Genomic DNA, 142,003 nt, shown 5'->3' with positions numbered 1-142,003 from the left:
TTATCCACCATAGCTTCTTTTGAGAGACTTTTTTTGAGGAAACGTGCAAGCAAGAACGGAGAGAGATATAGGGAATTACACTCACATGGCACTGCTCCTTCAAGAGACTTCTTCTCAATATGACTGCATATTCATTGTTTTTCAGGGTTTGTGACTCTCCAAACTTAGACAAGGTGTTTTAAACCGCTTCTGCCAAGTGTTTTGCAACACGGACCTTAAGGCTCGTTCGAAAGGTAAGTCCAGTTTCTCTGATTTCCAAAATGTTTACTGCGCGCGATAAAATTGAGTATTCAATGTGGGTCGAATTCAGTGGTTGTGTTTGTGAAATTGTTTCGATCTTCAAACTAAATTCACTTTTAGCCACTAAATATGACAGCAAAAAACACTGAAAATATTAATTTTTATCTGTATTATGTCAATTATCGTCAGCTATCTCGTCTGATTTTCTCTTCTTTTTGCTTCTCCGAAATATTGAACACTGAATAGCCTGCTTGATCGAGAAGCTAGTGTTTCTTAAAATCCACATGAAAGCTGTCGATTTTATTAAGTTTAGAAAAAGAAATAAGTTGAATGATAGGCGACGGAGTCTAATTTAGTCACCGTCTTTGAGATATGTTTCCAAACGTTGTCGAAATTATTTTTTCTTGGTGAACTTCAATCATCAGACACTAGCTACAAATCTTCTTTTGCTCATCAGCTTCAATCAAAACATGTAAACCAGGTCATACTGTTTACTCCGACCACTCGGTGATCAGTCGTGAACAGCAAAAACATCGGCGAGTGTGATTCAATTAGCATTACCAAAGAATAAACAATTTAACAGTTCTATTGTTAGAAAGCCCTGATTAAATATTCCAACACGAAAAGGCGACGAGTTGTGCTCAGTAGTCATGTCCGCGTTTACGTTTTTTCGCTAGCTTGTTAAAGCTTTCACAAAATAAACTTTACTACATTATAAACTAAAATTTAAATTTTGAAAATGTCAGCAGCGGGAGCAAGTCGCCTAATACCGCTTTTTGGTTTAGCGCAGAAAAATTTTCAGTTTTGCCTGGGGCGTTTCTAAGTTACGCATATTAAAACCCTGTCAGTTATTTTGAGTCTAATGGAAAAGTTGCGATTTGTAACAACAATCATGCCTAACTACCTTTTTCTATTTATTTTTTTTTATTGTTTCTCAAATATTTTGTTTTCTTTCAGGGCGACAAGCGTTAAACAGTAACGAACTTATTTAAAAGTTTTTTTTATTATGTTTATAGATTTCGACAAAAGCGGACATGAAGTGATAATGTCTCAAAATATTAACAGAGGTATTGTTTTATTCTTGTTATTTAAAATCACTTTTAAGTTGTCAGGAATTACGTTCTGGTGGACCCCGAAAAAAGGACTTATTATGCTATTAGGTAGAAAAATAATGTTTTATAGTTTTAACACAGTACTTTTTTATACCGCTCACATTAAAACTCGGCAGTTTATTGTGTTAATTATTATTATTAGTTTCCGTTATAAGTTTCGATGATCGTCTTTTGGGAAATTACACTTTCTAGCTATCTATATTATTGAACGTTCTTATTATTATTTCAGTAGCGGCGTCAAAGTTCAAATTGCTGTTGTGTTAAATATTTTCAAAAATTATTCTATTTTGTCTGTTCAACTCTCGGGAGGTATATGCCATAGGCACTTGTTTATAGCGTTTATTAACAGTAGCAGATCGACCGGACTGGAAAATTTACAATAGTGTTTTCGCGATATCATGTCAAATTATCCAAACTCACTTGTAAGTTGGTGATAGGAAATTATATTGTACTTGAAATATTTTTCGATGAATTTCCATTTAGAGAACTCGACGAAATGGGTTGTCAAGGTATATTTTGTTCTAAACAATAAAGCAGTCGTCGTTGAAATATTTTCTAACTCTCAAAAGTCATACTTGAGACTAGTTGTTTTAAAGATTTTTTAACAAAGTTTCAAAAGCGCTGAAGTTGAACAAAAGATCGCTGAATTTTTTTTGTCAAAAAACTGAGAGGATCATTATGTACTCTTGATAAAATGTAAAGCTCCCAAACGCATCCTGCATTAAAGCGAATCAAAACGATTCAGAAATAACTGATATATCAGCATGCAGGTGAACACACTCGACATTCAAAGTAATTTTTGAACCAATTTCTGTCAGAAACTGCCTGTTTTAAGTATTAATATTCCCGGCCCAATAAACCGATGAACAAGCAAATTCAAAATACAGTCATTAGTTGGACATTTAACTAAAAGTAAAGATTGAAACTAAACTTAACTCTGTTTCTTTTAGTAATTTCAATACCAAAGTCATACAATATAACACGATCTGTAACCATCCTTTTGAATGAGCATTTTGCGCGTTTCGTTTTAAGCATTTTGAAATGAGGACATGCGGTAGTTAGACCGTACGCGTCATGTAACTTGTGTCCAAACTGTTTCGGTTCAGATCTTTGGAAGTTTTTTAGATACACTGTAATCATCAGATGATACTTCTAGTTAGCATACTAAGGCCAAAATATGACGTGTTAGAATTAGAAATAATTTCCACGTAGACAGATTTAGGCTGAAAATAAAGATTTCGTAGAATATTTGAAAATGCCGAAAATGGATGAGGTGAAAAGCTCAACTGAATACCGTGAACTGAGGATGTTTGAGCCTACCGGGCAAAAGCAGTTAGTCCAAAGATTGGCTAAGGGCATGGCCTACTATTCAAAGTTTCTAAGGTCCTCTTAACAAAGAGACTGGGTAACGCTAGAAGCAAAGTTTCACAGATAGAGTCACCCTACTGGCCGGGACAAAAATGTAAGTTTATCAGTTCCGATTAAATAAAATCGCTACTGAAAATCGCCTGCGCTATTCTTGTTAAGTTTTGAACGCAGTTTGACAAAGACTTTGGGCGAGGTTTAAACACTTTTATTAACTTTAGCAACACATTTTTGGAGGAAAAGTAAAACTGTTTGGATCAAATTGTATATCGATGCTAAATCGTTTGTTACACGTAGGCAAAAGAGCAATAAGATTTTTACATAAAGAGAAGTTTTTTCTTGTTGGTGGCATTGTTCTTTACAAAGCTGTCATCATTTTTGAAGCTGTCAAAAGATCGTCCAATAATAGATGCGTCCGAAAACATGAAAATTGCCTTGCACCGAATTCAGTGACGCAAACACCTTGTTGTAATAAAGATGAGTCACATCCGCTTTTTCACCAGTCCGTGATACAGTTAACTACGGTTAAGTTGATCAAATTCTCACAATGAATTGTGTTTCCTCAGGTTTTCGTTGCAGTTTGCTGTTCTTGGCGTTGTTTATGACGAGTCAAACTTTAGCTAAGCCAGGAAATAGCGCTAATAGCACCCCAGTCAGTTCTACAGCCACAAAGCAGTGCAACAACGTGTACAACAGCTTCTATGCAGGGCCAAACAAGAAGATTGAAACTATCCTTCACGAAATGAAGGAACAACTGAATCACGTTGAAGATGAAATCGTCAAAGGAAACAAGACTTTGATGAAAGGTAACTACAGATGTGTTAAACGTATCTGTGCTAAAAATTCGCTCTTTTGTATGGAATAAAATGTAGAGCTGGATTAACATTTGCAAGCTTCCCAGACCTACTACTACTTCTATTATAATAATTAACAAATCAAAAAGTAACTCACGACAGTTCCATGCAATCCGCCTTCGTTACATGTAAATTTTATCATTTTCAGAGCCAAAAAAGACTGACATAGAAACAATCCTACGAGAGATGAAGAAACAACTCACTCAAGTACAAGATGACGTCAACATTCTAGCTAACAAGACATCTGTGAAAGGTGAGTACGAATCTTTTTATGTGTGTTTATAATTTAATCACGCCCCTATATGTGGGCGGGTGAAATCTTGATACTGAGATTTAAAAATACTGAGATTACTATTTATTGAAGTCCCTACGAAAATTTTATATGCAGTCCCCTCGGATAAGTTTAATTTTACTTTACGCAGAGCCAAACAAGAAGATTGAAACTATCCTTCAAGAGATCAAGGAACAACTCACTGAAATGCAAGGTGACATCAACATCCTCAAAGGAAACAATACCTTGGCCAAAGGTAAGAAATAATCTGTTTTAAATAAATGGATTTTTTTATTCAGTAGCTCTGTTGCATAGTATTGACTGGAAACTTGCAAATAAATCACAGTTCTTTTCCATGTAGTCCACTGTAAAATCACTCACTAAAAACCTGCTTTCGTGTTTTCGATTACAACAAAACACTTCGATCTCGCTTTGAAGGTAATTAGGTTTGATTCGTTTTACGATGACAAAACTTGTCTAATATTATCTTCAACAGCTAAGAACTGTGCTGAGCTGTACAAATCCGGTCAAAGAATCAGCGGTGTTTATACAATCGACCCTGATGGTTCAGGTGCCTTTGATGTGTTCTGTGACCAAAAAACAGCCGGTGGGGGGTGGACAGTGTTCCAGAAGAGACTGGACGGCTCCGTTGATTTCTACCGTGGCTGGACCGACTACAAACGTGGCTTCGGTAACCTGAATGGAGAGTTTTGGCTGGGACTGGACAAGATACACCGCCTGACGAAAACAAAGAACAGGCTTCGAGTAGATCTGGAAGACACTGCAGGCAAAACTGCTTATGCCGAGTACGACATGTTTGCAGTTACGAGTGAGAGGACTAAGTACAAGCTGAGCCTTGGAGCTTACTCAGGTAAATTTTATCAATTCTTAAACAGTTTTATTTATTGTCAAATTTATTTATTTGTTACTATTCCAGGTGATTTAAATGTAATGTTTTGCTTTCAATAAAAATCTGAATCTGCTATCTAAACATTGTCAAACCTCGAGTGAAAAATCAAAACGAGAAACTGGAAATTCGCGAAAGAATTTGAACTTGTGTATTGTTTATTATTTTAACTATAAGGTAGTAAACCTGAACACCCGAAGACGATCATAAGCGAAATCTAAGTAGGCTTTTTTGGGTTTTTGTGTTGTGCCCTTTTTAAAAAAATAAACGTTAAACAATATTACGAACTATTTGTAGCCTTCCGAATTGTATGACTGCGTGTTCTGCATCGTTTATAATCAAATTCTTGTGTTATGTTTTCAGGAACTGCTGGTGATTCTCTTTCCCATCATCGTGGTTACCCCTTTACAACCAAAGATCAGGATAATGACAGCTGGAGCAAGAACTGTGCTGTGTCCTATAAAGGAGCCTGGTGGTACACTAGCTGTCATCACTCCAACCTGAACGGACTGTATCATCATGGCCCACACTCATCAGGTGCTGATGGTGTCAACTGGGCTCACTGGAAAGGTCATCACTACTCCGCCAAGAGAGCTGAGATGAAAATCAGACCAGTGAACTTTTAAGAACTTTCTGTCTTGGCTTGTTTGCTGACCAGTGCAAATAAGAGATTGGAAAAGAAATGTCACAATAACTGTGTGATTAAAATAACTGAAAAATAAAACAAGTTTTGTCTTTATTTACTATTTCAAAATTGCTCATGCTTAACTTTCCTCTTCTTCCTTTGATCCCCTCTGCCCAGGGAAATAATCTGTGTATTTCGTAATATATATTTTAAAAAACTTTACCTCCTAAACTCTGGCACAAGAATTTAAACTGAGACATTCATGCTAAATATTCTACTTCTTTTCGTGACTGATGACGTAATCAATGTGTAAAGCAACATAATGCGTCTGGTCCGATCTCGTCCCGAGTGGCCGCGATTCTTTAGGTCGGCACCAATAATCGAGACTTCTGGGCTAGACTGAAAGCCCGCCAAAAACACAACCAAATCTGATTGGCTGTTAAAAACATATTCATTTCTTCTACAATCTTTGGCGCACCCATACAATCAACCCGGAACGGGGAATTTCTGGTTCCTGTTTTTAAATTGCCATCAGCTTAGAGCCGTTAGGCTTTCGCTCAACGCTGACCGAATACGTGCTGGCTCAGGGAACGGAATTAAAGCGCGTTTGGGAATCAAACGCGGGAGTTAGTTCGAAAAGGCCTTCTGAAAATCGTTGCTTAATCAATAAATGTAGTTTCTGCAGAATTGGCTCGGGCAATAAAATTATTGATATTCCTATAAGATATGATGCTAGTACTTTAAAGTTAACACATAGCGTTTCACTGGTTTCACCAACACTTTAACCAGTATTACTTGTGAAACTAATCAAAGTTATACAAGACGATTGAATTATCATAAAATGTTGTTCAATCGCGAACTGGAATACCGGTGGGGGGTGGACAGTGTTCCAGAAGAGACTGGACGGCTCCGTTAATTTCTACCGCAACTGGGCCGACTACAAACGTGGCTTCGGTAACCTGAGCGGAGAGTTTTGGTTGGGACTGGATAAGATAAACCGCCTGACGAAAACAAAGAACAGGCTTCGAGTAGATCTGGAAGACACTGCAGGCAAAACTGCTTACGCCGAGTACGACATGTTTGCAGTTACGAGCGAGAGGACTAAGTACAAGCTCAGCCTTGGATCGTATTCAGGTTAGTAAATAATATTTATAGAGTTTTTCCGAACTTTGTTGGAAGGAAGGAGGACATTTAAAAGGGAATTAAATTTGAGATTTTTTAAAAAAATATAATTACTGTGGAAAGCTCGTTAAACTCGTCAAATGATACGTACTATTCTTATTCTCTCTAATTATTTAAGGTTAAAATTGCCTTGTTTTTTGTTTTGTTTCAGGAACTGCTGGTGATTCTCTTTCTTATCATCGTGGGCACCCTTTCTCGACCAAAGATCAGGATAATGACGGCTTGAGCAAGAACTGTGCTGTGGACCGTAAAGGAGCCTGGTGGTACTATAGTTGCAACGACTCCAACCTGAACGGTTTCTATCATAACGGAAAACACTCAGGCTTTGACGGTGTAAACTGGGGAGCCTGGAGAGGATATAGCTACTCTATTAAGAGAGCTGAGATGAAAATCAGACCAGTGCACTATTAGAACGTTCTGTATTTTCTTGTTTGCTTGTTAACAAGTACAAATAAGAAATCTGGAAAAAGACATCTGAAGGCAACTGGTTGATTAAATTTATTAAAACTATAAGTTTTGCCATTATGTGATTATGTATTCTGACAAAAGAGGATGCAGGATATGGGGCGTTTTGAAAACCAGCGAAACCACTCCTCTATCACCTTTATCGTTGCGCTTAATGAAATGAGCAGTACTCGCTAAATTTTAACCAATTACTTGACAAAATTCCATATTTGATTATGGTTCCCTTTCTTTCCTTTCCCTTTCTATTCTGTTTCCCTTTCAAGCAAGGAAAGTTTTAATAAGGAAAACTAGGTCTAAATTTTTAAAGGTTATAGCTGCATAACTGAGCTAGCGTTTCCAAAACTGGGAAACTGGCTTGCGGATTCTTGGATGTGTACTAGGCATAAATAGATTCGGCTCGGCAACTTTTTTAGCAACTTTTAGCGTTTTGAGCAACTTTTTGTAGTACCAGCAACCTAGGGCAACTTTTGCCTTCCTTGGCAACTTTTGAGCAACAAATTGATATAAAACCGATCCAAACCATTAAAGGTCGTTTCATTTCGAAGGATTTTATTAATCCTGGTTTTATCAAAACCGATTTTTTTTTCTATTTTTTTAAATTTCTTTTAATTTTTTTTTATCAAAATACTTGTGAGCAGCACACAGCATAACAATGGCTTTTTTGCCTCTTTTAATGATTGTAAGAATATTTAATGAAAATGTTTAAATGGCAACAAACAAACAAACACGTTTTGCGTATTTATCTAAAACAAAACGACTCTAGAAAGCAAGAAACTTTTCTAAATTTTGGTGGCAACTTTTTGATATTTGAGCACCTTTGGAGCAACTTTTGGGTATATTGTGAAGCAACTTTTCCTGAATTGACTAGCACAATCTATTCATGCCTAATGTGTACCCCCCCTCCCCCCCCCCCCAAAAAAAAATGCACCCTAAAACTCGAGAGTCAAACGTTAATCTTGTTCCACGAGTCAGTTTTTTTTTATCGGTCAGCACCCTCAACGCGCACACTGCCTAAGTCCGTTAAGAAACTGCGATTTATGGACTTCGATAGTTTATGCTCAAAACTGATTGGACGACATTTGCAAATGAGCACTCTTTTGCAAGCTCGGAAAAACCGTAAAGGCACTAGACTACGAGCAGTTCCTATTTTTTCGCAGAGTCCGTCGAGTTTGAATTTTGGCTTCGATTTCAAATCTAATTTGCCGTGTCCAATAATATTTCCGCATTTTGACGTATTGTCAATTGCCCGGGTCAATTGACACCGCTGCACTTAGTTGGGTTTGTCACGTATGCATCTAACTCAAAGCTTTTTTGATGAATCGTCTGCAGAGTTTAATCTCTGGTGATTTATACAGTTCCAGCAATGTTTATTTTTCAACACTGATTCAGCTCTATGGGTTCTTTAATGCAAAGGCAGCTTGATGTAAGTGTTTAAAGCGCTTCTGTTTGTTTAAATGTGTTTATTCCCGGCTTGTACACAGGCGGCCCAAGCTCTCTATCAGATTACCTTTTGACGTGACGCTTGCTTATGAGCGGTGTTGTGTTACAAAGATTCGATTTATAAGGGTTTGTATGGGAAACAACGGTTTTGCTTTAAAAGTAAAAAAAAATGTATATTTTGTGAATAAAGTTGACTTACCCTGATTCTTTGTTCCATTCTTTGTTGTTTGCCAGCTTCTAGGGTCGATCCAACGCGTTTTCGGCGAGTTATCGTTATTTAGGTGTCCACTGCTAAAATAAAGACAAGGCTGTACACTGATTTCCGGAGTGCTCGCCGCTCGAAGCGAATAAATCATCTGAAATTAGTCCTGTCGACCCAATTCCTCCGCAGAATCAAAGAAGAGATGTTGAAGTTCCATGTCAGTTTACTTGATACGCAATTCTGCGCTCAAACGCCTTCGACCTGAGAAGCTGGCAAACAACAAAGAATGAAACAACGAATCAGGGTAAGTCTTTATTCACAAAATATATATTTTTTTTACTTTTAAAGCAAAACCGTTGTTTCCCATACAAACCCTTATAAATCGAATCTTTGTAAAACAACACCGCTCATAAGAGCTCATAAGCAAGAGTCACGTCCAAAGGTAATCTGATAGAGAGCTTGGGCTGCCTGTGGTAATTTACGAAGCTCCCGCAAAACAGCCGTTGTCATGTTTATGAGCCTTGAATTTCGGTGGAATAAAGCTACTTTTGGTTGAATTCTCCTCTATTATTTTCGCTGCGTACTTTGGCAGACTTGCTACACATACACTGAATTAAAAATGTTATTCTGAGATGCAATATTATAGCGACAAAGTAAGTCTCAAGAAGCGATTTCAAGTGAATTCTAGAGCTCAAAAGCTTCCGATCCCATCGCTTCGCAATTCAAGTGTTGACAACGTATTGACATCTTGCTGTCAACGCTGCAAGAATTTTTGCGTTGTGAGAGCAACGCATAATTCAAACACTGTTGCTTTGCGGGTAGTCCCTATTTTTTTCGCTTCTCGCCTCGCCCCGCCTCCTCCCCCCGCGCGTAATTTTTTTTCGCTTCAAGCTCAACGAACTCTTCGAAAAAAATTTCGCTTCAAACTCGACGGACTCTGCGAAAAAATAGGGACTGCTCGTAGTCTATAAAGGCACACATTTCCTCCAGTTTCCTTAACAATTTTCCACCTGTGCTTGAATTTTCCAATTCAATTACCAATTTAAAAGAAACTCCGACATTTTTTGGTTCTTTTCTTCATAGCTCAACATTTCCATTTTTTACGTTCAAACTATCCTGCCAAACATTTCGTTAAGTTTTTTTTATTGCAACACACAATAAGATGTTTACATTCTTAACTTAGTACTGGCGATACTAACAATACTTATCTTACAGGACGTTTTATTGCAACACTCAAAAACATGTTTACTTACTTAAATTACTGACGATACTTTATACAATACTTATATTACAGGACGATTTTAACAACATTTACAGTATAATTGCTTTCGCTACTTACAATACTGAGACAGCTACTTTACGTTACATTACAATACAGTAAAAACCGTTTCTTCCAGACCCGTAACCAGGATTTTTCATGAGGGGTGCGCATGTGCGCCGCAGGCGTGAGAACGTAGGGGGGTCTGGGGGTATCCATTCCCCCTGGAAATTTAAAAAAAAGGTTAGCTGATACGGCATTTCGTGCGTTTTGAAGACAGTTTGTTAGGAAGCAAGGCAGCTGAAAGCGAAGGAAGCAACGACAATAATTCTGGTATATTAGGGGTCATGAATGGTCCCTCAAAATGTCGCAGTGCTCGCAATGCTCGCAAATGCTCGCAAAATTTTAGTGGGTGCTCGTTTGCTCGTGCTCGCACAATTTTACAAGTGCTCGCATGCTCGGTTTTTAGTGAAGGTAGGTTTTTGAAAAGTGCTCGTTGCTCGCAAGGCTAATTTTTGTCAATGCTCGTGCTCGCAAAGAAAAACGCTGTGCTCGCATGCTCGCAAATGCTCGCAAAGACCATTTGATACCCCTTATATTGTTTTAAGGTCTTTTTAGAAAAACATTCTTCAGCCCTCGGATGTTTTTCGCTCACAGAAAATCACTTTCTTCCGTGCGTTGCATTTTACGGACAAAATTGTCCATGGATTTACATGTTCTGGCTACCGCCTTTCTCTTTTCTCGTTTTCTTCTCTTCGACCCATTCTATTAGACCTATTACGGATTCGTCAAGGAACAATACTGAGGCCGTGTTCGAGCCCATGCCAGCAAGTACCCAGTAGTCTCCTCTCTTTTTGGTAACGCCTGTGAGTAAAACCGTCGAGAACGGAACGAAATTACATAACTATTTCTCTTCACGCCTCTGCAAATTTCATTCAGTCATCAGTTGGAAAAAATTTTTGAATAAAGAAAAGAAACGGAACGAATGTGGTTATTTAGTCCGGTTTAGTGACGTGATGAAACCGTCGAAAGCGAAAATCGCTTAAATGGCCTAAATCCCACCCAAGGAACACAGAGAAGGCAAAATAATGCAAGAAATACAAGTTCCTTTACAGATGTAGTATTTAGAGCAATCTTCGAAGCTTTCTCATACATTGTCTCAAACGGCTGAACCAGACTTACGCAATCGGCCAAATTATAATCACATTGATCACACATGCACATACCACCGCGGCCTGGGCCGCCTGTGGACAGATCACGTCAATTGCATAATTTGGCATCAGTTAAAGACTTAACGAAATAAGACAGCAAGGAAAAATGGCATATTAATCATTTTTGCTTTCAACTGGTTGAACCCTTTAGTTGTACGGCACAAACGCGGTCTGCTGTTGTGGAATAGTGACAGACATAACCATGTAGTCACTTCACAGCTGACTTGTCTCAAAACAGCTCATAGATGACGTGTCGATTGAATATGAAGTTCCTGTTTTGCATCCGGATTTGACGGGCGCAAAAAGTGAAATCGCCTTTACAAAATGAAAGAAAAAACACTAAAAACCTTCACTTTTAAAAAGCTAAATAAATTACATAACTATTTCTCTTCACGCCTCTGTAAATTTCATTCAGTCATCAGTTGGAAGGAGTTTTTGAATAAAGAAAAGAAACGGAACGAATGTGGTTATTTAGTCCGGTTTAGTGACGTGATGACAAATGTTAAACTAATCTTCATCAAATATCAGTTTTTTAATCATCAAATCAAATGCAGTAAAAATAATATTTAAAAAAACGCTATCTCAGCTCCAAAGTAATCAAAACACTTTTTGTGGCCTTTTGTTTGTGCTCAGACAAAGAAAGAAAGTTGAATGATAATGTGACACATCTATGGGCTACCTTCCCGTTATCCACGGAAGCTTCTTATGAGAGACGTTTCTTGCGGAAAGGCGCAAGGAAGAACGGAGAGAGATACCGTATTTACTCGAATAAGCGCCGCCCCGAATAAGCGCCGCCCTCGAAAAAGCACCGTATTTGGGACAAGAAAGTTAATAAACGGCGCCCCCGAATAAGGGCCGCAGTCCCGATGCGGCGCGAAAATTAAATAAGCGCCGCTGCGCTTATTAGAGTAAATACGGTATAGGAAATTACACTCACCATGCTCATATGGCACTACTCCATCAAGAGACTTCTTCTCAATATGATTGCATATTCATTGTTTTTCAGGGTTTGTGACTCTCTAAACTTAGACAAAATGTTTTAAAACGCTTTTGGCGAATGTTTTGCAACACGGACCTGAAGGCTCGTGCGAAAGGTAAGTCCAGTTTCACTGATTTTCAAGATGTTTACTGCGCGAGATAAAATTGAGTATTCAATGTTGGTCGAATTCAGTGGTTGTGTTTGTGAACTTCACTGAGGTAAATTGTTTCGATCTTCAAACTAAATTCACTTTTAGCCACTAATATTTCATTTCAATTATTTTCAGCTATCTCGTCTGAGTTACTTTTCTTTTTGTTTCTTCGAAATACTTAAATAACCTGCTCGATCGAGAAGCTAGGTTTTCTTAAATCCACAAGAAAGCTGTCGATTTTATTAAGTCTGGAAAAAGAAATATGTTGAATGATAAGCCACGGAGTCTTATTTAGTCACCGTCTTTGAGATATGTTTCCAAACGTTGTCGAAATTATTTTTTTCTTGGTGAACTTCAATCATCAGACACTAGCTACAAATCTTCAGTTTGGCTGATCAGCTTCAATCAAAACGCGTAAACCAGGTTAGACTGTTTACTCCTGACACTCGGTGATCAGTCGTGAACAGAAGAAACATCGATGAGTGTGATTCAATTTGCATTGTCAAAGGAAAAACAATTTAACAGTTCTATTGTTTTAAAACTGTGATTAAATATTCCAAACATGAAAAGGCAACGAGTTGTGCTCAGTAGTCATGTCCGCGTTTAAGTTTTTCGCTAGCTTGCCTTATAGCTTTCACAAAATAAGCTTAAACACTGTAAACTTTTGAAAATGTCAGCAACGGGAGCAAGTCGCCTAGAAATAATACTGTTTTTTTTGGTTTTAGCGCAGAAAATTTTTCAGTTTTGCCTGGGGCGTTTCTCAGCTACGCATATTAAAACTCTGTCAGTTATTTTGAGTCTAATGGAAAAGTTGCGATTTCTAACAACAATCATGCCTAACTACCTTTTTCTATTTATTTTTTGAATTGTTTCTCAAATATTTTGTTTTCTTTCAAGGTGACAAACGTTAAATAGTAACCGAACTTATATATTATGTTTTTACTATTATGTTTATAGATTTTGACAAAAGCGGACCTGAAGTGATAATGTCTCAAAATATTGAAGTATTGTTTTGTTTAATTCTTATTATTCAAAATCACTTTTAAGCTGTTAAGAATCACGTTCTGGTGGACCCCGAAAAAAGGACTTTTCAAGCTATGTAATGGTCTCGGTGTTGTTAACAATAGCAGTCATTCCAAAGATTACGTCGAAACTACGAAAAAGCCCAGTAATCTGGCAAGATTTTCAGACATTTCTCCAGATTAATCTGCAGGGAATCCACATCAATCAACGTATTGCTTGTTAGTGAAAATCTATCTTTCGTTCGAAAATTGCCATGTATTTGATATTTTATTAGTGAGTTCGACATTTTTTTCAGCCCAAAAATGTCGCGCATACTACTCTTTCACCTGGTAGGCGGGCGATACAAAGACGCGTGCATTCAAAGATCGATCAAACGCCGTCCTTCATCTGCAACAGCTGACTCGTCCCCAGTCGTCTATTGTGCGAAAATTGCAACACGCGAAGGATGATGGGAAGGAGGAAAGAAGAGAGACGACTGGCAGATCCTGTTTCCAAGATGGCGGACGGATTAATGGCGGTGTTGAGATAAAAATAGGCACTATTAATTAGAACGCTTTCGGGCGCTTTAAAACGCCACAAACTACCCTTCCACGATATATCTAACAATCGGAGATTTTGTTTTCCATATCACACGACTAGTATTCGCCCATCATACAACTCGACGCGTACGATTGCCCAACTACAGATCACTACAGTGTAATTAATCTTTCCCGCCGAGGTAATATAGAGACCTCAATTTAACTAAAACGCTTTCAGTCTAATTGAAATACCGGTAAGCGTCGGTTTTAACAATTTTATTAACTTTAGTAACACATTTTCCGAGGAAAAGAGAAAATTTTTCCATCGAATTAGGCAAACTAGCAATAGGATTTCTACGTAAAGACTAATGAGGCCCTGTTAGGGTAAATTCCGACTGGCGACGCGGCTCTGAAACGGCGACATGAAGGAGCTGAAATGACGACGAACGACAAGATGCTCCCGGGAAATAACGACAGCAACAAAGAAAAGAGCAAAAACTTCAGTTTTTCAAAATATTCTGGGGGAGCATGCACCCAGAACCCCCCTAGGAAGGTGTCTCCTTCGTCTGTGCCAACAGATTTAATTGACAAATCCAAGAATAGGGAATATTATGGCGACAGAATTACGAGAACGCATTATTTTAGGTTATGCACTCCGGACTCGACCATTTACGAATTCGAAATCCCGACAGCGACATGCAAACCTTTTAAAATTGCGACATGAAAAGGTTTGAAATTCAGACGGGGGACATGAAGACCCTCCCTTACAGGGCCTCACTAATTAGAAGCCGGAATGTTTTTACTTGTTTTTGCTGTCATCAATTTTGAAGCTGTCAAAAGATTGTCCAATGACAGATGCATCCGAAAACATGAAAATTGCCTTGCACCGAATTCAGTGACGCAAACACCTTGCTGTACTAAAGGTGAGTCAAATCCGCTTTTTTCACCAGTCCGTGACACAGTTAACTACGGTTAAGTTGGGCTTTGATCAAATTCGTACAATGACTTGTGTTTCCTCAAGTTTCCGTTGCAGTTTGCTGTTCTTGGCGTCGTTTCTAACGAGTCAAGCCTCAGCTACGCCAGGAAATAGCGCCAATAGCACCCCAGTCAGTTCTACAGCCACAAAGCATTGTAACAACGTGTACAACAGCTTCTATGCAGGGCCGAACAAGAAAATTGAAACTATCCTTCACGAAAAGAAGGAACAACTGAATTACGTTGAAGGTGAAATCATCAAAGGGAACAAGACTTCGGTAAAAGGTAACTACAGATAAGATCAGTTTAACTTTTCTGTGCTAAGAATTCATTTGTTTGAAGGGATTAAAATGTAGAATTTGGTTAACCCAAGCTTCCCAGTCATATTACATGGAATCTCATATTACTGTAATTTTAAGCTTTTTATTACCAATTTTATAGTGAATTGCAATCCACTCTGAAAAGTTTAATTTTGCATTATGCAGAGCCGAACAAGAAGATTGAAGTTATCATTCAAGAAATAAAGAAACAACTCACTCAAGTGCAAGATGACATCAACATCCTCAAAGGGAACAAGACAGCTGTGAAAGGTTAAAACAGATCTGTTTGTGTGTTGAGAGTTATATTCCGATTATTCAAAAAAACTTCTGGGAGGTCGCTGTTGAGCAACTCTGCTGTAATATCAGATCCCAACTAATGATTTTTTTGCTCGACAGCTATGAAGAACTGTGCTGAGCTGTACAAATCTGGTGAAAAAATAAGCGGTGTTTATATAATCGACCCTGATGGTTCAGGTGCCTTTGATGTGTTCTGTGACCAAACAACAGCCGGTGGGGGGTGGACAGTGTTCCAGAAGAGACTGGACGGCTCCGTTGATTTCTACCGCGACTGGGCCTACTACAAACGTGGCTTCGGTAACCTGAATGGCGAGTTTTGGCTGGGACTGGACAAGATAAACCGCCTGACGAAAACAAAGAACAGGCTTCGAGTAGATCTGGAAGACACTGCAGGCAAAACTGCTTACGCTGAGTACGACATGTTTGCAGTTACGAGCGAGAAAACTAAGTACCAGCTGAGCCTTGGATCATACTCACTCACAGGTAAATTTACAGATACATTTCTTAGCCTTTAAGAGCGGAATTCTCTATCTTTTTAGAATTTTCGGACAAAAAGGTTACAATCGAATTTTTTTTTATTACGCCAAAAAGACCCTTTGGGTGAACTATTTTTGAAAATAATATGTAAAACTTCCAGCGAGTTTTATTTTTTGAGAAAACGAGGAAAGTTTGTAATTCGAGCTCATGATGTCTGAACGCCGAGGAAAACTAATTAATTGACAGCAATTTCGTGGCATTTTCGATGCGCTCGTTCTCAACTTCAGAAACTTGCCTTGAGTTCATTTTTACATGAGTATTTAATCATCCCTAGGTCTTGCTTTTAAACCGAAAATCTAACTGAAATATGTAATTGTTGACACATTTTTACCGCGTTAAAAATTCTATCGATCGCAATTTAATTTACATACCGAATTTGACCTAACTTCAGAGGGCTGGAACACCAAGGGTATACGCTTTTATCGGTAAAACATGGGTTCTTTGGAAAGCCCTATTCTTCCTTCTTATCATATCCAAAGCGTTAGTTTGGCCCGTAAAAAGTGAGTGCGCTAGCACGAAAAATAGACAGGCATTTTTGACATGTTTCCGCCATAATTTCCATTCTGCAGTCAACCGGGTAATGTCAAACTAAATTGTTAAAACAAATTAAATTTGGTCTTATGCTTCGCCGTTATCAGTTTTAATGAGTTTAATTTTTTGCTACAAAACTACAATATCTCAATTTTTAACAGAAAGGAACAGTTTTAATAAAAAAATAAATAAAGCAACAAACAAGACATGCTCACCTTCATCGTGCCGCCGTTAATTTATGCGAGGGAAGAGAGTTGTCGCTGTATGTTGTTTTCATTTCCACTGAAGTTTCCTTCCACTTCTCAGTTTTTAAATATAAGAATACCCTTTTTACGTATATACATCTCAATTTAGACGACATTCCTGACATTTAGCAAGAATCTTATCCACCAAAACGGCAAATTCGTGCTATGTGCTGTTTGACTATACTCGTCACGCAAGAGAATTTATTGATATCATATTTCAAACACAAGTTGACGTGACGTAAAGACGGACCATTGAAATTACCGGTGGGGTGTTGACTTTTCCCCAAAAAAAACTGTTTCAAGAAAAAAGGAAAGTGACATAGTGCATAGTTAAAAAAATAAGGTAAAGAAAGAACCAAAACGAGAAGTAGTTGTCATCTTTTAAAGGAGGAGTTTTATTTTTTAATTATTATTTTTTTTGGGGGGGGGGAGGGGGGAGGGTGGAGGGGTCGTATTAAACATTTGGATTATGTGGGGGAACAGGGGAAGACGTTCTGATAAAGAAAGGGACAATATATTTAACAGGCATAATCAAATCCCTCCCCTTTTACCCCATTGGCGAACTAAACGGTCCCAGTAGCCCCCAAATGTCGCTGCAATGCTTGTGCCCTAGAATAAAATCCTCCAGACAAGTAGGCCAAAAATGTTTGCCCCCACCCTCCTCCAGCAAAGTACGGAACTTGATACAGTGTACGGGTTATTGGGCAATTTATTTGCGTCGGCTCTTCGAGCTGGTGTCATTTAGATTTGCTACACCACATTGAGTCCCAATAAGAAGAGAAAGATGTATGCGGTTGCAATCTTCTGTATCGGTTAAAGTCGAGGCGGTGTCTCGCCAAGTCAACCTTTCACGAAATATACGATCAGCCTTGCTTTCAGTTGCCTATATTTATTGTACGTCCATTAGATAAATCTGTTGTTTTTCCGACTCAGGTTTTCTGCTGAATTTAGAATGAAAATATTCTTATGAACATTCTAATACTCGTTTATATCGTTTAACATTTCCGTTTAGTACGCAATGGGTATCTATTGATCATGTCAGTGCCGTCGCAAGGGTAAAATAAGGGAGGAGGGGCACGTGAGCGCCGGAGGCGCGAGCTGCTTGCGGTTCTGGGGGCATACTCCCCCCCCCCCCCTCCTCCGCAGAATATTTTGAAATCTAGAGGCTTGGAAATGCTATTTCCAGCGTTTTCCAAGAGCTATTTGTGATTTACGCATATTTCGAATTCGTTACTTTCTACACTGTCTTAGCAAACCAATGCACATTGAAGAGAGTATAACACTATTAACGTCAATTACAAAAAAAAAACGGACTGTCTCTGTATCATGAAACCAGCAAATGTTTCACCTTTTAGAGTCATCATGGTAAGTTTGTAGTTATTTAAAAACTGTCTGAGTTGCCTTAGAACTTTTAATTAGCACGTATGTACGTTAAAAAATGTGAAGAAGTACAAATGTTATTGTTTCAAACCTTTCGGGAGATAAAATTTTATTTTTCAACATTTTATACAGGTCTGTTTTTACTTTTCGGGAAAAAAACTGGGGGGCACGGGCCCTCCCGGCCCCTCCCCTTGCTACGGCACTGCATGTACTGTTCATCGAACTATCGTGGGCATCGAACATTTTGGCTAGTGCAAATTTTTATCGTGTTATTGGATAGTAAAAGGTTTTGCCGTTTAGAGACGGTCCGTTCTATTCTATATACAAAGTTTCAACACAAAGTTATATTTTTTTCAAAATCTCAGCCTTATTCTTAAAAATTCGCAAATTTCAGCCTTGATATTCTTATTAACTAGATTCTTATAAAATAAAAACAGTGTATTTTTAGACGTCAACTATCTTTCTTACAGATCTGAAGAAATTTTGTCCGAATATTATGGAAAGATCCAGTATCCGTACACATTAAAAACATTAATTTAGGGTGGTTACACCTCGTATTTGGATGTCAGATCATGATGTTCCCTTTTTTTGTATTACCGTATTTTCTCAATTAAGCACCCCCGGTGATTATTTCGAACTTGGATTGGTGGCCCCGGCGTTTAATCGAAGCTGGGGTTTAATCCGGGCCGAGCGTTTATTAAGGGAAGGCAAATTTCTGTCAAATTTTCAGATTGATTTGTTTTTGTCGATCTCCGAGACCAAGGGGCAGTTTTACAAAGCAAGGCGATTTTGCTCTTCGTTTTGCCCCGAAAAACTTTCCCTGGGCATCTAAGTTTTACAGTTTCCCAAAGGTACATTATTGCGGATTGAACACGTTTATGTTGCAACCATGATTTATGACAAAAGGAACATAAACGGTATTTTAACTACACAAAAGAGCATGAAGTAAAGGTTATGGATAGAAAATACGGTAATTTAAACCATACGGCTGACCAAGAACCCTGGTGAACACTTTGGGAGTAGCACGAAAAAATGCGATTAACGAGAATAAAGGCGAGCGGAAAAAGTTGCGAGGGTCTTCTGCAGGCGAAGTAGCGAAACAATTTATTCATTCTCCCTGTCTATCAGAACAACCCAAAACACTTTCTATTATTGATATATTTATTTATTTATTTATTTTTTGCGCTGCTCCAAAACTAATACCTGGACTATAAACCGACTGCCTGAAGCAATATCAGGCCCGCGAGATCAGGCTACGGCTTGTTTGGCGGACAAAATTTCACAAGGTCTGTAAGAAGAACAGTGGACGTCTATATCTATCACATATAGCAAATAGATTAACTTAATAATTTTCCGCTAAGAAAAATAGCCCCCAGTGTACATTGTGGTCACGCGGACGCAGAGTTTTACCTGTTTGTGACCTATTAGTGACCATTAGCTGGAAGGGGGTTAGTGGGCCTACGTGTCTGCAGGATTATATTCCAGGGCACAAGCATTGCACGACGTTCAGTTTTTGCCTAAAGATACAGGCCTTTTTCGTAACGCATGTAAGATTTTATACGACAATTATTATAAATATTATAACTGAAATTCATTATCTCCCCTCTTTATCAGAACGTTTTCCCCTGTTCACCACACAAAATCCAAAATTTCTTATACGAAACCTTCTCCCACCCCCCACTCCTCCGCTAAAATATCACAACTACTGCTCGTTTTGTTCTTTCTTTGCATTATTTGTTTTTTAAACAATGCACTATGTCACTTTCCTTTTTTCTTGAAACAGTTTTTTTTTGGAAGAAGTTAACACCCCACCGGTAATTTCAATGGTCCGTCTCTACGTCACGTCAACTTGTGTTTGAAATATGATATCAATAAATTCTCTTGCGTGACGAGTAAAGTCAAACAGCACATAGCACGAATTTGCCGTTTTGGTGGATAAGATTCTTGCTAAATGTCAGGAATGTCGTCTAAATTGAGATGTATATACGTAAAAAGGGTATTCTTATATTTAAAAACTGAGAAGTGGAAGGAAACGCTTCAGTGGAAATGAAAACAACATACAGCGACAACTCTCTTCCCTCGCATAAATTAACGGCGGCACGATGGAGGTGAGCATGTCTTGTTTGTTGCTTTATTTATTTTTTTATTAAAACTGTTCCTTTCTGTTAAAAATTGAGATATTGTAGTTTTGAAGCAAAAAATTAAACTCATTAAAACTGATAACGGCGAAGCATAAGACCAAATTTAATTTGTTTTAACAATTTAGTTCGACATTACCCGGTTGACTGCAGAATGGAAATTATGGCGGAAACATGTCAAAAATGCCTGTCTATTTTTCGTGCTAGCGCACTCACTTTTTACGGGCCAAACTAACGCTTTGGATATGATAAGAAGGAAGAATAGGGCTTTCCAAAGAACCCATGTTTTACCGATAAAAGCGTATACCCTTGGTGTTCTAGCCCTCTGAAGTTAGGTCAAATTCGGTATGTAAATTAAATTGCGATCGATAGAATTTTTAACGCGGTAAAAATGTGTCAACAATTACATATTTCAGTTAGATTTTCGGTTTAAAAGCAAGACCTAGGGATGATTAAATACTCATGTAAAAATGAACTCAAGGCAAGTTTCTGAAGTTGAGAACGAGCGCATCGAAAATGCCACGAAATTGCTGTCAATTAATTAGTTTTCCTCGGCGTTCAGACATCATGAGCTCGAATTACAAACTTTCCTCGTTTTCTCAAAAAATAAAACTCGCTGGAAGTTTTACATATTATTTTCAAAAATAGTTCACCCAAAGGGTCTTTTTGGCGTAATAAAAAAAAATTCGATTGTAACCTTTTTGTCCCAAAATTCTAAAAAGATAGAGAATTCCGCTCTTAATTGTCAAATTTTTCACATTTCAGCGTACTTATGAAGTAAGAAAAAAACAACACATATAATAGAGGAAATGTAAGGTTTTTTGACTGCTGGAGTGTTTAGTCGATCAGTTTAAAAAAGTGAAATTATTCTGTAATGGGTAATTCTGTAGTTTACTACTTTGAAAGACATTAAACCATTTTTTCAGTGTTTATAAAAAGTCGAATGACCTGTTCCCCCTCCCTACCCATCTTCCTGCAGCGCTCTGTGCATCCCTTCTCTATTGGGGTCACATTTCTGTTTGTTTTTAAGGTACCGCTGGTGATTCTCTTTCCCGTCATCTTGGTCAGCCGTTTTCAACTAAAGATCAAGATAATGACATCTCCTCTGGTGACTGTGCCAAGGAAGCGAAAGGAGCCTGGTGGTATGTTGACTGTCGTTCCTCTAACCTGAACGGTTTGTATCATCACGGAAAACACGATTCATTCGGTGATGGTGTGAACTGGTATACCTGGAAAGGACCTAACTACTCCGCCAAGAAAACTGAGATAAAAAATCAGACCAGTGCACTTTTAGAACTTTCTGTCTTTACTTGTTTGCTGACAAGTACAAATAAGAGATTGGAAAAGAAATGTCACAGTGACTGGGTCATTAAAATAACTGAAAAACAAATTAGTTTTGTCTTATTTTTATTATTACTCTTATTTTTTCATGCTTATTAATTTTCTTTTTTTTTCTTTCCTTGCCTTTCCTGGTCTTGTTTTAGTCATCCCTTGAGAAGGAACAGAAAAATCATACCCAGAGGAATAATCTAAATAGGTCATATAGTTTCGCAACATACATTTCAATAATTTTAGCTCCACGACTCTGGTATAACAGCCAAAACTGGGACGCGCTACAAAAATTTCTCCATTGCGTATCCGTTGTTATGTGACCGATGTGTAAAGCAACATAATGCGCCTGCGCCTAACTAAGAGCACGCTTTGAAATCAAACGCCGGCTCTTGCTTGAAAAGGCCTTCAATAAAGCTTAGCAAAATCGGCAAATCTCGTTTCTGCAGATTTAGCTCGGCCAATACATTTACAGTATTGATATTCCTATAGGAAAGGATGCTAGTCCATCACAGTTAACACAGCGCTTCTCCGGTTTCACCAAAACACCAATGTCCAACACTGATTCATGACCAGTTAAAACAGGCGTCACTTGCAGGGATGTTTGCAAGACATCACCCATGCAAGCCGGTGAGAATCATTGCGCATGCCCTGATCGAAGGTTACCCAGGCATTATACATGGAAGTCACCATCAATGGCTAAGAACTCACAGTTATTTCCGGAAATCATGCATTCCCAGCATGCATTTCCTAATTCCAAGGCCGATTATACAATAATCTGCTAACGGATAGTGACTACACGATAATGGAGAGGTGGAACTTGTCATTTTTGTGTCATTTCCCTCGGTTTTTACACAGGAAAAAAAGTACGATTGGGATAACCTACTTCCCAGGCTTTTTTTCTACCAGCCGGTCTGCTTTAGTTGGGAGCCTGGACCCCTCCTTAGCTGGTGATGTCATATTCTCGTTACCATAGCACTTTCGTTTCTCTTAGCCGGCTTGGCAAGAGACAACAGAGGTCTCTGGGGACAAAGGATTTTTAAATAAATTCTAATTTTTTTGATTGGCTGTTTGAAACAAAGAATTCTTAAACGGAAGTCGAAAACGTAACGACTCTCTCATACATTCTTTTGAAACGTCATGACTGCATACATGAAGACCGGAATTCCTAGAATCTAGGACTGCCGAACAACACGTTTCCTGGAAACAACACGTCTTCTCGTGCCAAGGCTCAGCCGGCTAAGAGAAACGAAAGGGCTATGGGGACGAGAATGGCGATGTCATTGAACAGCACTCCTCTCAGGTCTCCTGATAACAAATGTTGTAAAGAAATGAGCAGGGAACACCTGGAGACTGGGGTGAAGTGACAACTGAGTACCTGGCAGTTATTTTTCTCCGACTAAGTCGTTTTTGTTTAGTGATCTGAACCCTCAGTTTAAACTTTCATTATTAAGCTTGGGTCGCTATATACCACGGTAAGTATCGAAACACATCGAAATAGATAGGTATTGGACTAATAAAGTCACTTAACTGACTTTTCATCGGTAAAAGCTGCTAATATTTCAATGGTATTCACTTCTCTTTAGTTAGCTGATAAGCCGAGAAGGTGTCAATTTTATTGAAATAAACTGGTTATTCAGTGAATGATAAGGAATATGCAAGGAAAATGGATGGAAATATACCGTTTTTTTGGAAAAATGTCACCACCGGCTTCACTAATCAAACACGCTTTTGTTTGCTTTAAGCTCAGGTTTCAGCCTAATGCTGAGTGAGATACAAAATCGTTTTTAGCCTTCGCAATCGAGTACTGTTCTTACAAGGGCCTACTTGTCATAAATTGTTGCTATCCGAATCGACGCAAAATGCGTTTGGAATACACACGTGCTGAATACTGAATGATCTAACTTCTGGGAAAAGGTAAGTCGGTCTTTTAAATAAATTGCGAAAATCATTTTACAATCGATCGAATTGGACATGGTCGGTGATCTTCGTGCGATACAAGTGATTATTCATAAATTCCGCAAGAGAAGACTATCCTGTATAAGAAATATCGGACGAAAACTCCGCACAGAGCTTATCCATGGTTTTCTGAATAGCCTATTATTGTATCTAGCATCTAAGGAAACCGAAAATAATTATCAGGAGCTCAAGAAATTGAATAATCGAGAATTCTAGATTCCAGAGTGTACTGCTCTGAAACTCAGACCAGGAAGCTGAACCTTTCAAATATGAGATGTGCTTGAGTTCTCAGGGTGTTAAATGCCGCGAAAAAGGCGAGACTATGTCCCGCTTTTATTTCTTTTGGACTGAATACAAAACTTGTTCAAACGACGGATGGTTTAGATTGTACTATTGCGACAAGTTTCAGATATGATGCATATTATTTTAAACTTAGGCATTTGAATTTTTAGTTTACTGAGATATTGTTCGCCAGGGGGAATACTATTTATTATAAATACTCATATAAAGCATCAGATATGAAAACGTAGAGTCTAAATTTCCGGCGCCAAAAAGAAATCGAATTTTTTCAGTGTCTGTAATTAAATATTCTAAACAAGAAAAGGCGACGGGTTCACTGACCTGTAATTGTTTACTTTCTTGCATTTAATTGTTACATTTCTCTCCTTTTACCGCACAATAAACTCAGCTAAGCCATGACATTCGCAAAATTGAGTTTATAAAATATGGAAAGTCATCAAGGTCATAACACCGTTTATGGTTTTAACATTGAAATAATGATTTGTAATTTTCTCTTAGATGTTTACAAATGACAAAGAAACTTGAATCTTCAGTGCATTTTTGAATAAAAATCTCAAACAAATTTTTTTGTTAATAATTCAGTTTTCAGAAATTGTTTGACATTTAATAGTTTAAGCGGCGTGCTATAGTAGAACGACTAAAAAGCTTTTCTTTTTTACGATTTGTCAAGACGCTGTTTTGCTTGAATTTTTCCTTTGAATAAGTTTATCATTTTGTAATAGTAAATAAAAGAAACTCTTGTTTATAAATCTTGACAGTCGAGGACCAAAGGTGAAAACTGAGAAGAATCATTTTGACTTCGTCAGTCGCATTATTCGAACCACTAAACTAAAATCTCTTTAATTGCTAGTGATTAGATAGTAGTCTTGAGTTTTCACGATGTTACAGAACTGAGGTTAGTCAAATTGTATTTATTTAGCTGGAAATATTTGTACTCAAAGAAAGACACGATATATAATTTTTTTACAATGTTTCACGTTGATGAAATATGTAATAGATGTATCGCCGCGAATTTTTTTGCATTGCACTGCCTGGCGGAGAAATCAACCTATCCTAACAATTACTACCCTGGAAAGTGCAAAAAAAAAGCGACACACAAAATAGCGATAAATTAGGTTCTTACTCCCTGGTTTTTCCTGTATTCCAAATGCAATATGTTAACCATTCTGATGAAATACAAATTCTTTTCAACAAGTTTCGCTGCTCTTTTAATTTTTTTCAAAAGTTGCAACGACAAACTTTCGGGGCTTTAAGGTAGCAAAACAAAAACCTTCTCTATCAATTTTCATATTTCTACTTTTTTTTACCATAAGGTATGTTTAACTGATGATCACATTTTTTCTGGTAGAGATGTTATTGTGCAAATACAGACTGTAATTTCTGGCGTGAATTCAGTGTGCTTTTCCGACATGAACCTTTTGCTCATCAGCTTCGATCAAGGTACATTACATGTAAACCATGTTAGACTATTTACTCCGGATACTGGCTGATCGCAAACATCAAAAAACTTCGGCGGGTTTGATTCAATTTGCATTGAAAAAGGATAAACATTTTTTTTGTAGTATTGTTTAAAAGCTGTGATTAAATACTCTAAACACGAACAGGCCACGAGTTGACGGAATCACTTTATTGTACTCAGTAGTCATGTACGCGTTTAAATTTTCTCGCTAGCTTGGTATAACCTTCCCAAAATAAACTTTTCCACACTATAAATTAAAATTTAACTTTAAAAATGCAGGCAACTGCAGCAAGTCGTCTAGGAGTAATATCGTTCCTTGGTTTTAGCACAGAAATATTTTCGTTTCTTAGCCACGCATATAAAAACCTTGCCATTAATTTTGAACGTACCGTCCGTTATGGGAAACTTGCGATTTTCTAGCAACAATGATGCCAAAGTATCTTTGTATATTTAAATGATCTTTCGATTTGCTCAGTATAAATTGTTGTCAAATGTTTTGTTTTCTGTTAGGACGATCAATCCAAATAACGAAATGGCCCACTAATCAGGGAAGGTTTTCAGACGTTATTATCTCTTGATCATGCATAGAATCCACATTAATCGACATATTGCTTTTTAGTGAAAATATGTGTCTTTCCTTGAAAAATTGCCGTGTAAAGCCGCGACGAGTTTAGACAACACCTCATATGTTATTCGCTTTTTACTTTTTTCACTAGGATGTAAATATAATAGTTTATTACCATTTTAGCTTCTTCGAACGCTTTCAAACTTCTACAAGTTAACTAGGGGCTATGAATCGCAGGGTTTAAATATATATCAAAATGTTTTTTTTTTTCGGGAAACATTTCGTAGGTTTACCGCGCGGCTAAACATCCTTGGTTTATTGGTTATTGCCAACAGGAAATTTAATCCCTAAAATGCGAGAGTATAGAAACAAACTACTTTCTTATTTTGTTATCATCAAACTAAAAATGACAATGCTTGTCTTACAGATTGAGAGGATCATTACAGCACGCATCCTGCTTCAAAGTGAATCAAAACGAATCAGAAATAACTGATATATCAGCATGCAGGCTACCACACCCGGCATTCAAAGTAATTTTTGAGTGAATTACTCTCAGAAACTGCCTGTTTCAAGTATTTAAATACCCCCCCCCCCCCCCGGCTCATTTAACTCATGAACAGCCAAATTCAAAATACAGTCATTAGTTGAACATTTAACAAAAGATAAAGAAGAAATCGAAACTTATTTCTGTTTCTCTTAGTAACTTGAGTTTCAAAGTCATTAGGAGTAAACGCGATCTGTTATCACCTTTTTGACGGAACGTTTTGCGAATTTTGTTTTGAGCAATTCTGAGCATTTTGTGAATTTATCCGGCTAAACTTTCTTTGCAATGTAAGATCAACAACAAATAATTCTGAATCAACCATTAAGTAGGATGAAGGAAAGACGGAATGCATGCAGCTCATCTGAGCTTTTAGCCACTAATGATTGTAGGCAATGTCCTCAGCCGCCAAACTTTGAACTAAATGCTTTTGCCCGGTAGGCTCAAACATGCTCTGTCCACCAGCAGTCATTTTCAGCATTTTCAAAAATTCTATGTAAATCTTCATTTTCAGCATGAACTGGTCTACATGTTCAGTATTTCAAACACCTCCGTCATATTTTGGCCTTAGTATACTAACCAGAAGTATCATCTGGAAATTACAATTTCTCATAAAAAAACTTTTAAGGACCAAAACCGAATCATTTTGGACACAGGTTACAATGAAGTGCACGGCAACTTACGCGCGTCCTTATTTCAAAAGGAAATTAAGCGCATGCTCAGAGTTTGGCCTTCTTACCTTTTATTCGGCTTTGGAAAACCTCCATAAACTCAAGCGCGTTCAATATTTCGTATGCTCATCTATAGTAAAAAATGAAGTGAGAAAAATTTTTTTGCGGTAACTCCAAGGAGTAAAGTGATGCTTATATAACACGTTGTACTTATCAGTAAAGGATGTTATACTATTCAAAGCTTTCTAAGAGACAGGGTAAACCAAGAGGCAAAGTTCCACATATAGGTTTACCCTACCGGCCGGGATAAAAATACTAGTAAATCAGTTCCTATTAAATCCTATAATCACTTACTAATCACTACTAAAAATCGGAGACGCTGTTCTTGTTAAGTTTTGAACGCAGTTTGACAAAGACTACGGGCGAGGTTTGAGCACTTTTATTAACTTTAGCAACACATTTTCGAAGGAAAAGTAAAACTTTTTCGATCAATTTTTAGATCGATGCTAAATCGTTTGTTACACGTAGGCAAATTAGCAATAGGATTTTTGCATAAAGAGAAGTTTTTTCTTGTTGGTGGCTTGTTCTTTACAAAGCTGTCATCATTTTTGAAGCTGTCAAAACATCGTCCAATAAAAAATGCATCCGAAAACATGAAAATTGCCTTGCACCGAACTCAGTGACGCAAACACCTTGCTGTAATAAAGATGAGTCACATCCACGTTTTCACCAGTCCGTGACACAGTTAACTACGGTTAAGTTGGGCTTTGATCAAATTCGCACAATGACTTGTGTTTCCTCAGGTTCTCGTTGCAGTTTGCTGTTCTTGGCGTTGTTTGTGACGAGTCAAACCTTAGCTAAGCCAGGGAATAGCGCTAATAGCATCCCAGTCAGTTCTACAGCCACAAAGCGTTGTAACAACGTGTACAACAGCTTCTATGCAGGGCCAAACAAGAAAATTGAAACTATCCTTCAAGAAATGAAGAAACAACTCACTCAAGTGCAAGATGACATCAACACCCTGAAAGGGAGCAAGCCGCCCGTGAAAGGTAAAGACAAGTCTGTTTGTTTCCTAAAACTTTATTTGTCCTATTCGGCCGCGAAATGTAAGAAACTGCAATAATGTTTTTGTAAATCTTGATCTTTTAGTTACGATATATAGTACACTTTCCAAACGTAACGATGATAAAACTTTTTTTTGATCGACAGCTAAGAAGAACTGTGCTGAGCTGTACAAATCCGGTCAAAGAATCAGCGGTGTTTATACAATCGACCCTGATGGTTCAGGTGCCTTTGATGTGTTCTGTGACCAAACAACAGCCGGTGGGGGGTGGACAGTGTTCCAAAAGAGACTGGACGGCTCCGTTGATTTCTTCCGCGACTGGACCCATTACAAACGTGGCTTCGGTAACCTGAATGGCGAGTTTTGGCTGGGACTGGACAAGATACACCGCCTGACGAAAACAAAGAACAGGCTTCGAGTAGATCTGGAAGACACTGCAGGCAAAACTGCTTACGCTGAGTACGACATGTTTGCAGTTACGAGCGAGAAAACTAAGTACCAGCTGAGCCTTGGATCATACTCACTCACAGGTAAATTTTATAATATCTCTTTATCTGGTTTTATGTAATGTTTAATAAATGAGCAGCAGTGTTTTTTCAAGTTTAAAACACGAGGCGCAGCCGAGTGTTTTAGACTTGATAAAACACGAACTGCGAATTTATTGAACGGCTTAAAAATCTTCTGATGTAGATCAACTAATTCTTGCACTAATATTTAGATTTGAGGTTATTTTGGCCTGGAAAATTGGACGTAAAGTTTAGCCGTGTCTTTATCAGATATAAAGACACTCATTAAACATTAATTTCTTTTGTATTTTCTTCATGAATTACTAATGAGTTTCTTTAAGAATACTTTAGGTACGCTTATTACACAGTTTCTTAATTGTCGAGTTAATATAATCTAGTCATATCGTACTTTTTCTTGATTTAAAAATGCGTGAGGTGATTAACTTATACTTCTTGCTTTTAAGGAACTGCTGGTGATTCTCTTTCTCGCCATCGTGGTGCTCCCTTTTCAACCAAAGATCAGGATAATGACACCCATACGAGTGTTAATTGTGCTGTGGCCCGTAAAGGAGCCTGGTGGTACGAGGCCTGCAATGACTCCAACCTGAACGGTCTGTATCATTTTGGAAAACACTCGTCAGACAATGATGGTGTGAACTGGGATCACTGGAAAGGATCTAAATACTCCGCCAAGAGAGCTGAGATGAAAATCAGACCAGTGCACTTTTAGAACTTTCTGTCTATTGTTTGCTGATAGAACAAATACGAGTCTGGAAAAGAAATGTCCAAGTGACTCGATGAATAAAAATGATGCAAAAAAACTTTTGTCGATAGCTATTTGTTGCCACTGACCAGTTTTCTACTTACGTTCCCCCTTGACATAACAATCCCCCTAGCATTCCTTTGTTTAGATTTTGTGTCTGGGTTCTTGAGTTCTTGTTCTAAAAAACACTTAGCTCTATAGAGAAAAATTGATATTACATGATGCTTTCTGCTCTTGATAATCTCTATACCTCTGAATCTTTATCTCTCTGTCACTCTCGCTCTTAATCTCTCTCTGTCTCTGGGTCTCATTTTCTCTATGTCTCTGGGTCTAAATTTCTCTATGTCTCTGAGTCTTAATATCTCTGTCTTTGGGTCTTAATCTCTCTATGTCTTTGGGTCTTAATTTCTCCTATGTTTTTTGGTCTTAATTTCTTTATGTCTTTGGGTCCTTTAGGTCTTAATTTCTCTCTGTCTTTGGGTCTTAATTTCTCATTGTCTCTGGGTGTTAATTTTCTTTGTTTCTGGGTCTCAATTTCTCTATGTCTCTGGGTCTTAATGAATACATTTTTCATTAGTAAAGACGATATTGTTTAAAACCTTGTATTAAAATTCTCTGATTTTTGACTCAATTGTAACGCAAATTGGAAGGGAGTAGACTTTTCCCAATTTAAAATTTTGTCCGGGTACTTTGCTGATAACTGTTGTTTAGCTGCTGGTGGGGCTTGTTTTTTTGTAGAGAAAGTTTCATTGATCAGTTTTGCAGCGGCATCACTGGTAGGGGTAAAGCTACTTTTTAATTTTAAAAACGGTGTATTTTTTACATATTTAGAGCTTTTATTGTAGTTGTTACTGAAATTCCGTTTTACTGGAGTGACAAATAAAGTATTTTTATTTATTTATTTATTTACTTATTTATTTTTTAGATTATTTGTTATTTTCCCATCAGTGGTTACTATTTTGCGAAGACTACTTTTTGTCTTGTTTTATCTCAGTCTCTAAATTTGGGAAGAATTTGTTGTTTTTACCGAGTTCTTATACGAGAGCAAATTATTGCGCCTTGTGTCAGTAGTGTGACAGTCTTTTTAATCCAGAAAACTTTGAGGACTTTATAGATATTAAGGTCGGGTGATCAGAAGCCCAGGGGGGTACTCGGGATTTTAAGTGACGGGGATGATCGAAGGATTTTTTTGGGTTCGAAATTTTCGATTCCGGGATTTTTTTGGGTAGGAAAATTTGGCAAGTATTTTTTGATTTAAGTAGGGATGTTTTTGGATATTTAAAGCAATCTGAACATTCGTGGTAGTGCTTTGGCTGCGTTGTTCTGTGAATAAAGCACAGACAAACATGTTTTGAGGGGTTAATTTTTGATCTAGGAATTTTTTTGGGTTATGTTGGAAGCCCTTGGGATTTTTTTGGGTCTTGAATTTTGCCCCCATTCGATCATCCCCGTCATTTGAAATCCCGAGTACCCCCGTGGGATCAGAAGAAAATGAAAATGAAATAAAGAGAAAGGGTATAATTAAAGTTTGATTACGCATGTCACTAAAACTCCAAGACGGGTATTTTGAAGGTTGGTAACATGTTATTTTATGGCAGAATTCGAACTTTGCCGTTTCCCTCGTCTTCCAAAGCTTGGGTTTAATTTTTTCTATTGTCATTAGATAAAAAAGCCTTGAACACAAAATAATGCTTTTGTTTTCTTTATTATTCTACCTCACATGTTTTAAATTTGCTTTCCTTCACAAAAGCATCACTAATCTAACATGACAGAGAGATTATCTTAAGTACATGATCCCCTCTCTTTCGTGTCCCCGAATTAGTATGGGTTTTCCCGAGCTAAGTGCTTCTTAGACACGTTAATAAAGTTTCTATCCTATTCAATTCCACTTATTGCGTAGATCCAGTATACATAGCGAAACACTTTGGTATAGACGCCAGGTTTTCTAGGCCTAGCGCACCCGTGACCCCAGCTTGTAACTCCTGTGAGGTACCACTTGCCACTAAACTCGCACACCAAGGGACCCCCACCATCACCTACACAGGCATCCACTCCTCCATGAGGCATAATACCAGCGCAAAGCATGTTGTTGTAAATCTGACCTGGGTAATAAGATTGACATACAGAATTTGATATGCGTTGTACTGACGCTTCTTGAAGGTAGTCTGGTTGTTGCGCGCCTTCCATTAACGCTCCCCAGCCTGTAATATAGCATGTCTTGGTTGCCAACGAGTTGCCATTGCCGAGACACACGAGCCCGACACTTGTGCCAAGTGTCACTTTAGTCTTCAGTTTTAGGAGCGCGATGTCGTATCCGTGCGAATGAATGTGGAAGCTCTCATGCATTATAATCCTTTCAACCTGCAGTTCTTGCGCAATGTCGGTTATCCTGTAGGCTCCCATCCTACATGTGTATCAAAATTAACACAATTAGATAAAAAAAACCCGCCGGTCCTAAAGTTTGCGATGTCCAGTGAGTTTACGCTGTGTAACATGATCATAATTTTATTTCATCCAAGTCGCCATTCCACTTGTTATTTATCCACATTTACCCACAGGGAGCCCATACAAGCGGTGTGACTGTTTGTATGTTCAAAATATCAAGAAAGGTACAAGAACAACGAAAGGTACTTATTGACTAAAAAATATTGCGAGTAATGCCTACATTTAAGCTCAAAATCTACCCCATTTGTTTATTTCGTCGCGACGTCTCTGCGTCTCAAAATACTGTTACTAATAGGTAGAGTAACAATCAGCGCAAAACTCTTCAAATCGCCCAAATTCGCCACTATGAGCCTTCTTTTTTACTGGTTTGGTTTATACTTAAACAATTTTTCCCCTCAGTGTCCGTGAAAATCTTCCAATTCGGTTAATAATTGTTAAATATCATTAGAAAAAATAAAAGCGTCTAAACAAAGGTAAAGCGCTGAATTTTACTCTTAAACTCCGTAAAAGCAGTAGTACGGATAGAATCAAACAGTACTTTTTACTTCTTAGCTGAGAAATATTATTTAAATCATAATCATCAGCCTAATACGAATATTATAGTTTGCTTTAAGTGAGCAGCATATTTTCTCTACGATAGCGGTATGATTAAGTCTTCAATAGGAAATATTTACAATTTTTGCCTCTCGCGTATAACGTTTCCGTGTTTGTACCGATAGGAAGGCTAGCCAGATGGTTTATCAGTTTAGGCACTAGCTATAGAGAGGTTTTGCTTCTCCCCTTCCTTTTTTGGGATAATAGTCAGGTAAACTGTGCTGTCTAAGAACACTATAAATAAGAAAGTTAGGATTCAAACTCGTTCCTATAAAATCCATGGAGTTTGATTTCAGCGTAGGTAGACTGATTTGATAACTTTACTCCACTAATAAAAAATTATTTTTCTTTATTAAACTAACTTTTCGATGTAGATTATCTCCGTACTTGGTCGGCAGTCAGGGAATGTCCTTGTCGCAGGAATTAGTTTTTCGGACCCACGACATTTTATCTGCGACACGCGACACGCGCCGATAAGACATATTTTTTCTTTATAAATAGGTATTTTCTTTGTAAATAGGTATATTTGAGCTTTTAATTCGGAAAGCGCCTCGCATTGATACTCACGTCCCGTTCGCGCTCTCCCCTTTGGGAAATACCCTTGGCTTTTTTTTTTAACTTTGTATTTTTTAAATTATTTATGTCATTTTCTCAATAAATTTATTAAAAATAATGAGAAAATTAAAAAATTGTTGAAAAGAATTGCATGACCTAATAAAAGGTTTTGCTTGATTTTTCACTCGCAGCGCTTCTGTTTTTATAGCTGAAAACATTCCTGCGACTCCTGCCAAAACTATCCTTTCACTAGTCTACCTTTACAACCGAGTAAAGAACAATCACCAACCTTACAACGATCTGGCTTGGAGAAAAACCATTAACACAGTGAGCAGCAGTCACCACCCATTGTTCACCAATCAGTGATCCACCACAGAACTGCGATCCTCCAGCATAGGCCAGCATAGCCATCCACGGCCAGCTGCCATTTTGAGCCTGGGTACCACCCACGATACGAGCACCAACGGGCCTGGAACCACAGCTGGCAGCTTATAACAGTAAAGAAAATAAAATTGTCATGACGACATTAAGGTCATTACCCTGTATTGCATTGCGCATCCTTACTGCGCAGAATTTTAAGCGTCATTAACAAGGGCACATAAACAAAATGGCGACTTTTTTCTATGCGGCTTAGTCCGCGAGAGAGAAAATAAATCGTCTTTTCTTGTTAACGAGTATTGTGACCTATCAATTTTTTCTCACATTTTGGGTGTAGCGATCAACTTCTTTCTGTAAAACGAAAACAGATCAATTCTTATGTTTGAAAAATAAATTATTACTGGAAATGTGTACTTTGCCGGTTGGCTCGCTAGGGCTTTCCACAAGTTGTTCGAGATTTCCCAAAAAGCTGCCCATAATTTCTCAAAACGTTGCTCAAAAGTTGCTCCAAAACTCCAAAAAAGTTGCTTTTGATTAATAAAAGGTGCTCGAAAGTTGCCCTGAAAAATCCAAAACGCTTCTTTTTATCAAGAAAATTCTCTAAATATATGCTGTTCCTTTTGTGGGTAAGTTTTCTAAGCAGTTTTATGCAATTTTACAGCAAAATAAGTATTAACATATTAAGGGGAAAATGTGTTAAATAAAGGATTTCTTTAACTGAAAAATCGTGAAGATATTGGTGGCGTCATGTTTGCTTACGAGTTTTGTTACGGCTTAATGAAGAATTAGCCGTTCAGTTCTATTTCGGGGCAACGACCTTAAAAAAAGATCGCTTGCTAACGAAACATTTTAATCACTGTTACTAATTCTAATGCTACAAGAGCATTTCTCAAAACCTTGCCTGTCTGGCCCGATTATATAACTGAAGAGGCAAACAGCTGCAGTCGATGGATCCTTAGATAAGTTATCTTTTTCTTAGAATGATAAATTGCTTTTCACTCATAAATTTGTTTAAGTATCAGTTTACCTGAAGTAGTTGGCGGCGGAGGAGCGGCGGTTGTCACTACTGGAGGAGCAGTTGTTGTTGGCTGATTATCTAAAAAAGAAATGTCAATGTCGCACGATCACGCAAGACGAACTAAGAATCGGTAAACAGTTTATATGTTTTAAACATCAACTGGTACCACTATGACTGTCTAGATTCTATAAATATAACTTTCAAATAACTGAGCTACAATATAAATAATAATTGTCTTGCATGAGCAGTTTGGAGTGGAGGGTATGAAGTGTTGGCCCTTTTGTCAGTTGCCGTTAAATATCCTTACCCAGAGCCACCTTATAATGGACCAAAAATAACAAATTAAAGCTCTAATCAAAACTATAACAAAATTCTCGAACGTGATTGGTTATCAGCAGCCCGATTTGAGCACTAATAGGACAGTGTACGCGTCATGCCTGTAATTGGACAGTGTAATAGTACAGTGTACGCGTCATGTTTCTAATTGGACAGTGTAATAGGACAGTTAACGCGTCATGCCTGTGTAATTGGACAGTACGCATCATTTTGCGGGCGCTGTTGTTGTCTATTTTGTTAAGTAAACTGCTATGTTTTCAGTATTCACAAAGACTTTTAATCATTTCACCGGTAAAATTTGTTTGTTTCTCGAACTTTGTCATAGTTTTGATTAATTGGTAACAGGACTTCGTGTCGTCCAATTCGGCCTGTAATCATACTTGTGATTAAACAAATCGGACGACCGCGTAGCGGGAGTCCGATTTTGTTAATCACTTGTATGATTACAGACCGAATTGGACTCCACTCAGTCCTATTACCATTATTAGTACTACATCCTTAGGGAACTATCATGAGTCTTAAAAAAGTAGAGTACAGCGGAGAAAAGGGTGAGGCGGTTTATAGCGTAATATGTAGTTTACATGCATTGAAGCGTTGTAAAAGTTGTGTAATGGCAAAATGAAAAAGATGCCAAAAAAATGACTCACTTAAGTTTAAAAAAACAGAATTCTTTTTAAAATCGATCTATATAAGCTTTTTAAAAGAAAATTTGTTATTGAATAGCAAATAGTAACTAACCACAAAACCAATTTACGAATAAAAACGATCCAAAGAGTGATTGTTTTTATCGCTGCTAGAAAATATCAACCTTACAATTGTATCAGCGAAAAATGAGATATGACTTTACAAAAAGATAATTATTATCTTTAAAAAAAGCTTTAAGAGCATATTAAACAAACGCAACGAATAAGCGAGTTCATGTCCTCACAGAAACATATATGTGTTCAGGAACTTTAAAAAAAGATCGAAGCATATCTTTTAAAGAAGATTCTGTGCTTTTTTTTGATGCGCTTAGGTTTGGTTTGGAATGGGTGCGGATTTCTGTTGCGGATTGGAGTAGTAAATGGAATGGGTGTTTATGGTAATGAGGTAGAGTTCACTTAAGAAAGTCTGAGTTGAGAGTGAGTCGGTTGGCTATTCCATACCTTAATGCTAATGGAGTAAACAGGAGGGATAATTTAATATTCAACTGGTTGTATTCCATGAAAATGTCCTGGCATTTATCACGGGCTCTAAGTTTTCCTGCCGATAGCCTTGCTAGCAGCAAACGCCCTTCTTTTTAGCTCATAGAAAGTTTTTAAAGTGATAAATGAAGAATCAAACTACTTTCTAAAAATCCACATTTTTATGATTTTAGAGACCAAAAACTTTCTGCATGAAGGAATTGGCCAAACAGTGAGTAAAACCCCAAGATTTCTCAATGGCTTACCATCGCCTGAAAAAGGCCAGGGCAACTTATTTATATTGTATTCTGCTGGCTGTCCGAATCGCTTTCTTTAATAGTTAAATCTTTAAACCGTTGCTTGCTTGCCTCATAACATTATACCTAGAAACAGATCGTTTAAAACCCCCAGGGAGTACTCAGGATTTCAAGTGACGGGGATGATCGAATGGGGGCAAAAATCAACACCGAAAAAAACCCATGCTGAATTTCTGTCCCTGAAATTTAAAGAAAGGGAAAATGATATAACACAAAGAAGAACATTAGACATTGTACACTCGTGTTTGTTTATTCATCATATTATCTGAATTTAACACTACCTCCTCCTTAAATCAAGCCATCCAAGAAATATTTGCCAAATTTTCCTACCCAAAAAACTTCTGGAATCGAAAATTTCAAACCCCCAAAAATCCTTCGATCATCCCCGTCACTTAAAATCGCGAGTTGCGGTTTGATAGATTGTTTCATAAGTTGCACGACCACGCTACATGAACATCACTAAATAAATTTGATCGAGTTACAGTTTACCTGAAGTAGTTGGAGGAGCGGTGGTTGTCCCTACTGGAGAAGTAGTTGTAGTAGTTGTATCTATAAATGAAAAAAACAAATGTTGCACAATCAGAAAGAACATTTGAAAAGAATTATTTATTGTTCTCCTTAACAAGACGTTTCACTAATAAATTTGATCGAGTTTCAGTTTACCTGAAGTAGTTGGAGGAGCGGTGGTTGTCCCTACTGGAGAAGTAGCTGTAGTAGTTGTATCTATAAATGAAAAAAACAAATGTTGCACAATCAGAAAGAACATTTGAAAAGAATTATTTATTGTTCTCCTTAACAAGACGTTTCACTAATAAATTTGATCGAGTTTCAGTTTACCTGAAGTAGTTGCAGGAGCGGTGGTTGTCCCTACTGGAGGAGTAGTTGTATCTAAAAATGAAGATAATGTTGCACTATCAGAAAGAACATGAACAATGAATTATTTATCGTTCTCCTTAACAATAAATTTGATCGAGTATCAGTTTACCTGAAGTAGTTGGAGGAGCGGTGGTTGCCCCTACTGGAGAAGTAGTTGTAGTAGTTGTATCTAAAAATGAAGATAATGTTGCACTATCAGAAAGAACATGAACAATGAATTATTTATCGTTCTCCTTAACAATAAAATTGATCGAGTTTCAGTTTACCTGAAGTAGTTGGAGGAGCGGTGGTTGTCCCTACTGGAGGAGTTGTTGTTGGCTGATTATCTAAAAACCAAATGATAATTTCGCACGATCACACTAGACGAACTTCGAATTGATAAAGAGTTAATATGTTTTAATATCGTCTATTATTCATCTTCCGAATTAATAGATTACAATATATAAGTTTGAAGTGGAGGAGTTCGAGTGGAATGGAGTGGACTATATATACCTGGACAATGTCCCCACAGTCCTTCATAAATAGGGGTCAAACTGCACCACGGTCGAACCCAATTATCGCTCGTGCATTCGCAGTATGTTTCACCTTTGTACTCGAACGGGAAATGACAACAGTCTCCTTCTTTAGTCTCGACGGTGTTACAGCCTATAAATTAGTATAAGACAACGTTTAAACTGAGTCATAAGATAAAGTAAACACTTCACCGTTATCAAAGAAAAAAACGGTATTTTTGTCAATATTTCGCCATTTTTTATGAAAGAAAAATAAACAAAGATAGAAACGTTTTGCTTGATGATGTTATGACGAAATCAAGAATTGGAGGTGATGAAAGCATCGTTAATTTAGGTCGGTAGGTCAAGCTACCGTAGAGCTTTTTTGCATTTCATTCCTAATTCCGACAATTAATCCTTACTTTCTCCTCCCGAAATTTGTATTGATTTGTTACTCTCCTAAGATATTTTACTCTGATCACAATTTAAGCTGTTTTTGTCTTTGAAAACTTGTTAAGAATTTTCTAGTTGCTTCTCAGTTACGCTTACAAAACGAACTTTATTCAGCTGAAGATTCCTGGATGAGTTAAAAAATCCGCTGTTTAATGTAAAAGTAACATTTTTACAATTAGTATTTTCGGTTTCCTTGCCCGGTGATGATCATTAGAGTACTTAGAAAGTGCTAGCGAGCTAAAACAGATCGTTTAAATGAGTGCAACCAGTTTCGAATGCTAAATCACAACATACAACCTTGTCTGTCCGATTATAAGAAGCAAGCAGCCGTTTAGATCCTTCGGCGTTTTGGAAAGATGAATTTCTTTATGATACATATATTGTTTTCATTTACAACACGCTACACTCATAAATTTGCAATTGTTTGAATGTCAGTTTACCTGAAGAAGTTGGAGGAGCAGTTGTTGCCTGATCATCTAAAAAGAAATCATAATTTCGGACAATCAGACAAGAAGAACAACGAATCAGTTAGCAGTTTATGTGTTTTAACCCCTCAACTGTTATCAAAATGACTGTGCACATTACCATGTATATTGGCATAAATTCTCCAAATAACTGAGCAACTGTATTATTAATCATTTAGCTAGCATGAACAATTTGGAGAGGAGGAGATAGAGTGGGGCCTTTTGCTAGTTGATGTCTAATACTCTTACCCAGACCCTCTTTATAATGAACCAAAAGTAACAAAGTTATTAAAGCTCTAGAGCTTCATCTTCAGGGAAATTCGAAACTAAGAAAAAAAGTAGAGAAAAGGGAAAGAAAGGAGAGGAATTTTTACGCGTATTATACAGTTTAAACTGGAGCGTTGTTGATTGATAGCTGTGTAATGGAAAAGAATATTTTTAATAAAAATAGTAACAAACTACAAAGCTAATATACAAAGGTTGCTGATCCGAAGTCAAGACTGATTGTTACTTTACTGTTGCCTTATGTATATCTTGAAAAGAAACGACTTTATGATTTCAGTTTTTAAAGAAACAATTGTACTAAATTTCAAACAAAGAAATTTAAATTCTTTAAACGAGATGGGTCTGCATATTAATTATATGCTCACTTTTTACTAAATTTCTCACGCCCGCGTGAGATATCCAAAACAACCGTGTTTGCGATCAATTCTTATACCTTGAGAACGTACCATCTCCTTGAAAATATTTTTGGTACAAAAGCGCATCATAAACCAGAGCTTCGCGATGAATCAGAATGTCCCATTTTTATATCTACCTCTGGAAATTATACTAAAAAATAGATATACCTGGACAATGTCCCCACTTTCCCGCATAAAAAGGGGTCAAACTGCACCATGGTCGAAACCAATTATTGCTGGTGCACCTGCAGTAGTTTTCACCATTGTACTCGAACGGGAAAACACAACAGGCTCCTGCTTCTGTCAGGACGGTGTCACAACCTAAAAAAGTATTAAAAAGTGCTACCATTAACTTTTTAAAGAAATTTTAACAAAATGAAATAAAACAAAATAACATGTTCTGAATAGTTAGAATGTAGGGATAATTGATGGTGTTTTGAAGGGCGAGAGGTAATGATGAAGGCATTTTTAAGATTTAAGGTCCATAGCTGAATCGTAGGTGTTTTAAGCTACTCTTTTTCCTTAATGAAATTTGTCACTTTCTAAGCGCATTTTGCTCTGACTTTAAGTCAAGCTGCTTTTGTATAGACAAACGTTTAAAATATTTGATAGTCGCTTCTAAGACAACCTTAAGAAAATGAGCTTCAATCATATAAAGTTTCCTGGATGAGATAATCTGCTCTTTTGATAAATGAAGAAGGAAGGGTTTAAGCATTTTTGGTAAAAAATTTTTTTAAGTCTTTACTTGCTCGTATCATAAGATTACTTACTAGCGACCTAAGAACAGATCGTTTAAAATGAGGTTACTGAATTCAGTTAGTTAGCTGATTGAAATACAATACAAACCATTTGAAACAGCGTATGTCAAGGCAGATAGCAACAAGCTTGCCACGATATTCATCTTCGTTGTTCTGGATTCATCCACAACTGAAAATGCGTAGAAACAGGAACGATGTTAGTTTTTTTTATAGTAAACGTACTCGATTTGTATTAATGAAGTCTATTTAGTCGTATTTGTATATACTTCAGAACCATTTAGTTTGTTTAATATCGTAAGTGGGGGGAACAGTTGCCGCTTTTCAGAAATAATGCTCTTATTGTTCACAAAAGAAAGATGTTTAAACAAGTTTGTTTATAAGTGTGGACCATTAAGAAGAAGCCTTGAGGGAAAAGTAAGAGCACAAAAGAAAAACGTTTAAACAAGTTTGTTATAAGTGTGGACCATTAAGAAGAAGCCTTGAGGGAAAAGTAACACCTTAGTTTATATTTAGATTATAAACAAAACACCAAAGTTTAGGGCGGTCTCGTTTCAATGTTTGGAACTAATCATTTACCCATGCTTGGAAGCTTATTAACCCTCCTCGTGCCTTCCACGGTTTTCTTAATTCGTCGACTGAAGCATATGAACTCGGCTAAACTGGAACTTTTTACTGCCGACTTTGTGGCGAACCTATGACAATAAAAGAGTACATAAAAGAAATTCACTTGCACTTGAAAAACATAGAGCATCTGAAGAAACATTTACAGGAGCAAAATATTAAAATATGGGAAATCATTTTCTTTTCTGAAGCAGCTATTCAAATAATAGTCCATTTAGCATGGCCATTAACCTGTGTACTTTAAATTATTTTTAGCTGGTGTTCCTTTAGCTATTAGTGAAATTTCAATTTCGCTCAACATACAGAACTTACACCGGCCACTTACTGCGAGAGACCTGTTTAACATTTAGATGAGAGTCAATATAGCAAACTTTGTTTTTATTTATATTGATGTTTCCCGCCCCCGTGCTACAAAATTTGTTCCCTTTCTCTAGGTTTTCGTAAGCACGGCAAAGGCATTTCGGTCACGTGGTTATGTTAGGCCCTGGCAAGTCTTTCTTCAAAGTACTTTCTTTAGTTTTCAACAGTTTATTATCAAGAGGTCAAAAATATTCTTAAGAGAATATTGCAACAAGATCACGGGACATGTGGGGAAGGGAAGAGAACGCTCTTATTATTCACAAAAGAAAAATGTTTAAACAAGTGTGTTTAAAAGTGTGGACTATTAAGAAGAAGCCTTGAGGGAAAAGTATCACCTTAGTTTATATTTAGATTATATACAAAACACCAAAGTTTATAAGGTATAAGGCAACAGGATTTAGGGCGGTCTCGTTTCATTGTTTGGAACTAATCATTTACCCATGCTTGGAAGCTTATTATAAACCCTCCTCGTGCCTTCCACAGTTTTCTAAAGTTCGTCGACTGAAGCATATGAACTCGGCTAAACTGGAACTTTTCACTGGCGACTTTGTGGCGAACCTATGACAATAAAAGAGTACATAAAAGAAATTCACTTGCACTTGAAAAACATAGAGCATCTGAAAAAACATTTACAGGAGCAAAATATTAAAATAGAGAAATCACTTTCTCTACCGAGGCAGCTATTCAAATAATAGTCCATTTAGCGGGGCCATTTACCTGTTTACTCCATATTATTTTTAGCTGGTGTTCCTTTAGCTATTAGTGAAATTTCAATTTCGCTCAACATACAGAACTTACACCGGCCACTTACTGCGAGAGACCTGTTTAACATTTAGATGAGAGTCAATATAGCAAACTTTGCTTTTATTTATATTGATGTTTCCCGCCCCCGTGCTACAAAATTTGTTCCCTTTCTCTAGGTTTTCGTAAGCACGGCAAAGGCATTTCGGTCACGTGGTTATGTTAGGCCCTGGCAAGTCTTTCTTCAAAGTGCTTTCTTTAGTTTTCAACAGTTTATTATCAAGAGGTCAAAAATATTCTTAAGAGAGTATATTGGGACAAGATCACGGGACATGTGGGGAAGGGAAGAGAACGCTCTTATTATTCACAAAAGAAAAATGTTTAAACAAGTTTGTTTGAAAGTGTGGACCATTACGAATTTGCCTCGAGGGAAAAGTAAAACCTTAGTCTTTTTTTATTATTTTATGTAAAAAATCTTAGTTTATAAGGTATAAGACAACAGGATTTAGGGCGGTCTTGTTTCAATGTTTGGAACCAATCTGTTTACCCATGCTTGGTGGTTAAAGGTTCGTCAACTGAAGCACATGAACTCGGCTAAACTAAAACGTTTTACTGCCGACTTTATGGCGAGACTATATCAATAAAAATGCGCATAAAAGTAAATGCACTTCCACTAGAAAAACATAGAGCATCTGAAGAAACATTCACAGTAGCAAAATATTAAAATAAGGGAAATCATTTTCTTTAAGCAGCTATTCAAATAAGACAAATAATGGTCCATTTAGCATGGCATCTACCTGTGTATTAAATATTATTTTTAGCTGGTGTTCCTACAGCTATTAGCGAAATTTCAACTTCGCTCAACAAACAGAACTTACGCCACTTGTACTGCAAGAGGCCTGTTTAACATTCACTGAGATAAAAGTCAATATAGCACACTTTCTTCCCGTGCTTCAAACTTGTTCCCTTCCTCAAGGTTTTTGGCTTGTGAAATATCTGCGTAAGCACGGCAAAGGCATTTCGGCCACGTGTTTATGTTAGGTCCTTGCAAGTCTTTCTTCAAAGTGCTTTGTTTTTTTCAACAGTTTTTCATCAAGAGGTCAAAAGTGTTCTTAAGAGAGTATTGCGACAAGATCACGGGACATGTGGGGAAGGAAAGAGAACGCTCTTATTATTCACAAAAGAAAAATGTTTAAACAAGTTTGTTTGAAAGTGTGGACCATTGCGAATTTGCCTCGAGGGAAAAGTAACACCTCATTTTTTTATTTTTATATAAAAAAATCTTAGCTTATAAAGTATAAGACAACAGGATTTAGGGCGGTCTTTTTTCAATGTTTGGAACTAATATATTTACCCATGCTTGGTGGTTTATGAACCCTCCCCATGCTCTCCGATCCACAGTTTTCTAAAGGTTCATCAACTGAAGCACGTGAACTTGGCTAAACTAGAACGTTTTATTGCCGACTTTATGGCGAGACTATATCAATAAAAATACGAATAAAAATAAACGCACTTGAACTAGAAAAACATAGAGCATCTGAAGAAACATTCACAGTAGCAAAATATTATAATAAGGGAAATCATTTTCTTTAAGCAGCTATTCAAATAATGGTCCATTTAGCATGGCCATCTTCCTGTGTATTATATAATTTTTTTAGCTGGTGTTCCTACAGCTATTAGCGAAATTTCAACTTCGCTCAACAAACAGAACTTACGCCACTTATACTGCAAGAGGCCTGTTTAACATTTAGATAAAAGTCGAAATAGCAAATTTTCTTCCCGTGCTACAAAATTTATTCCCTTCCTCAAGGTTTTAACGGTTTTTCACCAAGAGGTCAAAAGAGTACTTAAGAGATTATTGCGACAAGATCATGGGACACGAGAGGTGGGAAAGAAAAACCCGTTGATCAAGCATCCAAGATATTCCAGGAGTCCTTACAATGCTGAGCAATCACTTTCCTTGCCAAAGAATATTCATGAGAGACGGAAATAAATATCACACTAATATTTTCAAAACAGTGCTGTTCTAAATTTTAGGGTGATACTCTGATATTAAAATGGCACACTTAAGAAAAATTACTCGCACTTAAAGATAAAACATCTGAAAAAACATTTCAAGTAACAAAAAAGGATAGAATGGAAAATATTTCTTGAAGCAGCTATTCAAATATTAATCTTGGTCCATTTAGCATTTAATTTTTCCTGCGTACTTTATACAATTTTTTGCTGGTGTTTTCATAGCTATTAGCGAAATTTTAATTTTGATCAACGGACAAAACTGACGCAACTTGTAGCAAAAAAATATTGCAGAGACCTGTTCAGCATTTTTGATACAAGACGATAAACAAGACTTATAATGATCTAAAAAAATTAATAGAGCCCCCTCCTATTTTTATTGTCATTGCCTGCTATCGTTTAATAGTATTTTCTTTGTTCTCTCGAGTTCTCTTTCCCAAGAGTTCAAGCTTGTAATCGTTGTCTTAATTGCCATAAACTGCAGAGGCTCCTCAGCCTTTTTTTGGGATAATATTAGATCCAGTCTCGTCTTTTGCGAAGTGATTTGTGTTGCTTTTAAAAGTTTTCCGCCAGTGTCAAGTGAAAATCTCGATAAAAAATTGCGATAAGATCACGGGACATGGGCAGGGAAGAGAAACTAACGGTAATGATCAAGTATCCAAGGTACTCTAAGGGTCCTAACTATGTGAATGTTCACTATGCCTGCTAAAATCGTCAAAATCCAAATCTTTGAATCAATCAGTTTTAAAAGTCGACATCATTTTCCATGGTCTACACTAGCTATCTTACAGACCACAGAAATGACGTAATAAAATGTACTCGAGTTGGACTTCGAGCCGTTAGGCGGGTGATTTCACTGCAAAGTTTTGAACGTCTTCTAACGTCATTTTTACGGCCCTCAAGAAGTTAGAGTTGCTCTCGGCTACGCCTCGAGCAACTCTTACGCTGCTTTTGTGCTCTCCAAACTTCCCGCGTGCATCCATACTCGTTATACGCACGCTAAGCATGAACCAATTCTTAAATAAACCGCGGAGCATCAAGAATATCATAGTACAGATTTTCGTTTTCAGTAAAATGTTGTTAACTTCAAGGCGATGATTTGAAATGGCACATCAAAGTATAATATCACAGTTGTATTTTGTTTTGTTATATATGCGCCGTAGAAACTCCTTAATATAAAATGGAATTTTAAAATACCTTTGAAATAAGAGATGCCCTAGAACTTTCAAAAATTTATGGTCTACTCCTAATACATATATAAACACAGCTAAAAAAGACGAACCTCGTGCTTCATGGAATTTCTCCAAACCTCTGTATAAACAATCATAAATAAAAAATAAAAAGCTAAGAATTGAAAAATAAAAAAGACGTTTTTGTCCTAGTTTGTTAAAGGTTTGTCGCTGACTGTGTTTTTGATGTTATTTGCCAAGACGTTTCGGCTATTGCTAACTACTCTTTTTGGAAGCCTGGTTGTCCATTAAGGATCCGCACTCTGGGAACGACCATGCTGTTATCCCAGAGCTTTACAAGTCCTTGTCACGCGCATGAGATGCGCGCCACGTTCTTTTGTTCAAAACTTTTACACGTTATTTTTAAAGCGCGCGCTAACGTGTTGCCTTTTTTAAATCGCGTGTGAAAGCTTTGAATTTTTAACTGATGAAGGCTTAAGCAACAGCCGAAACGTCTTAAAGCAAACTATGTCATCCCCTGACTACAATTACACTATTTTCAAACGTTTTCGTCCATTAGCAGAAGCAGCTAATCAAGTATTCAACACATTTTCTAAAACGATGAAGTTGCAAATCAGATGTTGAGAGAAAGTACATTTTTTTCGCACAGTGTTTTATATTCAGTTTCTGTGACGGCAAGTTCAAGACTGTCAGAGTTACTTCCGACGAAAATTCTGTGTTGCCGACTTTTTTAACACGTTTAATTCAACATAACACCGCAGTAACAACCACGCTACATTTTGCTGCTACCTATAATCCGGCTTCATTTCGAAGGACTTTACCGAAACTATTATGCACCTTTAAGCCGCAAGAGGGGGTGACCGGGCATAGGCGGCTGGAGGCATTTGAACTTGGCCGAGACTTTCAGTTCACATGAAATGGCCAACCCCAGAGCATTTGTGGATGTTCAAAACAATCACTAAAATTAAGTAAAATGTTCCATAAAACGGTCAAAAGTCCCCACTACGGGCAAACAATTGCCAACAAATCCCCTGCCTATGCCCGGCCTCCTCCCCTCCCCCCAGCGGTTTAACATTGATAGGTGCACAAAAAAAGTAGATTTGTTTTCTTTGTACCTTTCACCGAGTAGCAATTAGATTTTTTCTTAGTGTCTGGTAGAGCTAATGTAAAAAATATTCTTTGTCGGCTCGTGATTTATATTAAGCTTTCCTCATGATTTGATTGTTTTCCTAACATCCTGCGCAGGTTTATAATTAGCGCAGGGGTGGTCTATTGTTCAAATACGTAAAGTTACAAGCCGTAACGTTTGGATTGTCACAGTTAAATAACAGAGGGTCCCGAGCTCGAGGGTGACGTTATTTACCACGGAAGAAGGGCTATTGCCCGAAATGTCTTTTTTTTTCTTTTTTAAAAAAAATCAGTTTTGGCACTTTCACACCTAGAAAAAATTAACTGGCTCGCATGAAAACCTTCGTACTTTTTATTGGATTAGTAGAAAACGCGGGGCTGGGGCGACGGGTTAAAGGACAAATTCTCACAACTAATGGATTATACTACCTTGATGAACCAGCAAATTCTCACAAATAATGGATTATCCAACCTTGATGAACCAGTAAATTCACACAACTAATGGATTATACTACCTTGATGAACCAGTAAATTCACACAACTAATGGATTATACTACCTTGATGAACCAGTAAATTCACACAACTAATGGATTATACTACCTTGATGAACCAGTAAATTCACACAACTAATGGATTATACTACCTTGATGAACCAGTAAATTCACACAACTAATGGATTATACTACCTTGATGAACCAGTAAATTCTCACAACTAATGGATTATACTACCTTGATGAACCTGTAAATTCTCACGACTAATGGATTATACTACCTTAATGAACCAGTAAATTCACACAACTAATGAATTATACTACCTTGATGAACCAGTAAATTCTCACAACTAATGGATTATACTACCTTGATGAACCAGCAAATTCTCACAACTAATGGATTATACTACTTTGATGAACCAGTAAATTCTCACGACTAATGGATTATACTACCTTGATGAACCAGTAAATTGACACAACTAATGGATTATACTACCTTGATGAACCAGTACATTCTCACAACTAATGGATTATACTACCTTGATGAACCAGTAAATTCTCACAACTAATGGATTATACTACCTTGATGAACCAGTAAATTCACACAGCTAATGGATTATACTACCTTGATGAACCAGCAAATTCACACAACTAATGGATTATACTACCTTGATGAACCAGCAAATTCACACAACTAATGGATTATACTACCTCGATGAACCAGTAAATTCTCACAACTAAAATTGAAAGAAATCTGTCAATCAGTAATAACAATCGATATTTCCAGCTCGTGATTGAATAGCATTTTAGATTATTCACATCCAATCGACTTGTATAACTTCGTTTAGTCCCATAAATGGTACTGGGAAAATTGTTGCGGAAACTGGAGAAACGCTGTGTATAAATTGCGAGGGACAATAATAACAATAACTTTATTTCTCTATTTCTAAAATATTTACAATGGCTAAAAATACATTCTGACATACATTTGAGCATACATTACAAATACGACTTATTTTTGGTTGTCTATTTACAGAGTAATTAATAATATATAATAGCGAAATATGAATCTAAAAAATAATCGATGGACAATAGTAATAATAATAATAATAATAATGGGAATTTACAGTGGGATCTTCCACAAAGTGGCTCTTCTTGATCCCACTGATTCCAGATCGAATTGGAATTTGGAAGTGTTGGTTTTTTGTGGAGGGAGGAAAACCGGAGAACCCGAAGAAAAACCCTCGGAGCAAGGACGAGAACCAACAACAACAGACTCAACCCACATATGGTTCCAGACCAGAATCGAACCCGGGCCACATTAGTGGGAGGCGAGTGTTCTCACCACCTCGCCATCGCTGCTCCCCCAAGCATCCTACCATAGCATCCCATGCTATGGTAATATCAAAAAATAAAACTGTGTTGGCCGAGCTAATTCTCCAGAAACTAGATTTGTTGATTTAGCTACACTTTTCAGAAGGCTTTTTTTTGAACCGAAGCCCGCGTTTGATTCCCAAGCGCGCTTCAGTTGTCGTTCCCAGAGCCGGAGTGTTTTCTATCACTGGTGATCGAACGCCCAACGTCTCTTGGCGAGGGCGATTAAAAACCGGCCGGAACCAGGAATTACCGGTTCCGGTTTGATTGTGCTCGTGGAACGAAGATTGTAGATGAAATGAACACGTTTTCAACAACCAATCAGATTTGGCCGTATTTTTGACACGCTTTCAGTCCAGCCCACAAGTCTCTGGTGCAAACCTAAAGCAGGATTGCTGCCACTCGAGGAACGAGATTGAGCGCGCTCATTCTGGTACCTCAAGTCTTTATTCCTTCCTGCGCAAACTTGACGAAACGCTGGAGCGACTCTCGAAGTTCCGTTACTGGATCGAATTTAATTGGCTTTAAAAACAGTAAAAATGGCCGGAAGTAAAACACCAAAACGTTCGTTGGTCATGCTTTTGAAAGATAGACATGGACAATTCAACCGGAAGTCCGACTTTTTGGACTTCCAATCAGAACTTTCCAGAGTCGCTCGTTTTACGACCGCTGCTCAAGTGGAACGATGACCCTGGGGACGAGGATAGCTAGGCGCAGGCGCATTATGTTGCTTAACACATTGTTAAATCAACAGTTATAAAAAGAAGGAAAAAAGGTAAAACGGTCTTAGTTTTAAATGTTGTGACAGACTTGAGGAGTTTAAGTCATTTGAATTGTATGATGCGAAATACACAGATTATTCATTTTGGTAAAGGCGATCAAAGGAAAGAAGAGGAGAATTAAGTATGGGAAATTTGAAAAAAAATTAAGACAAAAGTTATTTTCTTTTTCAGATATTTTAATCACCCAGTTACTCTGACGTTTCTTTCTCAATTTCTTATTTGCATTGGTCAGCAAACAAGTAAAGACAGAAAGTTCTTAAAAGTGCACTGGTCTGATCTTCATCTCAGCTCTCTTGGCGGAGTAGTGATATCCTTTCCAGGCGCCCCAGTTGACACCATCAGCACTTGATGAGTGTTTTCCGTGATGATACAGACCGTTCAGGTTGGAGTGATGACAGTACTCGTACCACCAGGCTCCTTTATAGGACACAGCACAGTTAATGCTCGAGTGGCCATCATTATCCTGATCTTTGGTTGTAAAGGGGTAACCACGATGAAGGGAAAGAGAATCACCAGCAGTTCCTGAAAACATAAAATGAGAATTTGATTTTTCAAATGATGCAGAACTGACTTAAATACACGCAGTCCTACAATTCCGAAGGCTACAAACAGTTGGAAATATTGTTTTACTCTTATCTCAAAAAGTCACAACAAAAGAACTAAAAATGTAGCCTACTAACACAGTAACTTCTCTTATCATCTTCTTCATGTTTTATGGATTACTGTCTTATAGCTCAAACACTGAACAACACAAATTCAAATTTTTTCTCGAATTTCCAGTGTTTTCTTTTTGATTTTTCACTCAGGTTTTGATAATGTTTAGATCGCAGATTTGCATTGTTACTGAAAGCAAGTCATCACATTTACATCACCTGGAATAGAAACAAATATTTGTTTACAATAAAACTCAGTTTAGAAATCGGTAAAATTTACCTGAGTAAGTTCCAAGGCTCAGCTGGTACTTAGTCCTCTCGCTCGTAACTGCAAACATGTCGTACTCGGCGTAGGCAGTTTTGCCTGCAGTGTCCTCCAGATCTACTCGAAGCTTGTTATTTGTTTTCGTCAGGCGGTTTATCTTGTCCAGTCCCAACCAAAACTCGCCATTCAGGTTACCAAAGCCACGTTTGTAGTCGGCCCAGCCGCGGTAGAAATCAACGGAGCCATCCAGTCTCTTCTGGAACACTGTCCATCCCCCACCGGCTGTTGTTTGGTCACAGAACACATCAAAGGCACCTGAACCATCAGGGTCGATTGTATAAACACCGCTGATTCTTTGACCGGATTTGTACAACTCAGCACAGTTCTTCTTAGCTGTTAAGCGAAAAAATGAGTTTTATCATTGTTGCATTTGGCGGAAGTGTACCATATATCGTATCTAAAAGATCAAGTCTTACAAAGACAGAGACTGCAGTTTCTTACATTTCGCCACAAATATGACAAATAACATTTAAGGACACAGGAAAACAGACTTGCTCTTACCTTTTACAGACGTCTTGTTCCCTTTGAAGATGTTGATGTCATCTTGCACTTGAGTGAGTTGTTTCTTCATTTCTTGAAGGATAGTTTCAATCTTCTTGTTTGGCCCTGCATAGAAGCTGTTGTACACGTTGTTACACTGCTTTGTGGCTGTAGAACTGACTGGGGTGCTATTAGCGCTATTTCCTGGCTTAGCTAAAGTTTGACTCGTCACAAACAACGCCAAGAACAGCAAACTGCAACGCAAACTTGGGAAAACACAAGTCATTGTGAGAATTTGATCAACTTAACCGTAGTTAACTGTATCACGGACTGGTGAAAAAGCGGATGTGACTCATCTTTTAGTACAACAAGGTGTTTGCGTCACTGAATTCGGTGCAAGACAATTTTCATGTTTTCGGGTGCATCTTTTATTGGACGATCTTTTGACAGCTTCAAAAATGATGACAGCTTTGTAAAGAACACTGCCACCAACAAGAAAAAAATTCTCTTTATGTAAAAATCCTATTGCTAATTTGCCTATGTGTAACAAACGATTTAGCATCGATCTAAAAATTGATCGAAAAAGTTTTACTTTTCTTTCGAAAATGTGTTGCTAAAGTTTATAAAAGTGTTTAAACCTCGCCCGTAGTCTCTGTCAAACTGCGTTCAAAACTTAACAAGAATAGCGTCTGCGATTTTCAGTAGCGATTTTATTTAATCGGAACTGATTAACTTATATTTTTGTCCCTGCCAGTAGGGCAACTCTATCTGTGAAACTTTGCTTCTAGCGTTACCCTGTCTCTTTGTTAAGAGGACCTTAGAAACTTTGAATAGTAGGCCATATCCTTAGCCAATCTTTGAACTGACTGCTTTGCCCAGTAGGCTCAAAATCCACCGTAATTCGCAACGATATAAAAGTGAGCCATTCACCTCATCCATTTGCAGCATTTTCAAATATTCTACGAAATCTTTATTTTTAGCCTAAACTGGTCTACATGTAAATTATTTCTAATTCTAACACGTCATATTTTGGCCTTAGTATATTAACTAGAAGTATCATCTGATGATTACAATGTATCAAAAAAAATTCGAAAGACCTTAACCGAAAACAGTTTGGACACAAGTTACATGACGCGTACGGCCTGACTTCCCCGCGTCCTCATTTCAAAATATTCAAAACAAAACGCGCAAAATGCTCATTCAAAAGAATGATTACAGATCGTGTTTATGACTTTGGTACTGAAATTACTAAGAGAAACAGAGTTAAGTTTAGTTTCAATCTTTACTTTTAGTTAAATGTCTAAATAATAACTGCATTTTGAATTTGCTTGTTCATCGGTTTATTGAGCCGGGAATATTAATACTTGAAACAGGCAGTTTCTGACAGAAATTGGTTCAAAAATTACTTTGAATGCGAGTGTGTTGGCCTGCATGTTGATATATCAGTTATTTCTGAATCGTTTTGATTCGCTCTGAAGCAGGATGCGTTCGGGAGCTTTACATTTTATCAAGAGTACATAATGATCCTCTCAGTTTTTGACAAAAAAATCCAGCGATTCATAGCTTTGAGTTAACTTCTAGAAGAAAGCCTTTCGTTCAACTTGAACGCTTTTGAAACTTTGTTTGAAAACCTTAAACAACTATGACTTTTGAGAGTTAGAAAACATTTCAACGACGACTACTTTATTGTTTAGAACAACTATACCTTGACTACCCATTTTGTCGAGTTCTCCAAATGAAAATTCATCGAAAAACATTTCAAATACAATATAATTTCCTATCAACTTACAAGTGAATTTGGATGATTTGAATATCGCGAAAACACTATTGTAAATTTTCTATTCCGGTCGATCTGCTACTGTTAATTTCTATAAACGCTATAAACAAGTGACTATGGTATAAACCACCAGAGAATTGAACGGACATAATATAAATTTTTGAAAATATTTAACACAACAGCAACTTTGAACTTTGACGCCGCTACTGAAATAATAATAAGAACGTTCAATAAATAAAATATAGATTGTTAGAAAGTGTAATTTTCCCAAAAGACGATCATCGAAACTTAACGGAAACTAATAATAATAATTAACACAATAAACTGCCGAGTTTTAATGTGAGCGGTATAAAAAAGTACTGTGTTAAAACTATAAAACAGTATTTTTCTACTTAATAGCATAATAAGTCCTTTCTTCGGGGTCCACCAGAACGTAATTCCTGACAACTTAAAAGTGATTTTTTTAAAAATAACAAGAATAAAACAATACCTCTGTTAATATTTTGAGACATTATCACTTCAGGTCCGCTTTTGTCGAAATCTATAAACATAATAAAACAACTTTTAAATAAGGTCGTTACTGTTTAACGCTTGTCGCCCTGAAAGAAAACAAAATATTTGAGAAACAATTGAAAAAATAAATAGAAAAAGGTAGTTAGGCACGATTGTTGTTACAAATCGCAACTTTTCCATAAGACTCAAAATAACTGACAGGGTTTTAATATGCGTAGCTGAGAAACGCCCCAGGCAAAACTGAAAATTTTTTTGCGCTAAACCAAAAAGCGGTATAAGGCGACTTGCTCCCGCTGCTGACATTTTCAAAATTTAAATTTTAGTTTATAATGTAGTAAAGTTTATTTTGTGAAAGCTTTAACAAGCTAGCAAAAAAACGTAAACGCGGACATGACTACTGAGCACAACTCGTCGCCTTTTCGTGCTTGGAATATTTAATCACGGCTTTCTAACAATAGAACTGTTAAATTGTTTATCCTTTGGTAATGCTAATTGAATCACACTCGCCGATGTTTTTGCTGTTCACGACTGATCACCGAGTGGTCGGAGTAAACAGTATGACCTGGTTTACATGTTTTGATTGAAGCTGATGAGCAAAAGAAGATTTGTAGCTAGTGTCAGATGATTGAAGTTCACCAAGAAAGAAAATAATTTCGACAACGTTTGGAAACATATCTCAAAGACGGTGACTAAATTAGACTCCTTCGCCTATCATTCAACTTATTTCTTTTTCTAAACTTAATAAAATCGACAGCTTTCTTGTGGATTTTAAGAAACCCTAGCTTCTCGATCAAGCAGGCTATTCAGAAAGAAAGAGAAGAGAAGCAAAAAGAAGACGGTAAATCAGACGAGTTAACTGACAATAATTGACCGGCATAATACAGATAAAATTTAATATTTTCAGTGTTTTTTGCTGTCATATTTAAAAGTAAATTTAGTTTGAAGATCGAAACAATTTACCTCAGTGAAGTTCACAAACACAACCACTAAATTCAGCCCACATTAAATACGCAATTTTATCACGCGCAGTGAACATTTTGGAAATCAGTGAAACTGGACTTACCTTTTGCACGAGCCTTTAGGTCCTTGTTGCAAATCATTTGCCAGAAGCGGATTCAACACCTTGTCTAAGTTTAGCTAAGTTTGGGCAGTCACAAACCCTGAAAAACAATGAATATGTAGTCATATTGAAAAGACGTCCCTTGAAGGAGCAGTGCCATGTGAGTGTAATTTCCTACGTCTCTCTCCGTTCTTGCTTGCACCTTTCCGCAAGAAAAGTCTCTCATAAGAAATTACCGTGGATAAGGGAAAGGTAGCCCACAGATGTGTCACATTTTCATTCAACTTTCTCGACTGACTTTGTCTTAGCACACACAAAAGGCCACAAAAACTGTTTTGATTACTTTGGAGCTGTGATGGCGTTTTTAATATTATTTTCACTGCATTTGGTATAAGATTTAAAAAAAAATGATAGCTGTTTGAAGATTATTTTTATTATTTTTTATTTTACCACATTCGTTTCGTTTCTTTCTTTATCTAAAAATACCTTTCAACTGATGACTAAATTAAATTTACAGAGGCGTGAAGAGAAGTAGTTATGTAATTCCTGTAACTTTTTTAAAAGTGAAGGATTTTAAAGTTTTTTTTTTCATTTTAAAACGGCGATTTCACTTTTTACGCTCATTTTTAACTCCGGATGCAAGACAGAAATTTCATATTTAATCGACACGTCATCCATGAACTGTTTTAAAATAAGTCAGCTGTGAAGTGACTTCATAGTTATGTCGGTTACTATTCCATAACTGAGCAGACCGTATTTGTGCTGTATAACTAAAGGGTGCAACCAGTTGAAAGCAAAAATGATTAATATGCCATTTTTCCTTGCTGTCTTATTTCGTGAAGTCTTTAACTGATGCCAAATTTTGCAATGAGTTTTTTAACAATGTGATGTGTCAAGATTTGCATAGCAGTCTGCTGTCGACTTACTGGTAACACGTTCTAAGGTTTTTTAAACAAAACTTCAGCCTTGAAACGCATGGGATTTTTTTTCCTTTCCCTCTGATTGTCACCTCTCGAGTTAAAACAAATGTACCTGGAAACCACTTGCCTCTTTGCAGAATTTCACTCAGTTGCCTATTTCTTTTTGTTCCTGAAGAACACAATTTCCTGTTTCATTTTCTAACCGAGGGATTGAAGGAGTCGCCAGCGTAATAATAGAATTTTCAAATATAAATGATTCAGACACATAGATAAAATTAGTGATTACTATAATCGATATAGCTGGCCGGTCTCTTTGCAGAGAAGGCTGGTTTAATAACAAAATAGAGAAGTGTGAAGTTGAGCGCGAGTAGTTAGTACTAACCTGCTTAGTTCGAGATAAACGATGTCTCCTGTTAGAGTTCCGCTCGTGATTATCCTGTGGGATTGGAATGTATTTGGTTGGCCAGTGTATTAGCAGCTTTTCCTTATCCCCGACTAACTCGTTACTTATCATCCTCTTATTATTTCTTTGTTGATCCTTAAGACCAGAGACAGCGGTATAATTAACTCACGATGCAACGGTGCAACCAGGATCTAGGAATACCAAGTACCTACGTCACGTAAGCCCGCGCTCTAACAAATCAGCAGTATGGTAACTATAAGGAAATACTTCATACGTATTGTCACCTCTATCCTCTTCTCAAATCAAGCAGCAAAATGAGTGTCCCTCAATGAACTAATAAAAACAACAAAATTTCTAACATATGATTATTTCAAGCAATCTTTGCTAGGACTCCGCGTTTATCTACAGGGATAAGCATCTCCAAAACTGCTTTGGCCTTGTTCGGCTCAGTTGTCAAACCATCTGGGGTTAGCAAATGACCAATGTACAGTACTTTTTTCACAGAGTATGTCATCTACTATGTCTTCATTAGCATGGAGATTTTGGTTACTTTCATGGATTCGTCGCTGATACTCTCCAGGCGCTGTCTTTATACCAAATAGTAAGCGGAGCCAGCGAAAGCCACCAAAGGGTGTGTTGAAGATTGTGAGATATGATGACACCTTGTCTAGTCCAGGACCACCCCCGCCCCCCTCCCCCCCCCCCCCCGCCCGCATCTAAAACGGAAAACACATTTACCTTGCTTGTTATGTCTAGTTTCCACTTCTTCAAGGATTGAGAGTGGATAATGGACTCTTAGGGACGCCTTATTACTTACCTGGCTTGTTAACGCTTGGCTTGGGCACTCGTGCGTGAGGCTCCAAACGTAAGGCTGCTTGTATATGCTAAAATTGCAAAAGTTCCGTAAACAAATGATATATTCTAGAGTACACCCACACACCCAATTAAATTCCAAATGGATATGAAATATCCACGGGAAATACAACTTGGTGTGCCCCTACTACAACAGAGAATCTGAAGGGGGTCGTTCCTTTCAAGTAAGAGCGATAAAGTTATGGAACAAGATTCCCCTGGATATTCGCAAGAAGAGCACCATTGGGTCGTTTAAGTCTGCACTTAAAAAACATTTTTTTACACTCTGTAACCAAAGCCTGATCTTTTTTTTAACTCATGTACATATTTTCTTATCTTTTCCCTTTTTTAGCATTTTAAAGATATTTGTAATTAGAAGTAGTAGACAAATAACTTGTATTTTAATGTAATTATTGTAATTTTAGAGTTTTTAAAATTTTGTAATTAGATGAATTTAGATTAATTAATTAGTTTTATATTTTTACAAATTGTAATTTATTAAAAATAGATGGCAAGATGAGAATTCTCATCCCTTTTATACCGGAACTTCCCGGCCCACTCCCTGTAATGTTTTGTAATGTGGCTGCTCATTTTGTAATACTACAATTCTCTTAACAAGTCTTGTAAATCTTACACATGGGTGAGAGCTATCGATATGAACGTACAGTGGTGAGTCAAATGAGCTATTTTACACACTCCAGTTAGATTATTTAGTAAAATAGTGTACAGGCGACAATCGGGTTGTAGCTTATGCTTAAAGCAGAGTAATTATGTTTGATTTCGTTGGCACGTTCCAACATGTAGTCGGGTATGACTATAGAATCATTTGCACGATGAACTGTAACAGTCTGTAATAGTTCTTTGTTGTTAGACTTGTATGTGATGTGAATCCCAGTGTTGCGGTCAGATAATTTATTCTTTGATCCTGACCCAATTTTACAGATATTTATCATATCGAATTAAACAATGTTATCAACCACTTGTCTGCTGGTTCTCTAAAAAACGTCCAGCTTTTCGGCAGCAGTGTAGCAACTCTCGTAAGCTCGTAATTCTACTGTTCGTATAGTGTAGCAGCTGCTTTTGGTTTTGGGGCTTGAGGCATTGTTCCTGTTGTTTGTTCTCATTTTGTTCTCTTGAAAGAAGCGGATCATTCTTGTATGACCTTGCGAGAGTTGCTGACAGACCCCAATGTAGAAAAGACAACCTCGCGCGCTCTTTTTTTAACCCACATTGAAGAGGAGACTTCTGCACGAAAAAGTCAAAATAGTTAAAACGTAATCCGCCAGGACTTCGAGTATTAATTGGACAAAATTATGTACCAAAATTATTTGCATCTTATTGCAAACGTCTGTGTTACTGTTTAAAATATCGTATCAAAAGAAATCATTTCTGACAACACCAAACATCGAAAACAAGTTTCGAGGTTCCACTGAATCGCTTAAAAGACGATTTTACAAAATAGCTACACGTGAGATTTAACCTATAGTTCAGTAAAGTGGTTTTTTGTGAACTTTGAAATTCATTTTCTCAGGCTCTGATAAGAAATTGTTGTTGCTGTTATCACGAATAATGGATTATACATGTACTACCTTGATAAACCAGCAAATTCTCACAACTAAAATTGAAAGACATCTGTCAATCAGTAACAATAATCGATATTTCCATGAACAGCATTTTATGATAATTTACTTCCAATCGTCTCAGGCGGTGTTGGATAACTTCGTTCTGTCCCATAAACAGCGCTGAGAAAATTGTTGCGGAAACTGGAGAAACGCTGTCTGTAAACTGCGATGGACAAGCATCCTATGCTACAGGAATATCAATAATTGTATTGGCCGAGCTAATTCTGCAGAAACTAGATTTGTTGATTTAGCTATACTTTTCAGAAGGCCTTTTCGAACCGAAGCCCGCGTTTGATTTCCATGTGCACTACAATCTCGTTCCAGAGCTGGCCGTTTTTTCGGTCAGCGGACAGCGGTGATAGCGTTCGCCGAAGATTGTAGATGAAATGAACAAGTTTTCAGCAGCCAATCAGATTTGGCCGTGTTTTTGGCGGGCTTTCAGTCTAGACCTGAATTCTCGATTATCTGTACCGACCTAAAGGATCGCGGCCACTCGGGACGAGATTAAGCGCGCTGTTAGTTAGGCCCAGGCACATTATGTTGTTATGTTGATGACGTCATCAGTCACAAAAGGAGAAATGTTTGCGTGAAAGTCTCATTTGTAAATGTTGTGCCAGACTTGGGGAGCTAAAGTCATTTGAAATGTTGCGAAATACACAGATTATTCACCTGGGTAAAGGCGATCAAAAGGAAAGAAGAGGAAAGTTAAGCATGAGAAATTTGGAAATAGTAAATAAAGACAAAACTTGTTTTCTTTTTCAGTTTTTTAATCACCCAGTTACTGTGACATTTCTTTTCCAATCTCTTATTTTCATTGGTCAGCAAACAAGAAAAAACAGAAAGTTCTTAAAAGTGCACTGGTCTGATTTTCATCTCAGCTGTCTTGGCGGAGTAGTAACGTCCTTTCCAGTGAGCCCAGTTGACACCATCAGAACTTGATGAGTGTTTTCCGTAATGATACAGACCGTTCAGGTTGGAGTAATGACAGTCCCTGTACCACCAGGCTCCTTTGTTACGCACGGCACAGTTACCGCTCCAGCTGTCATTATCCTGATCTTTGGTTGTGAAGGGGTAACCGCGTTGATAAGAAAGAGAATCACCAGCAGTTCCTGAAAACATAAAATGAGAATTTGATTTCAGATGATGCAGAACTGATTTAAATACGCGCAGTCCTACAATTCTGAAGGCTACAACAGTTGGAAATATTGTTTTACTTTTATTTTAAGAAAAGTCAAAACACGATAACCCAAATTAAGCCTGCTTAGTCTTCGCTTATCATCGTCTTGTCGTCCAGTTTACTTCCTTAGCTCAAATACTAAACAACAGCACAAATTCAAATTCTTTTGCGAATTTCCAGTGTTTCTCGTTTAAATTTTTCACTCAAGTTTTGACGATATTTAGATAGCAGATTCAGATTTTTATTGAAAGCGAGTCATCATATTTAAATCACCTGATAAATTTGACAATAAAACTGTTTAAAAATTGGTAAAATTTACCTGAGTAAGTTCCAAGGCTCAGCTTGTACTTAGTCCTCTCGTTCGTAACTGCAAACATGTCGTACTCGGCGTAAGCAGTTTTGCCTGTAGTGTCTTCCAGATCTACTCGAAGCCTGTTCTTTGTTTTCGTCAGGCGGTTTATCTTGTCCAGTCCCAGCCAAAACTCGCCATCCAGGTTACCGAAGCCACGTTTGTAGTCGGCCCAGCCGCGGTAGAAATCGACAGAGCCGTCCAGTCTCTTCTGGAACACTGTCCACCCCCCACCGGCTGTTGTTTGGTCACAGAACACATCAAAGGCACCTGAACCATCAGGTTCGATTGTGTAAACACCGCTGTTTTTTTCACCAGATTTGTACAGCTCAGCACAGTTCTTCTTAGCTGTCGAGTGAAAAAAAAAAGTTTTATCATCGTTGCCTTTGGCGGAAGTGTATACTGTATATCGCAACTAAAAGATCAAGTTTGACAAAAACATCGTGCAGTTTCTTAAAATTTCGCCACGAATAGGACAAATAACTTTTAAGGAACAAAAAAACAGACTTTCCCTTACTTTTTACAGTCGTCTTGTTCCCTTTGAAGATGTTAATGTCATCTTGCATTTGAGTGAGTTGTTTCTTCATTTCTTGAAGGATAGTTTCAATCTTCTTGTTTGGCCCAGCATAGAAGCTGTTGTACACGTTGTTACAACGCTTTGTGGCTGTAGAACTGACTGGGGTGCTATTAGCACTATTTCCTGGCTTAGCTAAAGTTCCACTCATCAGAAACAACGCCAAGAACAGCAAACTGCAACGAAAACCCGAGGAAACACAAGTCATTGTGCGAATTTGATCAAAGCCAAACTTAACCGTAGTTATCTGTATCACGGACTGGTGAAAAAGCTTACGTGACTCGTCTTAAGTACAACAAGGTGTTTGCGTCACTGAATTCGATGCAAGGCAATTTTCATGTTTTCGGATACATCTTTGGACGATCTTTTGACAGCTTCAAAAATGATGACAGCTTTGTAAAGAACAATGCCACCAACAAGAAAAAACTTCTCTTTATGTAAAAATCATATTGCTAATTTGCCTACGTGAAACAAACTTTAGTTTCGATCTAAAACTCGATCAAAAAAGTTTACTTTCCCTTCGATAATGTGTTACCTTATTATTGGAATATAACGAAGCATTTTAACAACGCGAACAAAATGTACGCGTAATAAAACTAACGGGAATTGTCGAAAATTTATGTTAACATGCATTTAATTAACGCGAATTCTCATGTGATGTGTGCCTACATGCAGTTAATTAACGCGAATTTGAAGCGTAGTAATTTTTATAGCAACCTTAGCCTGCGTGGCCGGCGTTCAAAGGGGAAGGAGAAGGGGAGTTCGAGCGCGAAGCGCGAGGTGCGAGGAGAGAGCGTGTTATGAGCGATTTCTCTGCGAAGCGGTTGATTCGGCCGTTGTAGGATTTAGTATCAAACTACTGAATTTGCGAAAAAATTATAACAAGTTATAGCAGCCGGTACCCGCTACATGCTGTGAATTATAAAGTTGTTTGGGTCACGGCCGGTTGCAATCCGACGCCATAAACTCCAACACCGGAAACGCTGCTTGATTGAATGTGAAATAAACGTTCTCTCAGTTGCTCAGTCTCAGAACGGCAACTTTCGTAACAAATCCGCAGTTGAAGGGTGCAAGAAAAATATATCTGACCTGATCTACTATGAAAAGATTTTGTTTTGCCATATTTCTGACAAGAAAACGAGAAGAAAAGAATTAGATAGGCAATTCAAATGGTGAAGGGTTTTATTCCCCGCGAAAAACGGCACCAATCAGATTGGATAATTTTGACAGCCAGACGTAAAACAGAGGGCAAGCAGATGACAAGTACTTTAGGGGCGGTATGAAAAAAACAATAGCGTCAGGGCAGGCGTTCCCCTTCCCCCTTCTCCGATCGCGCTTCGCGCTCTCTCCTCGCACCTCGCGCTCGAACTCCCCTTCTTCTTTCCCTTTGAACGCCGGCGACGCAGGCTATAGCAACCTGCCCCCAACAACATTAACATAACTTGAGGTTATATTCTGATAAACCATACACGACAAAGATACTTAAACAGACTCAAAAGTGGCTAATATTAAATGAATGGATTCAGGGATGGGATACATCCCGTCCTGGTGCTTTCCACTGCCTCTGTTGTTCCTGCAGCTTTGACAGAGAAGGAGATGTCGTTTAAACATAACTTTTCCGGAAAACGCCCCGGGCAAAATTGAAAATATTTCTGCGCTAAAACCAAGGAACGTTATTACTCATAGACGACTTGCTGCAGTTGGTGGAGTTTTTAACAGTTAAATTTTAGTTGGGCCATCCCAATAAAATGTTTCGTTTCCCATTGCCCCGTCTCTCGTGATGGTGGGTCGGTCGGTCGGGCAAAAAAAAAAAAAAAAGAATGAACGCTTTAAGCGGCCTGGGTTCATTTTAGAAGCCAGGAGATGCAGAACCCAAAGATTTTGTTTCAGTCGATCTCGCTGAGAATGTTGGAACAATCGTGCCCTTGGCGCGAAACAGCCTTTGAAAAACTTAGTATCGATGTTAATTAAAGACAGGGACATCACATCATACCAATTGCTGTTAATAAAACAAGATCGTATGTTTGTAGATTAAAGTACTTGCCTCTTTGACTAGTGAATCTGGATTTTTTGTTACATTTCGATAAAAATGGGTCGGTCGGGCGATGGGAAACGAAACATTTTATTGGGATGGCCTTAATAGTGTAGTAAAGTTTATTTTGCGAAAGCTATACCAAACTAGCGAAAAAAATTTAAAAGCGGACATGGCTACTAAGCACAATAAAGTGATTCCGTCAACTCGTCGCCTTTTCGTGTTCGGGATATTTAATCACAGCTTTTAATTAAACAATACCACTGAAAAATTGTTTATCCTTTAGCAATGCAAACTGAATCACACTCGCCGATGATATATTTTTGCTGTTCACAATCACTGAGTGTCCGAAATAAACAGTCTAACATGGTTTACATGTAAAGCATCTTGATTAAAGCTGATGAGCAAAAGTTTTATGTCGGAAAGCCACACTGAATTCATGCCAGAAATTACAATCTGTATTTGCACAAAAACGTATCCACTTGAATAATGTGATCATCAGTTAACATATCTTATGGTAAAATATAAAAAAACTAGAAATATATATATATAAAAAAGATAGAGTAGCTGGTTTTTGTTTTGCTACCCTGAATCCCCGAAAGTTTGGAACGTATTTAGTAGAGTTTTCCCGTTCTAGATCTCGCAACTTTTGAAAGAAATTCAAAGAGCAGCAAAACTTGTTAAAAATATTTTATATTACATCAGAACGGATTAACATATGCATTTGGAATACAGTATAAAACCAACCCCGCGAGTAAGAACCTAATTTTATCGCTACTTTTGTGGGTCGTTTCTTTGTGCACTTTCCAGTGTAATAATTTTTTGGATGGGTTGATTTCTCCGCCAGGAGTGCAGTGCAGAATATTTCGCGTTGTTACATCTATTAAATATTTCATCAACGTGAAACATTATAAATAAAATTATATACTGTATCGTTTCTTTCTTTGTGTACAAATATTTCCAGCTGAATAAATACAACTTCCTGAAGACTGACCTCAGTACTGTATCATCGTGGAATCTCAAGATTACTATCTGATTACTAACAATTAAAGAGATTTTGATTTAGTGAGTTCGAATAATGCGACTGACGTACGTCAAAATGATTTTTCTCAATTTTTATCTTTGGTCCTCGACTGTCAAGATTTATAAACAAGTGTCTCTTTTATTTACTATTACTCAGGAGATATTACAAAATGATAAAATTATTCAAAAGAAAAATTCAAGCAAATCAGCGCCTTGACGCCGTTTAAACTATTAAATGGCAAACAATTTCTAGAAACTGAATTATTAATAAAAACCTTTGTTTGAGCTTTTTATTCAAAAATGTATCGAAGAGTCATGTTTCTGTGTTTTTTGTAAACATCTAAGAGAAAATTACAAATCATTAATTCGATGTTAAAACAAACGGTGTTATGACTGATGACATTCCATAAACTCAATTTTGCTACTGTCATGGCTAAGCTGAGTTTATTTTGCGGTAAAGAAGAGAAATGTAACAATTAAATACAAGAAGGCGACTGAATGACAGGTCAGCGAACCCGTCGCCTTTTCCTGTTTGGAATATTTAATTACAGCCACTAAAAAAATTCGATTTCTTTTTGGCGCTTGAAAATTAGACTCGACATTTTCATATCTGATGCTTTATATGAGTGTTTAAAATCCAAAGTATTTTCCCCTGGCGACAATTATCTCAGTAAACTAAAAATTCAAAAGCCTATGTTTAAAATTATATGCATATTTGAAACCTGTCTCAGTGATATTTTTTTTTATTTCAAGAAATAATAAAGCTGAACGTCATTAGACGTTTTTCGCGACTATGAACACCCTAAAAACTCAAGCACATCTAATATTTCAGAGTTTTAGCTTCCCTGTCTGGTTACTCAGAGTAGTATACAGTTGATTCCTGATTTCTCGACTACTCAATTTCTCGACCTCCCGATATAAACTCAAACCAAAAGTTGTTTCCCTTAAATTTGCTTTACTTAGTCGCGCACAATTTTACCTCAGATTTTTCGCACCAATTTTTGGTTCCCTTGAAGGCTTGATAAAATAATCTGCTACTCAATAAAGCCACGAATAACCTCCATGTCGAGTTTTGGTCCGATATTACTCATACAGGATAGTTTTCTCTTGAGGAATTTATAAACAATCACTTGTATCTCACGAAGATCACCAACCTTGTCCAATTCGATCGATCGTAAGATGATTTTTACAATTTATTAAAACGACCGACTTACCTCAGTTCCCAGAACCTAGATCATCCAGTATTCAGCAAGTGCGTGATGCAAACGGATTGTCTGCGTTGATTCGGATAAAAGCAATTCCACCGAGGATTGTTTTTTGTGTGGTATCGAAGTATACCCTGGTAGGGAAAGTACTCCAATTTGAAGACTAAACTCGATTGCATCTCACCCAGCATTAAGATTTCTCTTGTTGGACTCTCAGCGTTTTTTTCCAGGAAAAAAACGTATCCTGAAGCTAGCGACGCTTAGAGAAAGGTAACTTGTAGACGTTTTCATTCAAATTTCTGCCTTTTTTCGTAAAGCAAACACAAACGTGTTTGATTAGTTGCAACCGATGATGACATTTTATACAAAAAGGCTGATTTCCATCCATTTGCTTTGCAAACCCGAATTCATTATCGCTCACTGAATAACCAGTTAATTTCGGTTTGAGGTCTTCTTTGTAAATAAATTTGATACCTTCTGCTCGTTAGTTAACTAGGGAGAATGGAAAACGACTGGAATATTTGCAGCTTTTAATGATGAAAGTTCCGGCTAAAATGACTTTATTAGTCCAATTATATATCTATCGAGGTTTGATGTGCTTCGATTATATCGAGATGACGCAAGCAGTTTCAAATGAGAATTCTTTAGATCACTAAACAAAAGTGACTTAGCTCATTACTTTACCCCAGTCTCCATGCGTTCTCCGCTGGTTTCTTTTTTGCGATACCTGAGACGAGTGCTGTCCTATGACGTCACCAGCCAAGGTAGGGTTCAGGCTCCTTACTAAAGGAGAACGGCTGGTAAAAAAGCCTGGATAGTAGGCTGTGTTAACTTGAGTTTTCTTAACAAGGAAAAATGCACGAGAATGGCATAAGTTGCATCAGAAACTGGTTTCTGGTTCTGTCTTTCCACTCCTATCCAAAAATAGCTTGCGCTCTCATTTTGCCTCGTCTTCTTGGCCTGCTAAGTCTGATAAAAGTAAAACAATCCAAAATTGCTTGCGTCCAACGATTGGCGGCATCACTAAACATGAACTACGAGAACCAAATGAAGCCCCAGTAAGAGTGGGTGTGCTGCTAGATTAACGTTCTTTTTGTTGTTGTTTAATTTTAACTTATCTTCCCCTACTGGAGCCAGTTGCCCTGTGGTGAAAGTTGAAATGAGTTTGAGGCGTGTTCTAATTTGCAATCATCGTAATATAAACACTTACTTGCTTACAACCCAAAGCGCCAGGCCGTCGTGACTGATGCCTACAGCTACAGACTCCTCAAAAAGAAATCCTCGGGTGACATCAAACAGAGCCTTGACAGTCACTGAGGGCGGCTTTGCGTAGATAGAAGACACCCAATCACGAATTGAGGGCAGACAGCATTTGTAATGGATAGCTCAGTCTCTGACGAAAATATGTACTGCGTGACCAGGCTGCATTACCTAAGACAGATAATTGATAGTTAAGACATGCGCACAGATCACTCTAAGGTTCAACTCAAATTTGACATTCCAGAAGCACACAATACCACTGAACGCAGTTTTACTTGGCAGGGTAAACTAGCTTATTAAGAGCTCACTTCAGAAGTCAATTTACAACTCAGTGCGTGATAGCGTCGCTTTCTCTGCAGCGGCTAGAGAATAGAGACGATTTTTCTCCAGTGACAATTCTTGTGTGAGCACTGAGCACAGATTAGCCCTTACTCGTGTTCTGAAACATTTGCGAGAGTATCTGATCGATAACCATTTAGCTTTTTAATGTTTTCTATTGCACTCAGAGGGAGTTGTAGTGCAAAATAGTGTAAATGAGGGTTTTAAATTCTTTCTTGTGAGTTAAAAGTTGAGCCATTTGTTAGCTAGTTCAGTTAAACGTCAGTTCGTACTCATTCAGGTTTCTCAGCTATTTAAACTTTACCATTCAGACCTTCACACAAGGAGAGATCTTTATAAAAAAGAAAAAGATGTAGATTATTGCTATAGTTATTAATAATAGTCACTATCTCTTCTCTCATTGGATAAGAATTTAAAGTTACTTAAGGAAATGAGTGCACTTGGCAACAAAGGAATAATAATCACTTAGTTATGTGCTCGCTTGTTTAGTTGCATTTCATTTCAATGTCTGCAAAGGAAGTTAGTACTTTTAGAAAATAGCATGTGGTGAGTGAAATGTTAAGCCAGCCATATGCTGTTGCCTGATATATAATTGACTTTTGTGCCGATAGCCTTTTGGTGAATAAAAGACCTTATTAGTTAAAGATACGTACTGTTAAAATTGCAGTGATATTTTCAAGGAGTGTAGAGTTATTAAGCTACAAAGTACATTACCATAGTAGGTGAACCGGAAGTGGGATGTGGGTGGGGACATGGGGTCTAAACCTCCCGCTTCCCGCCCCTTTCCGTAGTGGTTCCCTCTTTTTTGTCCCATGTCTGTTGCGGAATATAAAGAAACATTGCATAATTTTACTCGTTTTCTCCTGGTTCCCGCTACCTTAGGAATCCCGCTTCCCGCCCTTTCTTCTCACGCTTCCCGCCCTTTTTCTCTCAGTCTCCCGCCTCCCTTGTCCCCCTCAACTGGGATACTTTCGACCAGTGTCAAGCTTTTGTTGTACGTTAATAAATCGATAATAATTGTTGTTGCGATAGATGTTTCCTTACTTGCGATGGATAACAAACTAAGTTATGTGCGTGCTTGTCTATGTCGCATTTCGTTGCAATATCTGTAGAGAAAGTTATAACTTTTTGAAAATGGCAAGTGGCGTTATGGCGGAGTCAAACGTTATGGCGGCCTAGCCTGCGAGCAGGCTCACCTTGGGTTGACACCTTGGGGCACCGCGCGAATATAATGGGGCACGCGCGACTCGCGAGCGAGGCGTTGTCGCGGCTTCGCCGCTCTCGCGTGCCCCCGAATAGAGAGCCTGCTCGCAGGCTAATGGCGGCCGTACTTTGTTGCCTGATATGTACTTGAAGAACGTTGCGATGATCTTGTAGGCGATTGCGATGAGTAGTACACCTTGTTTTCTCCCGATGTTGAGTTTTTCGGTATAATGTTTGTTCAGAGACAAAAGTAATTAAACCACAAAATCGACATCCGGGTACCAGAACCGGAAGTAATCATTTCCAGGCATAGCAACAGTGTTGTTATGTACCCAAATGGATCGATTACTGTTGTTGCGATGGATATCTACACACTTGCGATGGATAGTACACTTAGGAATGTGCTCGCTTGTGTAAGAGCATTTCATTTCAATGCCTACATAGAAAGTTATGACTATTTGAAAATGACATGAAGTGAGTAAAATGTTAAGCCGGCCATATTCTGTTGCCTGATATATATCTGATATTTGGTGTGAGGATCTGTTGCAGGATTGCGGTGAGTAGAGGACCTTATTCGCTAAAGATACTGTTAAAATTGCAGTGATATTTTTAAGGAGTGTAAAGTTATTAAGCTACAAAGTACATAACCATAGTAGGTAAACCGGAAGTGGGATACTTTCGACCAGTGTCAAGGTGTTGTTATGTGCCTTAATAAATCGATAATGGTTGTTGTGATAGATATATATCCTTACTTGCGATGGGTAGCACACTTAGTTATGTGCGTGCTTGTGTTTGTTGCATTTCGTTTCAATATCTGTATAGAAAGTTATAACTTTTTTTGAAATGGCAAGTGGCGAGTTAAACGTTATCGCGGCCGTACTTTGTTGGCTGATATGTTTTTGAGGAACGCTGCGATGATCTTGTAGGTGATTGCGATGAGTGATACACCTTGTTATCTCCCGATGTTGAGTTTTTCGGTATAATGTTTGGTCAGAGACAAAAGATATTAAACCACAAAATCGGCGTCCGGGTAGCAGAACCGGAAGTAGTCATTTCCAGACAGCAACAGTGTTGTTATGTACCCAAATGGATCGATTACTGTTGTTGCGATGGATATCAACACACTTGCGATGGATAGTACACTTAGTTATGTGCTCGCGTGTGTAGTTTCATTTCATTTCAATGTCTGCAAAAAAAGTTATAACCTTTTGAAAATGGCATGTGGTGAGTGAAATGGTAAGCCAGCCATATTTTGTTGCCTGATATATGACTGACATTTGTGGCGATGGCCTGTTGGTGGTCTGCGATGAATAGAAGACCTTATAAGCTAGCAATACTGTTAATTTTGAAGTAATATTCTCAAGGAGTGGAAAGTTATTAAGCCCAAAAGTCGATTACCGGAGTTGGTAAACCGAAGTGGGTTTCTTTGGGCCCGGAGTACCGGTGTCATTTTGTTAAAATTGCTGTTGCGATGGATATTCTGGAAGTTGCGATGTATAGTATACCTAGTTGTGTGCTTGTTTGTGTATTTCTGTTAAATTTCATTGCCGGTATAGAAAGTTATAACGTTTTGAAAATGGCACATCGTTGGGTAAAAAGATGCGTACTCCATACTTTGTAAGCTGACATGCCTTTGAGCATGTGTTGCGATGGGCGAGTGAAATATTGCGATGACTTCAGCAACGAGTGTAACATCACGCCTGCAAAGAACCGAATTTTTAACCTAATTTTCTCTAAATTATAACGCTTCAAACTTCGCAATCCTTGCACAACGAATTAAACGTGAAAAGAAAAGCTATTTTTAACAACATTTGCAAAATATACATTTTGTTTTTGTTCTTGTACTTTGTTCCCGCCATACGGATTTTTTTTTTTTTTAAATTGGACCAAAGAATGTTAGTTTAGATACCAAATGAGAAATCGGTAACCGGTAACTGAAAATGTAAAATCGGTAACCGGTAACCAGATTCCAACTGGTGAGTTTTATTCGAGGCCTATTCATTTCACAATGTCTAAAAGCCGAAAGCAATACAATTATTGAAAAGAGTTCGCGATAATTAACTCGCAGAGAAGTAAGAAAATCCACATTTTTACTTCTGAGTGGTGCTGTCATTTCACAAAGCCCCGAAGACGAAATTTGTCTAGGTACTCGTACGAACATATCTAGCCATATCTTCAAATTTGTCTGCGATTTACGATAAGCAAGCCTTAGTCCAAAACCGCAATTTACCAAGCGCAAACTACTTGAACGGAGAAAAGTCTTGATCAGTCTATCTCCGGACAAGATTTACAAGATGATAGGCGGCATCAAGACATATATCAAGAAAAGAAATTCGAAAGAGATCTCGAGATAATTATTTAAGACTCGCGGCAAGCCAAACCGGAAACCAGAAGAGAACGACTTTTAGAAAGTCCAGCGTTTGCATTGACAAAGGTGAGAAATTCTTTCGGTATCCTTCCCTTTTTAAAAGTTGATCGTTCTCATGAAGCGCGATTTATGATAAGAAAGCCTTTGTCCAATACCGCGATTTACCAGGCACAAACTACTTGAACGGAGAAAAGTCTTGATCAGTCCACCTCCGAACGAAATTTACAAGATGATATGCGGCATCAAGAAAAGAAATTCAAAAGAGATCTCGAGATCATTGGAGATCACATGGTGATTATTTCAAACTCGCGGCAGGCGTTTGCAATGACAGAGGTGAGAAATTCTTTCGGCATCCTTTTCTTTTTCAAGGTTGATCATTCTCATGTCATTCTTCATACTTGGGCTCAGCTAAAATATTTAGAAAACAGTTGGACTGGCTCAAATGGTAATTTTAAAACGTTTTGCTGTTTCTAAAGTTTATCCTCGCTGAGATCTGGACTTGCCACAGTGGAGAGAGTTCGGGCCCGCAAAGCGGCTCAGTGAGCGACGCAAGTCATGATAGCTCGACCTTCGTCCCGGCGTGTCAAATTAATAAAGACGAAGGACTTTTTCTAATGTCTAACTTGAGTCTAGCTGAGGACACTCACCATGTCAAGATACATGTCGCGTTCTTGTAATTAAATTTACCGTATCATAAATCTTTCCGAATTTTTGCCGGCTTAATTTCGTTGAAGAAAAGGCCAGAAATCATTAGAAAACACAAGCCACCATGGAACGTTTTCTCCATAAACATCCCAAACAAAACAATTAGTTTCCAATCAAAATGTAGAAAAGGATGAACATAAAAGAAAAACTGATTAACACCGGGGACAACCTAGGGTCGACTATTTCTAGTGATAATTCACTTCCAGTCGTCTTGTTGCCCCCGCAGGGTTTTGGCCCAGAGGCCAAAACTCGAGGAGGCATCATTGTAATCCGCGCGAATATAGAGTATATATAGTATATACCAGAAAAATTCTCGATTTGATCAATTTTTGCCCGCAAATAGTCTCGGGAGTTGTAAAATGCCGACAAGCTGAAAGCCCGCAAGTAGGTATCGGGAGTTGAAATGCCGACATACGGTGATTGGTCAATGATGACGCAAGTAAACGATGATTGGGTAATGATGACAGCCCAAGCATGAGCACATGTACGGATGACAACCAGCAAACAAACGACGCTTGTAAAGGTTGATTAGTTGGGCAGAACTTGAAAAAGATAATTTGAGGTTTTATTCGAGGCCTATCCATTTCACAATGTCTTAAAGCCGAAAGCAATGCAATTGTTGAAAAGACTTCGCGATAATTAACTAAGTAACTCGCAGAGAAGTAAGAAAATCCACATTTTTTACATCTGAGTGGCCGAAGAAGAAACTGTATGTCTACGAACACGTACGAACATATCAAGCCATATCTTCAAATTTGTCTGCGATTTACGATAAGCAAGCCTTAGTCCAAAACCGCGATCTACCAAGGGCAAACTACTTGAACGAAGAAAAGCCTTGGTCAGTCTATCTCCGGAGGGGATTTACAAGAAATTTAAAAAAAGATCTCGAGATAATTGTTTAAGACTCGCGGCAGGCGAAACCGGAAACCACAAGCGAGCGACTTTTAGAAAGTCAAGCGTTTTCATCGTCAAAGGTGAGAAATTCTTTCGTTATCCTTTCCTTTGATCGTTGTCATGAAGCGTGATTTACGATAAGAAAGCCTTTGTCCAACTGACCGTGATTTATCAGGCACAAACTACTTGAATGGAGATCGGTCCACTTCCGGACGAAATTTTAATTTTACAAGATGATATGCGGCAACAAGAAAAGAAATTCAAAAAAAAACTCGAGATTCATTGTGATTATTTAAAACTCGCGGCAGGCGTTTGCTTTGACAGAGGTAAGAAATTCTTTCGACATCCTTTTCTTTCTAAAGATTGATCATTCTCATGTCATTCTTCATGCTCGGGCTCTCAGCCCATATATTTATAAAACAATTGGCCGGCTCAAATGGTAATTTTAAAACGTTTTGCTGTTTCTTTACCACAGTGAAGTGAGCTCGATTCGAGCCCGCAAAGCGGCCCATTCAAAGCGACGAAGTCGCGAAAACGTGCCACGCAAGTCGCGATAGGTCGACCATCCCGGCGTGTTAAATTAATAAAGACGGCGGACTTTTTCTAAAGCCGGTCTAGCTCAGCCTCCTCCTCAGGCGCCTCGATTTTCGCTGTAACAAAGCGAGAACAAAGCGAGCGCGGTAAGAGAGAGGCGTCTGGGTACGAGGCAGGGTCTAGCTTGAGTCTAGCTGAGATCCCCCACCACACCAAAACATGACAAAATGATGTCAAGATGCTGTTGCGTTATTGTAATTAAATGATTTACCGTATCATAATTAATAATTATCCAAAATAGAAAATTAATTTCCAATGAAGTGTCTGAATTGTAGAAAAGGATGAACAGCAAAGAAAAACCGATAAACATCGTCGAAACTTCGGGGGCAACCTAGTGCCAGCTATTTCTAGTATAACTTTGTTTAGTTCCATAAATGGTATTGGTAAAATTGTCGTGGAAACGAGAGAAACGCTGTGTGTAAACTGCGATGCTCCGGCATCCTTCCTAAAGGAATGTCAATAATTGTATTGGCTAGCTATTAAAATCTGCAGAAACGAGATTTGTCGATTTTGCTACGCTTTAGTTTAGAAGGCCTTTTCATGCCAGAGCCCGCGTTTGATTCCAAAGCGCACTCTTAGTTAGACGCAGACGCATAATGTTGCTCTACACATCAGTCGCATTACAGCGGATACACAACGGATAAATTTTTGCAGCGTGTCTCAGTTTTGGCTGTTATTGCGGAGTTGTGAAAGCTTAAATCACTGAAATGTATGCCGCGAAACTATATAGATTACCCTCTGGGTATGATTTTTGTGTTCCTTTTAAAGAGATTATATTAAAACAAGACAAAAGGAAAAACTAAGCATGAAAAATTAATAATATTAAGTAGAGACAAAACAAATTTGTTTTTCAGTTTTTTAATCACCCAGTTACTGTGACATTTCTTTTCCAATCTCTTATCTGCATTGCTCAGCAAACAAGCAAAGACAGAAAGTTCTTAAAAGTGCACTGGTCTGATTTTCATCTCAGCTCTCTTGGCGGAGTAGTAGTTTCCTTTCCAGTGATACCAGTTGACACCATCATAACCTGGTGAGTGTTTTCCGTGATGATACAGACCGTTCAGGTTGGAGTCACGACAGTTAGCATACCACCAGGCTCCTTTATACCTCACGGGACAGTTACCGGACCAGCTGTCATTATCCTGATCTTTGGTTGAAAAGGCGGAACCACGCTGGCGGGCAAGAGAATCACCAGCAGTTCCTGAAAACATAAAATGCGAATATGATTTCAGCCGATGCAGCTCTGCAATGCTTAAGGCTCCAAACAGTTGGAAATATTGTTTTACTTGCATTTAAAAAAACTCGCAACACAAGAACCGAAATAAAACCTACTAATACTTCGCTCAACATCGTCTTCATGTGTTCAGGTTTACTTCCTAATAGTTAAAATACTGAAAACACGCAAGTTCAAAATTTACATTTCAATTACCTGGAACAGTACTAAAATTTCTAACAAATACAAAATGGTAAGGTAAAATTTACCAGAGTAAGTTCCAAGGCTCAGCTGGTACTTAGTCCTCTCACTCGTAACTGCAAACATGTCGTACTCGGCGTAAGCAGTTTTGCCTGCAGTGTCTTCCAGATCGACTCGAAGCCTGTTCTTTGTTGTTTTTGTCAGGTGGTGTATCTTGTCCAGACCCAGCCAAAACTCGCCATTCAGGTTACCGAAGCCACGTTTGTAGTCGGCCCAGCCGCGGTAGAAATCAACGGAGCCATCCAGTCTCTTTTGGAACACTGTCCACCCCCCACCGGCTGTCGTTTGGTCACAGAACACATGAAAGGCACCTGAACCATCAGGGTCGATTGTATAAACACCGCTGAATCTTTGACCGGATTTGTACAGCTCAGCACAGTTCTTCATAGCTGTCGTGCAAAAAAAATTATCAGTTGGGATCTGATATTACAGAAGAGTTGCTCAACAGCGACTGTCATCAACTTCTGAAATCGGTGGTTAACTCTGCTCCCAGAAGTTTTTTATGAATAATCGAAATAAAACCTTTCAACACAAACAGACCTGATCTTACCTTTTACGGACGTCTTGTTTCCTTTGAGGGTGTTGATGTCATGTTGCATTTGAGTGAGTTGTTCTTTCATTTCCTGAAGGATAGTTTCAATCTTCTTGTTTGGCCCTGCATAGAAGCTGTTGTACACGTTGTTACACTGCTTTGTGGCTGTAAAACTCACTGGGGTGCTATTAGCGCTATTTCCTGGCGTAGCTAAGGTTTGACCCGTCACAAACAACGCCAAGAACAGCAAACTGCAACGAAAACTTGGGAAGACACAAATCATTGTGCGAATTTGGTCAAAGCCCAACTTAACCGTAGTTAACTGTATCACGGACTGGTGAAAAAGCGGATGTGACTCATCTTTAGTACAACAAGGTGTTTGCGTCATTGAATTCGTTCCAAGACATTTTTCTTGTTTTCGGATGCATCTTCCATTGGACGATCTTTTGACAGCTTTAAATTGATGGCAGCTTTGTAAATAAAAATGCTACCAACAAGAAAAAACATTCCGACTTCTCAGTCTTTACGTAAAAATCCTATTGCTAAACGAAAACCCGAGGAAACACAAGTCATTGTGCGAATTTGATCAAACCCCAACTTAATCGTAGTTAACAGTGTCACGGACTGGTGAAACTAACACAATTGTTAACTAACACAATTTTTGTATGACGGATCATTTGAAATAAATGACTGATTCTACTCAAATTAAGTGCCGGGCTTTTCTAGTTGCAAATGAAACACCCTGGGTACCTCGAGACGTTTCTAGAACAAAATGTTTCTCATTGATTCCTGTCTTCGCTTTCTTTCTTTTACATTTAATGCTCGAAAAGAAATAAATTTTTTTAAAATTTGTACTAGGATTACACAGATAATTTAACACAATTGTTAACTAACACACCGCCCCGCCACAAATCAGATCAAGGGAATTGTATACAAAGTAAAATGCAAAACATGTGATTTTGCCTATGTGGGAGAGAGCAAAAGATCGTGAAGTCGCGCTGCGCAGAGCACAAGCCTGGCACAAGATCTAATAACGAAAGCGCAATAAGATTTCACGCGGAAACAACAGACCATGACATTCATCCGGATTATGTAGAAATTTTAGAAAGAAATGTCAACAATAGGCAACAACGCCCATTCCTAGAAGCGCTACATTCTATCCAGGACATTAACTGTGTGAATGAGCATGTGCAATTCCCACAAGTTTATTTAACATTGGGAACATCCCTAGAGACCGGCGGTGTATAAAAAACTTATTATGCAAAAAAACTGAACCAATTTTAACTCTGATGAAGGTAACAGAGAGTTACCGAAAATTCAGTTTTATACGTTTTTACCAACCGATTTTAAGATCAGATACAAACCAAATTTTTTATTAGATTCCCACTTGTTCTACAATAAAGTAGCCATCCCGGACACTAACTAGACAAGATCGCTTTAAAAAATCCTGAAATTCCCTCGCTTTGAAGTTTCGTGGATGTCGTGGTATATGTTTGTTTTGTTTTCAGTATGGAAGATAACTGGCGCGTTAATATAAATGGACTTGTTTTAGAATGGTATAAAAGGGGTGTGTTTGATGTCTTTTAAAACAGCGCATGGCTTTTTACTTTTTATCATATCTGATGGTAAAAAAATGGAAAATAAAAATCAGAAATACAGACAACCTTTAAGTCCCGAAAGTTGCGAAGATATTTATCGTCGTAATAAAACTTAAATTTTTATATAGAGATGAAAAGAGCCATGCAATTTGTTGAAAAGAATTTGTGTTACATCAAAACGAGTTAATATGCTGCATTTGGAATAAGGGTCATCTACAGCAAACAAGACGATCAGTTTGCTAGAGTTTGTTGTATCTGCTATGTCTATTGTTTCTAATAACAAGTCAAGTTACGTTTCAGATCGCTATTTACAGAGTAGCGTCCTTATTTTCGAACGGTCGATCCTTTCAGGATTTTAATACCAAAGACCATGAATTTTATTGCTACTTTCGGCGTTTGCAGTACAATAATTTTTTGGTGGGTTAATTTCTCCGCTAGGAGGCAATGCTGTTTTGCGGCGCGGGCGCGGGTGCATCTTATTTCATCAACGCTGCTTAACATTGTAGATAAAATTGAGTAACGCGTCTTTGTTTGGGTACAAATATTCCCAGCTGAATCAATGAAATTCTCCTGAAGACTAACATCGTGGAATCTCAGTTAACCAGCAGAAGATTTTAACTAAGTGAGTTCGAATTATGAAAATATATAGTCAAAATGATACTTTTTAGACATTCTGCCGAGAATTTTCGCCTCGGTCATTCATTGTCAAGTTTTGTAAACAAGTTTCTCTACTATTCAAACTATTAACAATCACAAAAGGGAAAATTAAAGCAACAACAGCGTTTCTACAAAATACAGAAACAAACATTTTGAAAATCGAAACGATATTTCAATATTTTCAGTCAGATAACCCACTGCACAAACTTGTCAAACAGTTTCTAAAAATTATTTCAACTTTCGTTGAAAATGTTCATTTAAATATGTATCGATGGTTAATATTTCTATCAGAAGTACATAATGTTATGTACTTCTGTTTCTATGTGATTTGTACACATCCCCGAGGAACCTTATTATTTCGATGTTAAAAACATAAAACGGTGTTATTACCCTGATGTCTTTCCACATTTTATAAACGTAATTTTGCTACAGAACGCTTAGCTGGATTTATTTTTGTGGTAAAGAAGAGAAATGTTACAATGCAAGAAAGCGAACAGTGACAGGTCAGCGAACCCGTCGCCTTTTCGCGTTTGAAATATTTAATCAGCAACTGAAAACATTTATTTCTTTTTGGCGTTGGAAAATTTATAAGTGTAGATTCTACGTTTTCACAATTGATGCTTTATATGAGTATTTATAATAAAAAAGTATTTTTCCATCGGCGACAATTCTTTCAATGAACTAAAAATGCAATGGGCTATGTTTAAAATAATATGCATATTCAAAACTTGTCTCAGTGGTACTAACTTAACCCGCCCGTCGTTTAAAAAAGTTTTGATTCCAAAAGAAATTAAAGCGGGGCATAATTAATTTTTTCGCGGCTTTTAACACCGTAGCACATTTTATTTTAGCGGTTCAGCCTTCTGGTCTGGTTACTCAGAGGAGTATACAGTTGATTCCCGATTTTTCGACTTCTCAATGTCTTGACCTCCCGATATAAACTAGTGGAACCAAAAGTCGTTTCCGTTAGATTTGCTTCACTCAGTTGAACTCTGCAATTTTACCTCAGATTTTTCGAATCAAGTTTCGGTTCCCTTGGAGGCTCTATACAATGATAGGCTACACAGTAAAACCACAGATAAGTTCCATGCCGAGTTTTGGTCCGATATTACTCATACAGGATAGTCTTCTCTTGCGGAATTTATAAACACCCACTCTTTCTCACGAAGATCACCAACCTTGTTCAATCGATTGATCGTAAGATGATATTTGCAATTTATTAAAAAGACCGACTTACCATTTCCCAGCTGACGCTAGATCATTCAGTATTCAGCACGTGAGTGTTCCAAACGTATTGTCGGCGTTGATTCGGCTAGAAGCAACTTCAACGAGGGATTTGTCTCTGTGTGATACTGAAGTAGGCCCCTAGAAGGGAAAGTACTCAAAATTGAAGACTAAACTCGATTGTATCTCACCCGGCATTAAGTTTTCTCTTGTTGGACTCTCAGCGTTTTATCCAGGAAAAATCGAATCCTGAAGCTAGCGACGCTTAGAGAAAAGTAATTTGCAGACGTTTTCATTCAATTTTCTGCCTTTTTTGTAAAGCAAACACAAACGTGTTTGTTTATTTGCAACCGGTGATGACATTTCAACAAAAAGGTTGATTTCCATCCATTTGCTTTGTAATTCGTCATCATTCACTTAATAGCCAGTTTATTTCGGGCTGAAGGCTGTTTTATCTTCAATTACTTTGACACCTTCACGGCCTAACAGTTAACTAGGGAGAAGGGAACATATTTAATATATTTGCAGCTTTTTCTGATGAAAGGTCAGTTAAGTGACTTTATAAGTCCAACACCTATCGAATTTTTGATGTGTTTCTATTTTATCGCGATGTATAGCGATCCATGCTTGATCTGAGGATTCTTCAGATCACTGGAAGAGTACCAGGTTTTTTGTCACTTCCGGCCCCAGACTCTAGGCGTTCTCGGCTGGTTTCTTTACAAGATTTGTTATAGCGAGTACTGAGGCGAGTGCTGTTTGATGACAACACCAACCAAGGTAGAGTCCAGGCTCCTGAATTAGCGAGACCGGCTGGTAAAAAAGCCTGGAAAGTAGGCTGACTTAAATCGTTTTTTCGTCTGTGTAAAAAGCGAGGGGAAAGGCATCAGAAACCAGGTTTCTAGTTCCATGCACTCCTTTCCAAAAACACTTGTGCTCTCATTTTGCCTCGCTTCTTGGCCTGACTGAAAGAGTTGGTCCGAAATGTTCACTGTAAACCAATCCAAAATTCCTCGCGTCCAGCGATTGGCGGCGTTTGAACCGGATCATCACTAAACACGAACTGCGAGAACCAAATGGAACCCCAGTAAGAGTGGATGTGTTGCTAGTTAAACGTTTTTTTGTTTAATTTTGACTTACCTTCCCCTACTAGAGACTCATGTCCAGTGGTAGTCAGTTTAACGTAGAAGTGAGTTTGAGGCGGGTACTTGCTTACAGATCAAAGGGCCAGGCCATCGTGACTAATGCCTACAGCTACAGACTCCTCAAAAAGAAATCCTCGGGTGACATCAAACAAAATCTCCTGCCCAGGTCAGTCACTGAGCGCGGCTTTATGTAGGTAAAAGGGACCCAAACCTGAATTGAGAGCAGACACCATTTGTGAGGAATAGCTCAGTCTAAGTTCTGACAAGAATATGTTCTGCATGAAGAAGCTGTACTACCTAAGACAGATAATTGGTACATATCACTCTAAGATTCAACTCATATTTGACATTCCAAAAACACACAATACCACCGAACGCAGTGATTACTTGGCATGGTAAACTAGCTTTGAAGAGCTCACTTCAGAATATTAATGAACGATTTTAGAGCTGTCAAGGGACTGTTCTGTCATGTGCTTCAAGACGTTGCAAGCTGAAATGTCCGCTATGACTTAGAAAATGCTCATTTTACAATGATAAAATTCTCTTAAGCAAATCTTACAAATGGGTGAAAGCTATCGATATGAACGTACAGTGGTGAGTTAAATGAGCTCTTTTACGCACTTCAGTTAGATTAATTAGTAAAATAGTGTACAGGCAACAATCGGGTTGTAGCTTATGCTTAACGCAGAGTAATTATGTTTGATTTCATTGGCTCGTTCCAACATATAGTCGGGTATGACTATAGAATTATTTGCACGATGAACTGTAACAGTCTGTAATAGTTCTGTGTTTATCATATCGAATAGAAACAACGTCATCAACCACTTGTCTGCTAGTTCTCTAGAAAACAATCAGCTTTGTGGCAGTAGTGTAGCAGCTCTTGTAAGCTTCTAATTCTACTGTGCTTTTTTGTTGCACATCTATCATATCGAATAAAAATAATGTCATGTTCCGTTGTTCTCTCAAAGGGTAGCGAGCCATGCCTTGAGAGAGCTTTTACCTGACTTGTAGAGAAAGACACGCTCGCCGTGTTTCAACTCACACTGAAGAGAAGATTTCTAAATTGAAACTTCCAAGCGTGACCAATATCTATTTTCTCCTTCCAATATCAGCAGATTGTGAAGCAGGCAGGTGATGAGAATAAAGAAACTTGTCAACTTATGGATTATACTGAAAATTGCTCAGAATACAAAAAGTTGCTTGAAAGGAAAAAAGTTGCTCGAAATATGAAAAGTTGTCCAGAAGCTGCCGAGCATCTCTGGGACAGCCGGCGGGACAAACTGCGATGGGCAAGCATCCTATCCTTATATATCCCGATACTTACTTGACTTAAACCCTTAAGTTGCTGTGGAACATAGGTCGTCCACCAGAGATCTCCATCTTCCCCTGTCCTTGGCCACTTTTTCCAGTTGGTTCCAACTCATCCCAGTCTGTTATACTTCAGCCTCAGTTGATCTTCTCCATGCTGTTTTAGGCCTTCCTCGGTTCCTTTTACCCTGAGGTGTCCATCGAAGGGCATGCCTGGTGACATTGGCAGAGGGCTAGGCGCAGGCACGTTAAGTTGATTACGTCATCAGTGACAATACAACGGGTGCACAGAGGAGAAATTTTTGCAAGCGTGTCTTAGTTTTGGAAGTGTTGTTCCAGAGTTGAGGAGCTACAACCATTTAAATGTATGTTTTGATATACACAGAATATTTCTCTGGGTATCCGATTTCTTGTGTTCCTTCTCTTGATTATAATTGCGTTAACTAAAACGTGACCAGGAAAGGCGAGGAAAGGAAAGAAGAGTAAAAATTAAACATGAGAAATTAGGAAGTAATGAATAAAGACAAAACAAAACTTGTTTTAGTTATTTTAATCACCCAGTTACTGTGACATCTCTTTCCCAATCTCTTATTTGCATTGGTCAGCAAACAAGGAAAGACAGAAAGTTCTTAAAAGTGCACTGGTCTGATTTTCATCTCAGCTCTCTTGGCGGAGTAGTTATATCCTTTCCAGGCTCCCCAGTTGACACCATCAGAGTGTGATGAGTGTTGTCCGTGATGATACAGACCGTTCAGGCCGGAGTTATGACAGGCATTGAACCACCATGCTCCTTTATGGGTCACCGCACAATTATCGCTCGAAAAGTCATTATCCTGATCTTTAGTTGTAAAGGCGGAACCACGATGATAAGAAAGAGAATCTCCAGCAGTCCCTGAAAGCGTAACATGAGAAGTTGATTTCAAACGATACAGAACTGAAAGAGACGCAGTCCTACAAAAGTAAAGGCTCCAAGCAGTTGGAAATATTGTTTTACTTGCATTTTAAAAAGTCACAACAGGATAACTCAAATTAAGTCTACTAAGACTTCGCTTATCATCGTCTTCATGTGTTCAAGTTTACTTAACAATTATTCTATGAGCCCGCGTTGGATACGAGGTGGTAAATAGCCAACGAGGCGCGAAGCGCCGTATAACTACTTTTATCCAACAAGGGCAAATGGAATAATTGTTTTATTAAATTCTTCTTTAAGTTTAAATCGCCTGGACAATTTATTTTGATGTAAACGAAGTGATAGTATGAGGAGGCGGGAAAATTTGTGGCGCGGTGTTCACTTCTTGAGTTGAATGAAACACACGAGGAAAGCGAGCAAGAGAGTTTTCTTCCCAAGATTTTCCTCGAACACTCTTCTCTAAAGTCGTCTATATATCCTAGAAATTGTGACAACAGTTAAGATTTACGGGATGATCCGAAGCAAAAGCTTTTCTGGAAACTACACGTCTTGAGCAAGTCGAACAAAGCAAGTGTTTACATTGTACTTGTTTATGGCTCCACGGCTGTCATCAAGACTGCTATATTATTTGAAGCGAATTGAGCTCAAAGTGTAACAGGTTTATTGAAGTATAAAAGGACAAGACCAAGATTGAAAGGTAACAAACTTTACAGAAGTGCTGAGCCTAATTTTATGACGTACACTGAATGAAACTTTGTCAGTTTGCCATTCTTTCGTAAATTATTTGCTTCTTTTCTACTTTATTCACTCGCTCTTGTTGCGCGTTTACAAGTATTATTAATTAAACTTTTCGCATCAATCCTTTTGTTTTGCGAAGTTTATTTTACCATGGCATTTCTGTGGTTTCTGTAGGCACCGCTGTTTATTTCTTGTTTATAAAGCTCGCCAAATTTGCTGTTTCAACCATTTTTCTAATGGAACTGTCGCTTCCCGCAGAAAAATTTTACGCTGAGCGGCACTTGCCGCACTCACTTCCCATATAAGGTCAAACATAGGTATATGAGCTATTATAACCCACCCATTAATTTTTGCGCGCGCTCATTGGTCAAAACGCATCACGTGGTACAAAATCGGACGACGGGTATCAGCGAATATACCCCGTCCGATTTGATATCCGTCGCCCGATTTTGTAGGCAGCACAAAACAAACGAATGAAGTCACATTATACTCAATTCTAACTTTAAATGAAATCACCGAGTTAAAAAATCACGTAAACCAATCAACTTACATTTGTTTCAACTACAATTACGCCGGGTTTATTACGTAGGTTTTTCCTATAAATTACTGGCGATAAAGCGCGTTGTAGAAATTAATCGGAGGGTTATAAAATAAATAAACCCCTTTCTGGCTTGCTGGTATATTGGAGGATAATGCCCTTGGCTGAAAGATTGTCCTCAAAATTTCACAGTTGCCCTCGAAGCTTCGCTTCTCGGCCAAATGTTCATTTTTCGACAATCTTTCAGCCTCGGGCATTATCCTCCAATATACCAGCCGCCTGAAGGGGTTTATTTACTAAATAACCGGGATTCAGTGAACCAATCAGAAAGCTAGAAATGCAATATCCGAGGTTGAGAATTTAATAATTCCTTATAGTTAAAATACTGAACAGCACATAACATTTCAATCACCTGGAAAAGTAACAAATAAATTTGTTCCGTTAATATATGAACAATTAACATTTGATTGACGTTTGATTTCGTAAATAGCCTTGATTGACATTTAGTTGCGTAGTTTCGCAAATATTTTCACTTAGAACACATGTTTGTTGCTGACATGTTTCGCTGACCCGTTTTCTGCTGTTTTGAAATCTGTTTATCTGTTTCCTCACCTGGACAAACCGTAAAACAATCTTATTAGATATTTAACAATGTAATTTAGGTTTTGCGTTTACATTCTGATCGTCTGTTTAGTTTCTCAATGGAATTTTGTATTACTTCTTTAGATCGAAAAAAAAAAACATTAAGGATTATACGATTCCGTATCCAGTCGATTGTTCGAGGGCCTTCGATTTCTGAGCTGACACGTGGACTGAAGGATAAACGGTGTGAGACGCCTAGCCCGATAATGGCCGAAGAGGAAATTAAAGAATCGAAGAAAACCCAGAGGAACGCAAAGGCAACCTATACAAGATGTGGTAACTGGCTGGTCAACGTCGTGGAAGTTAAAAGACCAGGATCGGAGGTAGCAGACGCCTTAAGTAAAGTCGAAGCTGCGTTCAATAACCTGATAGTTAAGCATGAAGATTACACGAAGCTTAGAGATAATTTTATGACGCGGATTTTGAAGAGGCTGAAATGTGGATGAGCGATTGCCAGGGCTCTTTCACGAACTATGTTATGCGAGCTAAGATGTATTTGGAAAGTTTAGTTAGCCAAGAGAAACAAGTTTTGGAAAATGGTTCAGATAAAGATAAATCTGCTAGTAATCCATCAAACGCTATCGGAATTTCAAGTATGCAATCTAAAGTGGATGCGGTTTCCAGTGACAGTTCTCATGCAAAAGAACAGATTGCTATTAACGATGAGCAAGAAAATGACAAACAAACCCCTGGTAAAGGTGACAAAGGTGTTAATGACAATGTACAAGTCTCCTGGACTAAATAATCCCAGCTCTATAGATAGCGTCTCTGCTCCCGGTCAAGTTGCTAAAGGAGGTGTCAATAACAATGTACAAGTTCCAAATCCTGGCAATAATGATCCCAGTCCTCCAAGTAACGCATGTGGTTTTAACATGGAGAAACCAAAATTACCAAAGTTCGCTGGAGACGTTCGAGATCGAGAGTACGCAATATTTAAAGCAGATTTTAAGCACGCAGTTGAAGCCCGATACACCAAACGAGACGCGAACACCTTTTTACGTACATGCCTTCAAGGGAAGCCTCTGGATCTAATTAAAGGAATTGGCACCGATTATGACGCCGCCTAGATTCCATTAATAGTGATCCACGATTCGTCTCAGACACCATAACACGAGATATCGTAAAATTCCGCGCGCTGCAAAACGGTGAAGATGGAAGATTCTGCGACTTAGTGGTCCATTTAGTTAAGCAAAGCTTCAACACGCTGAAGGAGGTCTGAAATCAATATGACATGGACAATAGCCATATGTTGTCAGTCATCGAGCAGAAAATGTGCGCGGACGACCGAAAGGTTTGGCCACGAGATCTTGAGCGACAGGGAGAAAAGGCAACTTTGGAGGGACTGATGAAGTGGATCAATGTAGAGATGAAATCGCGTATGCGCGCTACTGCCCCATTGAGATCCAGCTTTAATCAAAAATCACTCTTTTCATTTAACGTCGAAGAATCCAACAAGAAGTTGTACAAATGCTGGTACTGTAAGGGCTCATCCCACTGGCCGGATCAATGCCGTCAATTCGCTACACTTGGTATCGACGAGCGTATCAAAAGAGAACCACGTTTGCTTCAGTTGCGTGAAACCAGCCGGAAGAGATCATCGAATTGAGAACTGTAGGAGACGTCAAAAGTGCCCGAAAGCCGAGAATGGAAAGGAATTCCCACATTATCACCACCCGTTGTTTCACAAGAGTATTGCAGTGAAAATTGGTGTAGCCTCTCTCTCCAACCCACATGAGACTCTTTTGCACGTGTTAACATGCACAATTTACGGTCAAAATGGGTTCCAAAAGCAGGGTAACACTCTCCTTGACTCAAGAGCTCAAGTCAGCCTGATCCGCGAAGAAACAGCGACTACACTGGGTCTCAAAGGAAAAGACACTTCGGTAACAATAACGAAAGTGGGAGGAGAAGAAGAGACCATCAAGACTAAAGTTGACAAGGTTCCTGTGTCATCACCAGACAGCACCAGAATGTTCTCAATCAAGGCGATCGTTATCCCGTGCATTAGTGAAGAAGGGTCAGCAGTACAACTCAAACAAATCGCCAAGCTTCTTGGACTGGAAAACGAGAGATTTCGTAGAGGCAATGGTCCTGTTGATCTACTGATAGGAGTCGACCACGCCCAGATGCACACTGGACAGACAAAGCAGTCCGAAAAGTTAGTTGCGAGAAACACGCCTCTGGGATGGGTGGTTTTCGGTGGTTCGTCCGGAGATGAACAAGTGAATGGCGTGTTTCTGGGATGGGTGGTTTTCGGTGGTTTGTCCGGAGATGAACAAGTGAATGGCCGTGTCTATCACGTAAGATTTGCCGCACCAGTAGAAATGTCAGATTTCTGGAAGAAGGAGACAATGGAGCTGTACAAACCGTGTGTTTGTAAGTTAACACAGGCTGAAAGAGAAGAAACGGAGATTATTTCCAAGTAGTGAAAAAAATTCGCAATCAATGGATGGTGCCGTACCCCTGGAAGAAAGATCCCGTGCTGTTACCTGATAATATACCATTAGCGATGAAACGGTTAGAAGCCACTGAAAGACGCCTTAAGCCCCCGGTTTCCATATGATCGCAGACGATCGCAGAATTGTAGGTTCTTCGATCTGCGATCATATGGAAACACGCATCTGCGATCGTTTGCGATCGTCTGCGATCGATCGCACACGATCGCAAACGGTCCCAGAAAATAGAACCAAGTTCTATTCCTTGCAGACGTCTCCTGCGATCGTTGCGATCATATGGAAACACAATTGCGGTCAATTGCGATCGAAATTTATCCCATAATATTGATAATCGTTCCCATCATTCAACACCATTCAACACTTTTGCAATCGTCTGCGATCGTTTGCGATCATATGGAAACAGTTCGCTCTTTGATCGTTGCGATCACACGGTTCAGTAAATTTCTGCGACTTTGCGATCGTCTACGATCATATGGAAACCGGGCTTTAAGAAAAACCCAGAACAAGAGATAACTTATGACAAGCAAATGGAAGAAATGAAGGAGATGCAGTTCTCAAGAAAGCTGTTCAAGCAAGAAATGGCCATTCCACATCATGCATCGATTCGACCCGAGAAGAAGAGTACACCTGTACGAATCGTCTTTTATTCGTCTTCAGTCTATCAAGGTCACGCGTTGAATGATTATTGGCTTAAGGGCCCCGATTTGTTAAACAATCTGTTTGGAGTCATTCTGCGGTTCCGAGAAAAGGAAGTAGCAGTGATGGGGGACATTTCCAAAATGTTTTACCGCGTGCTCATTCCAAAAAGAGATCAGCATGTGCATCGCTTCCTATGGAGAAATCTAGAGACGGAAAGAGAACCTGATGTGTACGTCAAGACAGTTCTGACGTTTGGCGATAAACCAGCGCCTGCCATGGCCCAGACTGCATTAAGAAAAACAGCTGAAGAGAATAAGAACGACTACCCGGAAGCAGCCGAAGCACTAACAAAGAACTCGTACATGGATGATATTTGTGGTTCCGTAGACACCGTGACGCAGGCACAGAAGGTAACAGAAGATTTAGATAAGGTACTGGAGAGTGGAGGTTTTGTCGTGAAGGGGTGGACGTCAAACAAAGTCATAACCAAGGCAGAAAATCAAAAAACGGGTCTAAAGGTGTTCCAGAAAGAAGTTGAAGAAAAGGTGCTTGGAGTGGTTTGGAATTACGTTACAGATGAGTTCAGCTTCAAAATCAAATTGGATTTGTTCACATGACAGATCCTTCAATCCACCTTGGAGTAAAAAATGTCCAAGAGAACGTTACTCAGTCAAGTCGCCCGCTTTTATGACCCCATCGGATTCGCTGCTGCATTTGTTATTAGAGCGAAAGATAAGCATGCAAGAGTTGTGGCAGATTGGTCTTGACTGGGACGACGAACTTCCACAAGATGTACAAGAGAAGTGGATTCAGCTCTTCAAGGAAATGCAAGAGCTTGAAAAGATCGGATTCAAGAGATGCTTAGTTCCATCCGAAATTCCTGAATTGCCAGTGCTGTGTGTCTTTTCTTTTTGGTGCCTGCGCCTAACGCTGCGCGTACATACGTCAAAGAAGAAACCAAGACACGTATGAAGTAAACTTCGTTGCAGCGAAGTCAAGAGTGGCATCTCTAAAGCAGCTCACAATTCCACGCCTGGAGCTACAAACAGCCGTTCTCGCCCCCCGCCTTGCGAAAACAATAGTAGAAGAATGTACGATTCAATTTGCTGATATCAAGTTCTTCACTGACAGCAGCATCACACTAGCCTGGATCCAGAGTCCTTTACGCAGTTTCAAGCCGTTTGTCTCGTCAAGGGTCGGGGAGATCCAGAGCAACTCGGACCCAAGTCAATGGAAGCACATTCCGGGTGAAGAAAAAGGTAGCAGATGATTTATTACGAGGATTGCATGTACAGCAGCTGACGGTAGATGGATGAACGGCCCAGAATTTCTGAAATTGCCAGAAGAGCAATGGCCAGTCCAAACAACTACACCACACCGAGAAGAAGATGTGGAACGACGGCGAGTAAAAGTAGTCTGCGAAGTAAAAAACGTGGAACAAGCCATCGATCCCAAGAAGTTCTCCAGCTGGAAAAAAACTGATCCGCGTGACGGCACTAATACGCAGACTAGCGATGAAAATACGACTGAGAAAACACGATCAAGACGGAAGGGGAGGACCGTTGACCCCTGAAGAGCTTCAGCAAGCAGAGTTTTACTGGATAAAGCAAGCGCAGTCAACTCTGCACAGCCGCCTAGAAAGAGGTGATTTCAAACCACTCAGCCCTTCCAAAGATGCAAACGAAGTTATAAGAGTTGGGGGAAGAGTAGACGAAGCTATCGTGTCATATGAGACAAGACACCCCGCCCTTCTTCCAAGTAATCACTGGGTCATTTGCTGGTAACCAGACACGCCCATCAGTACGGACACACCGGTGTGGCAGCTACGACAGCCAAGACCAGGAGAAAGTTCTGGATCTTGAAGGCGAACAAGATAAGCAAATCGGTGAAATTTAAGTGTGCCTTCTGCTGTGAATTGGCTCATAAAGCTGAAACACAACTTATGGCAGACCTCCCTGTTCTCCGCTTAGCACCAAACACGCCGCCATTCCACTATACCGCGTGCGATAACTTTGGTCCTTACAACGTAAAAATCGGGAGAAACAAGACGGCCAAGCACAATGGTGTCATTTTTAAACACAAGAGCTGTCCATCTGGAATTAGCAGCTGACCTAAGTACAATGGAGTTGTTACAAGTCCTAAGAAGAATCTTTTCGATCCGAGGTTACCCGGCAGTGATGTTGAGCGATAACGGTTCACAAATGGTTGGTGCCGCCAACGAACTAAAAGATGTCAATCAGCTACGCGAGTTCTGCGAGGAAAAGAGAATTCAATGGATCTTCGCAACACCAGCTGCGCCACACCAAATTGGATATGCAGAGGCTCTTGTAAAAAGCTGCAAGAAATCACTAAAGATAGCAATCGGCGAGCAACTTCTAACGCCGTTTGAACTGTACACCTGTCTTTTAGAAGTCGCAAACCTGGCGAATCAACGCCTCATCGGTCGCATTCCCACTGATCCAGATGACCGAACGACATGCTCCTTGGAAGAGCGACACCAAAAGTACCACAAGGTCCGTTGAAAGACACAAAAAATCCTCGCAGACGAGTGGAGTTCGTGCAAAAAATTGTCGACTCCTTCTGGAAACGTTTGACTAGAGATGTATTCCCTGCCCTAGTACCGAGAAAGAAGTGGCATGTAGAGAAGCGAAACGTACAATTCGATGACATCGTAACAGTAGCCGATCAAAATGCAGTACGAGGCAAGTGGGCAGTGGGCCGAATAATCGAAGTTTATCCTGGTCAGATGGACGAGTTCGTAACGTTTAAGTCAGAACGGCCACAGGAGAGTACAGCCGTCCAGTTACAAAGATTGCAGTCATTCACCCTATTAAAGGTGACGACTGAACGAACATCTGGTAACATGAGGACTACGCCCTTATCGGGGCGGAGAGTGTTCCGTTAATATATGAACAATTAACATTTGATTGACGTTTGATTTCGTAAATAGCCTAGGTTGACATTTAGTTGCGTAACCGATACGGTCAATTAACCTTTGAGCTCGGAGAAGTTAGTTTCGCAAATATTTTCACTTAGAACACATGTTTGTTGCTGACCTGTTTCGCTGACCCGTTTTCTGCTGTTTTGAAATCTGTTTATCTGTTTCTTTACCTGGACAAACCGTAAAACAATCTTATTGGATATCGTCAAAGAAGTAAGTGTTCAGCACTGTAACTCAGGCTTTTAACATTGTAATTTAGGTTTTCCGTTTATATTCTGATCGTCTGTTTAGTTTCTCAATGGAATTTTGTATTACTTCTTTAGATCGAGTAAAAACATTAAGGATTATCCAGTCGATTGTTCGAGGGCCATTTTCAACAGTAAGGATTATCCAGTCGATTGTTCGAAGGGCCATTTTCCTTCACGATCCAAAATTTGACAAGAAAAATGTTTACAAATTGATAAAAATTACCTGAGTAGGTTCCAAGACTCAACTGGTACTTAGTCCTCTCGCTCGTAACTGCAAACATGTCGTACTCGGCGTAAGCAGTTTTGCCTGCGGTATCTTCCAGATCTACTCGAAGCTTGTTCTTTGTTTTCGTCAGGCGGTGTATCTTGTTCAGACCCAGCCAAAACTCGCCATTCAGGTAACCGAAGCCACGTTTGTAGTCGGCCCAGCCGCGGTAGAAATCAACGGAGCCGTCCAGCCTCTTTTGGAACACTGTCCACCCCCCACCGGCTGTTGTTTGGTCACAGAACACATCAAAGGCACCTGAACCATCAGGGTCGATTGTATAAACACCGCTGATTCTTTGACCGGATTTGTACAGCTCAGCACAGTTGTTCATAGCTGTTGAACAAAAAAAAAAATTCAGAAAAATTGTTGCACTGGCAATGTGCTTCTTGAGTTCGGATCATTATATTACAGCAGAATTGCTCAAGATCCAGAACGACTGTCACCTACTCGTGAGATCCGTAGTAAACCTCCCCGAAGTTTTCTTTTTAGAATAATCGGAGAAAACTCTCAACACACAAACAAATCTGTCCTACCTTTCTCAGACGTCTTGTTGCCTTTGAGGATGTCGATATCATCTTGCACTTGAGTGAGTTGTTTCTTGATTTCTTGAAGGATTGTTTCAATCTTCTTGTTTGGCCCTGCATAGAAGCTGTTGTACACGTTGTTACAACGCTCTGTGGCTGTAGAACTGACTGGGGTGCTATTAGCGCTATTTCCTGGTGTAGCTAAGGTTTGACTCGTTACAAACAACGCCAAGAACAGCAAACTGCAACGAAAACCCGAGGAAACACAAGTCATTGTGCAAATTTGATCAAAGCCCAACTTAACCGTAGTTAACTGTAACACGGACTGGTGAGAAAGCGGATGTGACACATCTTTGTTACTTTAAGGTGTTGACATTTTTCAGGTGCATCTGCAACTATTTTTTTAATACACTGCTCTTTTGACAGAAAAAGAAGAACTGTTCAAACTACCAAAACAATATTCCGATCTTTTTTATTGGCACTAGTGAAAAAAAGCTCTTTGCATAATGGCGTTCAATCTTTAGGGGAAATTTATCAAAGTTGAGGGAAATTATTGTTTAAAACTGTTAGAGAAAATTTATCAATGCCAAAGGAAATTTGTTGTTTGAAGCTTATGATAAAATAGGACTTCTGCATTTTAGAAATTTGTCTTACCGGAAACCTAAACAAATATCGTTATAAGCAAACAGTGACATAATTATACGCTAAAGCAAACTATCTTTGTATTCTAAGTAAATATGGTTCAATACTCGCGCGTGTGGAGTTGTCGCTGTTTAAACTGAGGTTTTGATACAAAGAAAGTATACAAAGAAAAGTTAATTTCAATTTTTGTTTCGACCATTGCCAAAAATAAGATATCTTTATACAGCTTTTTAGGTTGAATATACAGCCTATACATATATCTTTTTGTTCTATCTTGTGAGGCCATGCGCCTTACAAACTGAGTTTAGTTAGCTGACGATTTCAACTGAGCCAGCTCTATTCAACCTTGTTCTATGTTCGTAAATAGTTACCTATTCTAGTAAACAGGTACGTTGTCTTTATTTAGCTGGCCTTTGTCTGTTAGTCACAAACTCTCCCGCGCTGAACTCATTCGCTTTGCGGTCAGTTGGGAGCTGACTTAATGCAGCCTTCTTTGTATTATGCAACTTGTATTTGTGATTTGTTAGGTATAAATAGTCCGTTCGTTGCAAATCGATTCACGATGAAGAAGAAGAATAAATGTGTGACGTCCAAGTTCTCTGAGTGTCCTGAGTCCGGTTGTTGCAGATCCGTTGGTACTTTGGAACCCCCGTGACAAGTTACTCTCCCGCAGCAAACGAGGTACTTTGAGCTGATTTCCCCAGTCGAGTCAAGAGCAACAAGTCTACATCTACATCTATATTGGGGGTCCTGCAAAGGGAGACACCATTGCTGCAAGACATTAAAAATAGAAACGGGGGAGATTAAAGACCTAAGAATAATTATATATAAATAATGACACTAACAAGATATAAAAAATAAAATTAAATAATTAAATAATTAACAACACAAACAAGATATAAAATAAATAAAATTAAAAAGTTAATTACGTTTAAATACTTCTACAGCTCGAATATTACACCTTTCAGTCTAAAATGTGGCATAAAGTATCTCTGTATGAATTTCATTAACCCTACATCTTTGTTTTTTTCGGTTTGGATTCTTAAGGAGCCGAGAAATTAGCAATTCTGTGCAACGTGCCCATACATTGCTCTTTAATTATACTAGTAGTAATCAGAGATTAGGGGAGTGCGTTCGACCCAAGATAGATACAGCGGAGAATTTGAAAAAGAAAGCGCAGAGGGAAAAGACCCTTACTAACGTGTTCCTCAGCTCCAAAAACTTCTAAAAATACTTTCACTTTCATTTAGCATTCTACAAAGTACTTCAGAAAGACAGGCATACAGTAAAAACACGCTTATAAGAACCTAGATTTTTCCAACTTAGCCTAAATAGGTTCTTATAGAAATAGTATTTAGTGGAATTTTAGGCTACGTAGGTTCTTAAAAAGGTTCTTAAAGATAACTACTACAGGGCATATGTGATATGGAATATATCGCTGTATTAAATAATTATTTATAATACAGTTAAGATGATAACCATACAGTAAATTTTACAAGTCAACTACCTCTCTGGTCCCTCTGTTGTAATAGCGTTCTTGTTTCTTGTTTTTCTTACACCTTGTCCTCCATACCTTTCACAATCCTGGGTCGCAGCAGGGTTCCAGCTGGTGTCTTTGTGCGTCTTCCAAACAACATTTGAACTGGCGAAGTTCTAATACTGGCCGATTGCGTGTTACGCCAATCCGGAATAGCACGATATGGGTCTTCGCCTTGGTTAGTAATCTCTTGGCTGACATAAAGGCATTCTCATTCTTCCCAAGGGGTGATTACGTTTGGTGATGAAACTGCCAATCTGATGCAAACACTTTAAACTTTCTTCGCGCAAATTGCGGAACATTGTCACTAAAAAGCGTGTCATGACGTGGAAACTGGCTCTTGAGGAACTTGATAACAGTACTGGCATTGGTACCTGATTCAACTCAAATGAACGAGTCTTTGTTCTTAAAACTGAATCGAAGAAGTGTGTTAAGAAGTGTGTTGTGTTTCTCTTTCATCTACATACTGATACAAATGGGTACAGCCATGAATAATACTGACTGAAAAACTCCCTGTCTAATTTTTCGTGCCAGAACCCCCTGGCATATGCATCCAAAAAAGAAAATACCTTTGCCTTGCTTGTTATGTCTAGTTGCATCATCTTCAATGATTGGGAGTGGATAATGGGCTCTTAGTGGCGCCTTGGTAAGGTCTTGTGGGTCAATACAGATTCTTTTAATTGCCTGGCTTGTTGCCTCAAACGTGCGTGAGGCCCCAAACGTGAGGCTGCTTGTACATGTATGCTGACTTGTAAAAGCTCCGTAAACAAATTATATATTCTAGTATACACCTACATACCCTTTGAAATTCAAAATGGAAATTAAACTCTTTGCCCTCTAATGACCCTTGGATACGTAGTGTACCATGAAGCGTCCTGCAAAATATGAAAAACAAAATATCACATAAAAGGTATATATCCCAAATGTTAATGCTATAAAAATTCTTTCAAGTTTTATCGATACCATAATTGTTACGAAAAAGGGAAAAGGTTTTAAGTTTAGTGTTGATGCTTTACTGATGGTGGCAAGATAAAAATTCTCATGTCTTTTATACCGGAACTTCCCCTCTCCTTGCCCTGTTTTATATTGTGGCTGCTCATTTTGTAATACCTACAATTCTCTTAAGGAGGCTCGATGTAGTTTTTTTAGCCGAAGGGTGGTTGTTTTGAAAAATAAAATTACCTAGAAAGCCAATGTTCGATTTTTTCCAAAATACACCATAATGATCAAATATGACCAAATTTTAATTTTTTACCCGTCACTTAGTCACAACGGTTACCATAGCAACGACTGACGTTTTCTTTTGTTCTCAAACAAGCTTGATTTTCTCGAAATCTAGATTGACTCTTGGTATTCATTTTTTGATATGTTCAAGTGTAGTAGATTTACTACCTGTACGCAAAATTTAGGAAAATCTGTAAGAGCGTTTTAGAGTAAATCAAGAATGAAGTTTTTGGTATTTTCTTATAATTTCTTACAATCGGCAGTCGATATATTTTAACAAATTAAAGCAAAAAGTCTTTCGCTTTTAGTTAATGGTCTGATGGTGTAAGTATTTATATTTCAGTGAGAGTAACTGTGCTCAAATAATACGAAACAATTTTAAAGCGCCTATTTTATATTAAAACGGTGTTTTTCTGAGAATTTCATTCTTGATTTACTTGAAAACGCTCTTACAGATTTTTCTAAAATTTTGTCAACAGTTAGTCAATGTACTAAACTTTAACATATCAAAAAATAAACACCAAGAGTCAATCTAGATTTAATTTCGAGAAAATCAAGCTTGTTTGAGAACAAAGGAAAACGTCAATCGTTGCTATGGTAACCTTTGTGACAAAGTGAGGGGTAAAAAATTAAAATTTGGTCGTATTTGATCATTATGGTGTATTTTGGCAAAAATCGAACGTTGGCTTCCTAGATAATTTTAACTTTCAAAACAACCACCCTTCGGCTAAAAAAACTACATCGAGCCTCCTTAACAAGTCTTGCATATTTTACACAAGGCTAAAAGCTATCGATATGAACGGCGTGAACGTACAGTGGTGAGTTAAATGAGCTCTTTTACGCACTTCAGTTAGATTATTTAGTAAAATAGTGTACAGACAACGATCGGGTTGTAGCTTATGCTTAAAGCACAGTAATTATTATGTCTGATTTCGTTGGCACGTTCCAGCATGTAGTCTGTAATAGTTCTGTGTTGTTACACTTGTATGTGATGTGAATCCCAGTGTTGCGGTCAGATAATATATTCTTTGACCATGACCCACTTTTACAGATATATATCACATCGAACAAAAACTATGTCATCAAAAAACTTGTCTGTTGGTTTTGACCACATTGATCTCTAGGAAACGTTCAGCTTTGTAACAGAAGTGTAACAGCTTTCATAAGCTTGTAATTCTACTGGTCCTCTAGTGTAGCAGTTGCTACTGTTTTGGGGGCTAGGGGCATTTTTCCTGTTGTTTTTTCTATTGTTCTCTCGAAGGGCCCGTTGTGGAGAAGGACAAGCTCACTCTGTTTCAACCCACATTGAGGAGGAGATTTCTGCACGAAAAAGTCAAAATAGGTCAATATCTATTTTCTCCTTTATATATCAGCACATTGTGAAGCAGGCAGGTGATGAGAATAAAGAAAATTGTCAACTAATGGATTATACTACCTTGATGAACCAGTATATTCTCACAACTAATGGATTATACTACCTTGATGAACCAGTAAATTCACACAGCTAATGGATTATACTACCTTGATGAACCAGTAAATTCTCACAACTAATGGATTATACTACCTTGATGAACCAGTAAATTCTCACAACTAATGGATTATACTACCTTGATGAACCAGTAAATTCACACAACTAATGGATTATACTACCTTGATGAACCAGTAAATTCTCACAACTAATGGATTATACTACCTTGATGAACCAGCAAATTCACACAACTAATGGATTATACTACCTTGATGAACCAGTAAATTCTCACAACTAATGGATTATACTACCTTGATGAACCAGTAAATTCTCACAACTAATGGATTATACTACCTTGATGAACCAGCAAATTCACACAACTAATGGATTATACTACCTTGATGAACCAGTAAATTCTCACAACTAATGGATTATACTACCTTGATTAACCAGTAAATTCACACAACTAATGGATTATACTACCTTGATGAACCTGTAAATTCTCACAATTAATGGATTATACTACCTTGATGAACCAGTAAATTCTCACAATTAATGGATTATACTACCTTGATGAACCAGTAAATTCTCACAACTAATGGATTATACTACAACTAATGGATTATACTACCTTGATAAACCAGTAAATTCACACAACTAATGAATTATACTACCTTGATGAACCAGTAAATTCTCACAACTAATGAATTATACTACCTTGATGAACCAGTAAATTCACACAACTAATGGATTATACTACCTTGATGAACCAGCAAATTCTCACAACTAATGAATTATACTACCTTGATGAACCAGTAAATTCACACAACTAATGGATTATACTACCTTGATGAACCAGTAAATTCTCACAACTAATGGATTATACTACCTTGATAAACCATTAAATTCTCACAACTAATGAATTATACTACCTTGATGAACCAGCAAATTCACACAACCAGCAAATTCTCACAACTAATGGATTATACTACCTTGATGAACCAGCAAATTCACACAACTAAAATTGAAGAATCGATATTTCCAGCTCGCGATTGATAATTCACTTCCAATCGTCCCAGGCGGTGTTGGATAACTTCGTTTTGTCCCATAAATGGCGCTGGGAAAATTGTTGCTGTCTCTCAATAAACTAAACTGGAGAAACGCTGTCTGTACACTGCGATGGAAAAGCTTCCTATGCTATGAGAATATCAATAATTATATTGGCCGAGCTAATTCTGCGGAAGCTAGATTTGTTGATTTAGCTACGCTTTTCAGACGGGCCTTTTCGAACCGAAGCCCGCGTTTGACTTCCATGCGCACTACCATCTCGTTCCTAGAACTGGCGCGTTTTCGGTCAGCGGACAGCGGTGATAGAACGCCCAACGGCTCTGGGCGAAAGCGATTCAGAAACCGGAACCAGAAATTCCTGGTTCCGGTTTGAATGTGCGCGTACGCGGAAGATTGTAGAGGAAATGAACAAGTTTTCAACAGCCAATCAAATTTGGTCGTGTTTTTGGCGGGCTTTATCAGTCTAGCCCAGAATTTTCGATTATCGGTACCGACTTAAAGGATCGCGGCCACTCGGAACGAGATTAAGCGCGCTGTTAGTTAGGCGCAGGCGCATTATGTTGCTTGACACATTGATTACGTCATCAGTCACAAAAAGGAGAAAATTTTTGCATGAAAGTCTTATTTGTAAATGTTGTGCCAGACTTGGGGAGCTAAAGTCATTTGAAATGTTGCGAAATACACAGATTATTCATCTTGGTAAAGGAGATCAAAGGAAAGAAGAGGAAAATGAAGCATGAGAAATTTGGAAATAGTAAATAAAAACAAAACTTGTTTTCTTTTTCAGTTATTTTAATCACCCAGTTACTCTGACATTTCTTTTTCAATCTCTTGTTTGCATTGGTCAGCAAACAAGCCAAGACAGAAAGTTCTTAAAAGTGCGCTGGTCTGATTTTCATCTCAGCTCTCTTGGCGGAGTAGTTATATCCTTTCCAGTGAAGCCAGTTGACACCATCAGCACCTGATGAGTGTTTTCCGTGATGATACAGACCGTTCAGGTTGGAGTGATGACAGCTCCCGTGCCACCAGGCTCCTTTATAGGACACTGCACAGTTACTGCTCCAGCTGTCATTATCCTGATCTTTGGTTGTAAAGGGGCGACCACGATGATAAGACAGAGAATCACCAGCAGTTCCGGAAAACATAAAATGAGAATTTGATTTCAAACGATGCAGAACTGACTTAAATACACGCAGTCCTACAATTCTGAAGGCTACAAACAGTTGGAAATATTGTCTAAATTTATTTTAAAAAAGCCACCTACGCAACAACCCCAATAAGACCTACTAAGATCTCGCTTTCATGTGTTCAGGTCTATTTCCTTAAAAATTTCCAGTGTTTCCCGTTTTGATTTTTCACTGAAGAATTTTGATAATACTTTTAGCGCAAATTTAATTTTTTCCTGAAAGCAGGTCACCACATTTACATGACCTGGAATAGCAACAAATAAATTTGACAATTAAACTGTTTAAAAAATTGGTAAAAAATCAGCTTACCTGAGTAAGTTCCAAGACTCAGCTTGTACTTAGTCCTCTCGCTTGTAACTGCAAACATGTCGTACTCGGCGTATGCAGTTTTGCCTGCAGTGTCCTCCAGATCTACTCGAAGCCTGTTCTTTGTTTTCGTCAGACGGTTTATCTTGTCCAGTCCCAACCAAAACTCGCCATTCAGGTTACCGAAGCCACGTTTGTAGTCGGCCCAGCCGCGGTAGAAATCAACGGAGCCATCCAGTCTCTTCTGGAACACTGTCCACCCCCCACCGGTTGTTGTTTGGTCACAGAACACATCAAAGGAACCTGAACCATCAGGGTCGATTGTATAAACACCGCTGATTCGTTGGCCGGATTTGTACAGCTCAGCACAGTTCTTAGCTGTTGAGGAAAATATAGGAGAGTTTTCTCATCGTAAAATGAATAAACGCCAATTACTTTTAAAGATCAAAGGGTTTTATTGTAACTTAAAAACACGAAAGCAGTTTTAAAGCAAGTAATCTTACAGTGGATTAAACAGAAAAGAGCCGTGATTTATTTCTAATCAATACAACAGAACTACTCAAGAATGAATTCCATTCATTAGAGGCCACTGCAAAGAGAAATTAAGAATCTAAACACGCAGAAACAGATTTGTACTTACCGTTCGCCAAAGTCTTGTTTCCTTTGAGGATGTTGATGTCATCTTGCATTTCAGTGAGTTGTTCCTTGATCTCTTGAAGAATAATTTCAATCTTCTTGTTTGGCTCTGCGTAAAGAAAAAATTATCAGAGGGGACTGCATGTAAAATTTTCAGAGGAGCTTCAATTAACAGTAATCTTAGTATCAAAATTTCACCCGGCCACATATAGGGAAATTACATTATAAACACACATAAAAAGGTTCGTACTCACCTTTCACAGATGTCTTGTTTGCTAGAATGTTGACCTCATCTTGTACCCAAGTAAGTTGTTTCTTCATCTCTCGTAGGATTGTTTCAATCTCAGTCTTGTTTGGCTCTGAAAATCATGATGATAAAATTTAACTGTAACGAAGGCGAATTGCATTAAACTGTCGTGAGTTACTTTTATACTAACTAGTATAATTGAATTATTTAAAAATAAATATAAGATCCCACGAAGTAGGTCTAGGAAGCCCTACAAAAAAGCGAAAGTGCATTTTTAGCACACAGACAGTAAACAGATTTGTACTTAATTACTTTTCACCAAAGTCTTGTTCGTTTTGATGATTTCATCTTCAAAGTGATTCAGTTGTTCCTTCATTTCGTGAAGGATAGTTTCAATCTTCTTGTTTGGCCCTGCATAGAAGCTGTTGTACACGTTGTTACACCGTTTTGTGGCTGTAGAACTGACTGGGGTGCTGTTGGCGCTATTTCCTGGCTTAGCTAAAGTTTGACTCGTCACAAACAACGCCAAGAACAGAAAACTGCAACGAAAACCTGAGGAAACACAAGTCATGGTGCGAATTTGATCAAAGCCCAACTTAACCGTAGTTAACAGTGACATGGACTGGTGAAAAAGCGGATGTGACTCATCTTTAGTACAACAAGGTGTTTGCGTCTCTGAATTCGGTACAAGACAATTTTCATGTTTTTGGATGCATCTTTTATTGGACGATCTTTTGACAGCTTCAAAAATGATGACAGCTTTGTAAAGAACAATGCCACCAACAAGTAAAAACTTCTCTTTATGTAAAAATCATATTGCTAATTTGCCTACGTGTAACAAACGATTTAGCATCGATCTAAAATTTGATCAAAAAAGTTTTACTTTTCCTCCAAAAATGTGTTGCTAAAGTTAATAAAAGTGCTTAAACCTCGCCCAAACTCTTTGTCAAACTGCGTTCAAAACTTAACAAGAATAGCGTCTGCGATTTTCAGTAGCGATTTTATTTAATCGGAACTGATAAACTTATATTTTTGTCCCGGCCAGTAGGGTGACTCTATCTGTGAAACTTTGCTTCTAGCGTTACCTTGTCTCTTTGTTAAGAGGACCTTAGAAACTTTGAATAGTAGGCCATATCCTTAGCCAATCTTTGAACTGACTGCTTTGCCCAGTAGGCTCAAAATCCACCGTAATTCGCAACGATATAAAAGTGAGCCATTCACCATCCATTTGCAGCATTTTCAAATATTCTACGAAATCTTTATTTTTAGCCTAAAGTGGTCTACATGTAAATTATTTCTAATTCTAACACGTCATATTTTGGCCTTAGTATATTAACTAGAAGTATCATCTGATGATTACAATGTATCAAAAAAAATTCGAAAGACCTTAACCGAAAACAGTTTGGACACAAGTTACATGACACGTACGGCCTGACTTCCCCACGTCCTCATTTCAAAATATTCAAAACAAAACGCGCAAAATGCTCATTCAAAATAATGATTACAGATCGTGTTTATGACTTTGGTACTGAAATTACTAAGAGAAACAGAGTTAAGTTTAGTTTCAATCTTTACTTTTAGTTAAATGTCCAAATAATGACTGTATTTTGAATTTGCTTGTTCATCGGTTTATTGAGCCGAGAATATTAATACTTGAAACAGGCAGTTTCTGACAGAAATTGGTTCAAAAATTACTTTGAATGCCGAGTGTGTTGGCCTGCATGTTGATATATCAGTTATTTCTGAATCGTTTTGATTCGCTCTGAAGCAGGATGCGTTCGGGACCTTTACATTTTATCAAGAGTACATAATGATCCTCTCAATCTTTTGACAAAAAAATCCAGCGATTCATAGATTTGAGTTAACTTCTAGAAGAAAGCTTTTCGTTCAACTTGAACGCTTTTGAAACTTTGTTTGAAAACCTTAAACAACTATGAGTTTTGAGAGTTAGAAAACATTTCAACGACGACTGCTTTATTGTTTAGAACAACTGAAAATATACATTGACAACCCATTTCGTCGAGTTCTCTAAATGGAAATTGAACGAAAATAGTCCATGCAGAATATAATTTAATATCGACTTTCAAGCGAGTTAAGATAATTTGAATATCGTTGAAACACTATTTTTGACATTCCACTGTAAATTTTCAATTCCGGTCTCCGCTGTTAAGGTCTAAAACCCCTGTAAACAATTGCCTATGGCATATAACTCCCGAGCGTTGAACGGACAAAATATAATAATTTTAAAAATATTTAACACAACTTACTGAGCTTTGACGCCGCTACTGACATAATACGAATAACAGTCAATAATATAGATTGCTAGAAAGTGTAATTTTCGCTGAAGACGATCATTGAAACTGAACGGAGACTAATAATAATAAAGACAATAAACTGCCGAGTTTTAGTGCGAGCGGTATAAAAACGTCCTGTGCTAAAACTATAAAACGGTGTTTTTCATGTTTGGAATTTTTAATTCGATCTTTTGTACTGTGTGAACACTATTGAAAAACTTCTTTATCTTTTTGCAATACAAATTCAATCACACTCGCCGAATTTAATTCTTATATGTTGAAATATTTTATAAACGTGCACCACGGCAGGCATAAAGACATTAAATTTTGTAATATTGTTGTTCATGTTCACCGAGAGTCCCCAGCAATTAAAAATAGTTGGTTTTCATGAAATATACTCCAAATACCAAAGACGCAACGTTTTTAACTTCCGTACATAAAACAAAAGTAGTTTCGAAGCTATACTGTCCTGAATTTAAAGTTCTTCAAGTGCAAAAATTCAAAGAATGATTAAATTGTGGAAAATTGTCCCTGGAAAGGCAACTAAAATAAAAATAAGGGGGTTTGGTTATCTTTTATAATGGCTATTTTAAAAATAGTTATTCAATAAAAATTGAACATAGCATTTTTGCCGCATTTGCTTCCGAAAATAAAACTAGTAAAACTGATATCTTTTCACATATTATTCTTTGCCAAAACAACCTGCAGTCGGCTCGTTCCGTCATTTTCCTTGTTGTCATATTGAGCATATTTAATATGACCTTTTGCTGATTTGATTTGTAAATTGTAAACTAAATTGTAAACTATCTATTTAATTATAAGAATATTGATGTTTCAACTTTAATTTGACTCTTAACTCTTTACTTATACTCTTACTTCGCAGAAAGTTTCAGCAATTTTTTGGATTTTGCTATCAAACGCACCTTGAGTATCATTTGCTTCATTTAACGAAGGACCGCGTTTGATCGATCTTTGAATACACGCTTATTTTTAACGCCGGCCGCCTACCAGTTGAAAGAGTAGTATGCGCGACAAAAAAAAATTAAACTTAACTAATACAATTTCAAATACACGACAAATTTCGAACGAAACACAGATTTTCACAAACAAGCTATACGTCGATTGATGTGGATTCTCTGCAGATAAATTTGGGGAAGACAAAAGCGGTTGAAAAAATAATGTCTAAAAACCTTGCCTGATTAGGGGGCCATTTCGTAATGTCGACGTAATCTTTGGAATGACTGCTATTGTTAACAACACAGAGACCATAGCTTAAGAGGTCCTTTTTTTCGGGGACGTCCACCAGAACGTAATTCCTAAAAGTGATTTTTAATAATAAGAATTAAACAAAACAATACTTCAATATTTTGAGACATTATCACTTCAGGTCCGCTTTTGTCAAAATCTATAAACATAATAATAAAGTTCGGTTACTGTTTAAACAAGAAGTTCCGCTATAAAAGGGATGGCACCTCTCACATTTCACACTTCTCGGGTGCGAAATGTAAATTTGTACTTTTGCATTCGTGGCACGTTGTGGTGCCGAGCATCCTTCAAGCTGAACATGCTTTGAAATCTCATGAAACCAAGATATATTATTGACAAAAATATGAAAAATAACTTCCTAACGTTTAACAGAATATTCCTAGCGAAAATGAAACACATTTTATCAGTAACAGTTGTGGAAAATACGCAGGTTGTTTGCCAGTTGTTTACGCTTTGATGATTGACTGACAACTGGGCGTGAGAATGGCCAGGCCAGGCCCCTTTTATAACGGAACTTCTTGTTTAACACTTGTCGCCCTGACAGAAAACAAAATATTTGAAAAACATTTGAAACTGAGCAAAGCGAGCGTTCACGCTTCTTTAAAAGAACATTAAAATAGAAAAAGGTAGTTAGGCATAATTGTTGCTAGAAATCGCAACTTTTCCATTAGACTCAAAATAACTGACAGAGTTTTAATATGCGTAGCTGAGAAACGCCCCAGGCAAAATTAACATAATTTCTGCGCTAAAACCAATCAAAGGGCACTTAGAGCCAGCTCATTCTTCTGCCTTTTTCGGGGGGGGGGGGGGTAGGGTTTGGGAGTGGTGGTGGGTAATGAAAATGTACTGGTACAGTCCACTTAAAAGTCAAGTACAGTCCCCTGTAAAGTCAAAATGAGATACGCATGTGAAAAGAAATGAAATCACAATTTCACAACTTCTAAAAATGGTGCAACGTGAATCAAGTTGCCGAGCTGTTTAGACCTTAGGGACCCTAAACGTATTTTCACGTATTTTAACACGCGCTGACACAAGCGATCAAGTCCATTGAGGCAGCCGGAAGTAATTTTACATGGCCCCATTCCCCGCTACGTAAAAGTCCACAAGCAGTTATTTAAAAAAAGAAATAGTATTTCGTTTCCGGATCGCGGTACGATAAGCATAATAAAGCTATAAATGATAAGAAGAGAAGATCCTAGGTCGAGAATCAGTATTACGCGGGGAGGAATTGCGAAACAGTCAAGTTTTTTGCATGCATACACATTCCTTTACCCTTCGTGCCAGCAAACACGAGACATCCGAAGACATCCTGTCTTGTTTGCTCTTCTTAGCGCTATTATTGATGGAAAATGTACAAAGTCAACAACAACATAGACAGAAAAGCTAGAATATTTACATAACAATTAAACACGGAAAGGGCTTTCACACTGTTCACAATATTTTTCACCAATACATCGTTTTAATCGATCTTAGAAGGATCGCAGTCGTTTGGTATTTCTATTGTGTAATTAAACTGCAAAGCTTTTCGTCTTCTTGACAAATATAATATCGATATTTGAAGAACATGTTTTTACTGCTAAAACGTGTGGACATTGTGGTTACGAGCTTTCTTCTGGTTGGATAGTGTGTAAATAGTTCACATCTTCCAGGAAGTTCAGATACACATGTGAAAAGAAATGAAATGAATATTTGTTACCGTTTTAAATTACTGAATTGCGTTTTGAATAACCTTTCTGTCAGCACGCATCTACCGGGCAGTGACAATCATTGTTCATGGATTGAGCAGCGAATGAAATTTGAGAGAAAGATGCACACGAACACGTCGTGTACTGAAACGGATGACGTGAGTCACGGGAAATGAGATGACGTGACAGAAAACAAAAACGTGCTGCTCGGATGTCGTGTTTTTATCAGTGAGCTTTATAAACGTTTATTTAGACGAGTCATATGGCAAGCGTAACTCCATAGTAAAAGTTAAAAATAAGTTCCATGAAGAAATCTTGGCGTGATATCTCTAGATTTTTACCGACCAAATTAAATGTAGATGTAGAATCTCAACAATAGGAGAGGGGTAGCGTATTAAATTTACTTCCAACTGCCTGGCGGAACTTCATTGCGTGTAACAGCGCACGTTAAAATGAACCTTGATTACGTGTGTCAGCACATGATAAAATAAACCCCCAGGTTGTCAACATTTCGACTTTGTGATACACGTTTCCCTTTTTAAAAGTTCCGAAATGTGATTTGATGTTAATTTATTTATTACACTATACAATGATTTCATTTCTTTTCACATTTGCATCTGAGCTTCACTGAAGTTATTTTTGGCGTTACTAAGGGGGCAGAGGTAGCATATAAAATTACTTCCGTTCTACAACTTCCGTCCACACATTTTTTGTACACGCAGACTTCCGTCAACATCTGTATCACTTCCGTCCACACAATATTTGTACACGCACACTTCCGTCAACATCTGTATCACTTCCGTCCACACAATTTTTGTACACGCACACTTCCGCCAACATCTGTATCACTTCCGTCCACACAGTTTTTGTACACGCACACTTCCGTCAACATCTGTATCACTTCCGTCCACACAATTTTTGTACACGCAGACTTCCGTCAACATCTGTATCACTTCCGTCCACACAATTTTTGTACACGCAGACTTCCGTCAACATCTGTATCACTCTATTACTCATTCTGGAGAATGAGCTAAAAAACGGTATTAATCCTAGGCGACTTGCTTCTGTTCCTGACATTTTCAAAAAATAAATTTTAAATTAAGTGTAGTAAAGTTCATTTTAAGAATGCGATACCAAGCTAGCGAAAAAACTTAAACGTGGACATAACTACTGAGCACAACTCGTCGCCTTTTCGTGTTTGGAATATTTAATCACGGCTTTCAAACAATGGAACTGTTAAATTGTTTATCCTTTGACAATGCAAATTGAATCACACTCGCCGGTGTTTTTTTGCTGTTCACGACTGATCACCGAGTGTCCGGAGTAAACAGTCTAACCTTGTTTACGCGTTTGGATTGAAGCTAATGACCAAACTGAAGATTTGTACCTAGTGTCTGATAATTGAAGTTCACCAAGAAAAAAAATAATTTCGACAGCGTTTGGAAACATATCTCAAAGACGGCGACTAAATTACCTTATTATAGGAATATAACGAGGCATTTTAACAACGCGAACAAAATGTACGCGTAATAAAATTAACGCGAATTTAGGAAAAGTTCTGGTCAAATGCTTATAGTAAAAAAGTTAACATTCATAAAATTAACGCGAATTTTTGAAATTCGCGTTAATAACATTTATCGTTAATTTCCTATAATAAGGTAGTCTCCGTGACCTATCATTCAACATATTTCCTTTTTCCAGACTTAATAAAATCGACAGCTTTCTGGTGGATACTTCGAAGAAACAAAAGAAGAGTAACTCAGACGAGATAGCTGACAATAATTGAAATAACATGTTAGTGGCAAAAAGTGAATTTAGTTTGAAGATCGAAACAATTTACCTCAGTGAAGTTCACAAACACAACCACTGAATTCGACCCACACTGAATACGCAATTTTATTACGTGCAGTGAACATCTTGGAAATCAGTGAGACTGGTTTACCTTTCGCACGAGCCTTTAGGTCCGTGTTGTAAATCATTTGCCAGAAGCGGTTTAAAACACCTTGTCTAAGTTTAGACAGTCACAAACCCTGAAAAACAATGAATATGCAGTGATATTGAGAAGAAGTCTCTTGAAGGAGCAGTGCCATGTGAGTGTAATTCCCTGTATCTCTCTCCGTTCTTGCTTGCACCTTTCCGCAAGAAAAGTCTCGAGCTCATAAGAAGCTACTGTGGATAAGAGATTAAGGCAGCCGACAGATGTGTCACATTTTCATTCAAATTTCTGTCTTTGTCTGAGCACACACAAAAAGGCCACAAAAAATGTTTTTATTACTTTGGAGCTGTGATGGCGTTTTTTAATAATATTTTCACTGCATTTGGTTTGAGAATTAAAAAATTGGAAGATTATTTTTTAACATCTGTAATCACGTCCGTTAAGGTGATTCCACTAAAATAGAAGGAGTATTGAAAATTTTCTGTAACTTGGTCTAGGTTATAATTATGTTATGAGCATTAAAAATATGAAATAAAAAATGGGGGTCACCGTGCTAGTTTTTGTGTAAAATGGATGGGGATTATAGTAAATATACGACCCGCGAGGTATATATTAGCAACCCTAGTAATCCGAATGGGGAACTATTGTTTCTAGAAAAAAGCATTTTTGCATTTAAGTATAAGTCTAATTCAACAAAATAGACTTTGATCTTATATTAAACACTATTCTTATTGTACAGGAATTAAGATAATTAAAGAAATTAAAGATTTTGCTTCGTGCGCACGTTAACGGCACTACCTAAAAACGTGTTTTTTACGGCATTAAAATTAAAATATCTCAATGTAGAATTTTAAACTTTTCTTTAAATCGCGATATATTGTAGACAACCGTATGACATTTAAATTTATGCATTAAAAATGGGGGTCACCGTGCTCGTTTAAGAGAAAACAACTATTTATTTCCCAACCGAGCTTGGCCTGAAGGGAATCTCGTAGTGTTCTGTGAGCGCGCGCGCTCGTGCGCGCGCTAAATGGCGCGAAAACTTATGCGCAGCAAGGATGCGCAATGCAATTCCGTGGAATCACCTTAAGATAACCCAGTTCGTTCCGTTTCTTTCTTTATTTAAAAATATATTCCAACTGATGACTGAATTTAATTTGCAGAGCCGTGACGACAAATAGTTATATAATTCCTGTAATTTTTTTAAAAATGATGGATTTTAACGTTTTTTTCTTTCATTTTAAAACGGCGATTTCACCTTTTACGCTCATTTTTATCTCCGGATGCAAAACGTATTTTGGCTGTTGTACATCATCTAGCACTTGCACGATGTGGTCGCAAATGCTGCTATTGCGAACTTCACTGACGTCTTAACTCATGACTTTCGTCTTCTTTGAACTGATGGCGAGGTCACACTCTTTGCAAGCATGTGCAAAAGAGTTGATAAGCCTCTGGTGACCAGCTTCTGCGTGAGATGTGAGGGCAGCATCATGTCATCAGCAAACATGTACAGGAGCTCATGGATCAGTACCTGACGAACTTTGGTCCTAGCTCTGAGGCGAGCAAGGTTAAAGAGCTTGCCATCAGATCACGAGTAAATGTATACTCCGTCGTCAGATTCCCTGAAAGCGTACGTCAATACCAAGGAGAAGAATATTCCGTTGGTGCGAGTACACATCCCTGCTTCACTCCGCTCTGTTTGAGGAAGGGCTCTGAAGAAGAACAGTCAAACGGCACTGTCCCCTGCATAGAGGCATATGTAACCATAAACCCAGTGACCCAAAGGCTCAGGGACATAAAAATCCACCGAGCTTGGTATGGTTATTTAGAAAGCCAGCAAGAGAACTGTAGACCAAAATAGAACTAAAGACCAAGAGAAACACATACCCAGAACCCCCCCCACCTTGAGACCTAGAAAATCAAAATCCTAGAAAACCAGACAACCAGGGATCTAGAAAATCATGCAAAGAACCAAAGACATTAGGCGACAGTACAAGGCGAAAGAAACGTAAAGATTATATGGCAGAGAACATACCACACAGAGACAAGGACCCATAGAGGTAGAGACCTAGAGACCTAAAGGCCAAGATAAGAAGAACCGCAGACCAAATGGCCAAGGTATATCATAGAAAGCTTAAGACCTAGAGTTATAAAGACGTAGAGGCAGAGAGAGTTTAAACAGAGTGTAGCTAACGCACCAGCAATATAACTAAAAATTCAACGTAAATTTATTCTTGTGGACGTCACTTAATTACCAGTGATTTCTAGGACATAAATAAAGAAATATATTACAGTAAGAACAGAAATAACAGCATACAACAAAGGAAATACTAGAAGACAAACGAAGGAAACGATATGTACCTGACGATTTGGACACGCGGCGAAACGAAGGACGACAAACGAACGTAGCTTCTTAGATATAAACGAATCTTTCCGTGAAGAAACAATATGCATAAAACCCGCAAAAAGGTGACTTAATATACACGGTAGAGTAATACATAATCGCGGTATACTGGGCCTACGGATTGGTTTCTACACACAGACTTCGAAAACTCGAGATTTTTTTTTTAAAAAAAGAGAGTCAAACTGACTAAGAACAAAGTAAATGATGGCTTCCCTACCCTCTCCTCCTACCCGAAAGCTTACAGCATATAACCATTAAGGCAGGCATGCAGTGCCACGGAACTGACATGAAGGGAATAAGGAACTGACTGCTACAGAGGCATTGTACACTCTATACAAATTCTCCCAAATAAAGCTAAATTCAAGCAGATCACCAAGAGACAAAGAAAACGTGCGACATAGAGAACTAAGGACACAGAGGATTGGAAAAAGATTCGATATAACGTCGAGGAGGGAAGGGGGCGGGGCGGTTAGTGGAGAAAACCGGTTACCCTATATAATAAAAAAGTGACAAAAGTTATTTTTTTCTTTGCTTTTTAATGACCTTCAATAGTCACTTTGGCATTTGTTTTCGAAACTCTTGCTTCTATTGTGACAGACACCAAAAAGTCTTAAAAGTGCACTGGTCTAATTTTCATCTCAACTCTCTTGGCAGAGTAGTCATATCCTTTCCAAGTTTTCCAGTTGACACCATCAGCGTGTGTGGAGTGTTTCCCGTGATGATACCGGCCGTTCAGGTTAGAGTGGTGACACCACCTGTACCACCAGGCTCCTTTGCGGTCCAAAGCGCAGTTACCATTGGGATTGATGTAATTATCCTGATCTTTGGTTGTAAAGGAGCCACCACGATGAAAAGAAAGTGAGTCACCGGCCGTTCCTGAAATGAAACACGAGAATTTGGTCACTTCAAGCATTTTTTTTTAAAGTATTGTACAGTGTGTTACTGACCCAAAAGGAATGCAACGCAAAAGCTTATAAAGTTGCTAAAATAAAAAGGAAATAAATTTATAAGTGGTAAACAATTTTATTCCCAAACCTTCCAACAAACAAAACGAAATGTCGTAAAGGTATTCAATTCTTTCTTTTGCAGTGACATTTCATCCGACTTCTTAAACGAGGATTAAATCCCCCAGCAAAGTGTTGTTAAACGCATTGAGTATAAGAAAATGCTCCATAGAAATGTAATTATTATTATAAATATTATTATTATAAATATTATTATTGTAATTATTTTTATAACTAATTATAATCATAATTATGATTATGATGATGATGATGATGTTTATTATTATTATTATCTGTATTATTGTTATTATAATTATAAACACTGAAAGCAAGCCGTGACTTAAACAATTTACATACCTGAGTAAGTTCCAAGGCTCAGCTGGTACTTAGTCCTCTCGCTTGTAACTGCAAACATGTTGTACTCGGCGTAAGCAGTTTTGCCTGCAGTGTCTTCAAGTTCTACTCGAAGGCCGTTCTTTGTTGTTTTTGTCAGGCGGTTTAACTTCTCCAGTCCCAGCCAAAACTCTCCATTCAGGTTACCGAAGCCACGTTTGTAGTCGGCCCAGCCGCGGTAGAAATCAACGGAGCCGTCCAGTCTCTTCTGGAACACTGTCCACCCCCCACCGGCTGTTGTTTGGTCACAGAACACATCAAAGGCTCCTGAACCATCAGGGTCGATTGTATAAACACCGCTGATTCTTTGACCGGATTTGTGCAACTCAGCACAGTTCTTAGCTGTTGAACAAAAAAAAAAAAAAAAACTGGCGAGTCTCCTTGTTATCGCTGCATTAAGTTTGAACCTAATTACTCTATTTTGACCGAAGTGTGCTATCGAAACTGAAAATCAATTTTTGCAGACACAACAATCGCTATTTCTTAAATTTTGCCATATATAGGAAAAAATAGACTACTCAGCACCGAAACAGATTTGTAATTACGTTTTTGAGGCGGCTTGTTCCCTTTGAGGATGTTGATGCAGTCTTCCACTTGAGTAAGTTGTTTCTTCATTTCTTGAACGACAGTTTCAAGCTTCTTGCTACAACGCTTTGTAGCTGCAGAATTGCATGGGGTGCCTTTAGCGCTATTTCCTGGCTTAGCTAAAGTTTGACTCATCACAAACAACGCCAAGAACAGCAAACTGCAACGAAAATTCGAGGAAACACAAGTCATTGTGCGAATTTGATCAAAGTCCAACTTAACCGTAGTTAACTGTGTCACGGACTGGCGAAAAAGCGGATGTGACTCATCTTTAGTACAAGATGTTTGCGTCACTGAGTTCGGCGCAAGACAATTTTCATGTTTTCGAGTGCATCTGTTATTGGACGATCTTTTGACAGCTGCTAAAATGATAACAGCTGTGTAAAGAACAACGGTACCAACAAGAAAAAACATTCTGACTTCTATTTGCCTACATATGCATGTAACAAAAGATTTATGGATCTAAAATTCGATCGAAATTTATTTATCCTTCGAAAATGCGTTAATAAAGTGAATAGTATAATATCCTTTATAAGCACAACGTGTTATATTTGCATCAGTTTACTCCTTTGAGTTACCCCAAAGTTTCCTTTCACTTCATTATTTACTATATGTGAGCATACGAAATATTGAACACCCTTGAGTTTATAAAAAGTTTTTCAAAGCCAAATAAAAGGCAAGAAGGCCAAACTCTGAGCATCCGTTTAATTTTCTTTTGAAATAAGGACCCGCACTAGTTGCCTTACGCTTGATTGTAACCCCGCTGTGTCCAAAATGTTTCGGTTAAGGTATTTGGCAGATTTATTTGAAAAATTGTAATCGTCAGATAATACTTTTAGTTAATATACTAAGGCCAAAATATGACGTGTTAGAAATAATGAACACGTAGACCATTTTAGGCTGAAATCAAGATTTGCCATAGAATATTTGAAAATGCTGAAAATGGCTAGTACTGAAAGGCTCGCTTTTATATCGATGCAAACTATGGTGTAAAGAGGATGTTTGAGCTTCCCGTACCGTACAAAAGCAGTCAGTTCAAAGTTTGGCGGCTAAGGACATGGCCTACAATCATTAGTGGCTAAAAGATCAGATGAGCTGCATGCATCCCGTCTTTCCTTCATCCTACTGGATGGTTATATTATTGATGTCTGAATGGTTTGTTATTGATGTCTTTTACAATGCAAAAAAAATTCACGTCGGATAAATCCACTACTAAGTGCTCAGAATTGCTCAAAACGAAACAAGCAAAATGCTGAGTCAAAGAAGTGATTACAGATTGCGTTTACTCATAATGACTTTGAAACTGAAGTTACTGAGAGAAAGAGAAATTAGTTTTGTTTCATTCTTTACCTTCTTTAAATGTCCAACTGATGACTGTATTTTGAATTTCCTTGTTTATCAGTTTATTGAGCCGAGAATATTAATACTTAAAACAGGCAGTTTCTGACAGTAATTGGCTCAAAAATTACTTTGAATGCCGAGTGTGTTAGCGTGCTTGCTGATATATCAGTTTTTTCTGATTCATTTTTCACGAAAACAACCGAGATCTTGGTCCATGCTTTTGTGTCTTCCAAACTCGACCACTGCAACTCTCTTTTATACAATGTGCCGAAGTATGCCTTAAAAAAGCTCCAGTCTGTTCAGAACGCCGCTGCTCGACTTATCACCTGTTCCCGAAAATACGACCACATCACTCCGATATTGAAAGAACTACACTGGCTTCCTGTTTCTGAACGCATTAAATTTAAGATTCTGCTACTTACCTTCAAAACTCTCCATCAACAATCTCCCATCTACATTCAAGATTTGTTAACGCACTACCAACCTTCAAGAACCCTCCGATCATCACACTCTTCACGCCTTAACCCTGTCAAATTTCACCTTAAGTCGTATGGGTCTCGGGCTTTTGCTGTTTCGTCGCCTGAACTCTGGAACAGTCTACCTCTTTTTATCCGCTCATGAAAACTCAAAACTTATCTTTTAAAAAAAACTTATTACTCTTAGCGATTTTTACTTTTTATTACTTTTAATGTACATTTTTAATTTTTAAGATTTATTCAGCTAAGTTTAACGAATTTTTTATAGATTTGTAAAGCGCCTAGAGCAGGCCTGGATAGGCGCTATAAAAATGCCTATTATCATTATTATTATTATTATTATTATTATTATTATTATTATTATTATTATTATTTTGATTCATTTTGCAGCAGGATGCGTGGGGGAGATATTCATTCCATCAGGAAAACAAAATGTTCCTTTTAGTTTGCAAGACAAGTGAAAAGCTAACACGTTAATAGTATCCATCGTCATTTTAGGTTTGAAAAAAAAAAATAATAATAAAAAAGTAGTTTGTTTCTATACTCTCCCATTTAAGTGGTTAAATTTGCTGTTGGCAATAACCAATATACCGATATACCGAGGATGTTTAGTCCCGCGGCAAATTAAATCTTGCGCCGGATTCATAGCTCCGAGTTAACTTGTGAAGGTTTAAAAAATGCTCGAAGAAGCTAAAATGTTAATAAACTATTATATTTACATCCTAGTGAAAAAGTGAAAAGCGGATAAAATATAAGGGGTTGTCTAAACTCGTCGCGGCTTTACACGGCAATTTTTCAACGAAAGACATATTTTCACTACAAAGCAATATGTTGATTGTTGGGATTCTCAGCAAGATTTCATGGCGAAAAGCTAACACGTTAACAGTATCCATCTTATGGGGAAGACAAAAGCAGTTGAAAAGATAATAACGCCTGAAAACCTTGACTGATTAGTGGGCCATTTCGTAGTTTGGACTGACTGCTTCGTTTACTATACAGAGACCTGTAGCCAAGGATGTCATTTTGTCAAGGTCCACCAGAATAAAATCCCTAACGAGAGCAAAAAAACAATACTTCAATATTTTCAGACAAAAACAAGTTCGTTTACTTTATTGTTAACGCTTGTAGTCCTAACAGAAAACGAAACATTTGACAACAATTTCTACTGAGCAAATCGAAAGATCATTTAAATATACCAAGATACTTTGGCATCATTGTTGCTAGAAATCGCAACTTTTCCATAAGACAGTAGGTTCAAAATTACTGGCAAGGTTTTTATATGCGTAGCTAAGAGACGAAAATATTTCTGCGCTAAAACCAAGGAACGATATTACTCCTAGACGACTTTATGCAGTTGCTGGCATTTTTAAAAGTTAAATTTTAGTTTATAGTATAGTTTAGTTTAATTTGCGAAAGCTTTACCAAGCTAGCGAGAAAAGTTAAAGGCGGACATTGCTACTTAAGAAAATAAAGTGATTCCGTCAACTCGTTGCCTTTTTCGTGTTCGGAATATTTAATTACAGCTTTTAAACAAATTATGCTACTGAAAAATTGTTATCCTTGAGCAATGCAAATTGAATCACACTCGCCGATGATATATTTTTGCTGTTCACGATCAGCAAGTGTCTGGACTAAACAGTCTAACATTGTTTACATGTAATGTACCTTGATCCAAGCTGATGGACAAAACGTTTCAGGTCGGAAACGCACACTGAATAAACGTCAGAATTCACATTCTGTATTTGCACAAAAATATATCTACTAGAATAATGTGATCATCAGTTTAACATATCTCAGTTATGGTAAAAAAAAGTAGAAAAATATAAGAAAAACTGGTAGAGAAAGTTTTTGTTTTGCTACCTTAAAGCCCTGAAAGTTTTGAGTTTTGAGTGGGCAGGTAAAATGTACCATAATTATGTAGGCCGAAAGCAATACTTGACAATACCGAAACATCGCGGGAGGATTCGGTCTTTGATTCATATATAGAAATAAAAAGAGCAGCAAAACTTTAGATAAGATAAGATAAGATAAGATAAGATAAGATAAGATAAGATAAGATAAGATAAGATAAGATAAGATAAGATAAGATAAGATAAGATAAGATAAGATAAGATAAGATAAGATAAGATAAGATAAGAACTTTATTTAACGTGGAACTCCACTTAGTTAAAAGCTACTTTAAAGGAAGCCCACAAATAAGAAAACAAATGAATAATAAAGCGAAAGGAAAGGTAAAATAAAACCAACAATCTAAAAAGTTAAAAATCTTAAAAAAGCTAAGAATTTTATTATCTATATATTAGTGCATGTATAAGTAGTAAATAAAATATGAGCGGGAGATCTGTATGGGCGTTTACAATGGCGAGCCGATAGGCGAGCCAGTGTAAACGGCCATACAGATCGGCCGCGAATATTTTATTCTACTTGTGAAATGAAAACAATAAATTGAATGCCAAGTTTTGTTATGCGAATCAGTAGAGATCTGTATCAAAAGTTAATGAATACTAATAAGCTGAGCAGGAGTCTGTATCAAAAGTTAATTCTATTGTTTGATTTGTATTGGGGTTTATAGTTGTGTACATGTGATCTGAATACAGTGCTGGGATTGGTTTGCACCCTCATGAATAGCTAATAAATTTTACAATTAAAAATTTAAAAATTACAATTTTAAAAGCTACATTACTACAGTAATTACAATATTAAAATGTTACATAACGAATACTTCTTAAAAAATCCCTTGTGCCGGCCATAGCGGGAATCGAATCCGGCAACGCATTCCATGTCTTTGCAGCGAAGTAGCGAGAAGACCTTAAACCATGCTTAATATTACTTACTTTGGGCAATGAGAACGTGTGTGTGCCCCTTAAGTTATAATTTGTGTCCTTAACGTTAAATAGATTCACAATGGGGATGGGTGCCTTCTCATGAAAGCAGCTATTTATTGAGGTGAACATGCCTTGGATACGACTTACTTTTAGTGTGCTTTGCAAGCCGATGCGTTTTAGTAAGTTATCATGGGTTATTCTTGTCCTTGTAAACAAATCTGAGTGTACGTTCGTTAATTTAATAATTTATTTTACATCAGAACGGATAAACATACAGTAAAACCCGCGTGTAAGAACCTAGAGATTTAAGAATCTTCTGGCAGAAATTTGCTTCTTTAATACCCCAAAGTACAAGGACCTGTTTAGCCAAACAAAATTCCAACAGGTTCTTGTATGTCTTATATGTGGGGTTTAACTATTTAATTTATATATATTTTTTACCAAAAACCATACTGTATCATTGATCAATTAATGTTGTTGGACTTTTGGCAACATGACTTCATTAATTAAATATTTACAATAAAAAACAGACCAGATTTTATACTGTGGTCACTATGATAATCAACAACAATCTCTACTCTGTAGAAATTAAGAACCTACTTAGCCTAAACTGTCAATAAGTACCCCACAATACAAGAACCTGTTTTGCCAAACTCTGAAAAAAGTAGGTTCTTACACGCGGGTTTTTACTGTATTGCATTTGGAATACAGTAAAAACCAGCGAGTGAGAACCTAATTTACTAAATTTGTGGGTCGTTTCTTTGTACACTTTGCAGTGTAGTATTTTTTTGGATGGGTTGATTTCTCCGCCAGGGCACGCAGAATATTTTTGAAACATTGTAAATAAAATTGCACATCGTGTCTACCTTTCATTCTTTGTGTACAAATATTACGTAGTCAAAATGATTTTTCTCGATTTTCAACTTTGGTCCTCGACTGTCAAGATTTAAAAAACAAGTGTCTTTTTTATTTACTATTACAAAATGATAAAATTATTCAAAGGGAAAATTCAAGCAAAACAGCGTCTTGACAAATCGAAAAAAAAAAACCGAAACGCTTTGTAGTCATTCTACTATAGCACGCCGCTTAAACTATTAAATGTCAAACAATTTCTCGAAACTGAATTATAAATAAACTTTTGTTTGACCTTTTTATTAAAAAAATGTATCGAAGGAAATTCATGCAAACACCTTTGTAAACATCTAAGAGAAAATTACAAATCATTATTTCGATGTTAAAAGCATAAAACGGTGTTATGACTTTGCTATCTTTCCATATTTTATAAACTTAATCGGAATTTGCTACTGTCATGGCTTAGCCGAGTTTTTTTGCGGCAAAGAAGAGAAATGAGACAATTAATTGCAAGAAGGCGAACAATGACAGGCCAGCGAACCCGTCGCCTTTTCCTGTTTGGGATATTTAATTACAGCCACTGAAAAAAATCGATTTCTTTTTGACGGTGGGAAATAAGACTCTACGTTTTTATTTCTGATGCTTAATATGAGTATTTATAATGAAAAATATTTTTCCTCCGGCGGCAATTCTCTCAATGAACTAAAAATGCAATGGACTATGTTTAAAACGATATACATATTTAAAACTTGTCTCAATGGTACAAACTAAACCATCCGTCGTTTAACGAATATTTTTTATTCCAAAAGATAATAAAGCTGAACGTCATTAAACGTTTTTCGTGACTATGAACACCCTTAAAACTCAAGCACATTACATATAATATTTCAGAGGTTCAGCTTTCCGGTCTGGTTACTCAGAGCAGTATTTGTAGAATCCCGATTTCATCGACTACCTAATTTTTTGACCTCCCGATCTTAACCAAAAGTCGTGTCCACTGGATTTGAGTAACTTAGTCGAATAGATTTTTCGAACAACTTTTGTGGTTCCCTTGGATATTCGATACAATAATATGCTATGCTATTCAAGACGCTACTCAATAAAACCACAGATAAGTTCCAGGCCGAGTTTTGGTTCGATATTGTGTTATTTTGACCTAGTTAAAATAGGTACGGTTTTTATAGTCAGCAATAAACTTTCATACCCAAAGAAAGGATAGGTGTTTTGGTGTGTTTGTTTCAGAGTGCAGAATTACTCATACAGGATAGTCTTCTCTTGTGGAATTTATAAACAATTTAATACAAATTTACTTGTACCTCACGAAGATCACCAACTTTGTCCAATTTGATTGATCGGAAGACGGTTTTTGCAATTTATTAAAAAGACCGACTTACCTTTTCCCAGAAGCTAGACTCCATCCAGTATTCAGCACGTTTGTATTCCAAGCGTATTGCCTGCGTTGATTCGGATAGAAGTAACTCCATCGAGGGATGTGATACTCAAGTAGGCCCTTGAAGGTAAAGTACTCGAAATTGAAGACTAAACTCGATTGTATCTCATTCGGCATTAAGTTTTCTCTTGTTGGACTTTCAGCTTTTTGCGGGAAAAATCGTATCCTGAAGCTAGCGACGCTTAGGGAAAAGTAATTTGCAGACGTTTTTATTCAAATTTCTGCCTTTTTTCGTAAAGCAAGCATAGACGTGTTTGATTACTTGCAGCCGGTTGTGACATTTTTACAAAAAAGGTCGATTTCTATCCATTTGCTTTCCAATCCCGAATTCCTTATCATTCACTGAATAGCCAGTTTATTTCGGTTTGAGGTCTTCTTTCTCTTCAATAAATTTGATACCTTCTGCTCATCAGTTAACTAGGGAGACAGGAATACAAATATCTTATTCCGGACATTTTATTGTGTAGTATCTCTGTGTATTTTTACGAGTTTTGCAGTAAATATGTACAGCGATACTACGCACTATACTACACTGTATAATAACATATTTTTTCAAACGCAGTTTTCTGACTTTCCAATGTTTTTTAATCATTCGCGCTCTCCAGAGGAATACGGAAGCTGTTAAACCGGTCTTGTAGAGTACAGATATCATTAAACCTGGTTTGTGGAGTAGAGATATCGCGAGATATTTTTAACTCGTTCCGCGCATTATTTGAACTCCACAAAGCGCAGTTGGATAATAAAACTGGAATATTAACGGCTTTTACTGATGAAAGTTCCGGCTAAAATGACTTTATCAGTGTTTATTAGTCCAATATCTATCAAAGTTTGATGTGCTTCGATCTTTATGGTGTACCAAGTTTAATAATGAAAGTTTCAACTGAGAATTCATCAGATTACTAAGCAAAAGCGATTTAACTCATCAAACATTAGGAGAGTACAAGGTATTTAGTTGTCACTTCACCCCAGTTTCAAGGCGTTCGCCGCTGGTTTATTTTTTGCGAGACCTGAGACGAGTGCTAGTCTATGACGTCACCAGCCAAGAACGGCTAGTGTAAAAGCGTGGAAAGTAGGCTGTCTTAAATTGTGTTTCTTCTGTGTGTAAAACGAGGAAAAGGCAAGAGAATGACACAAGTTGCAGCAGAACAACAGAACCAGAAGTTTTGTCTTTCCACTCCTTTTCAAACTAGCTTGTGCTCTCATTTTGCCTCGTCTTCTTGGCCTGATAAAAAGCTACGTTCGAAATGCTCACTGTAAACCAATGCAAAATTCCTTGCGTCCAATGATTGGCGGCATTCAACCAGATCATCACTAAACATGAACTGCGAGAACCCAATGGAGTGGGTGTGCTGCTAGATAAACATTTTTTTTGTTTAATTTTGTCTTTCCCTCGCCTACTGGAACCTCATGCCTTGTGGTGAAAGTTGAACGTGGAAACGATTTTGAGGCGTGTTCTAATTTGCAACCCTCGTAAAATAACGTCTTACTTGCTAACAACTCAAAGCAGGAGGCCGTAGTGACTGATTTCTGCAGCCTCAGATTATGGGCTGTTCTCCTAGCAAAAAATCCTCGGTTGACATCAGACAGAGTCTCCTGTTCATAACAGTCACTGAACGCGGCTTTGCATAGATAGAAGAGACCCGATACCAGATCGAGAGCAGACGCCAACTGTCAGGGATAGCACAGTCTTTATTCTGACAAAGCTGGACTACCTAGAACTAGAACAAATAGTTGGTGGTCAGAGCTCCTGCACAGATCCCTTTAAAGTTCAACACACATTCAACATTCCAGAAACACAGAATACCACTGAACACAGTGATTTCTAGGCATGGTAAACTAGCTTATTAAGAGCTCACTTTAGAAGTCAATTTACAACCCAGAGCGTCGACTTCTCTGCTGATGGCGGAAGCCAGAGAATATGGACGATTTTTCGATTTTATAAACTATAAGAAGAAGAGACATAGCATCTTGGCTTGGGGATAATTGTGAATACTGTCCCCTATGTTTATCCTGACCTGACTTTAATATTTACTATTAATATTTTTAATATAAACTTATTAACGTTTTAAATATATACTTATTTATTTTCACATTTATAATTTCTTTTTTTTGTGTGTGTCCCCAATTAGCAGCAATGCTTAATACCCCAGACACGTTTAATAAAGGTTTTTGTTGTTGTTAAATGTTGAGACTTAAGCCCTTACTCGTGTTCTGCAACTTTTTTGGACTACCTGATTGATAACTGCTTAGCTTGCTAATGTTTTCTTTTGCACACAGAGGGAGCTGTAGTAAAAATTGGTCTGAAGAGGGATACTAAATTCTTTCTTGTAAGTTAATTTGTTGGTCATTTGTCAGCTATCAGTTCAATTAAACCACAGCCGTAGTTCTTCAAGTTTCTCAGCTATTTAAACTCCACCATTCAGACCTTCATGCACGAGGAGAAAACTTTTTGAAGAAAGATGTAGATTTTTGCTATTGGTATACCTTACCTTGTTGTCACTGTCTCTTCTCTCATTGAATAAGAGCCTTGACTTACTAAAGAGATGAGTGCAAGTGGCGTCAAAGGAATAATCTTAATGCTATGCTATTGCACGTTTTTCAGAACAAGCTGTGAGCTCTTTGCAAATGATAATAACTACAATGTACAATGCCTGTATAACCTTCAGCCTGAGCGTGTTTCTTGCATGGTTCAAACATCTCTGCAGGCGATGCCTGTTTTTACTGTACATGAATCAGTGCTGGACATTGATGTTTTGGTCTATCACTATCAGGAAAAGTAATAATGTATAATGTAATAATGAACGATTTTATAGGTCTAAAGGAAGTGTTAATCCTTTAAATTTCCAAGCGTGATCAAACAGGTGATGATTATACGACCTTGATGAACCAGCAAATTCACACAACCAAAATTGAAGAATCGATATTTCAAGCTCGCGATTGATAGTTCACTTCCAATCGTCTCAGGCGGTGTTGGATAACTTCGTTTTGTCCCATAAATGGCGCTTGGAAAATTGTTGGTGTCTCTCAATAAACTAAACTGGTGAAACAAGTTTTTAACAGCCAATCAAATTTGGCCGTGTTTTTGACGGGCTTTCAGTCTAGCCCAGAATTTTCGATTATTGGTACCGACTTAAAGGATCCGGCGGCCACTTGGGACGAGATTAAGCGCGCTGTTAGTCAGGCGCAGGCGCATTATGTTGCTTAACACATTGATTACGTCATCAGTCACAAAAAGGAGACATTTTTGCATGAAAGTGTCATTTTTAAATGTTGCGCCAGACTTAGGGAGCTAAAGTCATTTGAAATGTTGCGAAATACACTGATTATTCCTTTGGGTAAAGGCGTTCAAAGGAAAGAAGAGGAAAATGAAGCATGAGAAATGTGGAAATAGTAAATAAAGACAAAACTTGTTTTCTTTTTCAGTTTTTTAATCACTCAGTTACCTTGACATTTCTTTTCCAATCTCTTATTTGCATTATTTGCATTGCTCAGCAAACAAGCCAAGAGAGAAAGTTCTTAAAAGTGCACTGGTCTGATTTTCATCTCAGCTCTCTTGGCGGAGTAGTACCATCCTTTCCAGTGATACCAGTTGACACCGTCAGCATATGACGAGTGCTTGCCATGATGATACAGACCGTTCAGGTTGGAGTGATAACAGCTCTCGTTCCACCAGGCTCCTTTATATTTCAAAGCACAGTTACCACTGGACCAGTCATCATTATCCTGATCTTTGGTTGAAAAGGAGTAACCACGATGACCAGAAAGAGAATCACCAGCAGTTCCTGAAAACATAAAATGAGAATTTGATTTTAAACGATGCAGAACTGACTTAAATACACGCAGTCCTACAATTCTAAAGGCTTCAAACAGTTTGAAATATTGTTTTAATTTATTTTAAAAAAGCCACTGACGCAATAACCGAAATTAGACTTACTAGGACTTCGCTTGTCATCGTCTTCATGTGTTCAGGTTTACTCCCTTAAGAAATTGAATTTCCAGTGTTTCTCGTTTTGATTCCACTCAAGAATTTTGATAATGCTTTAAGCGCAAATTTAAATTTTTCCGAAAAGCAGGTCATCATATTTAAATGACCTGGAATAGCAACAAATAAATTTGACAATTAAACTGTTTAACAATCGGTAAAATTTACCTGAGTAAGTTCCAAGGCTCAGCTTGTACTTAGTCCTCTCGCTCGTAACTGCAAACATGTCGTACTCGGCGTAAGCAGTTTTGCCTGCAGTGTCTTCCAGATCTACTCGAAGTCTCTTCTTTGATTTCGTTAAGCGGTTTATCTTGTCCAGACCCAGCCAAAACTCGCCATTCAGGTTACCAAAGCCTCGTTTGTAGTCGACCCAGCCGCGGTAGAAATCAACGGAGCCATCCAGTCTCTTCTGGAACACTGTCCACCCCCCACCGGCTGTTGTTTGATCACAGAACACATCAAAGGCACCTGAACCATCAGGGTCGATTGTATAAACACCGCTGATTTTTTCACCAGATTTGTACAGCTCAGCACAGTTCTTCATAGCTGTCGAGCAAAAAATTATCAGTTGGGGTCTGATATTACAGCGGAGTTGCTCAACAGCGACTGTCATCAACTCCTGAAATCGGTAGTTTAACTCTGCTCCCAGAATTTTTTTTTTGAATAATCGAAATTAAATAAAACCCTTCAACACAAACAGACGGACCTGATCTTACCTTTTACAGACGTCTTGTTTCCTTTGAGGATGTTTATGTCATGTTGCACTTGAGTGAGTTGTTTCTTCATATCTTGAAGGATAGTTTCAATCTTCTTGTTTGGCCCTGCATAGAAGCTGTTGTACACGTTGTTACAACGCTTTGTGGCTGTAGAACTGACTGGGGTGCTATTAGCGCCATTTCCTGGCTTAGCTAAAGTTTGACTCGTCACATGTAATATCAAGAACAGCAAACTGCAAAGAAAACCCAAGGAAACACAAGTCATTGTGCGAATTTGATCAAAGCCCAACTTAACCGTAGTTAACTGTGTCACGGACTGGTGAAAAAGCGGATGTGACTCATCTTTATTACAACAAGGTGTTTGCGTCACTGAATTCGGTGCAAGGCAATTTTCATGTTTTCGGATGCATCTTTTATTGGACGATCTTTTGACAGCTGCAAAAACGATGACAGCTTTGTAAAGAACAATGCCACCAACAAGAAAAAACTTCTCTTTATGTAAATATCCTGCCTAATTTGCCTACGTGTAACAAACGATTTAGCATCGATCTAAAACTTGATCGAAAAAGTTTTACTTTTCCTTCGAAAATGTGTTGCTAAAGTTAATAAAGTGCTCAAACCTCGCCCGTAGTCTTTGTCAAACTTCGTTCAAAACTTAACAAGAACAGCGTCTCCGATTTTTAGTACAGTTGAACCCCAGTAACTCGAACTCTGAAGCGAAACGAAAAACAGTTCGAGTTAGCGGGGTTTTCGAGTTAACCGAGTAAAAATGACTGAAAAGTGGGTCCAAGGGAAATGGAAGTTAGTTCGAGTTAGCGGGGTTGTTCGAGTTATCCAAAGTTTCCTCTAACTTCATTATTTATAATGTGAGCGCCCGAAATATTGAACGCACTGGAGTTTATGGAGGTTTTCCAAAGCCGAATAAAAGGCAACACTGAAACAAACAACAAACACTGAGTATGCTCTTAATTTCCTTTTGAAATAAGGACGCGCGTTAGTTGCTGTGCGCTTCATTGTAACCTGTGTCCAAAATGATTCGGTTTTGGTCCTTAAAAGTTTTATTTGAGAAATTGTAATTTCTAGATGATACATCTGGTTAATATACTAAGGCCAAACTATGACGTGTTAGAAATAATGAACATAAAGACCAGTTCAGGCTGAAATTAAGATTTACATGGAATATTTGAAAATGCTGAAAATGGCTAGTGCTGAAAGGCTCACTTTTATATCGATGCGAGCTACGGTGGACAGAGGATGTTTGAGCCTACCAGGAAAAAGCAGTCAGTTCAAAAGATTGGCGGTTAAGGATATGGCTTACAATCATTAGTGGCTAAAAGCTCACATGAGCTGCATGCGTTCCGTCTTTCCTTCATCCTACTGAATGGTTGAATTGGTTGTTATTGATGTTTGTTACAATGCAAAGAAAATTCACGTCGGATAAATTCACCATATGCTCAGAATTATTTGCTCAAAACAAAATGCGCAAAATGATCAGAATGTTCAGTCAAAAATGTGATAATACAGATTGCGTTTACTCATAATGACTTTGAAACTGAAGTTACTAATCAGAGAAGCAGAAATGTTTTGTTTCATTCTGTCCAACTATTTATGACTGTATTTTGAATTTGCTTGAAGATCAGTTTATTGAGCCGAGAATATTATTACTTAAAACAGGCAGTTTCGGACAGTAATTGGTTCACAATTAACCTTGAATACCGGGTTTATTAGTCTGCATGCTGATATATCAAATATTTTAAATTCATTTTGATTCACTTTAAAGCAGAATGCGTGCTGGAGTTATACATTCCATCAAGAAACATAATGATCCGTTTAGTTTGTAAAACAAATTGAAAAGCTGACACGTTAATATCCATCGTCATTCTTAGTTTGATCGTAAAAGTGAAAAAAGTAGTTTGTTTCTATACTCTCGCATTTTTTGGGTTAAAATTTTCTGTTGGCAATAACCAATATACCGAGGATGTTTAGCCGCGCGACAAATCAAGTGAACGTGATGTTTCCAGGATATAACATTTTGATATAATTATATTTAAATCCTGCGATTCATATCTCCGAGTTACTGAGTTAACTTGTAATGATTTGAAGGCGCTCGAAGAAACTAAAATTTTAATTAACTATTATATATATTTATATCGTAGTCAAAAAAGTAAAAAGGGAATAACATATGAGAGGTTGTTTTAACTCGTCGTGTCTTTCAACGAAAGACACTTCAGATTTTCACTAAAAAGCAATATGTCGATTGATGTGGATTCTCTGCATGATCATGGGGAAGACAAAAGCGGTTGAAAAGATAATGACGTCTGAAAACCTTGACTGATTAGTTGGCCATTTCGCTATTTGGTCTTACTGCTTTGTTTACAAAACAGAGACCTGTAGCCAAGGAAGTCATTTTGTCAGGGTCCATCAGAACAAAATTCTTAACGAGAGCAACAAAACAATCCTTCAATATTTTCAGACATAAACAAGTTCGTTTACTGCAGTTAACGCTTGTCGTCCTAACAGAAAACAAAATACTTGAAAACAATTTAAACTGAACGAAGCGAGCGTTTACGCTTTATTAAAAGAACATTTAAATTAAAAGTAGTTTGGCATCATTGTTGCTAGAAATCGCAACTTTTCCATAAGACAGTAGGTTCAAAATTACTGGCAAAGTTTTAATAGGCGTAGCTAGTAAGAAACATCCAGGGCAAAATTGAAAATATTTCTGTGCTAAAACAAAGTAACGATATTTTTCCTAGACGTCTTGCTGCAGTTGCTAGCATTTTTAAAAGTCAAATTTTAGTTTATTGTGTAGTAAAGTTTGTTTTACGAAAGCTATTCCAAGCTAGCAAATAAAACCTAAAAGTGGACATGACTATTTAAGCACAATAAAGTGATTTAGTCAACTCGTCGCCTTTTCGTGTTCGGAATAATACAGAAACAATACTACAGAAAAATTGTTCATCTTTTGGCAATACAAAATGAATCAAACTGGCCGGGGTTTTGCTTTTCACGGCTGATCACCGTGTGTCTGGAGTAAACAGTCTAACATGGTTTACATGTAATGTACCTTGATCCAAGCTGATTAGCAAAAGTTTTATGTCGAGAAGGCACAGTTCACGTCAGAAATTACAGTCTGTTTTTGCACAATTACATCTCTACCAGAATAATGTGATCATCAGTTTAACATACCTTATGGTAAAAAATAGAAAAGGAGAAATAATTGATTTCTCCGCCAGGATTGCAGTGCAGAATATTTCGCGGCAGTACATCTATTACATATTTCATCAACGTGAAACATTGTAAATAAAATTGCATATGGTGCCTTTCTTTCATTCTTTGTGTACAAATATTACGTAGTCAAAATGATTCATCTCGATTTTAAACTTTGGTCCTCGACTGTCAAGATTTACAAAAAAGTGTCTCTTTTATTTACTATTACAAAATGAAAAAAAATTATTCAAAGGGAAAATTCAAGCAAAACAGCGCCTTGACAAATCGAAAAAAACGAAACGTTTTTTTGCCATTCTACTAAAGAACGCCGTTTAAACTATAAAATCTCAAACAATTTCTAGAAACTGAATTATTAATATAAACTTTTGTTTGAACTTTTTATTCAAAATGTATCGAAGATTCATGTTTCTGTGTTATTGGTAAACATCTTAGGGAAAATTTCAAATCATTATTTCGATGTTAAAACCATAAAACGGTGTTAAGACTTTGATGACTTTCCATATCTTATAAACTCAATTTTGTTACTGTCATGGCTTAGCTGAGCCACGGTTTATTTTGCGGTAAAGAAGAGAAATGTAGCAATAACATGCAAGAAGGCGAACAATGACAGGTCAGCGAACCCGTCGCCTTTTCCTGTTTGGAATATTTAATTACAGTCACTAAACAAATTCGATTTCTTTTTTTATTCCAAAAGATAATAAAGCTGAACGTCATTAAACGTTATTCGCGACTATGAACACCATAAAAACTCAAGCACATCTAATATTCCAGAGGTTCAGCTTTCCTGTCTGGTTACTCAGAGCAGTATACAGTAGAATCCCGTTTTCTCAACTACTCAACTTCTCAACCTCCCGATATAAACTCAAATCAAAAGTCGTATCCATTGGATTTGCTTCACTCAGTCGAACTCTGCAATTTTACCTTAGATTTTTTGAACCAATTTTCGGTTCCCTTGGAGGCTCGATACAATAATCTGCTACACAGTAAAACCACAGATAAGTTCAATGCCGAGTTTTGGTTCGATATTACTTATACAGGATAGTCTTCTCTTGTGGAATTTATGAGCAATTTAATACAAATTCACTTGTATCTCACGAAGATCACTTACTTTGTCCAATTAGATCGATCGTAAGACCATTTTTGCAATTTATTAAAAAGACCGACTTACCTCAGTTCCCAGAAGCTAGATCATCCAGTATTTAGCACGTGTGTGTTCCAAACGCATTGTCTGCTTTGATTCGGATAGCAACAATTTCAGCGAAAAATGAACTTTCTTTGTGATAAGTAGGCCCTTGTAGGAACACTTGTACTCGAAATTGAAGACTAAACTCGATTGCATCTCACCCAATATTAAGTTTTCTCTTGTTGGCCCCACAACTTTTTTCCGGAAAAAATCGTATCCTGAAGCTTGCGACGCTAAGGGAAAGGTAACTTGCAGGCGTTTTCATTCAAATTTCTGCCTTTTTTTCGTAAAGCAAACACAGACGTGCTTGTTTATTTGCAACCGGTAATGACATTTATACAAAGAGGTTTTTCACATCCATTTGCTTTGTAAACTCGAATTCCTTATCATTTACTGAATAACCAGTTTATTTTGGTTTGAGGTCTTCTTTGTCTTCAATAAATTCGATACCTTCTGCTCATCAGTTATCGCTGTATATTTTCATGAGTCTTACAGTAAATATGTACAGCGATACTACACACTAAAATGTCTAATGTTAAAGATATTTATTTTCCAACGTTTTCTTTTCCCGAAATGCTGACTTTCCAAAGTTTTTGAATCATTCGCGCGCTCCAGAGGAATACGGAACCTGTATGGTAAACCGGTCTTGTAGAGTACAAATATCATTAAACCGGTTTAGTGGAGTACAGATATCGTGAGATATTTGTACTCGTTCCGCGCGTTATTTGAACTCCACCAATCGCAGTTGCATAATAAAACTGGAATATTAGCAGCTTTTAATGATGAAAGTTCCGGCTGAAATGACTTTTTCAGTGTTTATTAGTCCAATACCTATCGACGTTTGATGTGTTTTGATCTTTATGGTGATGTACAGCGAACCAAGCTTAATAATGAAAGCTTGAACTGAGGATTCTTCAGATCACTAAACAAAAGCGACTTAGCTCATTAAACATTGCCTGTTCCAAGTGTTTGGTTAGTTGGGGAGCAGCGCGAAAAACGGCGAGCAAAAATTAGTCCTCTCGCCATTTTTTCCACTCGCCGTTCTTAGCGCTGCTTCCCAGCTAACGCCTGAAACACGCTCATTAAACATTAGAGGAGTCACGTTCTTTTCTGCGAGACCTGAGACAAGTGCTGTTCTATGACGTCACCAACCAAGGTAGGGTCCAGACTCCTTACTAAAAGAATACGGCTGGTAAAAAAGCCTAGCTAGAAAATGACGTTGATTACTTTGCATGGTAAACCAGCTTATTGAGAGCTAACTTCAGAAGGCAATTTACAACTCAGTGCGTGATAGCGTCGCCTTCTCTGCTGAAGGCAGCGGCTAGAGAATAGGGACGATTTTTGTCCAGTGACAATTCTTGTGTGAGCGCTGAGCACAGATTATTAGCGCTTACTCGTGTTCTGAAACATTTGCGAGAGTACCTGATCGATAACTATTTAGTTGTGAATCTTTTCTATTGTACTTAGCGGGAATTGTAGTACAAGATTGGCCATTTTCCTACTACTTCAATTAAACTTCAGTTCGAAGTCATTCAGTTTTCTGAGCTATTTAAACTTTACCATCCAGCCCTTTACACAAGGAGAAATCTTTATGAAAAACAAAAAGATGTAGATTATTGCTATTTCCATACATTGAACTCACTATCTCTTCTCTCACTGGATAAGAACCTAGAGATGCTTAAGGAACTCAGTGTACTTGGCAACAAAGGAATAATCTGATAAAGATGAAATGTTCATTATATGAGAGAGCGTGGGACAAAGAAAAATGCAATTAAAAGTATGTTGAAAAATCCACGAAATTTTGGCTGGCGTACAAATTCATCCAGGTACAGTGTTTTCGGTTCCTTATCAAAGCGTTTATTTCCAGCTGAAACGTCTGATAAGGACACATTTATAAGAATAAGAGTAATGAGAAAAGTAAAGAGTGCGGGAAATGGGAATATCATAAAAAATTTAAGAGTTTCTAAATTTTTATTTTCTTTAATTCAACCAGTCACTTTCACAGTTCTTTTTCAAAATCTTACTTGTACTTGTCATCAAACAAACAAGCAAAGACAGAACGTTCTTAAAAGTGCACTGGTCTGATTAACATCTCAGCCCTCTTGGCGGAATAGTTATAACCTTTCCAGTCGCGCCAGTTGACACCGTTAGCACCTGATGAGTGCTGTCCGTGATGATACAGACCGTTCAGGTTGGCACGATGGCAGCCTAGCTGGCCTATACCACCATGCTCCTTTATGCTCCACAGCACAGTTAGCGCTGGACCAGCCATCATTATACTGATCTTTTGTTGTAAAGGGGTAACCACGATGAAGAGAAAGAGAATCACCAGCAGTTCCTGAAAACAGATAATAAATTCATGCAGTAATACATGGACGCTCAACAAGTGATTCGTAAAGATCAGCGCTTAATTTTTATTTGATTTTCTGTGTCATAACAGAATCTACTCTTAGGCGCTTTGCTTATCACTGCTTTCATGTGATCAGGTAACTTTCTAATGTTATTCTTAAAATATTAAACAAATTTACAGTCCCTGTCAAATCTCCCTTGTTCAGTCATTGTTTTTGCCGCTGTGATCGTACATTTACTTTATTTTGTCTGCCAGTGCGGAAAGGCCCGAAGTCATCACGTTTAAATAAAAGAAAAACTGCTGACAAACACGCATGAACTCTTAAAATACCCGAGTAAGTTCCAAAGCTTAGCTGGTACTTAGTCCTCTCGCTCGTAACTGCAAACATGTCGTACTCGGCGTAAGCAGTTTTGCCTGCAGTGTCTTCTAGGTCTACTCGAAGCCTGTTCTTCGTTGTTTTCGTCAGGCGGTATATTTTGTCCAGACCCAGCCAAAACTCGCCATTCAGGTTACCAAAGCTACGTTTGTAGTCGGCCTAGCCGCGATAAAATATCAACGGAGCCATCCAGTCTCTTCTGAAACACTGTCCACCCCCCCCCCACCGGCTGTTATTTGGACACAGAACACATCATAGGCACCTAAACCATCCGGGTCGATTGTATAAACACCGCTGATTCTTTGACCAGATTTGTACAGCTCAGCACAGTTCCTTTTAGCTTTTGAGAAAAAAGAATAGTAGTTTTATCACTGTTGCTTTAAACTGAACTTTTTCTTTTGGCCGGAGTGTGCTATCGTAACTGAAAACTCAAGTTTTGCAAAACATCTGATTGCAGGTACTTACATTTCGCAACGAAAAAGATATACACAAATAACTTCACAGCAAAAAAACAGACTAACCTTTCACAGGATAGACTAACCTTTAGGATATTAACGTCATTTTGCACTTGAGTGAGTTGTTTCTTCTTTTCCTGAAGGATTGTTTCAATGTTCTTGCCAGTGTTTGGCCCTGCATAGAAACTGTTGTACGTTGTTACACTGTTTTGTGCCTGTAGAACTGACTGGATTGCTATTAGCGCTATTTCCTGGCTTAGCTAAAGTTTGTCTCGCCACAAACAACGCCAAGAACAGCAAATTGCAAAGAAAACCCGAATGAATTAACAGGGACATGAATAAATAGAAAAACATATTCCCAATAAGTTTTCTTCGGTTTTATCAGCTCCAAGAGGAACACTTACATGGCTCTTGACTTTCTTACCCATTTATTCTGCACTTTATTGTGTAGAAAATATTTCAGTCTTCTCCGCTCTGCCAATTGATGGCGAAGCGATAATAAACTAAGAAAGACCCCTCTGTACTGTCGTGAATTGTAATGAATGTCGTGAATTGTAATACCTGTCGTAAATTGTAATAACAGTTGTCGTGAATTGTTATAGCTGTCGTAAATTGTAATAACAGTTGTCGTGATTTGTAATAATTCGAACAATATTGAAAAGTCGCGGCCACGGTACGTCACCGATTTGGCTGAAATTTTGCATGTAATCGTGATTTGGGGTCCTTACTACGAAATGGATGTTTTAAGGAGGCTCGATATAGTTTTTTAGCCCTTGGGTGGTCGATTTGAAAATAAAAATTACCTAGGAAGCCAATGTTCGATTTACGCCAAAATACACCATGATGATCAAATATGACCAAAGTTTAATTTTTTTACTGGTCACTTAGTCACAAAGGTTACCATAGAAACGATTGTTGTTTCCTTTTGTTTTCAAACAAGCCTAATTTTCTCGAATTCTAGCTTGACTTTTGGTATTCATTTTTTGATATGTTAAAGATTAGTAGATTAACTAACTGTTTACAGAATTTTAGAAAAATCTGTAAGAGCGTTTTCAAGTAAATCAAGCTAAGAATGGAATTTTCATAAAAAATCCGTTTTAATGTGAAATAGGTGCTTTTAAATTGTTTCGTAGTATTTGAACGCAGTTATTCAAAATGAAATATAAATACTTACACCATTAAAGACCATTAACTAACAGCGAGAGAGTTTTTGCTTTAATTTGTTAAAATATATCGACTGCCAATTGTAGGAAACTACAAGAAGTTACAAAAAACTTCATTCTTGATTAACTCTAAAACGCTTTTACAGATTTTTCTGAAATTTTGTCTACAGGTAGTCAATCCACCGTACTTTAACATATCAAAAAATAAATACCAATTGTCGATCTAGATTTCGAGAGAATTAAGCTTGTTTGAAAACAAAAGAAAATGACAATCGTTGCTATGGTAATCTTTGTGACTAAGTGACCCGTAAAAAATTAAACTTTGGTCATATTTGATCGTTATGGCGTATTTTGGCAAAAATCGAACATTGGCTTCCTAGATAGTTTCCATTTTCAAAATGACCACCCTAGGGCTAAAAAAACTACATCGAGCCTCCTTAAAGTTTTATAAATTTTTACTTTGGAAATCATGGAGACAGTCGACAGCCGATTTCGATCGGCTTCGAGGACTAGCAAACATGGCGGATCAAAGGACTTCTTGTAACTCTGTCTCCGAACCTAACATAACCTTTGAGCAAAAACCATTAACACCACCTTAAAGAGCTATCTTTTAACTTTTGTTCTGCATCGAACATTTTGCTGAAATGAAAAGTTTGGCTTTTGAACGAGCAAGATGTTGTAGGGTACTTCCAGGATGATTTTCGATTCATAAATTTACAGTTTATCGAAAGACTGATATCTCCCACGTTATGTCGATAGAGAACTTGCCATTTAACAGACATGTAGAGTATTTATAGATGATTTGATATCGGATTAAATAAAAAATGGGCTACTTCATTTGGAAAAGAGAAAACAATTTAACAAGTTGCTGTACTTTGCGGTATGATGCAACTATCAACACGATCGTCGTGGGACCATGTGGAGACAAAGCGTTGACATTTTCTTCTTCTTCGAAGGAAATGTAAGCAGATATTGTTTTCAAACAACGATTTAGTAAAGAGGGAAAGTCGTTTAAATTATTTTGTAGAAGTCTCTCGATCACTGCTATGATTTCACTGATATAAACAAACAATGGCTTCGAAACAATTCTGTATCAATATGCCTAAAGGAAGCCGCACACCTATTAAAATACCATAAAATGTTATTTTGCATTTCAAGCCAATCAAACTATCGGATTAAAGCGACAAAACAGCAAAATATTCTTAGAAGACAAGTGCAGTTAAATAAAGATCTAAATAACGTGAAAGATTATAATCTGCTCCAAAGTAGACAAGCAAGCCAGAAAGGGGTTTATTTATTTTATAACCCTCCGATAAAGTTCTACAACGCGCTTCAGCGCCAGTAAATTTATAGGAAAAAACTTACTAAATAAACCCGGAGTAACTGTGGTTGAACAAATGTAAGTAGATTGGTTTACGTGATTTTTTTACTCTGTGATTTAATTTAAAGATAGAATTGAATAAGGCGACTTCATTCGTTTGTTTTGTGCTTCCCTACAAAATCGGGCGACAGATATCAAATCAGACGGGGTATATATCTACCTTGATTTGATAAAAGGTGGCTATCGGGCTGTTAAGGAATGTATGGGGTTTTTTTATTTTATTTTTTTTTTTTTTAAGATACGGAGAATTGTTCGGCTTTCTTTCAATGAAATGTCACCCTGTCTAATGTAGTGACTTCAATCTTACTTTTTTTTTCTCCCTCCCTGTCTCCCCCCCCCCCCCGTCTCCCTACCCCTAGATTTACTTGTGGTTAGTCTAGCCCAGTCTCTAACTCCAACCCCTCTCTTTCATTTGAATTCTAGTTGCGCGCGCTAACTAGGAGAACAGTTGTGATCTATAGCTTTCCATTCTGCTGTCTAAAGGAAGTTTGCCGGAGGACATCATTAAGTCCTATGAAGGTGGAAGTCTAACGATTTGCAAGTTTTGCGTCGGCTGTTATTGTACCTTAGAACAAAGCTTTAACGGGTTGAACTCTTGACTCGGTATGTTTTGCTTGGTACAAATAACGTTGTGCTTCCTTTAGACAGCAAAGGTCTTCAGCCACATCAACTAGGACTCGGAACTAGACTTTAGGGCTGATTTGAAGGCGGTCATGGCGATATTGGGCTTGAACTCTTCCTTGGCTGGAGACTTAGAAAAATTCTGTTGTAATGTCCGAGGGTATTGGTTCGCTTTTAACGATTCTTCACATCCGGGGTATTACATTGTGAATAAGATGGAAAGGTTGCAAGGAGCGCAGCTGATGGTCGAAAGGGAATTTCTTGAAACCCTTATGTGAGTAGAATTCTCTTCATTTGATGATTATTTTGCCGTTTTGGCTCATTTGGCGATCAGCGCGTTTTGTGATTTGTCAGCGAGAAGCAATTCGATATGCGTGGTTTCCGGCCGTGAACTGACATGAAACATATCGAATTGTCTCGCTGAGTCATGAATTGTTTAGTTATTTATTCCCCAATTCCTTGAAAATGAAGCGAACGTCGATGTAGAACGCCTGTTGATAGTTCATTTTAGACCATGCATGGATTTAGAAAGCTTCAGTTCAGCTCTCGCTCTAGCACTTTTTAAGTTGGTTTTTCAGTTGATATTATTTCATGTTGTAAACAAGTTAATTAAATTGTAGAATTCATAATTTGAACAAAATGCCGTAAATGCAGTCTTCTTGGTTCGAAAAGACATAAATTAGAGTAATCAACGTTCACCTCGAGCTAAAACTATCCCTCATTCAACGTTCTCTGCCGAAATATGGCTCAGAACTATAGTGTTGTGTCAAAATTCGGTAGACACCTTTTATCAAATCAAGGTAGATATATTAGCTGATACCCGTCGTCCGATTTTGTACCACGTGATGCGTTTTGTCCAATGAGCGCGCGCAAAAAAATAATGGGTGGGTTATAATCATTAATAATTGTTAGCCAAACTGATTGAATGTTGTGCTAGAATGTATCAGTTCAAGGTTCAATGGTAAACCGCACAATGTCAGGCGGGGGTAAAAACCACACCTTGAAAATTATTATTACAGCGCTATTTTTTATTCTCCTCCTCATTCTTCTGTTGGGATCTTCATAATCAATATAACAACGAGCTTTTCGCTCCAAATTTGTTTCTCTCCGTGTAATACTAAAACTATATTTTTTGCCAAGAATCGCGCTTAGGTTTTACAATTCGAAGACAACACCAATACAACATGTATTAATTTATACTCTGATTTTTGGTTACAAACAAACAAACAAACAAACAAACAAGTTTTGTTATAGATGTTCAAAATCAACATCTTGCGCTATTATTAGGGCGTATTGAAGTGCCCTAAGGTAAAACGATATGAAACGCGAATGACCGTTTATTATATTTAAAAGGGATGAGCAGGGGCGGATCCCACGCTCGTGAATAATAAAAATTTCATCTTTATCAGATCATTCCTTTGTTGCCAAGTACATTGAGTTCCCTAAGTAACTCTAGGTTCTTATCCAATGAGAGAGATGATAGTGACTATAATGTATAACAATGGCAATAATCCACATCTTTTTCTTTTTTATAAAAATTTCTCCTTGTGTGAAAGTCTGCATGGTAAAGTTCAAAAACTTTATTAGCCGCACCCTGAGTTAAGAAGGCCAAGGCGGAGTTTTTTATACCACGCGAGCGAAGACGATTCATCGAACAGCTAGAGCAAGTGGTAGTTTAAATTTGCTATTTTCATTATTCTGACCGGTCAGAAACGACGAATGACCGAGCTGAGATCTGTTTGGCCGGTCAACATGACCGACATCTGTCTAAAAGTGGAACGAAGATCCTGGGGACGAGGATAGCTAGACGCAAGCGCATTATGTTGCTTAACACATTGTTACGTCATCAGTTATAAAAAGGAAAATTTTTGGCAAGAAAGTCTTAGTTTTAAATCTTGTGACAGACTTGAGGAGTTAAAGTCATTTGAATTGTATGTTGCGAAATACACAGATTATTCCTCTGGGTAAAGGCGATCAAAGGAAAAAAAGAAGAAAATTAAGTGTTGGAAATTTTGAAAAAAAATAAATTAAGACAAAACTTGTTTTCTTTTTCAGTCAATTTAATCACACAGTTACTGTGACATTTCTTTTCCAACTCTTATTTGTATTGCTCAGCAAACAAGCAAAGAAAGAAAGTTCTTAAAAGTGCACTGGTCTGATTTTCATCTCAGCTCTCTTGGCGGAGTAGTAGTTTCCTTTCCAGTGATACCAGTTGACACCATCATAACCTGGTGAGTGTTTCCCGTGATGATACAGACCGTTTAGGTTGGAGTCACGACAGTTAGCATACCACCAGGCTCCTTTATACCTCACGGGACAGTTACCGGACCAGCTGTCATTATCCTGATCTTTGGTTGAAAAGGCGGAACCACGCTGGCGGGCAAGAGAATCACCAGCAGTTCCTGAAAGCATAAAATGCGAATATGATTTCAGCGGATGCAGCTCTGCAATGCTAAAGGCTCCAAACAAATGGAAATATTGTTTTACTTGCCTTTAAAAATACTCGCAACACAAGAACCGAAATAAAACCTACTAATACTTCGCTCAACATCGTCTTCATGTGTTCAGGTTTACTTCCTAATAGTTAAAATACTGAAAACACGCAAGTTCAAAATTTACATTTCAATTACCTGGAACAGTACTAAAATTTCTAACAAATACAAAATGGTAAGGTAAAATTTACCAGAGTAAGTTCCAAGGCTCAGCTGGTACTTAGTCCTCTCACTCGTAACTGCAAACATGTCGTACTCGGCGTAAGCAGTTTTGCCTGCAGTGTCTTCCAGATCGACTCGAAGCCTGTTCTTTGTTGTTTTTGTCAGGTGGTGTATCTTGTCCAGACCCAGCCAAAACTCGCCATTCAGGTTACCGAAGCCACGTTTGTAGTCGGCCCAGCCGCGGTAGAAATCAACGGAGCCATCCAGTCTCTTCTGGAACACTGTCCACCCCCCACCGGCTGTTGTTTGGTCACAGAACACATCAAAGGCACCTGAACCATCAGGGTCGATTGTATAAACACCGCTGATTCTTTGACCGGATTTGTACAGCTCAGCAAAGTTCTTCATAGCTGTCGAGCAAAAAAATTATCAATTGGGATCTGATATTACACCAGAGTTGCTCAACGGCGACTGTCATCAACTTCTGAAATCGGTGGTTAACTCTGCTCCCAGAAGTTTTTTTATGAATAATCGAAATTGTTTAATATTTAACTTTTTAATTTATTTATTATTTTTTTTTTAGTTAGCATATTACAGATGAAGAGCCATGTCAAATGGATATACTGTAATAAAGTCGTTATTATTATTATTATTATTATTATTATTATTATTATTATTATTAATTATTACAAGTGAAACCGGTAAAAACAATATATAATTATATATTCCATAGAAAACAGGAAAATGTGAAAAGGTTAAAAAAATAGATTAGTCTGTATAAATCTGCAGCTTACTTATATAAGTAAATGCTTACATTGTACGCTTCCAGAAAATTCGATACTCACCCCAAGGATGGTCAATGGAAATTCCGAAGGGGAGGGAGGGCACAATAGCCCAATTTTTTAAAATAAAGTATGAAGCTAAACTAAAAATTCCAGGGGGTCGGAAGGGTCCATCCTTGGGGTAGGTATGGATATTTTTGGAACCACACATTATAATTAAACTGCCATTAAGGTCTGGACACACTAGGCGACACGTCGCTGCAACACGTCGCGGCGACAGTCGCCTAGTGTGACATGCGACAAACTATGTCGCTGCAACAGAATTTTGTCCCTGCGACGTGTTGCACGAATTCAAACTGGTTTGAGAGCGCGTCATGTATTTTCGCCATATTGAATATGGAAAACTAGTTTGCATTCCCACTCTTCCAAATTCGCTGTTTGTGCACCAAACAAACACCTTGTTGCAACGACTTAGTTGTAAGCAGTACACATGGAGCGACTTGTCTCCGCGACCTGTCAAGTCGCATAAGTTGTCCCGACCTTTACACTATTGAAGACACTTTAGCCTGCGCTAGAGTAAATTTATGGTCTGCGATAATAATTTTGTAAATTCTCTGTAATTTCATTATTTTTATTAAAACTAAGGAGCAATTGAAGAATACCCCGTCATTATTCATCTGCTCCCGTGGTCCACAGTCCGCAGTGAAATGTTTTTGTTAAGTTATATTTCACTCATAACGCAGTCCGCAGTCATGAAGTCCATTGATCAAAATTGAATTAAATTGTTATAATTGCCTGCCACCGCGGTCCACAGTCCCATAGTGTTTTACTTGAAAATTATACAAAGTCTGCTAATCGCCTGCCACCGGGGCCCATAGTCCCGTAGTCGATTCTAAGAAATGCTAGTAAATGTTATAATCGCCTGCCACCTCGGTCCGCAGTCCCGTAGTGGATTTCAGAACAGTAGATATCCTGAACACAATATAAAGGCTAACCGCAAGCAACCTAATCGCAGTCCGTAGTGTACCCAGAATTCTTCATGTTAACAATATATAGTGTTGCCCTTACAAATACAGATAGCTTACCGTGAACAGGCTAACCAAAGTGCATATTAGGCTAACCGAAATGAATAAGTAGGCCTCTGTAAACACAAAACATTCTGTCCCATATGTTCACTATGGGACTGCGGACCACAGTGACAGACAAGAAATGCGTGACTACGCAGTGGCAGGCAATCTAAACACCAAACTTTTTGTGTCGGACTGTGGACTGCGGTGACATTAAAATCAGTTCAGCATGCAATTTTGATATTTGTATGGTGACTGCGGACTGTGGTGGCAGTCATTTCAGTTATGCAAAAAAAGTGCCTGGGTAATCTACAATCATGCCAAAACAAAATAGTTTTGTCATGAACCCAGAATGGTTTCAAAACTTACATGTAATAAAGTGTCAGTATTCACATGTAGCCTTATTGGGTTCTGGGATGTTCATATTACATAAATAGCTATAAAATAATGTCACTAAAGTATATTCAGGTTTAAACTGGCAACATGTGGGAATCAATCATGTGACAATTTTATTACATTAACACAATGTGTATTTTTGAGTTCATTTTGACTAAGAGGAATGTCATTGCACTCTTCAAGTCACCTGAAAATAGAAACAAAACAAACAAAAACTGTTTATTTTGATGAAATTGCTATTTTTCCAGCATGCAGACTGTATAATTATTAAATGGCTTTTTTCAGTGTGTGAAAAAAAAACTGACTGCTTTCATTTTGGGCTAGTGGATTCAATAATTTTTTCCACTTGCTAGATAGCCAAATGACATTTATGGATTTTTATTTTTTGATGTTGATCTTTCCAGAGAAATATGGGACTTTGGGCAAGCATATAATGGTTTCACAGTCTACCTGGGTCAGGCCAGGAAGAAATCAATTTTCTTGGCACCCTTCCTTTTATTAATCATAATTTTGCAAAAAAAAAATGTCAGTCTTCATTTGAATATGTTGTGGTTTAATTTTATCCCTGGTTTAAAATTTTTCAAACCAGTTTGATTTTGATTTTCTATTGTCTCATATTCATTATCATAATCTGAAACAAAAGGAAATAAAAAGCAAACTGGTTTGAAAAATTTTAAACCAAACATAAAATTAAACCACAACAAATATTTAAAATGGCTAGCTGTAGTTTAAAATGCTACTTAAGGCCATCCAACAACTGAAAATACATGCCTTAAAAAATGTCAAACAGCTCTTTTATAACGTAGGCAAATGTCTGGTCAAAAAGTAGATCTTTTAAAAATTTCTCAGGTAGTGAATGTGTGAAGAGAGGAGGATGGGAATTGCTGAGATTGGCTGAAGAGATCAATAACTGCCTGAACTTGTTATAATCCATAGTTTAACTCACCAGTAATTCAGAAAGTCCTCAGTTCTGAATTCTGTAAATCCTGTTTAGACATTCTAATAATCCCACAAATTACCCGTATACAACAAAATGCAAAAGAAACGTCAATCTATGTCTGGCAATACAATACACATCATGGAAAGATACAAATTTAAACTTCAGAAATGGTCTCATTTATTTCTTTGCGGCCGGAAATGACCACATGGTCAATATTTTGACAAACATTTCCTCACGTATAAATAATTAAAGGATGCGATTCTTATTAAATTGAAGTAGCTTAACATTCAGATGACAAATATAAATAGAAATTACATGCCTCGACGAACTGAGTGACATTACTATGACACTATCGCCTCAAAATCTACAAGATCTATCGCCGAGCTCGGCTTTAATTCCAGTGAGCTAAGACCAGCTAAGTTTTAGTACGATTCTATCTTTAGCACTTTTATAAATCTTCACATGAACGCCGAAGACATAAGCTTAAGCCAGTCTTCAAAATGAAATTATAGTACAATGAGAAACGCTTACCTGAAGGGACCTCAGGTCATCACTGTATTAAGTCTCTGTTAGAAATGTTTGTGCGAAAAGCTTCCACCGTTTCTCCTTATTCCATATTCTTCTCCAGTATCGGGAATACAAATCAAGGATATCGAATACTCTTTGTTTCGGGACTCGTGATCGCGTCAAGAAGAAAGAACATTGACAAAACTATCCTATAGAACTCGAAATTGCAAAATCAAAACACTAATCGATCGACGCCATTTTGAAAATGCGCCCGCAATACGGACCGCGGGGAATCCGCAAGCAGGGGGGGCACAGCTAAAACTCTCCCCAAGCGCCACTCCTTTGTCTGAAAGAAATTACGTTCAACTTCGCCCAAAGCAATTACAATGAAAACAAACTGATAACGCTATAATAAAGAGGATACACTCAAGCCTTTGGCAAAATTTTCTTTTATTTCAAATGCAAATGGTCGTTGAGTAGGAAGCCAACAAACTTTTCAATTGTATTTTTTACTGCCGTACTTTTTCACGAAAAAGTAATAATGGCCATTTTTCAAAACACTATTTAAAAAACTACAACTTTGCTCAAAAAAATCCTAAGAGAGAGGTTCTAGTAAAGTTTTCAAGCAAATTTAAAAATGTGATCCGTTCTGGTCACGTGAGCGATGACGTCATAACAATTAGATTAATTAAAAACTACTTCACATATAAGTGTCTACCAACATGTATTTTCTTGTTACCTACTCCTGCTGACTTCAAACTGACCAAGTTATTTGGCATTGACGATTTTTCAGTTGCAAAGGATTTTGGGAAGGTTTTTATTATAATTATATATTGTTTTTATAATTAAACCTCTTCAACACAAACAGACCTGATCTTACCTTTTACGGACGTCTTGTTTCCTTTGAGGATGTTGATGTCATCTTGCATTTGAGTGAGTTGTTCCTTCATTTCCTGAAGGATAGTTTCAATCTTCTTGTTTGGCCCTGCATAGAAGTTGTTGTACACGTTGTTACAACGCTTTGTGGCTGTAGAACTCACTGGGGTGCTATTAGCGCTATTTTCTGGCGAAGCTAAGGTTTGACCCGTCACAAACAACGCCAAGAACAGCAAACTGCAACGAAAACTTGGGAAAACACAAATCATTGTGCGAATTTGATCAAAGCCCGACTTAACCGTAGTTAACTGTGTCACAGACTGGCGAAAAAGCGGATGTGACTCATCTTTAGTACAAAAAGGTGTTTGCGTCACTGAATTCGATGCAAGACATTTTTCATGTTTTCGGATGCATCTTTCATTGGACGATCTTTTGAGAGCTTCAAAAATGATGACAGCTTTGTAATGAACGATGCTTCCAACAAGAAAAAACACTCCGACTTCTCAGTGTTTACGTAAAAATCCTACTGCTAAACGAAAACCCGAGGAAACACAAGTCATTGTGCGAATTTGATCAAACCCCAACTTAATCGTAGTTAACTGTGTCACGGTCTGGTGAAACTAACACAATTTTTGTATGGTGGATCATTTGAAATAAATGACTGATTCTACTCAAATTAAGTGCCGGGCTTTTCTAGATGCAAATGAGACACCCTGGGTACCTCGAGACGTTTCTAGAACAAAATGTTTCTCATCGATTCCTGTCTTCGCTTTCTTTCTTTTACATTTAATGCTCCAAAAGAAATAACTTTATTAATCAGTAGAGATCTAAAGAATTTGTACTAGGACTACCACAGATAATTTAAATAGTGGTAGATTCCCACTTGTTCTACAATAAAGTAGACACTAACTTGACACTAACTTGACAAGGTTGCTTTGAAAAAATCCCGAAATTCCCTCGCTTTGAAGTTTCGTGGATGTCGTGGTATATGTTTGTTTTGTTTTTAGTGTGGAAGACAACTGGCAAGTTAATATAAATCAACTTGTTTTAGAATGGTATAGAAGGGCTGTGTTTGATGTCTTTTGAATCAGCGCATGACTTTTTACTTTTTATCATATCTGATGGTTAAAAAAAAAAGAAAAAGAAAAAATCAGAAATACAGACAACCTTAAAGTCCCAAAAGTTGGGAAGTTATTTAGCAGCCTTTCCCTATCGTCGTAATAAAACTTTAATTTTTTTAGTATATAGAGATGAAAAGAGCAATGTAATTTGTTGAAAAGAATTTGTGTTACATCAAAACGAGTTAATATGCTGTATTTGGAATAAGGGTCATCAAAAGCAAACAAGACGATCAGTTTGCTAGAGTTTGTTGTATCTGCTATGTCTATTGTTTCTAATAACAAGTCAAGTTACGTTTCAGATCGCTATTTACAGAGTAGCGTCCGTATCTTCCAACGGTCGATCGTTTCAGGATTTTAATACCAAAGACCATGAATTTTATTGCTACTTTTGGCGTTTGCAGTACAATAATTTTTTGGTGGGTTAGTTTCTCCGCTAGGAGGCAATGCTGTTTTGCGGCGCGGCCGCGGGTGCATCTAATTTCATCAACGCTGCTTAACATTGTAGATAAAATTGAGTAACGCGTCTTTGTTTGGGTACAAATATTTCCAGCTGAATCAATATAATTCTCCTGAAGACTAACATCGTGGAATCTCAGTTAACCAGCAGGAGATTTTAACTAAGTGAGTTCGAATTATGAAAATATATACCTTATTACATGAAATTTTCGCGACACGTTAATTTCGCGATTTTGAGGTGCACATATTTCGCGACACTTAAATTTCGCGATTTCGCGAAAATTTTGTGTTTTGAATCACTTTAATTTCGCATTTTTGAGTGAGACACAATTTACATTTTCTTGGCCATATATTTTGACATGCCTTTGATTTATATAAAACGACTTCATCGAAGGAACAATAACGTCTAAATTAACAAAAACGCAGGGGGGAGGGGGACTTAATCTCGGCAATAGCAACAACAGAGTAGTTCTCACAATGGATCTGCAAGTGAGCCAATTGACGACAACATCCATTTACATTGATTACTGACATATGCGAGTCACTTAATATTCGCGTCATGTTATGTTCGCGACACTTATTGTTCGCGTCACTATAATTTCGCGATTTTTTTTAGAATAGCGAAATTCGCGAAATTAAAGTGTCGCGCAACAAATTTTATGTAATAAGGTAGTCAAATGATACTTTTTAGACATTCTGCCGAAACTTTTCGCCTCGGTCATTCATTGTCAAGTTTTGTAAACAAGTTTCTCTTCTATTCAGACTATTAACCATCACAAAAGGGAAAATTAAAGCAACAACAGCGTTTCTACAAAATACAGAAACGAACATTTTAAAAATCGAAACGATATTTTAATATTTTCAGTCAGATAACCCACTGCACAAACTTGTCAAACAGTTTGTAAAAGTTATTTCAACTTTCGTTGAAAATGTTCATTCAAATATGTGTCGATGGTTAATATTTTTTATGTGATTTGTACACATCCCAGAGGAACCTTATTATTTTGGTGTTAAAACTATAAAACGGTGTTATTACTCTGATGACTTTCCATATTTTATAAACTTAATTTTGCTGCTGAAAGCTTAGCTGAGTTTATTTTTGTGGCAAAGAAGAGAAGTGTAACAATGCAAGAACGCGAACAGTGACAGGTCAGCGAACCCGTCGCCTTTTCGTGTTTGGAATATTTAATCAGCAACTGAAAAAAATTTAAAAGTGTAGATTCTACGTTTTCACAATTGATGCTTTATATGAGTATTTATAATCAAAAGTATTTTCCTCTTGCGACAATTATCTCAGTAAACTAAAAATTCAAAGGCCTATGTTTCAAATGATATGCATATTTGAAACTTGTCTCAATGGTACAAACTAAAGCATCCGTCGTTTAACAAATATTTTTTATTTCAAAAGATAATAAACGTCATTAAACGTTTTTCGTGACCATGAACACCCAGCACATCTTATATTTCAGAGGTACGTTCAGCTTTCTGGTCTGGTTACGCAGAGCAGTATTAGTAGAATCCCGATTTCATCGACTATTTAATTTCTCGACCTCCCGATACAAACTAAATCCAAAAGTCGTTTCCCTTAAATTTGCTTTGGAAGTTTAATACAATAATAGGCTACTCAGTAAACCACAGATAAGCTCCATGCCGAGTTTTGGTACGATATTACTCATACAGGATAGTCTTCTCTTGTGGAATTTATAAACAATCACATGTATCTCACGTTGAGATCACCAACCATGTCCAATTCAAACGATCGTAAGACGTTTTTTTGCAATTTAGTAAAATTACCGACTTACCTCAGTTCGCAGAAGCTAGATCATCCAGTATTCAGCACGTGTGTGTTCCAAACGCATTGCCTGCGTTGATTCGGATAGAAGCAACGTCACAGTAGGAATAACCTTTGTATGATACTGAGAAGGCCCTGGTAGGATAAGTACTCGAAATCTGAAGACTAAACTCGATTGTATCTAACCCGGCATTAAGTTTTCTCTTGGTGGACTCTCAGCATTTTTTTTTTCAGGAAAAATCGTATCCTGAGGCTGTGACGCTAAGAGAAAGGTAACTTGTAGACGTTTTCATTCAAATTTCTAATTTTTTCGTAAAGCAAACACAAACGTGTTTGATTAGTTGCAG

At 37.8% G+C, this 142,003-nt stretch overlaps 12 protein-coding genes and 2 pseudogenes across 16 annotated transcripts in view; 5 read left to right on the top strand and 9 right to left on the bottom strand.

The window, feature by feature from the left end:
* LOC144641477 (uncharacterized) overlaps positions 1-40,181 on the bottom strand; it is a 108,030-nt gene extending 67,849 nt beyond the window's left edge. The window contains exons 1-10 of one of the 2 annotated variants that reach the window (XM_078500480.1): positions 39,999-40,181; positions 39,321-39,473; positions 38,449-38,484; positions 37,557-37,709; positions 37,331-37,390; positions 37,174-37,233; positions 37,026-37,076; positions 36,852-36,911; positions 36,678-36,737; positions 34,382-34,450 (exon numbers count right to left, since the gene is read on the bottom strand). In XM_078500480.1, coding sequence (XP_078356606.1) covers positions 34,382-34,450; positions 36,678-36,737; positions 36,852-36,911; positions 37,026-37,076; positions 37,174-37,233; positions 37,331-37,390; positions 37,557-37,709; positions 38,449-38,484; positions 39,321-39,473; positions 39,999-40,053 — 757 coding nt within the window. In that variant the 5' untranslated portion in view covers positions 40,054-40,181. The remainder of the gene's footprint in view (positions 1-34,381; positions 34,451-36,677; positions 36,738-36,851; positions 36,912-37,025; positions 37,077-37,173; positions 37,234-37,330; positions 37,391-37,556; positions 37,710-38,448; positions 38,485-39,320; positions 39,474-39,998) is intronic. The other variant, XM_078500488.1, reaches the window with a different exon arrangement.
* LOC144641559 (ryncolin-1-like) overlaps positions 1-50,364 on the bottom strand; it is an 85,289-nt gene extending 34,925 nt beyond the window's left edge. Inside the window, exons 1-3 of one of the 2 annotated variants that reach the window (XM_078500593.1) lie at positions 50,094-50,364; positions 49,548-49,925; positions 48,770-49,136 (exon numbers count right to left, since the gene is read on the bottom strand). In XM_078500593.1, coding sequence (XP_078356719.1) covers positions 48,871-49,136; positions 49,548-49,925; positions 50,094-50,358 — 909 coding nt within the window. In that variant the 5' untranslated portion in view covers positions 50,359-50,364 and the 3' untranslated portion in view covers positions 48,770-48,870. Of the gene's footprint in view, positions 1-48,769; positions 49,137-49,547; positions 49,926-50,093 lie in introns of those variants that run through there. The other variant, XM_078500594.1, reaches the window with a different exon arrangement.
* Positions 3,254-5,467, top strand: LOC144641536 (microfibril-associated glycoprotein 4-like). The gene is made up of 5 exons (XM_078500548.1): positions 3,254-3,523; positions 3,720-3,824; positions 3,994-4,098; positions 4,339-4,713; positions 5,113-5,467. The coding sequence occupies exons 1-5, from the start codon at positions 3,265-3,267 to the stop codon at positions 5,373-5,375; spliced, it is 1,107 nt and encodes a 368-aa protein (XP_078356674.1). The 5' UTR covers positions 3,254-3,264; the 3' UTR covers positions 5,376-5,467.
* LOC144641639 (techylectin-5B-like) lies at positions 6,248-7,069 on the top strand. Its single transcript, XM_078500687.1, has 2 exons — positions 6,248-6,508; positions 6,708-7,069. Exons 1-2 carry the CDS (start codon positions 6,451-6,453, stop codon positions 6,965-6,967), a joined length of 318 nt encoding a protein of 105 aa, XP_078356813.1. The 5' UTR covers positions 6,248-6,450; the 3' UTR covers positions 6,968-7,069.
* Positions 14,055-21,681, top strand: LOC144641526 (microfibril-associated glycoprotein 4-like). Its single transcript, XM_078500539.1, has 4 exons — positions 14,055-15,063; positions 15,264-15,368; positions 15,495-15,878; positions 21,257-21,681. The coding sequence occupies exons 1-4, from the start codon at positions 14,805-14,807 to the stop codon at positions 21,664-21,666; spliced, it is 1,158 nt and encodes a 385-aa protein (XP_078356665.1). The 5' UTR covers positions 14,055-14,804; the 3' UTR covers positions 21,667-21,681.
* Positions 22,897-29,440, top strand: LOC144641555 (microfibril-associated glycoprotein 4-like). Of its 2 annotated transcripts, none has more exons than XM_078500584.1 (5): positions 22,897-23,030; positions 26,266-26,368; positions 27,854-28,099; positions 28,260-28,643; positions 29,084-29,440. In XM_078500584.1, the coding sequence occupies exons 2-5, from the start codon at positions 26,341-26,343 to the stop codon at positions 29,347-29,349; spliced, it is 924 nt and encodes a 307-aa protein (XP_078356710.1). In that variant the 5' UTR covers positions 22,897-23,030; positions 26,266-26,340; the 3' UTR covers positions 29,350-29,440. The 2 variants fall into 2 exon arrangements, with proteins under 2 accessions (XP_078356710.1, XP_078356709.1); XM_078500583.1 differs by lacking the exon at positions 22,897-23,030 and adding an exon at positions 23,313-23,472.
* A 7,613-nt stretch (positions 50,365-57,977) lies between the features above and the next one.
* On the bottom strand, positions 57,978-59,474 carry LOC144641576 (microfibril-associated glycoprotein 4-like). The gene is made up of 3 exons (XM_078500614.1): positions 59,263-59,474; positions 58,716-59,093; positions 57,978-58,328 (listed from the first exon to the last, which is right to left on the bottom strand). The coding sequence occupies exons 1-3, from the start codon at positions 59,468-59,470 to the stop codon at positions 58,066-58,068; spliced, it is 849 nt and encodes a 282-aa protein (XP_078356740.1). The 5' UTR covers positions 59,471-59,474; the 3' UTR covers positions 57,978-58,065.
* A 12,316-nt stretch (positions 59,475-71,790) lies between these two features.
* LOC144641527 (ficolin-2-like) lies at positions 71,791-98,230 on the bottom strand. The gene is made up of 5 exons (XM_078500540.1): positions 97,409-98,230; positions 97,104-97,208; positions 96,854-96,958; positions 96,217-96,591; positions 71,791-72,143 (listed from the first exon to the last, which is right to left on the bottom strand). The coding sequence occupies exons 1-5, from the start codon at positions 97,713-97,715 to the stop codon at positions 71,881-71,883; spliced, it is 1,155 nt and encodes a 384-aa protein (XP_078356666.1). The 5' UTR covers positions 97,716-98,230; the 3' UTR covers positions 71,791-71,880.
* Positions 79,416-108,916, bottom strand: LOC144641562 (microfibril-associated glycoprotein 4-like). Its single transcript, XM_078500599.1, has 4 exons — positions 108,881-108,916; positions 88,791-89,079; positions 88,213-88,590; positions 79,416-79,769 (listed from the first exon to the last, which is right to left on the bottom strand). Exons 2-4 carry the CDS (start codon positions 89,053-89,055, stop codon positions 79,507-79,509), a joined length of 906 nt encoding a protein of 301 aa, XP_078356725.1. The 5' UTR covers positions 89,056-89,079; positions 108,881-108,916; the 3' UTR covers positions 79,416-79,506.
* LOC144640170 (uncharacterized) lies at positions 82,368-84,131 on the top strand (annotated as a pseudogene).
* LOC144641538 (microfibril-associated glycoprotein 4-like) lies at positions 107,229-109,301 on the bottom strand. The gene is made up of 3 exons (XM_078500550.1): positions 108,624-109,301; positions 108,043-108,420; positions 107,229-107,557 (listed from the first exon to the last, which is right to left on the bottom strand). The coding sequence occupies exons 1-3, from the start codon at positions 109,075-109,077 to the stop codon at positions 107,292-107,294; spliced, it is 1,098 nt and encodes a 365-aa protein (XP_078356676.1). The 5' UTR covers positions 109,078-109,301; the 3' UTR covers positions 107,229-107,291.
* A 9,787-nt stretch (positions 109,302-119,088) lies between these two features.
* Positions 119,089-120,771, bottom strand: LOC144641560 (microfibril-associated glycoprotein 4-like). Its single transcript, XM_078500596.1, has 3 exons — positions 120,306-120,771; positions 119,758-120,135; positions 119,089-119,389 (listed from the first exon to the last, which is right to left on the bottom strand). The coding sequence occupies exons 1-3, from the start codon at positions 120,568-120,570 to the stop codon at positions 119,124-119,126; spliced, it is 909 nt and encodes a 302-aa protein (XP_078356722.1). The 5' UTR covers positions 120,571-120,771; the 3' UTR covers positions 119,089-119,123.
* Positions 120,772-126,563: 5,792 nt separating this feature from the next.
* Positions 126,564-127,517, bottom strand: LOC144641638 (techylectin-5B-like; annotated as a pseudogene). The gene is made up of 2 exons (XR_013568582.1): positions 127,400-127,517; positions 126,564-127,057 (listed from the first exon to the last, which is right to left on the bottom strand). The product of XR_013568582.1 is annotated as a techylectin-5B-like (transcript).
* A 5,603-nt stretch (positions 127,518-133,120) lies between these two features.
* On the bottom strand, positions 133,121-138,678 carry LOC144641651 (ryncolin-1-like). The gene is made up of 3 exons (XM_078500695.1): positions 138,292-138,678; positions 133,749-134,129; positions 133,121-133,467 (listed from the first exon to the last, which is right to left on the bottom strand). Exons 1-3 carry the CDS (start codon positions 138,554-138,556, stop codon positions 133,205-133,207), a joined length of 909 nt encoding a protein of 302 aa, XP_078356821.1. The 5' UTR covers positions 138,557-138,678; the 3' UTR covers positions 133,121-133,204.
* Positions 138,679-142,003: the final 3,325 nt, after the last annotated feature.

The sequence above is a fragment of the Oculina patagonica genome, chromosome 2 (genome assembly GCF_052425735.1).
Source record: "Oculina patagonica isolate OP01 chromosome 2, crgOcupat, whole genome shotgun sequence".
Classification (NCBI taxonomy): Eukaryota; Metazoa; Cnidaria; class Anthozoa; order Scleractinia; family Oculinidae; genus Oculina; species Oculina patagonica.
Note: the sequence above shows the minus strand (reverse complement) of the source record. Positions and strands in the feature narration are given on the sequence as shown.

Excerpts from the sequence above, each read along its gene's own strand:
- LOC144641536 (XM_078500548.1), top strand. The coding sequence starts at position 3,265 with ATGAATTGTGTTTCCTCAGGTTTTCGTTGCAGTTTGCTGTTCTTGGCG. Across the intron at positions 3,825-3,993 it reads TAACAAGACATCTGTGAAAG|AGCCAAACAAGAAGATTGAA; the intron begins GTGAGTACGAAT and ends TACTTTACGCAG. Across the intron at positions 4,099-4,338 it reads AAACAATACCTTGGCCAAAG|CTAAGAACTGTGCTGAGCTG; the intron begins GTAAGAAATAAT and ends TATCTTCAACAG.
- LOC144641639 (XM_078500687.1), top strand. The coding sequence starts at position 6,451 with ATGTTTGCAGTTACGAGCGAGAGGACTAAGTACAAGCTCAGCCTTGGA. Across the intron at positions 6,509-6,707 it reads CAGCCTTGGATCGTATTCAG|GAACTGCTGGTGATTCTCTT; the intron begins GTTAGTAAATAA and ends GTTTTGTTTCAG.
- LOC144641526 (XM_078500539.1), top strand. The coding sequence starts at position 14,805 with ATGACTTGTGTTTCCTCAAGTTTCCGTTGCAGTTTGCTGTTCTTGGCG. Across the intron at positions 15,369-15,494 it reads GAACAAGACAGCTGTGAAAG|CTATGAAGAACTGTGCTGAG; the intron begins GTTAAAACAGAT and ends TTTGCTCGACAG. Across the intron at positions 15,879-21,256 it reads TGGATCATACTCACTCACAG|GTACCGCTGGTGATTCTCTT; the intron begins GTAAATTTACAG and ends TTTGTTTTTAAG.
- LOC144641555 (XM_078500584.1), top strand. The coding sequence starts at position 26,341 with ATGCAGGCTACCACACCCGGCATTCAAA. Across the intron at positions 26,369-27,853 it reads TACCACACCCGGCATTCAAA|GTTCTCGTTGCAGTTTGCTG; the intron begins GTAATTTTTGAG and ends GTGTTTCCTCAG. Across the intron at positions 28,644-29,083 it reads TGGATCATACTCACTCACAG|GAACTGCTGGTGATTCTCTT; the intron begins GTAAATTTTATA and ends CTTGCTTTTAAG.
- LOC144641576 (XM_078500614.1), bottom strand. The coding sequence starts at position 59,470 with ATGAGTGGAACTTTAGCTAAGCCAGGAAATAGTGCTAATAGCACCCCA. Across the intron at positions 59,094-59,262 it reads GAACAAGACGACTGTAAAAA|CTAAGAAGAACTGTGCTGAG; the intron begins GTAAGGGAAAGT and ends TTCACTCGACAG. Across the intron at positions 58,329-58,715 it reads GAGCCTTGGAACTTACTCAG|GAACTGCTGGTGATTCTCTT; the intron begins GTAAATTTTACC and ends TTATGTTTTCAG.
- LOC144641562 (XM_078500599.1), bottom strand. The coding sequence starts at position 89,055 with ATGACTTGTGTTTCCTCGGGTTTTCGTTGCAGTTTGCTGTTCTTGGCG. Across the intron at positions 88,591-88,790 it reads CAACAAGACGTCTGAGAAAG|CTATGAACAACTGTGCTGAG; the intron begins GTAGGACAGATT and ends TTTGTTCAACAG. Across the intron at positions 79,770-88,212 it reads GAGTCTTGGAACCTACTCAG|GGACTGCTGGAGATTCTCTT; the intron begins GTAATTTTTATC and ends TTACGCTTTCAG.
- LOC144641527 (XM_078500540.1), bottom strand. The coding sequence starts at position 97,715 with ATGTCACTGTTAACTACGGTTAAGTTGGGCTTTGATCAAATTCGCACC. Across the intron at positions 97,209-97,408 it reads GAACAAGACTTTGGTGAAAA|AGCCAAACAAGACTGAGATT; the intron begins GTAATTAAGTAC and ends CATGATTTTCAG. Across the intron at positions 96,959-97,103 it reads AAACAAGACATCTGTGAAAG|AGCCAAACAAGAAGATTGAA; the intron begins GTGAGTACGAAC and ends TTCTTTACGCAG.
- LOC144641538 (XM_078500550.1), bottom strand. The coding sequence starts at position 109,077 with ATGTTTTTTCTTGTTGGTACCGTTGTTCTTTACACAGCTGTTATCATT. Across the intron at positions 108,421-108,623 it reads GAACAAGCCGCCTCAAAAAC|CTAAGAACTGTGCTGAGTTG; the intron begins GTAATTACAAAT and ends TTTGTTCAACAG. Across the intron at positions 107,558-108,042 it reads GAGCCTTGGAACTTACTCAG|GAACGGCCGGTGACTCACTT; the intron begins GTATGTAAATTG and ends GTTTCATTTCAG.
- LOC144641560 (XM_078500596.1), bottom strand. The coding sequence starts at position 120,570 with ATGACTTGTGTTTCCTTGGGTTTTCTTTGCAGTTTGCTGTTCTTGATA. Across the intron at positions 120,136-120,305 it reads AAACAAGACGTCTGTAAAAG|CTATGAAGAACTGTGCTGAG; the intron begins GTAAGATCAGGT and ends TTTGCTCGACAG. Across the intron at positions 119,390-119,757 it reads GAGCCTTGGAACTTACTCAG|GAACTGCTGGTGATTCTCTT; the intron begins GTAAATTTTACC and ends TTATGTTTTCAG.
- LOC144641651 (XM_078500695.1), bottom strand. The coding sequence starts at position 138,556 with ATGATTTGTGTTTTCCCAAGTTTTCGTTGCAGTTTGCTGTTCTTGGCG. Across the intron at positions 134,130-138,291 it reads AAACAAGACGTCCGTAAAAG|CTATGAAGAACTTTGCTGAG; the intron begins GTAAGATCAGGT and ends TTTGCTCGACAG. Across the intron at positions 133,468-133,748 it reads GAGCCTTGGAACTTACTCTG|GAACTGCTGGTGATTCTCTT; the intron begins GTAAATTTTACC and ends TTATGCTTTCAG.